General features: G+C 43.4%; 3 protein-coding genes across 5 annotated transcripts; 2 read left to right on the top strand and 1 right to left on the bottom strand.

Moving 5' to 3' along the window:
• Positions 1-30,248: 30,248 nt before the first annotated feature.
• Positions 30,249-33,852, top strand: LOC147895116 (serine/arginine-rich splicing factor SR45a-like). Of its 2 annotated transcripts, XM_087383869.1 has the most exons (8): positions 30,249-30,349; positions 30,559-30,581; positions 30,680-30,766; positions 30,873-30,981; positions 31,104-31,253; positions 32,137-32,191; positions 32,322-32,540; positions 33,760-33,852. In XM_087383869.1, the coding sequence occupies exons 1-7, from the start codon at positions 30,347-30,349 to the stop codon at positions 32,510-32,512; spliced, it is 618 nt and encodes a 205-aa protein (XP_087239995.1). In that variant the 5' UTR covers positions 30,249-30,346; the 3' UTR covers positions 32,513-32,540; positions 33,760-33,852. The 2 variants fall into 2 exon arrangements, with proteins under 2 accessions (XP_087239995.1, XP_087239994.1); XM_087383868.1 differs by lacking the exon at positions 33,760-33,852 and having other exon boundaries at positions 32,322-32,771.
• A 7,812-nt stretch (positions 33,853-41,664) lies between these two features.
• LOC147895115 (dehydratase family) lies at positions 41,665-108,959 on the top strand. Of its 2 annotated transcripts, none has more exons than XM_087383815.1 (16): positions 41,665-42,066; positions 42,174-42,738; positions 42,856-42,927; positions 68,917-68,964; positions 69,133-69,287; positions 91,145-91,339; positions 91,424-91,535; positions 91,681-91,750; positions 92,157-92,215; positions 92,369-92,492; positions 96,786-96,850; positions 97,001-97,102; positions 98,770-98,850; positions 107,901-108,059; positions 108,241-108,346; positions 108,552-108,959. In XM_087383815.1, exons 2-15 carry the CDS (start codon positions 42,193-42,195, stop codon positions 108,289-108,291), a joined length of 1,839 nt encoding a protein of 612 aa, XP_087239941.1. In that variant the 5' UTR covers positions 41,665-42,066; positions 42,174-42,192; the 3' UTR covers positions 108,292-108,346; positions 108,552-108,959. The 2 variants fall into 2 exon arrangements, with proteins under 2 accessions (XP_087239941.1, XP_087239940.1); XM_087383814.1 differs by having other exon boundaries at positions 41,667-42,066; positions 96,780-96,850; positions 108,552-108,957.
• Positions 108,960-124,366: 15,407 nt separating this feature from the next.
• Positions 124,367-126,628, bottom strand: LOC147895114 (putative pentatricopeptide repeat-containing protein At3g15130). Its single transcript, XM_087383415.1, has 5 exons — positions 125,991-126,628; positions 125,204-125,276; positions 124,989-125,047; positions 124,787-124,892; positions 124,367-124,642 (listed from the first exon to the last, which is right to left on the bottom strand). The coding sequence occupies exons 1-5, from the start codon at positions 126,626-126,628 to the stop codon at positions 124,367-124,369; spliced, it is 1,152 nt and encodes a 383-aa protein (XP_087239541.1).
• Positions 126,629-144,179: the final 17,551 nt, after the last annotated feature.

Here is a 144,179-nt window from a genome sequence, read left to right as displayed (position 1 = left end):
CAGCTCCTAGAGCAAGCTACACCGCCATCAACAAGCTGATCCAATGGCGAAGTTAAGGAACACGGGTAGGAGAAGGCAACAAACAACCAGGCGCCATTACAAGCGCCTCCTATAGTCTACCCCAACGAGCACTAAGCTCTACAAAGTCCTCGCATCTCGGATGACTCAGCAAAGCGGCACCCTGGTCCTACTCCAAGTATGAAGCCAATAAGCAATTGAAACTCAAGAGGGCTGTCCATAGCGGCGCAGCTGAGAAGGTGGACCTGTGAATGGAGAATTAGGGCCGATCAGCAGCAATGCAAGAATGTAATGAGGGAGACCAACCCCAAAGCATAGACTATGGATGAACAGAGTTGGGTTGTTTGCTCTGTAAGCCAAGAGTCAATTATGTGAGAAAACACAACAACAGACCAATACAACAGAGAGGCACTAGGTAATGCGAGCTCATAGTTGTCCAAAGCAACGTGCATAAGGTGCATCTCCTATCAAAAGGCCTCCAGTGCTCCCACAGCAAGTTGCAACATAGAGCAGCTTCACCATAGCCATGGGCTGCTGACTATCCTCAAGATGCCATGAGCTGACTATACTTAGGTGACCTACAAGCAAGCTCCATTTCGATTGCACTCAAGGTTGTAGCAGTGCCTCCATCCGATTGTTCCAACCAATGCGTGCAACAAAACATGCTCCACCATGCGTCACCATTGCCGTTTAGAGCGTTGTGCAATATCTTGCATCGCCCATCAACGTCCGTTTCTCTCCACGGTTCAAACCTTAAAGCCATATGAAAATGCCATCTGGCATCAAAACCAACCCACACTAAGCCATGGTTAGTGGTGGTTAAGTTAATGGGGTTAGGTGTAGGTGCTTGGACCATAGTTAAGTTTCTTAGCCTTGGATTAAAATACTGCCATGTGGCATAGTGCCACCTAAGCATAGTCCCTTTGTAAGCACATGCCTGTAAGCAACATGTGACTCCATATGCCACATCATCAAAAGGCCTCTTCTTCACAAAAACTTCAACAAACCATAACTTCCAATCCGGGAAGAATTTGCACATGCTCCAAAAAAAAAAGTGATCATCTTTTCGAGCTCTACTCGCCTGTCAAGTTAGAATCATTGTTAGCAATTAGAGACTACTATTGAAGCAAAACAAAGCTCATGGTAAGACCTTTGCAACAAATGGTAAAGCAACATATGAATGCAAAAAGCATGCCAAAAGCATAAGTATATGATATGATCATAGCACAAAGCATGGCATCCACAATAAAGCATTAAGTCACATGGTAGAACAAAGCATCATGCATCATGCTACATCAAGCAAAGAAGAGAACACCATCGACATCAAGCATTGAGAAGCAACAACCTTGCCACTTTTAGCCCACATGTTTGTAAAACAAACCTGACCACTTGCAAGTAGCCATGTAAGCACTCAGGGGAGGTATTGATTGGTAAAAATCCACATTTGACCACCTTATGTAACAAGGTATGCACTAAGGGAGGTGATGGAATGTAAACTCATATCTGACCACCTTGTAGTAGCCAAAGGATCATGGCACTAAGGGGAGGTGTTGAGATATGGTGCCATGAGCACATATTAGAGACTAAGGTATGGTATAGGAATGTATTAAAGTAGCCACCCTAGGATGTGGACTACATGACGTGAAGATGTGGATCGAGGACATCCACAAGGAGAGATGTGAATCAGAGCATCCCATAAGTGTTGACTATTTTAAGGGCTCTCTCTATATAAGAGGCCTATCATGTATTGTTGAATAGAGAAATGCACATACACTCAATATTTTGTTTATGAGTCCAAGCTAATCTATCTTGGAACCTAATTGACTTGAGGTACATGTCATGAGCACTCTCTTCATCATGTTTGCACATAGGTTCCATGTTGGCTCTTTCCTACGGCTTCTGTAAGAAGAGCAGGGTATTCTCAGTATGCAGGGTTCCGAGGCTTTTTGTCACCTACAGATATATAGGGGTTGTCATTTGTAGTATACGTGTAGCTTAGGACCTCGAGTCGTGCAAACATAGTGCATGCATGTGTAAAAGGAATGTGTATCATCATGGTTGAGGTAATGAGGCTTTCGTCTTCATTGGGGGTTGCAAGGTTTAGGAGGAGTTCAAGGGTTGGGAGGAGGTTCTAGGGTTTAGAAGAGGTTCCAAGGTTTACAAAGAGGTTCTAGGGTTTAGAAGAGGTTCCAGTGTTAGAAGGAGTTCATAGGTATAAAATGAGGTTCCAAGGTTTAGAAGAAGGTTCTAGAGTTTAGAAGAGGTTCCAAGGTTTAGAGTAGAGTACATGGTGGAGAACTCCTCTCCCTTGTAGATCATGGAGATTAAGGGTTGAGGAACAAAGGGTTCAGGGGGAGCATAAGAGTGGGAGGGGAAGAAGGTCTAAGAGCATGGGGGAAAGAAGAGAGAGGAGGGAGGAGGAGGAGGGAGGAGGAGGAGGGAGGAGAAGGGAGGAGGAGGGAGGAGGAGGAAGAGGGAGGAGGAGGAGGGAGGAGGAGAGGGAGAGGATGGGTTACAAGGTTGGAGGAGAGGGGAGGAGGAGTTGCAAGCTTAGGACATGCTTTTGGACGTGGAGTGCAAGGAAGCATGGACACTTGAGACAATTGCTTGGAATACCAAAGTAGAACTCAACACAATGCCCCAAAGAGTATGGGCTTCATTCCATTATGGGGTATTTATACAAGTTGGAGAGCTTCTCTCTCTGCATATAAGAATTGTAAGACATTCTCTCTCTACATGTAGAACTTGCATATAGAAGTTGCATGTAGGAGTTGCATGTAGAACTCGCATGTAGGACTTGCATGTAAAACTCGCATGTAGAACTCGCATGTAGGAGTTGCATGTAGGACTCGCATGTAGGAGTTGCATGTAGAACTCACATGTAAGAGTTGCATGTAGAACTCGCATGTAAGAGTTGCATGTAGAACTTACATATAGAACTTGCATGTAGAACTTGCATGTAGAACTCACATATAGGAGTTGCATGTAGAACTCATATGTAGAACTCGCATGTAGGAGTTGCATGTAGAACTTGCATGTAGAACATGCAAGTTGGATTTCTAAGAGGGATTATTTCTAGCCTTATGCAAGTACAAGCGGAGCTTTGCCTCGCTACTCTACACATACATTCAGTTCTACTTAAGTCCATATTAGCATATAGACAACATACTCTTGGATCCATTTTATTACCCATCCTCGGGTTATGCCTTAGTGTGAGCACGTACTTGGATTACCATGCCTTTAGTCCAGTAGCTATGGAACTTGTGTCGTGCCAGTCGATCCTACTGTAAGGCCTTGGCACCATACAATTTTTGCTCAGTTTCTAGGTAGCCTGTATCCACCATTTGCTCGAATAGAGATATGTGGCATGCTTCTAAGAAGATCACTCTTTGATAGAGTCTGCTTGTAATCTGAGCATCGACCTATTCATTGGGATTGAAACTGAGTGGAGGCAAATGGGAATTGAGGTAACATGGGACCTCCGGAATGAATTCCAATGTTTTACAAAATATAGCACTTAGGCGAAGGAAGCGGTCAATGTTGCCGCGCATTATTTGCTCATGCTACTGAAGTGCTCGGACCATTGTTCCTTGGATATTCCATTCTACACCAAAGTATGGTTCGATCATTGGCCAATTAATGGTTTGACCTTTATGCAAAGTGTGTATGTTGGCTTCCCATTTTTTACGCTGTGGAACTGCATAGAACTTGGGATGGGTTCTGAGACATGGAGGTGCACGTAGGTACTCCTTCAAGAAGATTACATCAAAGAGCTTGGAGCGACGCCAATCAGGTTGTGGATCCAAGTTGCTAATCCAACCTTCACTAATTTGACGCTAACGAAGGTTGGTAGGAAAGTTCCATCTACCTTGAGTTTTCATATCAGGATACTTGCTCAAAAATTCCTTGATGGGGTTACTAGGAAGTGGTATCTCATCAAAATCATACCCATCCTTGGGAACTTGGCATGGGAGTATGAATTGGATTATCCAGGGATCCTCATATTCAAAATCAAATACTATGTCATTTTCTACTGATGGAAGCATAAGTAGTGTCGAAGGTGATGATGGGGCAAGGAGAGAATCTGGGGACATGGGGTAGAAGTATGGAAGAGTGTTAGTTGCAGAAGGGGGAGCAGAGGGGAGGGAGGGAAGAACTAGGCAAATGGCTTGAGTAGCTTGGTAATCCTCAAGGGTAGGATTAGCAAGGGAGGGGAAGAAGCTAGGTGTGAGGGGATCATAAGTTTGTGACAGTTGGGTTATTTGAAAATGGTGAGAGGCATGAGCAAAGAGACGATGGAGGGAATAGATGTTAGGATGGAGCTCGGGGAAGGTTAAGAGGGTGGTAGAAGCATGTGTAAGTGAGGTTATGAGGTTGGCAAAAAGAGTGGTTAGATATGGGAAGTTGGATGTGAGATAGGCCCATTCATCTTCCGACACTTCTTTTTGCTAGTGCGATGGGATCATCAACTGCATGGGTGGGATGTCGGTTATGTCCTGCCTTGCAAATAATAGTGATGGCCTCTATAACAATGGCAACAAACCTGCAATAACCCTGAGGGGAGGATTACCCATGAGGCATACATATGCAATGAAAGCATCCGTCCTAAGTGCTATAAACCCGACATGTGTTAATAGGCAAAAGATATTTTCCTCATCTTTAGACAAGTCTTGGCAAATTATGCACAGGGTTTTGGTCCCTATAGAATGTTCCCATTTAATTGTTGGATGAATAGATATGATATTGATTTGGAGTTGCTTCCATTGGATAAGCACGCGTGCGTTGAGGTGATCTTCCACTTGTAGAGCAGCCACAAGCTCTCAGTACACCACCATTGTGCATTGTAATGGGGCTTCATTGGTGTTGTGTTCCAATGCCTCATTGTTGTGCATTAGCAATTGGAGTTCAAGCTTGGAGATGATTATCTTTTGGGAGTGCATCTCATTCATTTTTTCTTTGTATTGCTGGTAGATGGTTGTATATGCCTCCTTAAACTTTCTCATTTGCAAGGTGACCTCTGCCTGTTGAGGAATGTCTTCAGTGGTATTGGACCATTGGTCCAAGACTTGTGCTTGTGAAGTGCTGGCCTCTTGAGCAGTAGCAAGTTGGTCCTTTAAGATTCTGCATTTCCTTATAAGCTCATCAATGCTGAAGGCACGTATGGCCAAAGACTGTTTCATGTCTTCAAGCTTGTCTTTGCAATCCTGGAGCTCTTCTTCTTTGTGAATTAGAGTGAGTCGAGCTTGTGCCACTACCTCTGTCTATTGACCATGTGCAGATGTTAGGGAGTTATAGTAGGTCTGTAGGAATGCCGTTGCTTGTACTACTGCTATCAGCTGTGTTTGACTTTGGTGGAGGTTGGAGGTTACATCCCTCACTGCCTTCTCTTGAGCTTGGAGAGCTTGGTTCATGCACACTTCTTCTACCTCCTCCTCATCTATCTGCGCCTGAAGTGCCTTGACCTCTATGGCAATTGCCTAGAATTGGTCTTCGATTTTTGTTGTAGTTTGTCTGTCTAATTCTCTTGCATATTCTTCCTTGGCCAAGCTAGTGAATAGTTGTGACATTTGGATTAATTGGCTAGCTTGATGTTAGAGAATGACAGACATTGATGAGGTCCAGCGATACTACTAATACAAGTGGTGCCCATGTGGCCATTCCGATGATTTTGTAGCACTTGGGGGAGGTTGTTCCAATGGTATTTCAATCCCTTATGTACAATAGTCATACTGTTGATCTGGCACTAGCTCCCCTTGTGGCTCATTGATTGGCATGGCATCGATGGGCGGTTCTAGTGATGATGTAGCCTCAGGCTTTGGTGCCAATCTTTCCTCAAGTTCTGGTGCTGATCTTGCCTCGAGATCTGGTTGCTGCTATAGTTGGAGATATATTGGTTGCAGTTGTGCACCGAGCTACAGCATCTCATTCATTTGCTACGCATTCTCCTTCCAGTCCCTTAGGGGACCATTCAAGAGGCAGTGGTTCTGATTTTGAGGGAGTTGGCTTTGCAAGGTATAATTCGATGATCCTTGTTTGGACTCATTCGAATTCATTGAAGTGCTCATCGGCCTTGGCTTTTTTGCGATTTCCTCCAGCTTTCTTGCAGGATCTTTTGTTGTTATTCAACTTTGGAGGTTCAACTTTTGGGAGTTTGACTGCCATTAGGGCATGTAGAATGGCTGTAATTATCAGAGATTTTATCTTCAATTTTAGTATTCTTAGCCTCAATTTCAAGGTCCTAAGGAAATTTTGAGTTATCATTAGTATGGGAACCTTCTTCAGGCTCATTATCCCACTCAAGGTCAGCCATAAAGAATGGCATCTCTAGATCGATTGGTTCTTCATGTGTGAGTGGAGGATCTACCTGTAGCATCTTAGCATCTATTTGTGAGAAGATGGGGTCTAATGAATGGCAGCTGTCGATGGTTGCCAATGTTTGTATCCAATTATTGACATTGCTTTGTTGCAAGGGAGCTGATTTGCTTGAGATTAGAGCTTGCCATTTTTCTTAATCACCACCATGATTGGAAATAACCAATTACTTTGATCGATGATATAACTGTGGTCTTGGGTTGGTCCAGCACACTTGCTTGCATAATTTGGATTCATTCTATACCTTTGATGTCATACCAGTTTAGAATCTAGTACCAACAAAATCCTCTGTTAGCAAATTTCTCGGAGAACTCTCCACAAATCTATGTTAATCCACGGAAATACATTTTTATACTACAAAAGCAAAGTTGTGATAGCTTGGAGTTGATCATCCACTAAATGAGCACTTACAACCACAGTTCATGGCTCCTCGAGCATTCCTAAGTCGAGTTCTTGAGTCCACTCTAGAACTAACTGCTCTGCTGAGTAATCATCACCTTTTGCTTGTTCGTCTCATGTTCTCCAATCACATCTTCAACGAAGTGACTAGAGTAAACATCCTACTGTTCTAGCAATTTCTCTTCCTTCATCTTCAATGAAATGACTCGAGCACACAACCTACTGGTGTAGCAATTTCTCTTCCTTCATCTTCTATTTGAGTTCGTGGGTGACTTGCAAGATGTTAACCTCTTCCACAAGAAAAACTTGCATTTCCATCAAATTGGGATCCAGCATCCTATGGAAATTGGTCTTTGACTTCTAAGTCTTTGGGCTGGCAACTACTCAGTACTTTACTAAGATTGGTGGGTATTTTAACCTCGGTGTCTCTAGTCTTGACTGTCATCATCTAAGATCCCCAATCATGCAATACCTTGGCACGTTTCAACCAAGTTCTACCCAACAATATTAGATAGGCATTCATATCCAAATAAATGACAACCACACTTACTATATAGGGAATTTTTCCTATGGTGGTAGGCATTCATATCCAAAGAAATGACAATCATGACTATTGTGTAGTGAATTCGTCCTATCGTGATAGTCATTCATATCCAAAATACATGACAATCACGACTATTATATAGTGAATTCCTCCTATGGTGATGATGATGTCTTGGAGCATACCTTTGGGCTAAACTGATCATTGATCAGCCATCTATACTAGGAAAGGTGAAGGTTTTGAATTTCTTAGCTTCAATTGTTTATCTGTGTCCTCTTAAATGATATTGACTCGAGAACCACCATCCATGATCATCCCAAACACTCTTTTTCATGATTGGGGACTTAGATGATGACAGTCAAGGCTAGAGACAAGTCGTTCACAATCTAAGGTGGCTTCTCATTATCTTTAAGGTATTGCAAGAAGAATTCTCTACAATACAAGGCAACCTGAAGCAATTCAGCTATTGTGAGACCTAACCTTCATGTCACGGAAGGTTGCCCATGCATTAGTTACTTTTGGGCTCAAGCACTCAGTGGTACTCAGCTCTATCAAAATCTTACTTATTGAATCTTCAATTGGCTTGGTCAGCTATGGAACCCTTTGGGGATTTACTAGCAAGTCCATTGTAGGTTCTTTCCCTTTTAGTTCTTTGGCCGGCTTTCCACTTGTTTCTGCTCCTAATTTATGTCCATGTGTTTTGTCTCGATGGTGACACACATGTCATGGGGATCTTAAAGGAATGCCAAGCTACTCCTTGTGATAGCAATGTAAGGCATGAGCCATCCGCATGTGTCACTCAAGCGGCTCCTGAATTGTTGCAATGTGTTTCCCCACAAGAGAAAGAGGGAAAGGGGAGAAGGGAGGGAGAAGGAAGGGAGAATGAGAGAGTGAAGGGGGATAGAGTGGCAAACCCAAAGGCACTACAAAAGAGAACACCCAAAGACACTCATGGAAGAGAAGAGGGAGCTTGTATTCTAAACTTGTGCATACAACAATTATGACTAAAGTCAACTATTTGGCCTTTTATACAAGTCACCTTTTGAAGGAAGGGCCAACCCTAATCTCTTTATACTACTCTCCCTTCTCGTTCTTTTACCATCCTCTTGGGCCCATCTAGCTCCAAGACACAATTTTGGCTCTACTAACTAGCGGTGGCATATTGTTAACCAATCTATTAACATGCCCCCCTTCTTGATCTCGATCTAGTCCTTTGGATTGTGCAAGATTCATGGTTTTTGGAGTGTTGTCAACGAAGATAATACAAAGTAGTCTTTCGTGTGCACTAAGCTGAATCTTCTTTTGGTCCATTGCAGCAGAGGGATGTAGTGGCTCCTTGTTATGGAATGTTTGTTGGAAGTATGGATGAGTGATTCTTCTGGAACTAGCACCTCAGGGTTTGTGTGAGCCGAGTTGAGTACTTGTGACCATTCAAACAAGGAATAAGGAAAAGAAAAAGAAAAATCTAAGGGGTAAGTTAAGAGGAAGAGGGTGTTAGTAGGGATTGATGTAAGATCCTAGACGTGTTAGTGTTAACAGAGTAAGTAAAGTGCATTCTCATGCTCCTCTTAAGTCCGATATTTTATTTGAGTGGGACTTCCAATGGATTCTCATCAGAGACTATGTCTTTGACATGCCATGTTTGAACATCCAGAGTTGTCTTGCTTCTCTGCATTCAAGTTCCTTTAACATCCATTTTATGGATTATATTTCATTAAGGGCTTGCTTGGAAGTATTTGAGCCCAATAAGGTTGTGGCACCATCTAGAGATTTATTTGTCTGAGTCATCAAATCGAGAGGAGTCTAATAATACCCCATATAAACCCCTAAAATAAGGACTATGATTGAACAAATTTATATAAGGGGGATTCTAGGAAAGGCTTCTAAGCTACAACTGAAAGAAAAGAGGACGAGTAGAAGTTAGATAGTTAATGGGTGATGTTAGTAAAGGAATTTGCAAAAAGCGTTGAGGGTCACAAGAAACTCATCCAAACCCATATTGGTGTAATTACCTTCACCCTAGAGTTGAATGCATCCTCGAGAGTTGCTTGTGGAGAACCACTTGTCGTTCCATGTGTGAACTCAAATTCAAGATCCTGATGACTTAGGCATAAGTCAGTGCCCTGTTCTATTTAGCTCTGCAAAAGGGTTAGTTGTTGATGCTGATTGGTGTATTGACTTTCCATAGTGTTTTAGCTTATCTTCTTGACCAAGGAGCTCTTGGGCTGATGTGGTTGTGATTTGCTGAGTGTGCCATGCTAAGGACCTAAAGAGGATTGACTGCCTATTTTCACCTAGGACTTCCACATGTTATAACTTTATTGCTCTTTATGAACACACCTGAACCTAGCAAGACATTATTTTGTAGATGACAAGAGGAATTAGCTATTAGGGACCTCATGTGAGTCTTGTAATCACTTCGAAGGAGAGTTACTAAGACATCACTGTAGATCTTTGTTAGCCAGTAGATGTCATCCCGTTGGCAGCAATGTTGCTTGAAGTTCTTTGAGATCCTTGATTGTAGTAGTAGGTTCTTGTGGAGCTACTCCATTTTTAGGAGTAGGTTCTTGTGTATCTACTATTGGCATGTTTCTTGTTGTCGATGTTGCACCATTGAACGTTGTGTTCTCACGCATATACCACTTCTATGATACTCATCGTAATAAAGGAACATATGTTCTATGTATCAAATGTGAGTAGGATTGCAATGTCTTAGAGATCTTTTGCTTTTGTTGAGCCCAAGTTTTAGTTGAGAAAGTTGTCAAGGATGAAGATAATTCATTGTTCACATTGGAAGGTTCTTGACTTCCATTGTGATGGGCATTCCTTGTGTGGCCGATTCTTGTGTAGCTACTCTGATGATAGATGCCAAAATATCTCAGTAAAGAAGGTTCTTGTGTGGTTCCCAAGGTGGATTCATTTGTGCTATCCAAACTCACCTACTCTATCACATAGACCACCTGCAACTCTAGCTCCCATCCTGAACCATCACCTGGACCTATGTGTCATCAGGAGACACACGCCAAGGTAAGCAATCCGTCACCCATCAAGCTCATATTATCTTCATAACTATAAGGGAGTCATTGTGTTTTGCCTGTTATTAAGGTGAAATGGCCTTTCTCTAGCTTTTTCTCAAAAACACTATATGACTTCTTTCGGATTTCTAAGGTTCAACCTTAAGACACGTGGCAATTCCACATGGCAAGAAGGTTTGGTAAGGGTGTCCAGCTTGGGTTTGGTTAGTTAGGTAGTGGGGTCAAATTTTGCCATGTGGTAGATAAGACTTAACTCTGGTCAAGTTAACCATAGTAGCCATGGTTAAGTTATGTGGTTAGTTAACTATGCCACCTCAGCCAACTAAGCACACAATCCCTTCACAAGCACACTTTGCATGCAGCATGTGAACAGCCTATGCCACATCATCAAGGACCATTTCTTTGTTAATTCTTCGACAAGCCGTAACTTGCAATCCAAGAAGAATTTGCACATGCTCCAAAAAGAAAAAGTGATCACCTTTTTGAGCTCTACGGAATTGGTCAAGTTGGAATCATTATATTCAAGTAGACACTCCCATATTTGAAAGTTTCTTCAATTGGTAAGACCTTTAAAATGGCAATACCCACCCCAACTATTGAGAAGTTCACCTAGGAAGGATTTCACACCTTGTCTACACAAATGAGGTATCTCTTGATGCATCAAAAGCTTTAGAAGACTGTAAAAGAAGACATACCGACTGCACAAAATGATGCCTGGAAGGAAAAAGATGAAGCAGCACTATCACTCATTGGTTTGCACTTGGGTCCAACCATAATTCATCATAGACTCCAAGGATCATGCCAAAGATGCATGGGATGAATTGAACACAGTGTTTGGTGTAAAAGCCAAAACCTAAGAAATTCATCTTAAGATTGAATTCTATGGTTTGCACATGAGATTCAATGAATCAATGGCACAATTTGTCAACAAAGTCAAAAGCATTATGACCCAACTATAAGGCATAAATGCAAAAGTAGGGGAAAAAGATGCACTTGCAATCCTCCTTAAAAGCATGCTTGCAAAGTATAGCGCACTGACAACCACTTTGAAGAATCTTCCAGATCCAAAGTTTAAATAATGTGTATCCTCTTTTCTTGAAAAAGAAAGAGAGTTGAAGGCAACATGCAGCAGCAATAATGAAGACAAGCATTGTTCAAAAAAACATCAACGAAGTGTTACTATTGAGGAAGGATGGGTCACTATCAAAGTGACTACAAACTAAAGAACAAACCAAAGTGTCACCATTGCAAGAAGCATGGACACAAGGAAGAAGATTGCAGATTGAAGAACCAACAAGTCAACTACATGGAGTCAAGCCATAAGCAGAATGACAAGAATAACATGTATTGAGAAGCAACATCCTTTCCACCTTTAGCCTATATTCTTGTAATCAAACCTGACCACTTGAGAGTAGCCATGTAACCACTCAAGGGAGGATTTGATCTTGTAACTCACATCTGACCACCTTGCAGTAGACAAAGGATCATGGCATCAAGGTGAGGTGTTGAGAGTTGTGGTGCCATGAGCACATGTAGAGCAAAGGTATGAGTAAAGGGCAAGCTACCACATGCAATGGAGGAGATATCCCACATGTAAGCATGCATATGGATGTAAGTACCCACTCCTATAAAAGGGAGGTTCATTTGAAGCAATATCAATAAAAGCACTTTGCACTATCTCAAGATTCTCGTTATCAGTCCAAGCTAATCTATCTTGGAACCTAATTGACTTGAGTTATAGATCATGATCACTCTTAGGATTCATCCACCTTAGATTAGTGTTGTCATTAGAGTAGATTAGGGTCCATAGGAGAGCTCGGTCCATACACTTTAACATTCTGCATGTTGCACCTGCTAATGTTAGCTCTACCCAAAGTTGAGATGGATCATATCTATCTCATTAGGATCAAGGGCATTGTCAATTCCTAATTAAATTTGATTAGGTATTACCACTCTTATGGTATAAAAAGGTGTAATGGAGTTAAGTTGTTCATCATCATCAAGGTGCATTATCTGAGTGCCCTCAGCAGTTGGTAGATCTATTACCGCGAGTGTATGCATCCAATCAAGTGAGTCTCCTAGTTTTGGTAAAGGATCACACCAAGGTTCATCAAGACTCTTCTCATTGTCCTCTTTCTCATATTTTTTAATAGCTTTATCGGCACACACCTATCGGTGGTACCTAATTCAGCTACAAATAGATTTCCGGACCTAGTGTGAGCCTTTCATTTTTGGAGATTAACCCTCACGACTTGCTAAACTTTCCTTAAATAAATGTTGTTGGAGCTCCAATAATGGATCAATCCTACCATAAACAAGAAAGGTCTCCCTAGAATAGCCTCATACCCAAGGTGGTTTTGGAAATCCATTACAATAAGCCACACCCAATATGTGAGACCAAAGATTTTGATTTTAATGTCCTTGAGTACTCCTATGGGATGAGCCGTGCCTCCATCAACTAATTTAACTACCAAGGAAGTATTCTCTTAGTTAGGACTTCCCCACTTTTCCTAGCATTGTTTCATGATGATGCTAACACCTGCTCCTCCGTCTAAGATTACCATAGCTTTCTGATCATGAAAGGAGATGGGTAACACTGCATTCATGTCATCATTCTCAAAGTATTAGCAAAGTTTGTTGACTGGCATGCTTGGAAGGTCTTGAGCTTGATTGGGAGATTCAATATTCTTATGATTAGTGGATTGGGGTGTCACTATTCGCCAATCTAAGAGGTCTCCCCATAGAGTAGGATTACCCTATAATAGTGCCGCAATGGGCATCTTGATCTCAGTGGTGGATAGGAATTGGGCTAACCCTGCGATGTTTGGAGAATGGATGATAGGTACTGTGCTTATTGATTTCGACTCTTCTAAGCCATATAAGGACATGTTGTCATCCTCCTTTAGTTGTTGCAAGGTGGGGTCTTCTTCAAACATTTGTTGCATTAGGGTGGATCCCTTTGTTGAAGGGCATGACACACCTTCTTCATCTACCCTTTTAGGTATTTGCAAGGCTTTTGAGTCTCGAGTGTTTATCTCATGTCTTGGATGAATTGTATCAACACTCTTGCTTGCCTTGAGCCTTTTCTCACATTCCTCTTGGCACTTCCATTCCAATTTATGCACCTCGGTGAGACCTTGTTTCCCCACCCATGGGCTAGGATGTTCACCGTGACCCTTAGGTATTATGGCTTGGCCATGGGTTGAAGCCGTTATCGTTACCTCATTTGCCTCATGCAGAATGTTGTTGTTGGTACCATTTGAGAGAGTATCACCAGAGGAAGGTGATGTTTCTAGGGAGGCTGTATCTTCATTTGACCCATCTGGATGATGACCTTATTTTTTCCCTTCCGAATCTTTGTTGCACCTTGGTGCTTACTCATGTTGATTCAGTTCCCTCTCTAGGCTATGACGTGCTAGTTTTATCCCTTTTGGCTTGTTTGTAAAGCTCTTTATTAAGGGATTTAGCTTGCAACCTCGTGATTACATTCAAGGATACTGATGATACTTGGCCTCTCTTAATGCTTAACAAATTAAGGCTTGTGGACTTAGATGGCCTTCTCATCAAGCAATCCTTAAAAAGATGGTCCACACCACACCTAGTGCATAATGGTGGTGGTGTATTAGACACGGGTTGGAATGTCCCATACGTTGGTGGTCCTGATGAAGGGTTCCATGGATTTGATAGCATGAGGTTGGGATGGGAGGATCCAGGCCCACTAGGCATTTGCATTGTGACAGGTCAGGTTGGGCCTAATAGGTTGACGAAGGTCCTCTAGGGAGTGGTATGTTCCCTATAGGCATAGGCCTATATGGGGCACTTGTTGGGTAGGGAATATCTCCCATGTTTTGTTGCCAAGGAGGCATCATAGGGGCTTTTGAGATGGTCTTAATTGTGGGCCTTCAAGGGTACTCCTCTGCCCCCTTTGCTCTAGCATTTGGGGCCCTTATGAGAATCTGGGTCCAAATCCATCCCCATAAGATTATCTATCATTGAAGAATTGGTATGATGGGGGTTGATTGCCATTAGGGATCATGGGACTTGGCTCCCTGATTATTGCTTTTGACATCGGGGGTTGGGCCAGCATTTGAGGCTCTTCTAGTGCTCTAGTATTCTTAGTACAAAGTCCCAAATAGACTCATTCTCCTTTTGCTTTGAACCATTGATCTTGTTACGGACATCCCCTTTATTTATCTCTTTGTCTAAACATTCTGAGAAAAGCTTCGAACATCTACTGTCAATCTGCAAAGTAACCATCGGGAATTGGTCAAACAAACATGGTGCTATCTTTGTTAAGTTGCCAGGAAAGTAGTTCATATGCTCCTCCTTGGTCATGGCACCATTTATATGACAACCATAGAAAACTCAGTAGTTGACATTATAGGTCTTCATCATCAACATCTTTGAAATCCTAGACTTTGGCCTTAATAGGTTGAGCTTCCTTTGCTTTAACACCGTTCGCTCAGTTACTACATCTACTAGAGTATGATCCATCAGGTTGAGTGGCCTCGATGTCGGTCAACCTGCTCTAGCACTAGACCAATAGGTGCAGTAAGACTAGTCGACGATGGACTTCTTAATTTGTGTCATCTTGCTCGAACTGGTGTTACCAATTTGGCGAACTCAACTCTGATAGTTCCCTCTCTAGTAACATTGTAATCTCTAACCCTAGTCAGAGTCATCCAACTCCTAGTCAGAACCACACTTCTCAGACCTTTATGACCAAGTGACATTTCTTAGGCCCTTTATGGCCATGCTACATAATGAAATTAAGACTACCTCGATAGGTGATTTTAGTAATCAATAGTTCAAACATCTCTTAGTTGAAACGTCTGGCATCATCACAAGCTGTGGATGACTGTGGTGGGGAAGTAGGATTTATAGGGCATGTTGCCCCATTGTAAAGAGGTTGTTGACACTAGTTGTCTTTGGAATTCAAATTATTCATCTTTGTGATCTCAACATTGAGTAGTTGCACTCAACTCTAATATGAGCACTGTGTTCTTCAAGCAAAGCTTTTGGCATTCCTTCTAGCTTTTTGCCTATCTTTTGTTCTTTTTGCTTTATGTTTCGACATTATGTGTTAAGTTATGACCCAACCCAAACGCTTATGTTTTTGCCCTGACTCATTTGCTACACTTTTGACTCATGGCGTTGTATTCTACAAACATCATATCAATACATTGGTTTAACGAGGTAACCACCTGTTAACACTTTGGTGACCACAATTGTTCCAAGAAACCATATGGTACATGTCTATGCATAAAGATGGTTATCTCCATTGTGGGCAACATCACTTTATCAATTTGGTGGAGTCCCTCGATTTTGAAGAAGCTAGTCGCTGAAGATTCTCCCACCAAGGTTCGCTCTCCTCTTTTCTGCATTTTGCCATATGTACTAAGGGTGCCATCCCAATCCTATCACCATATCCTCCTCACCACATGTCCCACCCATGTGTTGTTTGTGCCCATGCACATTTCCAACCAATCATGATATTGAAATATTCTAAATTCTTAGGCCTCTCAATCGATAACACTGATGCTCATGTTATGTTGTTTGAGAATGCTTAGCACACCAATGTTCTTGCAGTACAATAGAATGAAGCACTAAAGATCACCCCATTCCTTCCAACATGCTAGAGGAAGGTGCCACTTTGGGCTACCTAGTATGCCAAACACCCCATTCACCAATTTTGTGGCTCTCAATACCGTGTTTATGGCTTGTTACCATGAAGAGAAGTCCACTATCCATGTTCTCGCCAAAAATGGTTGCATGGACTAGAAGGATCTAATGCTTGATGATTACGTGGCTAAATTTTGCACGCTTCTTTATTAGCTTCCCCAAGCCAATCGCCAACCCAAGAAGTAATTGAGGCAGTATTTTCTTCATGGTTTTAATTAGAAAGTAAAGCATGTTGTAGCTTCTACAGATGTTGGGGTGCTAATGTTTTTGAACCTCTTTAATGGTGTGAGTAATACACCACCTTGTACATAAAAAATGTGTTTAATGAGATTCAAAGAGATTCTGGCCTATCTAACCTAGCAAACACTTTCTCAAGATAGGCCAAATGCCTGGAAATAGAAGAGTAGACACAAATATCAACCAGATAGATGGCAAATAATGCAATTAGATAGATGCAAAAAGTCTCGATTATGAATCTCTAAATAGTAGATGGTGCATTACACAAACCAATGGCATGACTTTAGTGGCAAACTCTTTCTCAAGACATGCTAAATGCATGGAAATAGCAGAGTATACACAAATATTAGCCAGAGGGATGGCAATGAATGCAATTAGATAGTCTATGGAATCTCAACCATGAATCTCTAAAAAGTAGATGGTACATTATACAAACCAATGGCATGACTTTAGCGGCATATGCACCCCATTTTATGGTAAAGGCAGCCTTTGACTACTCCTCAAGTGCTATAGAGATCTTATTGTACCCACTATAGCCATCCATAAATGAGTACATCTTGTGACCTAAAACCTGGTCAAGTTTGCTCTCTGTAAAAGGAATAAAAAAAGAATCCATCACTATTTAAGCAATCAACTTATGATGATCCATGCAAATGTAGAGATTGCCATTTTTCTTAGGGCACCATCATGATTGGAAATAACCAATTACTCCGATATATGGTGTACATAAATCATGCTTGGATGAGCTAGTCCAGCTCAACTTTCACTTGCTTGGCATAATTTGGATTCATTATATACCTCTATTGTCATATACCAGTTTGACATCTAGTACTAATGAATCTTGTGCTAGCATATTTCTGAGGTAACTCCCCACAAATCTATGTAACTCCATTCAAACACATCTATATTTTCGACGGAACTCCCCATAAATCTATGTAACTCCATGCAAACACATCTTTATCCTGCGAAAACAAAGTTTTGACAACTTGGAGTTGATCATCCCGCTTATGACCACTATTCGTGGCTCCTCGATTGTGCCTAAGTTGAGTTCTTGCATTAGCTCTAGAACTAAGTGCTTTGTACCAAGCCGAGTAATTGTGTCTTTGCTTTGGCTATCCAAGGAAAGTGCCTCCTAATGATGCAGGTCTAGGGAGGGCCCTCAAGGTGACTTGTTGAGGGCCAAGAAGATACAGAGTTATCCAAGGAAAGTGCCTCCTAATGATGCAGGTCTAAGGAGGGCCCTCAAGGTGACTTGTTGAGGGCTATAGAAGAAGAGCCAATTTTGCATGGCTAGGAAACTTGTGAGGTTTAACAATAGAAAATTAAACTAATTCATAAATCTTTCCTTGGCTGTTATGGCAAAATACAACTTGTCCCTTGATAGAAGCTAGATGTTGAAGGCTCTTTGAAGGTTGCCAAATAATCACATTTAAAAGATGTGGTAGGCTTGCTTTCTTGAGTAATCTATCTTGCTTGTACAAAGATGAGGCATATAGTCAAGCCATGAGGGCCTCTTAGTAGAAAGAGCAAGCACAAGATGAAAGATCAAGTGTAAAGGCACTCAAATCAAATATGGAATAGTTTTATGAGTGGGTTAGCACTGGAGAAAATTAATTATGTGATGTTAGATGATATAATGAATCCCACATTAGTAGGATGAAAAACAACCTTGACTTGTGCCAAATTGTATAATAGGATTTGGAAGGAAAAACCATGACTTTGAGGATTTGGATATCTATTTGTAGCGATCTCAAAAGAACTTGAGTCTAAAATAATTGTGATCTTTATTAAATACCAATATGTGGCCACCTTATCAATAATAGAGTGGAATTAGAAGAAAATCATTGAAGCATGCCTCTAGTCACAATTCATCTTCTACCTATAAGATGGGTAACTTGAATGCTTCTATCAATGAGCTCACTATAGTAACAAAACCTACAAAGCTTCAATAGGTTGAATGCCTACAACACATTGGCCATCATTAAGTAGGACTCATCTAGCATTTAGGATTGACTATAAGAAAATTAATACCCTACATGATCAGCTAGCAAAGAAACAATCATGAGAGCTCTTGGCTTAGATTGAGGAGTTACTCATCCTCCCCAAGGGGTTGGCCAACTTCTATGCAATTATATGGTCCAATTCCTAGGCATGATTCTCTCTATACAATTATATAGCTCTATACAATTATATAGGCTAAAAGTTAGGCTAGAAGTTTGTAGGAGATGCTTATCCTAGGCATCTCTCTACTGAACTTTCTTGTAGGAGATGCTTATCCTAGGCATCTCTCTACTAATCTTTCTTATGCAACTTTGTTGTACTTCAAGAAAATGTAGGTCTTACATAGAGATTGGGGTCTTTGGCATGAGTACCATCTTTTTCAATTGTTTCGCAAGATGTTATTGTAGAATCCCACTAAACAATGTCTTGGTAGTTTGTTGGTTGGTTGAGGAAAAATTGATCCCAGCAACTTGAAATACATACAAGAAGAGATGTTCTTGAACTCGACTAGGTCTGCCTTGATTGGGTTTCCAAGGACTATGGTAAGAGGTGCCTCTTCTTCTTTCTTGATGCACCTTCATTCATGTTAGAAATAGGTGCCTTCTCTTCTTTATTGATGCATCTCCAATCATGTTTGATCCTAGGGAAAAGGCTCATTTTATAAATTTTGAGTTGTTCAAGCTAGCCCTTGACTCCCTGATAAGTTGAATTAGGAAGTCAATATTTGTGCCAAGTATGGGGAGAAGTACAGCAAAACATGATTGAAGTGGACCTTGTCAATGATAGCAGAAGAGAGAGAGAGAGAGAGAGAGAGAGAGAGAGAGAGAGGGAGAGAGAGAGAGAGAGAGAGAGGAGTGCACACGATATAGCTACCTGTACACTATGTTGTATTGAACATAAACATGAATATATACATGAGTACCCCTTAGGGTTAGGGTTAGGGTTAGGGCTAGGGTTTGCCCCTATTGCCCTATAGGTATGGTGCAATCTACACCATCCTCAACACCCCCTCTTAAATTGCACTAGGTAAGTAGAGGGTGCAATACCAGACATTTTTTGTGGATTTTATTTAGGGCGTATGCTAGCATCCAAAACTGAAAAGAATCAAAGTAGTATGTGCAGGTGTGAGCATAGTGACTACACAGTGGAAGCATGTACAATGAGTACAACTTACAATCCTGTACATAACATGCATTTCTCCCTCTTTAGCTATGGGTCATCCTTTGCCTTTGGGAATTAGACCTAGAAGATAGGCCGAAAGGGAGAGGAAGGAAATATCCACAAGGTAAAGTCTACCTGGATCAAAGACTGATTGATCGAAAGATGACTACATGGAGAACTGCGTGTATGGCTACATGCCGAACATGTCAAGACTGAACATGTCATAAGTCATCCTAGACTCTGTAGCTTCTCTGTGGAAGAGGCATCCGATTATGAGGCTAGTCGATGTAGCTATGGAGAAAGAATCCAGTAGGTTGTGACATACGAGAGTGTCACCAACCCAAAATAACTAACAACAATGTCAGAGGTATGCTGGAGTAGGGTAATCTCTATCATATGTATGACGTGGGGTTGAAGAAGATTGCATAGTTAAGTCGGACTCCACGATTTGTTCTACCAACTCCTCTAGCTTCTAGGTCTTTGAGCGCAGTGTCCTAGATGGCCCAAACAAAACTTTTCTCTTGTCCATGCTTTCTAACTAGGTCTACGAATCAGAATCAGCTTGTGCTTGTGAAGTGTTACTTGCAGTGTCTGTTGTTGGCAACAATCAACTAGTGCATAGAAGGCCTCGCATAGTGAGATTTGAATTGATAGAATCGATCTTACATGTGCTCCAACTAATTTGAAGGACTAAGATGATACTAAAATGAACATATGAATCAATCGTGCGAAGTTTAAACAATCTCTTCGATGTGACCCACACATGCAAACTGTCAATCCACTGAAATGATCTAGGGGCTAAAAATTTGGGGCTGAAGGTGCAAGTATGATATGCTACTCTGCTGATGAAAAGGCCCATAAAACTGAGAAGATATAGGAACATGTCCAACTTGCATACTTAATTGTCATGAGCTAAAGGTCTCATATGCTATGTGCATGGCTAAACATCTATTGGGATGAGATGTAGCATATGTCATAAGCTCAAGGTGGAGCTGATAGTATAAAGGCTTAGAAGCCTAGAATATCACTAAAAAATCATTTGACGTCCCTGAGGCATATGAGGTGCCGAATGCTAATATAGGGACTGATCTGAAGTCCTAGATCGACCACTAATCAGCATTAAGTATGATTGTAGACAATAGCCATCGTAAGTGCATGCTGAAACACTAAGGTTCCCTAGGTTGTGCTATGATGATGTCCACTACACTGAGGTAGGACTGCACTGATGCATGAATATTCTCATGCTAAGGAATGATTTACTGATCGAAAGAGGTGGTGATCACTGGATCCAAGAGTGGTGCAATGCAACATGCTAAGATGTCATGAAGACTGATCTGCTAATCAGTATTACTGATGGAAGTTGTGTCCAAGGTATTCTCAATGTCAAAGGTGAAAGCATCAGTGATGATGGATGCTGGAATGGAATCACCTGAGGAGCTGAATGCACTACAGCATGTATCTCCACATGCAGCTGGAGATGTGAGTGCCTCATGTTGAGGAATTACCCCTGCTGAATAACTACATGATCACTGGTGAACTCTTGCTATGTATCTGCATCTCCTGTATAGTAAATGGAGTCGGATCCATGCATGAATGTGATGGTTGTGCATCATAAGAATTAGTATGTGCATGAATGTGATGGATGTGCATCATAGAAATTAGTATGTGCTTATGTAGATGGGACTGCCTCATGCTGAGGGCTTATTGTCAAATGTGCCTCATGTTGAATATGCCTCGTGCTGAGGACTTACAAGCAAATGTGCATGATCAATAACTGTGGACTAATCCATGCTAATATATAAAACATCTATGTCCAATCGCTTAAGACCAATGAGGCTCAAGTCTGCATCATAAACTTATACATACCCTCTTGTGGCAATGAATGGACAAAGTAGGTTCTCTTTCCACTCACAAATCTCGTCCGGAGTCATGACTAGTGTATCATCAAGTACGTGATGTGGATAACTCCATGCTGGAGGCCAGTCTAGTGCTCTGTGCAAGAGGCTTACCCGTGTAGCGGCAAGAGTGTCTACCCATGAGAACACTGTAAAAGCAGCCACCAAGGGGTTTACGCTCAAGCTGCCACCACTAGGGGCTTACACTAAACTATAAATTTAAACCGTCATGGTGGAAGAACTGCGTGTGTGCCAAAGATCAAGCCTGTAGTGCAATGATGACAAATGAGTGTCAGGAGTAGCCAAGAGGCTGTACAAGGCTAATGTGTATGTGTATGAACAAATGCCAAAAAAAAGTCAATAAAAATGATTGTACATGGGTGGCATATGTGAGTGTAAGAAGAATGCTTGAATCCAAGGAAGAAGATGACATCCAAGTATCACACTGAAGTGTTGAACTGCCGAATGCTAAGAGATTGAGTTGGTGTCTATGTGTGAATGCGTACATCAATGATAGATACAATAGGACTGACACTGTTGGGAACTAATCAGGTAATGTGGCAATGGCTTACTTGGCTTGGTAGAGATTGATCTCCTCTATGGCTATGCTAGTTTACATCTAGACCATACATCGAAGTGCAAAATACAACAAATGAATTCTATCTGGATTCATTTTATGTGTTGGGTACGCTACAATGGATCAAGAGGTGGTTTCAATGATGAGGATTTGATGATGATGACCTCCTATGGATAATGCAAAATGCAGATCGTAGGTGCTCAACACGTGGAGCATGATCTAGCGATCGTTTTTGCTCTTTAGATTACCACGAAATTCCACCTGGATAAAAATTTATGGCTACCAGAACAATGGCCAGTTTTTGTTCCCAAGAGGGTGATCAAAATGCTGAGATGGCATGGAGGGTGATGTGGCAGTGAAAAATTACATGTAGAATAGAAAAATGTGCCTGTGTAGAGAACTATGCCTAGGAGGCACTGCTTAGGTGTCGTGTTGATGTGGCATCTGAAACATGGCTGTTGAGTTGGTAGCTGACTAGATTGAGCTGGTAGTGACATGGCAAGTAGGTGAGGTGGCACCAGTGAGATTAGGCACTATTGACTCCAATGATAACGTGGTAGTGTCCACATGGATGATGACATGATAGGTGACATGGACCTATTGATTGGACCTGCCTATGTGGCAAGTGATGATGTGGTAATGTATGATGATGTGGCAAGCAGGCCGGCTGATGTGGCTCATTAACATGGAAGCATTAACGTGGCAGATAGATAAGAAGTGCCACATGGCACTATGGTTACCCCTCACCTCGATAACTTAACCCAAGGGGTAGCCAAGGTCCAACTCTTTCTGCCATGTGGGTGCTTAGAGGCGGACCAAATTCTTCTGGAGATGCCGCATGAATTTGTGAAAGATTCCATTGATAGTCGTTGTCTTCTCCGTATGCTCTTTTTGAAGGTCTATTTCTTTACATTTGGTTCAAGTTGTTTGTTTTAGTTATCTTATTGCTTATGGTCTCAAAAATTTATTGATTTTAATTGACCTCAACAAAATTTTACCATTGCTTCTAAGGGGTGGGATCCCTGCAAGATCATATCCCTACTATAAGTAATAAATGCACTTGATTTTTTAAAAAATATTTCATAAAGAGAGGTCAAGTAAAATGTCAAAAAGTTTCCTAATATGCCCTAGCACTTATTGGGTGCTTGAGTCAGTCCAAAGGGAATAGGGAAGCTCAGTACACAACTCGAACCACTCAATAACTTAAAGTTAATAAGAAATATTTATATATATCCCGAGTTTAGGTCATATTGAGACTGAGCTCATCCTGAATCTGCGACTCAATTCATTTGTACTAGTTCAAAAGAACTCAGCATCTCAACTATAGAGATAGTTAAATGCATCTCTAAGAATAGTTCAAAGTGTAATAGAAGGTTGTTGTCAAGACCTAGCATTTAGCAAAAGGTTGCTATTTAGATTTAGCATATCTTTACAATTCACACCAGAGCTACCCTGACTCTTGAAGTCCTATCTATGTATGTGTAAGTTTCAAAGAAGCTAGCATTCTCTTTTCTAGAGATGACTCGCTCCATGCACAGTGAAAGGGATCAACATACTATGCTGATCTAGCAACTCGTTCTAGGTCATATTTGACAAGGAACCTAGCTCTATGTATAGAGAGGTTTATTAAAAATCTTGGTTGATTTGGGTTTCGGCTTGTGTGCAGATCCCGATATTTGGACCATATGAACTCTATATAAGATGACACCATTTGTGCATAGATCCTTGTTCAAGTTTGTGTGTAGAACCTTGGACTTGACTCGATAAAATGGTCTAAATGAGGTATAACATGAAGCTATTATATCCGCCCTTCTTATCAAGGTTCATTGTGATAGATCTACTTAATACAGTAGTCGAGGGAAGGCGAAGTGCAACAGCCCACACTTGATTACCCATATACACAATAACTATAGTATGTTTGGGGCACAAGCCTACGTCTAAGTGTGCAATGGAGGCTAAGCCACTCATATATGCCCATATACCATAGGGTATTTATACTATTGGTATATGCCCACATGGGTATAATCTAGGTACTGAAAACATCCGGGCTTCTATTGGTGGTATATTTTCTATGTATGTAGTGAGGTCCCAATTGTATTTTCACCTATGCAAAGTTTACTTGGTGAGTTCCTTGCACTGGCCTAGGGCTTCCATGATGGCATGGTTGCACTGTCCAATCCTTAGATTGGGTCGAGTGGGAAAGCATCATTGTGGCAACCTCTTAAATGTTAAGATGTATGTGTTTTAGGTATTTAGAGGTGCAATTGTGGTGCCATTAATCTGTTAATCTTTGGATTGAGTGGGGTATTAAAAGCATCATGATTGCACTTCTATTACTATTTCTCTCTTGGTCTCTAGATAAAAAAGGAGAGAAATGCATTGTAGCAACTTGGTCCTTTAGAGAGTGGATGAAAGGATAGTTAAAGCAATGCCGCTCTTTCTATAAGCTTAAAATCCATTGCAATTGTCACTTCATGTGTAAGATTGGGAGGAGGTGAGAGGTAAGACAATTGCATATTGTGGAGCAGGTTTTAGGGTTTAGTGTATCATGTACGACAAGGGAAGGTTATGAAACAAGGGAGAGAGTTGCATTAATTATGCATGCATAAATGTCTGAATTGATTCATTTTATTTGAATTTTATGTGATACAGGTATGCATAATATGATATTGATTGTTTAATTTAAATTTTTTGCATGCATGTGATTGCAACATTCGGTTGAAGATTGATTGCAATTTTCTTCCATTCAAACGTTGCATCGATGATGGATGATGAATGTTGTATCACTTTTTATTATGTTCATATTTTTCAGGGTTTAGGGCTTAGGTAGAAGTTAGAATTAGAAGGGAGGAAGGGGGTTAAGGACAAAAGAAAGTCGGGGGTCCTAGAACTTTCTTAGACTTCAAAGTCTGCCTCAATTCAGTGAAGTAGTCAGATTCAATTTAGATGTTTGATAGTTGAGAGATGTGGGACCTTATTCCCATGGTCTTGTGTGCATTAAGGGACCTTACATTGAGCATCTTCCTGAAACATAGAAACTTTCATATGATCAAATCATTCATGAATTGAATCATATGTATGTTTGTGTAAGACTACTACCAAAGAACATGCTGAGGATTTCCCTCTACATCAAAATGTTGTTAACATTGATTTAACATCACTGTCAGCTTGAAAAACTAGAGCCCAACAAACGTGACATTTTTTTATAATTGGCATTGTAAAAAGGCAATGGGAATGATATGTTTCCCATAAGTCAAAGGAACTTGTACTGGGAGCATTCAACCATCCTCAAATTCTATAGTGGCATGCTTTGACATAGGAAAGAAAAGGGATAACAAGTGAGCTGAGAGAGATGGACTTTGCACATCAAGATAATCTCAATGACGAGCTTTGCACAATGAAGATGTTCTATGGAGGCAACTACGAAAAAGGAGGACAAGCTCTGCAACCTGAAAGGAGGAGCTTTGCATAATTAAGATGTTCTATAGAGACATCTACAATAAAAGAAGGATGAGCTCTACAACCTGAAAGGACGAGTTCTACACAATGAATATGTTATATAAGAATGAATACAGAAAAGGGAGGACAACCTTTTGCAACATAAAGGACACTAGTAAGATCTAGTGTTTCTCATCTTTTTGGTTCCACACAATGTCTCTTTTCAAAATTTCAAATTTTCAAATATGTATCCTCTTTGTAGTTGGCCCTCACTCAAAGTATTTGGTAATAAACATTACTTAACATTTCTAAACATTAGGTAAACCCTTTCTGAACATTCATGAAACATTCTTGAACATTAGGCATTAGTTGATGTTAATAGCCATTGAGCATGTTAATGGAACTAGCCCATCCATCCCCTATGGGTCTTGAGCCACAAAGGGCTTAGTTTCAAAGTAGTATCCAGGATCACCCAAATTGGCAAGGATAACACAAGAGCCATTTGGATTGCATATATGGATAACAAGCCATTTGGAGACAAAGGGAAGGTTGAGAGAATCAGCATATGCCTTGGCACCATATGGGCCCAAGTGGTTGTAATAAAAGAGAGAGAGAGAGAGAGATCATCAATTCAAATGGTCGATTGGCTGAGTATTTCTCAAGAGTCTTGGCGATGACCTCACATGAGAGAACATTGATTTCTAGCCTTGGATGTAGACATTATAGCATAGTCATGTATGTCTCTGTGATAGGACTGGAATCGAGGTTTAGGGTGAGTACAAGCTCCAATGTTCTTCTTACCTTCATATTGAGACATAGTTCATTGTTCGGATCCCAGCAAATGACGGGGTTGTCTGGCAAAGATATGCTCTCTAATCAGCCCCCTTTGCTTGTTGTCTAAATTGTACAATGACATTCAAGGAGACGTCAATGATAGATAGCATCTGTTGTATGGAAGATTCTTGATTCAAGGATCACCTTGAGGTAGTTGGGGTCATATGTAATGGCGTATGTTTGATGGAAGTTGTGCTTCGCACATGTGTCACAAATCATTGGCCCTCTATTTGATTTGGTCTCCTCAGTGTACATTTGTAAGAAGACGTTCGATAGTGATATACGATTGGGTATGCAAAATTTAGTTCTACTACAATAGGTGAGCTCTTGGATGAACCTTGAGCATGTTCTCTCCCTGCTCACTTGGATTTGTCTGATCATGATCCAAGATGATGTCGTGGCCTATAATTTTGTTTTCTTCCCCTACAACATACGTGCTTTGCGTGCCTCCTCTTTTCGATCCTCCTCGGATTCATTTGTTCGATAGTCTATTGTCCTATATATCGTACCAAGCATCAAAAGAATTAATTGAAATATTAATTGTGTTTAAAAGATCGAATATCAAAAAACCTGAAATAAATTTGGATTTTTCCTATTTTGTTTTCGAGGATAGAAGTTTGGGGTGGGAGGTAACCGGAGATCATGTGAGGAAATGATGTCTGATGTTCAGAGATAGCCATAGCGGAGTACCTCGTTAGTACCAAGATGTACCTTGAAGAGAGATGCGATTCATGTGATGGTCCTGCAATGGTTTATTCTAGCAGAAAATAACCACTCGCTATTAGAGTCTCCACACAAGAATAAAGTAATCAACATAAGATAGAGTTGAGATTGGATAGTCGAGTACAATTTCTTAGTATTAAATATATCTAAACTAATATCAATTTATTTATTTAATATTATATAACCACACATAGTGTGGTTCCTCTTTTCGATCCTCCTCGGATTCATTTGTTCGATAGTCTGTTGTCCTTTATATCGTACCAAGCATCAAAAGAATTAATTGAAATATTAATTGTGTTTAAAAGATTGAATATCAAAAAACCTGAAATAAATTTGGATTTTTCCTATTTTGTTTTCGAGGATAGAAGTTTGGGGTGGGGGGTAACCGGAGATCATGTGAGGAAATGATGTCTGATGTTCAGAGATAGCCATAGCGGAGTACCTCGTTAGTACCAAGATGTACCTTGAAGAGAGATGCGATTCGTGTGATGGTCCTGCAATGGTTTATTCTAGCAGAAAATAACCACTTGCTATTAGAGTCTCCACACAAGAATAAAGTAATCAACATAAGATAGAGTTGAGATTGGATAGTCGAGTACAATTTCTTAGTATTAAATATATCTAAACTAATATCAGTTTATTTATTTAATATTATATAACCACACATAGTGTGGTTCCTCTTTTCGATCCTCCTCGGATTCATTTGTTCGATAGTCTGTTGTCCTTTATATCGTACCAAGCATCAAAAGAATTAATTGAAATATTAATTGTGTTTAAAAGATTGAATATCAAAAAACCTGAAATAAATTTGGATTTTTCCTATTTTGTTTTCGAGGATAGAAGTTTGGGGTGGGGGGTAACCGGAGATCATGTGAGGAAATGATGTCTGATGTTCAGAGATAGCCATAGCGGAGTACCTCGTTAGTACCAAGATGTACCTTGAAGAGAGATGCGATTCGTGTGACGGTCCTGCAATGGTTTATTCTAGCAGAAAATAACCACTTGCTATTAGAGTCTCCACACAAGAATAAAGTAATCAACATAAGATAGAGTTGAGATTGGATAGTCGAGTACAATTTCTTAGTATTAAATATATCTAAACTAATATCAGTTTATTTATTTAATATTATATAACCACACATAGTGTAGTTGGAGAGGTGGCATGCTTCCTCTCTGAGAGCTATAAAAGCCAGGAACAAGCCCTTCCCTGGTGATGTATTGGTGTAATGATCCATCGATCCATTGGTTTTGGTCCATTGGTTTTGAATTGTTAAGTTAGTGTTATAGTTGAGGGAATAGATTACCTTTTCAAATGTGTCAGGTGGCAAGAGTGTATGAGCACACGTTGGCTAGTGTTTTGCGGTTCAGTCCTCTAATCTACAATAGAGGATAGTGTTAGAAACATACAAATAAATAGAATAAGAAATAACACAATAAGCCTGCCGCCGCCACTAGACAAATTTGAATACCATAGCAAACAAATAGCCAATAGAATTTTAGATCAATCCTATGGAGGGGAAGGCCAATAACCTAACTCATGTTCCCTACGCTCTTCAACGTAATAGCCCAACATGTGTGCGCTGCTTTCCCTCACAATGGCATAGAGGGCAATTTGAACCAAACTATTTAGCTTGGCAGTGCCGGTTGATCAGAAGCTAGTACACATTCAGAGGAATCCTTTTAAGGAGTTCTTGAGGTTTCAAATCCTTGAAAGATCTGATTTTTGAGGTTGCCCCAAACAAATCCCTTCATGTATTAGCGAAGTGAGGATTGGATCCATAGCCATCATAACTTGAGTTCCAATCGTTAAACAATCCATAGGCATCGTAAACTGAGCTTTGGTCATTGAAAGAATGGTGAGGAAGCATCGATATCTAAGCTACAAACAAGCTGCCTAACGATTTAAAAAGAGCCTGATTTGCAATATGAGCCTAGAATGATGCTGGCTTGGCATGTGCCTCTCTTTCATTAGAGAGTGAGTCGTTGATTCCTAGGATTTTGTTTAGGACATCATAAATGAGTTCCTACGATTGGAATCGAGTGAATCCCTTGTCCCCCAAGCTTTTGCTCTTGACAACGTCCCTTCGCCCTAGGGGTTGGAGTATGCAGAGGGATTGGAGGATGAGGACTAGAGCAATTTGCCTGAGAGCAAAAGCACATGCTTTTTTGGCATTTGCTCCCTCAATAGTGTGTAAAGTAATCAAAAAAATAGTTTGGTCATCACAAAAGTAGCCACTCAAGTGCAACATACCACAAGCATAATTCCCATATGTGATAAGTCTGATGAACGAATTGTTACTATAATCCAAACGCTGTCAGTGAATCTCTCAATTCGGATAGCAAGCTTATCAATCATATCTATGTCACATCATCTTCCCAACACACTCCTAACTTAGCAATGATAGAGCTCAGATTGTAAAACGAGTTTGAGCATGCACACGCACTTGCCTAACGGCATCTACAACGCTCCCTTTAGTCACTCTCATATTCTCATTGGAAGTGCTCTTCGAAAATTGATCTCTAGGCATTGAGGACCTCAAGCTTCTCAATCCTACGTATGTCTTTCGATGGAGTCTTGTGCATATTTTTGCTTCTAATACTTTACTTAGAGGTTTGCTTGTTACTTGAGCTCACTCCGCCTCCACTTTGAGTTCTCTTGCATATTGTAATAATTCTTATCGCAAAAAAAAGAGACTCGTAGAGTTATGAGGTCGATGTGCACAAAAGGCTTTACAAACTACCACTCTCTCAATCGTCAACTAACGCTACTTACGTTCACGTTTGTCACGATAACTCTGGACATTCATCACGATATAGACCACATGCAGGGAGACAATAGGCGAGCCTTACCTTTGAGATTGGAGCTTGACGCAAAGAAGAGGGACTCTCCATTGTGAAGGCCACGAAGAAAAGGAAGGGAAGGCTCTAGCAACTGAGCGTCCTAACCACGTAGATTCAATGAGTCCGCCAAGTTTTTAAATTGGTTAGAGGTATCTTGACCAGTGCTTGGGTGGACAAACTTTCCTTTAGTTGGCCGAGTCCTTGGTTGAATTATGTAGTGCCATGTCAGTGTGATGCCCTTGTGAATTACTTACCCATTGTTCGATAGGGGGGATCGAACTCATGCAGATTAATAAGTAGTCATTCAGCCTATAAATGTAAGACTTGTGTTCCTTATGATATTCGTTTGGTGTGTAAACCACGCCATGGGTGGGTGGGGGTACACATTCGGGTTATTCAGGACACATGTCTGAACCCACGAGGAGACTCAAGGTTGGGTTAAGTAATTGCAGATGGGGATTTTTACCCACGGTTTAATTGTTTTTGGACAACTGCTCTTTGTTTTGAGAGCTGGCTTCTTTCTTCCTGTTTCGAATTTTTAGGGTTTGCTCGCCATTCTTAGCATTTCAGCTTCGTTTTGCGTCGATTCGACATGGTAACATCCGATTCTTTCATCGTCTCTTCCATCTTGTTCATCTCGTTTTTATGCTGTTTTCGTTTGATCATCGTTCCGATCTTTCTCTCCGTTTCGTGATTTGCGCTCTTGATCGGATCATCTGTCGTTCCGCTTTCTTTCTGCCGATTTCCTGCTCCCTTAGCGTATTTGCGTTCCTGATTTTGCTTGCGGACGTTTTCTCCTTGTAGGGGGACTCTCCAAAGCGTGGCAGGTTAGCATTATCGGGACTCTCCTTTCGCTGAAAATGTTCGGGGCCGGTGTCTGCTTTCCGAATGCTCATCAGTTTGTCGTTGTCTTTTTTTATCTTAGGTATTCCGAGTCTCCGTCACCAAGGCCCAGATATTCGAGGTCCAAAAGCCCCGTGAGAAGGTACCGGTCAAGAAGTCCCGCAAGAAGGTAAGAGACGGCGCTTGATCTCTTCTTCTTTCTATGGAGTCTCGCGTATCTCTGCTTTTGTTCTTCAACAGCGTTGTTTAGCGCTTTGGCTGAGTATTTTGTGCAGGGAGAACAAGGAGGAGGCCAGTAATCCTGGCAACAATCTTTATGTCACCGGTCTGTCGACGCGTGTAACGGAGAAGGATCTAGAGGAACATCTGACTAAAGAGGGGAAGGTGCCAATGCTTTCTCCACTCGAATAGGATTCCTTTTCTCCGGGAAAGTTTTCAGTGTGCGTTTGAGGATTCGCAATCTTTCTAGACGTTCCTTCTCACGTGGCTACTGCATTCTGCCATAGGTGACTGAATGTAGGCTGGTGGTAGATCCCCGAACTCGTGAATCCAGGGGTTTTGGGTTTGTTACGATGGAATCTCTCGAAGATGCCGAACGATGCATCAAGTACTTGAACCGTTCTACCTTGGAGGGTCGGATCATCACTGTGGAAAAGGTGATGTTTGATTGCAAATTTTAGTCTTGTCGCTATATCACATACAGGATTTAGAAGCAGGTCCTCGAGCTACCTCATCTAGTCAGACAGGCATGAGATTAAGCGTATAACTTGTTTCTTGCAGTTCCTAATTCGATTGCATTCGTTTTTGGAACGGTTGATCGTTCAGAGAATAAGGTGTCAGGGCCCTCCCCTGCAGCATCCGTGCCCATTATTTTAATTTCTACATCGGCTTATAAGGAACCAACAAGAATTTCTATTGTTCAATGAGCCGTGGGAGCTTTTCATGCCGAATTTAATGGACCGTGCCTCCGCCTCACTAAACACCAATCGAATTATCGATGCCAACAGTGCTCTGCTTCAGCATTTTCATTGTCAACAACAGCATCAGTTGACTTGTAGCGCTTAAAGTCTTTTTTTATCTCAAGCTTCTATCAAAAGCAATGCTGAACATTACAAACCAATAGCTGGTACCAACTCCATAGTTGACGCTTCCGACTCAATTCTACAGCAGCCTTTGCCGCTGAAGTCAAGTCCTCCCTCCCTTTTAAACAGTGCCCTTGCCGAATGCGAGTTTCTCAGTGCGAATGATGAATGGTTGGTAAGGTTGCTACAGTACACACGTGTCAGCTGTGTAATAAGTTAGAAGTAATGACCCTTTGCCTGCTTGTTTTTTTACTAGCCAGGGCTAATTCTCAGAGTGGATCCAGAGAGAGGCTGTGAAATGCAGTATGACAGCTTTCATTTGAATTAAAAAATGTTTTTACAGTGGCTTATCTGAAAACTCGGGGAATTTTTGAGTGTGTTGGTCAGTTTGGAGGCCTATTTTTTACTGAATCCTTTTGCACTTTTGGTAAAGTCTCAGTTTTTTTTGCTTGTACAGGCTAAGCGCAAGAGAGCAAGGACACCTACCCCTGGTTCATATCTTGGTGTGCGAGGTAGGCTAATGAATGCGGTCAAGTGTTTTTGTTATAGTACTCATTATTGGGTTATGTATCTGGGACTTGATCTGGTGGAGGGTCAATTAGACTGCCATCTAATCAGCTATGCTCTGAATGGGCTTTGCAGCTGCCATACGTGGCAATTCTCGAAGCTATGGCCGTGATTATGATAGAGATCGCTATAGTTCAAGGCGTTCTCCTCGATATTCTCCTTATCGAGGCAGTCATGAACGCGATGATCGGGAGCGTTCTCCTCGGTATTCACGCAAAGGTAGTGAACGGTCTCGCTCTCCACAGTATTCACCTTACCGGCGCTGACATCAGTGGATCAGACTAAGATCCTATGGTATTTGCCTTACTTGCACTGACTTTAGATGTGGGATTTAAACTTCAAAAATGAAATCATACCTGCAAACCTTAAATTAGGAGTCGTGTACCTTACAAGGCAAAATTTTGCCAAGAAAGTGTGATTTGGATTGGTCTACAGCCTTTTTTTAGGGCTATGTATTTGTCCTTCCAAATGTGTGGACTCGTTTTCTCATTGACAAGAAAATGTATTGCAAAAGGGTTGGAGTCTGCTTTGCTTTTGGATCATATTTGCTCTCTTTTCTTGAAAGGACTCCGAGCAATCACTGCCTTTTTTTAATACATGAAGCAACCAGTGCAAGGTGTGCCTTTAAATTTGCCCACCTGCATTGGAGTGAAAAACAGAAATGTGCACATTTTTTTCCAACCAGTCTGTTATATGCTTGTTTTTCTCACGTTTAGTGACATGGTTAAAAAAAGCAACTGTTGAATATAGGAGCGAAGGGAAGGTCAAAGAGTCTAGCAGTCAATATCTAATGAATGTTTTCACATATGATACAGTTTATTCTAATTGTGGTGTCCTGGTAGTTTGCTTATTATCGATGGGGACTCCGTCTTATATGATGGTTTGAGCTTGTTTATGGATTTCTTTTCTTGTAATAGCAGATATGCAAATCTCACCCTGTGAAATTCTCATTCAAGTCTTCTGATTTCAGATGTGCATTGCGAAATAGACTACCTTTATAAAGCTGTTTCAACTCAAACTTTTGCTCGGGGGAATTTTCATGTCTTCACAAGCAGGATGTAGCTTGGATGATAGACTTGGATTCCCTTCTTTCTGTATGTGCTAACCTTCATCTATGATAATTCAGTCAGTAAATGAATGCTTGTGGAAAATTAGGTGCACAGCATGCACTTGTGGGTGGGTGGGTACCCGCATAAGATACATGCATGTGCGTTAAGGGAAGATCAGTATGGACCTAGTGGCTCCTAAAGAATCCAACAACAATAAGTATAACCACTGATTTGCCTTTGCTTTTAATGAAGCTAAGGGATGTGCTAACCTTCATCTGTGATAATTCAGTCAGTAAATGAATGCTTGTGGAAAATTAGGTGCACAGCATGCACTTGTGGGTGGGTGGGTACCCGCATAAGATACATGCATGTGCGTTAAGGGAAGATCAGTATGGACCTAGTGGCTCCTAAAGAATCCAACAACAATAAGTATAACCACTGATTTGCCTTTGCTTTTAATGAAGCTAAGGGAAACCATCCTGGAGTAAACAAAAGATGGTGAGCATGATGGAGACTAGAATAAGCATATATGAAGTGATGTATGCCCAAATCTTCGTAGACTTAGAGCCATTGATGCTACTTGCTCAATAAATGTCATTTAACTATGAGAGCTTGATATAGATGATGTTAAGCCAACTTTTCAGTTGTATGCCTCTTTCAAATTGTCTTTGGCTTTGGAGGAGCACTTGGAAAAAGGTGTTGCTATTTCCTTTACAGCATTCAATTACTCAACAATTCTCATAGAATGTCTTAAAGAAATAATTGTTGGCAAGATTTCATCTTTTCTTAAAGGTTCTAGTTTGAACAATTGCATGACAAAAAGCTTATGTAACACATTTTGTGAAACTTTACCTTGTGCGATAAAACAAAGAAGTTTAGAAAGAGAATATGTTTAGTCTTTTACTACTATAAAAACACTTAGTTTATGTCAGATGTAGAAGCTTTGCCATTGCCTAATTTAACCATGTTGTCAGGAAAGTGTCAATGTAACTTACGGAAGGCTGTTGGTTATGCAATAATTCGTGGCATTTTTTCACTTGCCTTTAAATCTTGAAGTCAAAGTGATTTCAAAAGTCGGACATTAGATCTTCACAAGCACTATTCCATGGGTTAATTGATGTTATGAAGTTTTGTTGTAAGAGTGAGAATGGCTTGCTAGGATATTATCAAAGGTACAAGCTCATGGAGACAACATTCTTCAAACCCACTATCAATCTTTTGTTTTTGAAAAAGACGTTAATGGATTGGTTCAATGACACCAAGCTTCCACCCATCTATAGAAAGCAACCATTGAGTGGAAGGACATGTAGATAGTGCTTAGGTTTAGAAGTGGTGAAGATGGTCCTCCATATTTAAATTCTCTTTTGGCATGTAGATGTGGTTGACTATAGCATCATCTTATGGAATCTTTAAGAAAACTTCATGAATACTTTTATGCAAATCTCTATTGGTTCCTAAATTTATTTAATTAGTTGTGTATAAAATTTGTTAGTTTTAAACATACTATAAAGGCATCCATCTCATTTTAAATTAATCCCAACATAATAAGACAATAAAAATAAACACACCATAGGATCATGAATTTATTTTATTTATTCACAAGTTCAAATATACAACTTGTAAGAACAAATCCCAATTTGTGCATCATTACTCAAGACATAACATTAGGAGCTAAAAGAGCAATTATCTTGCTCCATCTCGGTAGATGATGGCTAGGATATTCGTGAAGTTGCGATACTCGAGAGTAGCTTTAAAGCTCATGTGAAATTTAGAATTTCTCAAGTCCCATAGCATTTGCTCAAGCCTTTAGCCTCAATGTCAAGCTCTAGTCCATGCACACATTGCATGTTGTAGAGCATCATTGAGACATAGTTTGGCTCTACATGTAAGCCCAACAGGGGCAGCTTAGATTTTGTTGCTTTCAGCCCATGATCATGTTTAAGAATGCGCTTAAATTAGCATTCCATCTTTCCACATTTAGAAGACTTCTTTTGTGAAGTACTTATGTGTTTTCATAGTATTGCACATAGATTGCCACCCTTAGAAAACACTGAAAACTCTCTCAAATGGCACTCAAAAAGATCTCATAGTGAAGCGAATTCCTCAAAAAAACACTCACAAGCCCATAAAATCTCAAGTAAAAGACATACACACTTAAGAGACCACAACTCATTCTGAGAACGACATAATTGAAAGCTTTTTGACTCAAAAGGTCTCTCAAAGAAACATTTTTTAGAAAAACAATAACAAGCTCATAAATGAATATGCACTCAAAAAATCACAGCTCAAGCTCTAAAGGACATAATCAGAAGCTTTTTTTTGAAAATGTAGAGGAGAAGAAGATCTAGGGTGTTAGGGCCTCTCCCATGAGCCTTATGTTGATGGTGGCATTTATAGTAGTCGTAATGCAAGATTCCTCTAATTTAGAGTGAAGAGAGAGGATTGCAATGCTTGGAAGTCTTCTTCATTCGTCTGGTACTCTATAGTTGCTCTTGTAAACAAATAGCCTCCAAAGCATTGTACAATGTGAGATATTACTAAGCATCTATTGTAAAGGGTTTCATCCTCTTGTAAATGAATAGCCTCCCAAACATCATACAATGTGAGATATTGCTCAACATCTATTGTTATCGGTCAAGCAATGCTAATTGTGGCACATATGTCGATCTATGATGCAATATCATATGTGGAAGAAGGATGGGCATTGTTTGGGTTTGTTGATAGGACGAGTTGACTCCCAATCCTCTCCTATTGGACATCAACAACTTGTTTTGTTGGCAAAATGTCTATGTTGATGCTAGCAATCGAAGAAGCTATAGAAGAAGATACTCTCTTAGGCTCTCATGAAATCCTCAAATTTTGAGGTTATTATGAATACAATGGGGCTATATCTCTCTCTATTGATCAAGGAGAGGCAATGGAGGTGTCATTGAGAGCTAAAGACTCTTCCTTGAGAGATTGAGGGGCTTTAATTTCTTCCACAAATCTTATGTAGTTTGCTCATTTACTACTATGAAATAGATTGACTCTGCAAGATGAAGTCTAACAGTAGACTTTGCTAATGCATCCAACTCATTCCAATTATCCTCAGACATATCTGCACGCTGAGCTTCAATCCCTCCCAAGGGTATAATCTGCTTCTTTTGAATAAGCACATCCCTTATCTGTTCTTTTCACAAAGAAACGTTTGTCCCATCCGACTTTTTAATGCTTCAAAACCCCTTTTCAGACATGGAAGAGGATGCCATGATGCAAATGAAACAAAATCCCAAATGCTACTTCTTGCAAGAGAGAAATCACATCAAATACAAGGTGCACCCAAATATGTATGCCACAATGGAAGGTAATATCACCAAACCTCAAAGGATCAAAGCATCAAAATGCAACTGACTCATGTCCATGTACTACACATCCGTATGAGCAAATCTGGCCTAAAAGAAAATGTCCACCTGTAATGACAAAAAAATGGTAAACCTAATGCCAATAAGTGCCAAACTGCCTCAAGAATAAATGTTGTGCATGAGCATATGTATCAAAAAAATCTCATCCAAGAGATAATAGCACAACTTGTGCATCCACTGCAATATGTCAAATTTGTCCCTCAGCATAAAATAGCATCTGTGTGCTAAACGTTCATCAATAAAGCATCCCACAAGGCAATCTGGGCCTATCAACACATCCAACAAGGATCACAATGCATCTAAATGGTCTGTAAAGCATCCACTATGAGCCAATGCAAACCACGAATGAGCACACACGGCTCAGACTACAACTGGAGTGATCTGCATAAGGTATATCCAAAAGAATCACGGCCCCATGGCAATGACCAATAGTGGGAATAGAACCTGGGATGCCTCAAAACATGGGTGTCGCTGCATTATTGGACTCAGCAAGAAAATCTACAAATATCTCTCTTCTGCCAGCACAACTCCAAAACCCCAACCAATGAATGGGAAACGCGGACTCAACCCTTACAATTGACTTGTAATAAAAAAATCAAAGGTTTTAACCTTTGATGGATTTGACAGAGAAACAGACGGAACTTCTTCAAATCTCCATGGAATTGTGCAAGAGCTGACAGGTAGAGGTTTTTGGGCCTTTGAAATGTAATGGAACACATGGTTTTGGAAACCGTGGTCCTAATCACCGCATCCAACACATGGACCAAAAAACGTTTTTGCAAACAAACTTGTTTGTAAACACCATTGGAGTGCAAATGATGAGCAAGACAGGGCCCTATAGGGGCAATGGAGGTGTCATTGAGAGGTACAGACTCTTCCTTGAGAGATTGAGGGACTTTATAAAGGCCCTATCAATAACCTTCTTGAAGTTTTGGCTAGGATCCATAGAGTACAATACACTACTAGGGATGCATTATTGAAGGGAGTGGGTATTTGGTCGGTTTGGCTAGTCATTAAACCCTATAAAAAGAATAGAGGGATGGATGATCAATAAGAAGGAAGGATTTCAAGGTTTCCTCGATTTTTACTTGTGAAAGATGTTGTAGATTTCATCACTCAAAGCTATATGGTGGCATGGGTGTATTTCTCATGGGTCTCCTAAATTAAAAAATTTAAGATCTTCGTGACAATGATTCTAATTCACGTGGAATTTTTGCATCAACATTGTAATTTTGAGCTTTAATTCTTTCTCCACTTCAAAATCTGATTGAATTACAAAAATGAGAGAAATTTACACGTCTTTCCAAAAAAAGATTTCAATTGTTATTGCATAAGTACTTGCATAACAAACATTGGGCTCAAAGGGCTCACAAAACTCAATAGTGTTCAAACACCATTACGTATTCTACTCGAAGGACTCCCAAATTATGTATGCCCTGCAACCTTAGTTAATATGTATGCCATTCCTGCATGCTTTTATGAGAGGCAGATATGCAAAGAGACGTGGCACGGTAGAACTTGTAGATTCGCTTTCATTCGGAGGAGGCTCCTTCCTTGGTCGATGTTATTGCACGAGTGTTGCACTATCAACACTGATAGCATTACCACTACACATCTTCGTGGCGGCAAGAGGACCAATAGGTGCAACAGCAGAAACATGAGCACTGTTCTCTTTATCCGACAAATGAATCTCACTTAACCACAAACTATCAACAAGTTTGTCTATTGGGCTCTTGCTACAAAGAAGAAAATCTTTATCTCCCACGCGCTTTGCATCTTTCATCAAGCCCATAGTGAAATACCTTGACCCACAATCAATTACTCCTCTTTGATATGCCTATCAACGTTAGGCCGACTTACTTTTTCATCACCACAAAAGAAAATACTACTCACATCATGAGGTGAGATTGAAGATGGTGAAACCATATCCTTCCATAGGCACTCAGCTCTGCAACTATCTATTCCTTTCCCCTGATAAGGAATAATTCAAGAGGCAGAAGGATAATAGCTTCCTGACTGCAACATCTTTAGAAGGCATTTGCTCAACGTGGCTACTTATCTACACCTCATCTTAAACTTCCAAAACAAAAAGGCACGATCGAAGACATTTGCACTTGTCAGGCATACCTGGTTCTTCATTTCGTCGGCGCCATACCGGCCGTAGAGCTTGATTCCAGCTTGCATATCCTCGCGCGTTGCTGCTTTCGACACACTTTTGTAATGCGGCTGCCCAAGATCCTTCAGACAATACCCCAACATACCTTGATAGGTATGAATATTCATTTGCTTTAAACAATGACACATAATCACCCCATTGATCGGGCGCTCTCCATCCCATCCCAGCTATCTCTGAAGCATTCGATTGATACTCTATAGGCTTCGTGCACTTTATGCGTACCACCATTTGGAAATGCAAATGATAGAGGACACCTCCTCTTTTCGACACCACAAAATCTTGATAGGCATGCTTCTTCTAGAAAATTTTTGACCTTAGGAAGTAGACGTTCCACATCTACATCTCCACCCCTTGCTCCCATAGTTATGCTAAGCTCCAAAACTTTCGGGCCCTCACTCTTCGTCCCATTCTTTCGAGGCCTCCCTCGCTTCTTCTTCAGCCTGTAAAGCTCAAATGAGGTCATAACCTTCTCAGTACATAAGAAAAACATAACGATTTGTACATACTCCTGCGTTCCATAGATGACCACTGCAGCAATATTTTTTGCAATCTGTCCGCCGCCATCTTGCTTATCACAACTCTCATCCACCATGGCACACAACTCTCCACGAGCTCTGGCCATCCTTTTCGGCCTCATAATGTGCACCTTCAACTTCATGTAGCGAAACCTCCAAACACCAAGATGATGATGGTGCAACGCTCCGACTAATGATGGCAGAACAATTTACTGCTCCATTGATGAAGCACCCAGACGTCGCGCAAAACTCCTTTGGATTTCCTCACATGCCCTTATATTACAGAGAGAGGCCATGCATGTGACACGTGGCTGCGTGCATGGTCTACACTGCATGGCCATGTGTTACTTGCATGGCGCCCCTCCCACAAACCACTCTCCCCCCTTCCCCGAAAGAATTCCTTCCCCCATCCCCATAGCCTAATGCCATTTTTCATCGACACGGCCCCCCTATAGAGTCAATTGGTGACATTCAATCTTCGAATGCTAGTAAAGAGTAATCCATCACTACAAAGCCAAATGGTTCAAATAAATTAGTAGGTGTCAAGTAGGTAAGGATAATCGTAAGAAGGATAGGAGTCTAGGAGTGAAAATTTCAACTTCATCCACAATCAAAGGTGGCTCTTCACTCATAAATAGGATGTGTTGGTAATTCTCCTTTAAAAGGTTTCAAGACATGAATGTGAAAGGTGTTATGAATCTTCCAATGATTTGGCAAGTCCAAATGATAAGTCAAATCATTTACCTTAGTGATAACCTTGAAAGATCCATAAAACCTTGGTGCTAATTTCATTGCAAGGCATTTATCAACACTCTTTAAATGCCTCTTTTCAGTTCGTAGAAGGACAAAATCTCCTTCCTTATACATCATATGCTGTCTTTTCTTGTTTGCTTGCTTAGTATACTTCTCTTGAGCTCTCTTGATGGTTTCAGTCACTTCTCTCATGATCTGATCATAGCTTCTTGTAAAATCATCTACAGCTTCCATCTTTTGACTAATCCTTGTGATAGGGATTGGTAATAACTTTTAATAAATTATTTCAAATGGTGCTCTTCCTGTAGCAGAATGGATTGTGTTGTTATAAGCAAATTGCAATAAATGCAAATACTTATCCCAATTCCTACCTTGAGCATCAACATATATCCGCTGCATATCCAAGATAGTATTATTGGTTACCTTCGTTTGTCCATTTGCCTTAGGATGGAAAGCTGAAGTAAAATCCACTTTGGTGCCAAGATTTTCAAATGAAGTCCTCCAAAAGGCACTACAAAACTTGGAATCTTGATTTGATACTATAATCGTGATCTTTGCTTCGATGGTCCTTCTATCTCTTGCTTTGACTGTAGTGTACTATCGTTAGCTAACCCTTCGGGATGATGCCACTGGATTCACTCTCTTCTTGACTGATTTCTTATTACATCCGTAGCTGAACTGATTTGTGTTTGTAGGGCAGGAATTCCCAAACGCTATGCAACTAGATATAGATTCACCGATGCATGACATTTGCGTCGTCCAAAGAATGTTCAACCAAGGGAATGTGAACCCAACGGTAGACCCCGTATTTCACTGTGCACCACTGTAGATCGATAATTTCTTCAGTCTATAAATGTTATCCTCGAACTCATGGTTTGTTTAAAGTTAGCTCAACCTCTACAAAAGCATTGAAGAGATGGATGGAGGGGAAGCTTGCGCGATTGCAACAAAGAGGAAGACGATGGAGTGAGTTAATGCATGGAGAGGAAGGAGGAAAGAATCTATGAGCTTAATCCAAAGGAGTTGCCCTCTAGGAATAAATCACTGATGCAATAGAAGGAATTTGCAGAACTCTCTCCATGCACTAGCAATCAAATGCCAACAAATTGCTGGACAGCTCCAAAACTCAAGTCTTCAGAAGACACTAGCAAAACTTGGACCAATGGTATGTGACCAATATTGCACAATAAAACTAATAAATTGAAATTGTGATTTTTCACTTTCAATCCCAAACGACTACTAAGCCCTACCCCTTTGGGGGCAGGCCATAGAGTGAACATAAAAATAACTAAATACTTGATTTTTCTCTTTGGAGGCCAAAAGATTACTAAGGTCTACCCATGGGGGGTAGGCCAAAAATCACATTAAGGGAGGTCAAAGCCTTTGCTAAAGCACTTCCTTAAGAGGTACGACTGGAGTGGGAATGTATGTGTACATTTCCATTTAAGTCCATTTTTCTAGGAAGAATGTCCATTTCCATGAACGTAAAGACTTTAGGTTAATGAAAACCCACGAGGATTGTGATCTAAAACTTACTGTACTAATTGTAAACGAATGATTTTCAGTCTATTTGATAGCTGTTCAAAAGGCTGAGGGACTTCCATGTGTGTTGTGCAATTTTTGTTACTGTGCAGCACTTCTTGAAAAAACTGGCCCTTGTTTTTGGTTATCTGTGCTGCTACTGGGCACTAGCAATATTTTCTGCTGAAAACACAGTGACACAGCTGTGAGCGTGGACAATCCCCGGGGCTCAGAAAACTAGCTTGTTTTGGGTACATTTGTGCTTGTTTTGGGTACATTTGTGCTAGGCATTACCCATTTCTGTTGCAAGTGCATAAACAGTTTGAAAAGAGCAGCTTGAAAGACCTTGGCGTGGAAAATCCCTGCAGGAGCTTCTTGGTGCCTCAGAGCTCAGAAAGCTTCTTGGTAATCTATGCTGTAATCTGTCTTGCAGCTGCCACGCATTAGTGATTTCTCTCCAGATTCTAAAAATGCTTTGAAAGACACTGAATATCTTCTCCTGGGTGACACAGAACTGAAGAAGCTTGAACCATGGCTGGCTTGCTTGATGTATCTACCCGTCTCGGCTCCAATATCTACATACAGTCTCTCGGTCTACCCTTGCAATCTAGCCGCAGGTCTCCCAGATCAGGTAGTATCTGGGCATCCGCTGTCGCGCAGCCTCAAGCCCCTCCCGCAGTCGTAGAGGATGCGCCCACACCTCATTTGAACAAATACAGCCGGAGAGTGACATACCCCAAGTCTCAAGGGGGCTCTCAGGCCATACTCTTCGGCGTTGGGCTAACAGAAGAAGATATGAACAAGCCGCAGGTCGGTATATCTTCCGTCTGGTACGAGGGGAACACGTGCAACATGCATCTTTTGAAGCTTTCCGAGGCTGTGAAGGAAGGTGTGAACGCTGCAGGCATGGTGGGTTTTCGTTTCAACACCGTTGGAGTGAGTGATGCCATATCGATGGGGACAGAGGGCATGAGCTACAGCTTGCAGTCCAGAGACCTGATCGCTGATAGCATCGAAACCGTGATGGGGGGACAATGGTACGACGCCAATATCTCCATTCCTGGATGCGATAAGAACGTAAGCTTTCTTCGCGCTCTCTAAAGCCTTACGATGATATCTAGTCAAATTATGAAAGCCAAAATTCTTTAAGTTGTCAATTCAAGAACGGGCGGTCAACTCATTTGGTCGATGCAGATGCCAGGTACAATCATTGCAATGGGTCGTCTTAATCGTCCTGGAATCATGGTCTATGGAGGCACTATCAAGGTAACATTTTCGACATTCTCGAAAAGGCTATAGGTCTTTCATGGTTTGAACTTGTTCGATTTAAGCTGGCGGATTCACTGGAAAAGAGAGGAAAGTTAATGGTCTATCGTCTTGGGCCTAGTTCTAAGGCTGCTGCTTGGGTTTCATGGGCTGTACCCTTCGTGTTATTTTATGCTGTTACACTGGCTCTTCAGAGTGTTCCCTGATATCACCTTTAAAAGACAAGATGTAGGTATCGGACAGCCATTTCAAGAACCTTATTTAGCCAGCTGAACGAGTCTGGAAATGCAAGTACCTAGATCTATAATTACCTTATGAGATTGGATTTGCCTTATGAAGGTGTGTGTGTGTGTGTGTGTTCATTCTAGAATCACGTAGCCTTTTTAACCATTGCCTTGTCTTCACCTTCTTTCTTAAGCTGAGCACTTGTTTGCTTCCCATGTTCTTTTTGAAGCGAGCAACCAATTAACTCTTAGAATGAAGCTTGTGCCAGGCTGCTAATATAAAATGGCAATTTGGTTTTAAATTTTAGAATCCCAATCTTGGCACCCCAAATCCGTAAGTCCATCTAAATTGCCCGTCCAACAATGAGTTCCCCCTAGTTGAAAACCTCTAGGGCAAGGGCGTGTCCCACCGAGATGCAAACTCCCTTTCTCCAACTCAGAGTTGGGAACTAGATATCCGGGCTCCTGATGGAAGGAGTCCGCTACGTTTGAGGTCGAGAACTTATGTGCTTGAAGCATCAAAATATCCATTGACCGCTTGACAAGGCCTTGCTGCACCTCTTGCCGTACGATCAAGTGGTGTGGTTGTTGACATGCGTGGTCACAAAACCACAGACCACTAATTGCAAACATGGCATAACAGCTTCATAGCACATGGATTTTGAGGGGGATTTGGAGGGGGAGTAGACCAAATTGGTGTAGTGATGCGATAAAGGCATCACTAGCTCCAAACCCACTTGAGGACCTAATGCCAGGCCGGAACTCTGAACTTGCTGGAACACTGATTCAAGGGCAAGTGAGTAACATGGTAGAGGCTCACATTCAATTGGGTCATTGCCACCAAAAAAGCCAAGGTCAGGTCTATCCTGGGGGAAAGGCATCTAATGGCCATGTATGATGTGCTATCCATAGCTCATGTCATGCTGCCGCACCCAATCCTTGGCCTTCATCTCCATAGCTCATGCCTTTCTGCCTTGGCTTTCCTCTACAGCTAAAAAAGGAATGGGGTCCATTGCTCCTCAATTGTGGCTGCAAATCAAAGCCCCGAAATGGTGGGGTATCCTTTCCTTTCATGGGCTGTAAAATCATCCTTGAAACTTCAAGAGCAAGGAATTTATACTTAAGAACCTCAGAGTAGGTTCATGGCCCCAAGTGCCAAAACTTACGGGAGGGTGGCTGCATTGGGTGGGACTTGCACCTTGGAAGCTGAAAAAGAGGATCTGAGCCTAGAGAAGATGATGAAGAAGGGTGAGGATGAGCCCAAAGAATACATGGATGGACTTTGGAGGAGAAGAGGGAGTTTGCTCGAGGAAGCCTAAGTTTGATGATTATTCGGGAGGGAGGCTTGTGAGGGCTTGAATGACAATTGGTAGTTGCAGGGGAGCCCAGGGGATGAGAAGAATACAATAGGGCTGGGCTACGGCATTGGGGAGGGGGGAGAGCAGTGGGTCGGAGGGAGGTTGCTCTAGAGGGCTAGGCGAAGAGGGTGGTGGGGGACAAGGACTAGAATTGGCTTCAAACCGATTGAACTTGAACCTGGGCATTCGTTGTGGGATCTGGCTGCAAAACAATGCCGAAAGAAGTCCCAATGGAGTCTTTAGAACAATGCCGCAACAAGTCCCAATGGAGGACAAGATGGCTCAGTAATCCTTTAGGACTCTAGAATCAGAGTGATAATGTATTAAGCTTGGTACATGATTTGTCTTATCCAATGTGAAGTCATGGGGTCAAGGGATGAAGAAAACCAACTATCGACCAAGCTCCATTGGACTTTACTCCACCAGTGCCAAGGTAGTGTCCCGGGGATCAAGCTATAGAATAAACCCCCCCTCCCATAAAGAGTTACCTCGTGAATATTATCACCTTGCAATGCAAGACTCATTTGGATCTTGTTCTTTGTCCTTAGGGGAGAGGGAATCCAAATGGCTGAGGGTGCTAATGATGCCACCATGTACCCGCCATGGGCAGACCAAACTTTTGGATCATGAACTCGTGTGCCGAACAAAAAACCCATCATTTGCTAGCTCGTAAAGAAATAGGAAGAAAGGTGAGGGTGAAGAGGGCCTTGGATTGTCCTCAAGGATATGTACAAGCTCAACAACGATGCTAGAATTATTGACCTCGAGATAGAGTTATTCAAGATGAAGATGAAGGGATTTGGTGCAGGACTTCATCATGAAAGTGAAGGTAGTCAGGGACCAGCTTTCAAGGGTAGGTCAAAAGATGGCGTCATCCCAGATGGCCAAGCTTGTGCTTGGGAGTTACGAGGGGTTTATCACAACCATGATTGTAGGACAATGAATGTGGCCTATCAGGTTTGAGGAGCTTGTGCCATTGCACAAGAAGAAGCTCGAGAGAAGAAGTATGTAGGAGCCGGAGGTAAGGCCTTCTTGCAAAAGGGAAAGGGAAGGGCAAGCCCGCCAAGGGCATGTCAAGGAAGATGAGGATCCTATAAGAAGAAGCTTGGGAGAAGAAGTATGAAGGATCCGGAGGTAAGGCCTTCCTTGCAAAAGGCTCTCCCCTTCTCTGCACACACTCCACTATAACATGGTACAAGGTCTCCTTATCAGGATCTTGTTGGAGAAGTAGTATTCTTTCTTTGTACACACTTCCATTTCCCTTTCCTCTTCTAGTTCTTCGCCCAGCAGACTGTTCTCTATCAGGATCAGCAACGATGTACGAGCAAGGAAGATAAACTATGGCAAGAACTATGCCAATTGGAAGGTCAATCTAAAGGTCTAGTTTATACACAAAGGCCTCTAGGAGGTAGTTCAGGGCTACGAAAGGAAGCTCGAATGACCAAAGAACGCTATTCATTGGGATGCAACCAAAGAGGACGACTTCGAAGAGTAGCTTCAGGGTAGTATTCTTTCTTTGTAAACACTTCATTTCCCTTTTCTCTTCTAGTTCTCCGCCAAGTAGACTGTTCTCTATCAGGAGTAGCAATGACATACGAGCAAGGAAGATAAACTTTATGGCAAGAACTATGCCCATTGGAAGGTCAATCTAAACGTCTAGTTCATACACAAAGGCCTGTGGGAGGTATTTCGTGGCTACGAAAGGAAGCTCGAATGACCAAAGAACGCTATTCATTGGGATGGGGCCAAAGAGGATGGAGTAGCTTCAGGATTGGGAGGAGCGGGACTCAAAGGCACATTCAGCATTGGTCTGGGCGATCACAAAGGAGGTCTCTCCAGCAGTCGAGACGCTAACCAGTGCATTGGAGGTAAGACCAAATTGGAGGATTTCTATGTGAGGATTCGGCGATGCGAGTTGTCACTTTGCAGGGTCATCTATTCAATCTTGATTTCCCCAATGGGAGTACAATACAACGTTTATTGATGTGCGCCAAGGTCATTCATGACTAGCTTTGGGCGATGGGTGCTGTTCTTGTTAGAATTATAGATATAATTCAGCAGTGACCAATGTAATTTAATAAGCTAGTTAGGGGCACTTTTCCCTCTTTAAGAGGTTTTTCCCCCTAGTTCACTAACTATGGTTAGTGACTACTATTTATCACTAGGACAAAACCTTATCTCTCACTCTTTCAGTTGTACTCTTACACTCTTCTATTGCAACTAAGCTTTCAGCTCTCACCTCACTCTCTCTTGCTCTCTCTCTCCCCAATACTCACATTTGGTATCTGAGCACCCTCTACATCAAGATGGATGGGGGGGAATTTTAGTCATCCTTCTTTATGTCGATGACTTATTGCTCATAGGGTCCAATGAAGATAAAATTGCAAATTTCAAAGCTGATTTGCAGACCAACTTTGACATGTCAGATTTGGGGCTGCTTCACTTCTATTTGGGGATCCTGTTCTCTCAAGAGAGACGTGGCACTGTTATGTCTCAGTCCAAGTATGTGCAGAAACTCTTGGACAGATTTAACATGCATGATTGTAAGCCCATAGCCACTCCCATGGAGCCGGGGCTGAAACTCACAATGCATGATGCAGGAGAATGGGTTGATGCCACACTTTACAGTTAGGCGGTTGGATGCCTCATATATCTCTACAACACTGGACCTGATATTCAGTTTGCAGTATCTCAGGTGAGCAGGTACATGCACAGCCCAAAAACTATGCATTGGTAGGCAGTTAAGGCTTAAGCGCATCTTCCGTTATTTGCAGGGCACGAAGTCTTTTGGCTTGTTATTTCCCAGGGGGGGTGACCTGCATATGCATGCCTATAGTGATTGAGATTGGGCTGGTGATTATGACACTAGGCAGTCCACTAGTGGCAATTGTTTCTTTTTGGGGTTGGCGCTTCTCCTCTTAACCAAGCTTCCATCAAATTACGACATGTTTTTTGGGTGTTCAGGTGCCAGGTCATGAATAGTCAGTCAGACTTCAGTGACGGAGGAGGAAACAATACTTGTAGCACATGGAAAGTTACAAATCACTCCAAGTGGTGAAGCACTTTCATTAGTGCATAAGAAAAAGCGGGGCAAGTTCCCCAATACTCACAGTTCTCACATCTCTCTAGTTGGTGCTTCTCCTCTTAACCAAGCTTCCATCAAATTACGACATGTTTTTTGGGTGTTCAGGTGCCAGGTCATGAATAGTCAGTCAGACCTCAGTGACGGAGGAGGAAACAATACTTGTAGCACATGGAAAGTTACAAATCACTCCAAGTGGTGAAGCACTTTCATTAGTGCATAAGAAAAAGCGGGGCAAGTGATACAAATGTGGGAAGAAAGGACATTTGGCCAGAGACCATTGGTCCAAAGGCAAAGCTAAGGATCATGACTCAGAGTCAGACTCATCTTCCTAGTCAGGTGGTTCCAAGGTAGGAGTTGTTGCCAAGGAATGCTATATAGTACTTGCCTTGTGACAGTAAGAAAGTCTCCCCCAATGGGTCACAACTAGAGAGAGCATGTCGGCGGGAATACATGCTGATTATGGCCCTGATCAGTTGAAAGTTGGCAGGTAAAGCAAGGCTGTGGAGTTATGGACCAGATGTGTTAGGAGTTTAGTGTTTGACTTCACAGAGACTATGGACACGGTATGCATCGGCGTTCATTGTTCGAGGTTCTTGTATGTGATGTGTTCACCGGAGGATATAGGTCGTGGTGTGCCCCACATATCATTATAACCTATTGGGAACTCGGTACAGACTAGCACGGGAAACCAAAGCTGAAGTGATCTAATTTGCTGTTCAGGGAGGCATTCTTCTTTTGAGGATCAAGGCTATCAGATGCTCTCACCGAGGTGAATCCAATAGGCATGCTGCTCATCGGCTTGCTTCTTCGGATCATTATGCTCACCATGAGCTGCAGAGAGGGTGCTAAGCAAGATGTGGATTTGGTGTGGGTGTTGGTACATTTGTGCAGATGTGAATGGACATTTAATGTTTAATGCGTTGCCTATTTGAGCCTATCGATGATCAGCATTTTACATATGCATGTAACATGCTCGCTAGAGAAGCACCCCATGAACGAAGAATTACCCAAGAGACTGTCAAAAGGGCTTCTTAGTTTCACATTTATACCTCAATGATACACATCTTCAATTGCAAGTATAAACATCGAATTGAATAAAAAATACTCAATCATGATTTTGTTGCCTTGTGGAAGATCACATTGACATCAGAGATGCTAATGAAGGCCATAACATTATGGAATACATGCAAAAGTCCTGTAACCACTCTCTAAATACTTGCCATTAGGAAGAAGCTAAAAAGCTTCATAACTCTAGGAGACTCTTTATTTCAACACAGTGTTGGTATACCAATGGGCACTAATGGTGCTGTTTTTTTAGCAAACTTTTACTTTTTCACTTATGAATTTGAGTTTATGGAGCGTTTAATCTCTTGTGAGATTTGTCCAATTGTTCTTCATAAACTAAGTCAGGTTAGGAGATTCATAGATGACTTATTTGTCGTAGACATTCCTACAAAGATCCAAACTCTTTTGGGGGAGGAATTTATCCTTGAGGGTTTTGTGAACTTAATTGTATAGCTATTGTAGATCCTTGGACCTTAGCATTACTCAATCTTTCTTAGGTTTAGAAGCTGATATCTATGATAAACGACAACAACCTGAGTATGCTATGTTGAAAATCGTACGAATGCCTCACATTGACTCAAACATCAAACATCTTTGATATGGCTAGATTTGGAGTGTTACTTCCTCATCTTTGCACAAGTAAGAGGGCATTTATCTCTCAATTTAGTAATTTAATTCTACTACTTCTTAGAAAGGGCTATAATACAAGAAGTGTAATGAAGAAACTCTGCTCTGTCCTTCGTTGTAGTCGCTATATGTTCGGAATTTAGGCTTTGAGTATGTTTAGGATCCTTGAACGTAGAATCGAAATCCGAAGTGGGGAGCTTCATAGCCCATTTTCTTTTTAATTCTTAGATTTGTTCTATTTTTGGAGTCCATGTACTCTTAGGTACCTATTTAGTTTAGCTGTGCATGTGTGTGTAAATGTAACTATAATTCTGCTTTTTATCACAAAGTAAGGGTAATAATTGTTTCCTTGTGCTTGCGTTGGTGTTTAATTTGTTGTCTTATATGTACATTGGTTTATCTTTATTTCCTTGTGCACATTAGTTGTTATTTCTTTTTGCTTCTTTTACACATAAAAATTTTCGGGGTTAGTTTGCGTTGTGATGGTAATTTAACCTAATTCAACTCTCTCTCTCTCTCTCTCTCTCTCTCTCTCTCTCTCCTTTTTTTCTTCTAATTTTTTGCTAGTTTCTTTCTTTTTGGTTTCAAAGTTTTTGTTGTTTGGTTGATTCTGTAATCTTTCAAAACCCAGGTGGCAGCTTATGCTTGGGTACTGATGAGAACGTGTGTAGCTTTGCTTACTAAGTTCTTTGGCTTCTTTTTTATTTTTCTCATTCACACATTTTTTAGTACTCTCTCTTTTCTTGTTCTATAACTTTTTTAAATTAATTTGTAAGATTGGATATATTCTAGTCTTATGAAGGTATATCTTATAGTGAGAGAGGGCTTTATTGTGCTTGCCCGGAGAGGATAGGGTAAACCTGTTCATGTGGAGGCCTGGGTAGGCTGGCTATGTTGGCAATCCAGGCTGGCTGGTAGGCCTGAGTTGGGGCCTAGTTTGGGCTCCCAATCAGGTCGGGTTACCCTACGTGATTGGTCCGGTTAACTTGACCTAACACGACCTGGTTGGGTTGGATCATGGCCGACCAGGCTGGGGTTATTTATATGCCCCCCCTTATCCACTCTTAGTGTCTTACAATGTGCCTCTCTTGGAGCATTTTTCCACTTCTCCTTAGGTTGAGGTTGTTCCCTGGGTATTATACAGTTGGTATTGCCTCACTATTGTCTGTCTCTTATGGAGCAAGACATTGTCACCGTTTTTCTCTGTATTATGCCCGCATGCACATGCACGTGTGAGCTTTTCCATTTTTAATATAAAAATTAGATAAGTATATGTCACACACAAACTCTATGCTATGCGTGATGGAGATTATGGTTTTCAATCTTATGAGTGACTATCGTGAGATTGAAACTGCACTATGTTGTGTTTTTAGAGGATGAGTTTGGGAATGTTCCTGGATTCATCTAGGTATATGCTTTTGCCGTATTAGCGGACATGCAAATTTCACCTTGTGAAGTTTTTGTCCAAGTTGCGGCCTGTTGGTATTGCGATAATTCTTTCTATCTAAATGGTGCGTTGCCCTATCAGCTAGATTTAGATGCTCATTTGGGAGAGACTGAAATGAAATCGTTTACACTTCACAAGGAGTTGTAGCTTAAATGAAGAGATTTTGGACTACTTTTTGATTAGCCTTCTCTTTTAGTGCTAGCCTTCGTCATGGTTGAGTTTTCCCTTCACCTCCGGAGTGCTGACTTTGTATAAATGGATGCTCAAGTATGTGTGGGTGTGTGGATTTGTATGTGTGAGAGCATATTTTTATACTACGGTCTGCACCCATTGTTGGGCACTGATGACGTTAGTGGGGATGTCATAGTAGCTAGTCCGTGCTGTGCGTGATGGAGTTTATGGTTTTCAATCTTATGAGTGACTATCGTGAATTTGAAATTGAACTATGTTGTGTTTTTAGAGGATGAGTTTGGGAATGTTCCTGGATTCATGTAGGTATATGTCGCACACAAACTCTGATCTTTCCTTTGTTCTCTTGCTTGTTCTATTAAAAATTTAGTTCGTGGAAAAGGTCCAAAAATTCAATGTGAGAGCTTTGGGCACTTCTTCCCATGTTGCTTGAGTTGCTTCTTCATGATCCAAAGTAGACCCAATTACCCTCCTTGTAGCCCACATCCGCCTATGTTTAGTAGCTTGCGTCTGAAAGGAGTCTTGTGCCTTGGCAATGCGGTCTTTGACAGAGTCCATGATGTGCTCGTACTACGACTCATTTTGCGATCGACCTCGTACACCTTCTCGAAGTCTTGGTGAGAAGGGATTTGAACCTTATGCCGAAAGCTGCCTTGGAGAGAACCCCACTCATGTTGGTCAAATGGGTTGTTAGAAATCACCCAATAGAGGGTATGGACAGCGGAAGTGATAGAATAGCCTAGGAGCTCACACAGTGTGTGTGGGGAGTGGAATCACAAACTTCTTTAACTTATGTGCATCACATTGATGTGCAGACTGATCAATAGACAATGATCCAGCCTGATATAGAAACCACCAAATGTATTTCCGTCCAAAGCTATGGACACAATACAAAAGAGAGAGATCCAGAGTCCCACCAATGGTGTGGTCCTCTGATCTTACCACGAGGTACTTCTAATATCTGCTGGATATCTCTAGACTCGAGCCCGCGTGCTCCACCTCGAGCGTCTGTAGACTTTCTGTCCAGAAGATTTTCTCCACCTTACTGGCCTAGGTGGCAGCACCTTGCTGAGCTAGGTCTGCAGCCTTCCAACTCTTCTTGGTCCTCCAAAATAGGCTCCAAGGGTGCTGGTCTCCTGCTGCTCCTGCTTGCTGCTCCAGATGATGGTGAATGAGGGCCTGGAAGCCCTCCTTTGTTAGCCCCCAAGGCTGCCTATGGCCGACCAGGCCCTGCCCTCGTCTGCATATAAATGCCCCTTGTGGGGCTCTCTTTTCTAGGGCCTTTGGCCCATCCAAGGGCTTTAGCCCTCCTTTCAAGGCAGGGTCCCAGCCCCATTTGTCTGCCTATAAGGCTCCAACCAGCCCAACCAGCCCCTCCATGTGGCTGACCCCACTGCTGATCTGCCCAACCCTTCTGCACCATCTCCTCTGCCAGACAGCCCGCCATGCAGGCGCCTCCAGCCTGCTCATGCCGCCACCTGTGCGCCTCTTTGCAGGCCCATGGCCTGCCCTTTGCCGGCGCCTTTTGGCCTGCCATGCTGCTCCTCTGTCAGCCCACTGATCCAGCTTTGACAGCTGCCCACATGGCAGCCTGTGTGCTGCCCATGTGGCAGCCTCTGCCTTTTCTGTGTGCTGCCCACATGGCAGCTCATGTGCTGTGCATGTGGCAGCTCCAATATCCCCTGGTCTACCTCCCCTACGCTCTCCTCATATGGGGGCTTACAGATGGGGAGGTGACCTTTCCAACACCCCCTCTCACCGACACATCTCGGCCCAATGCCAACACGTCGATTACGATGCTCCAGTAACTCCTTGGTCGTAGTCCTCTGGAACATTTTGATGTCGAAATCTTTTCCTCGCTTTTCATCCAGTGGCTCCTGCTCCACCGGGTCTGGGTCCGCTTGCGCACACCATCTTGGTACATAGGTCCATCTTTGGTAGCACCTCCTGGCACCACCACCTTCAGTCACGTTCTTGCCTTCGAACTCGAGCAATCCAAATGCCACGATCCTCCAGTTGTCCCCCTCATAATGTGAACAAGCTGGAGTCTCCTAGGCACCATGCTCTAAGGGTCTGTTTCACACTGTCCTGCGTTTGGCAAGGTCCTTCTATATGGATATCTCTAGATAACTTGAACCACGAACTCTTGCTGAGCTCTCAAGGAGGTACTCTTCTGGCTTCAGTACACCTTGTCCATCACTTTCCAGCAATGTGTGTCTGAGATTTAAAGAAGCACCCTTCGAGGAAGGCCAATTCCTTCCAATCTCGCATTACCTGAGACAGTTGAAGAGCAGATTCTCTCCATAGAATGCTATGAAGGCTCAAATTAAGAACATCAAGTACATACAAGATTGTCGTATTGCCTGTGTGCTTGCTCTGAAAGCAAACCATGCACCTCATTGAGACACATACCAATAGCGTGTGTAATCCTGTAGTGTCCCCTTCTGAAGTACAGCAACCATCTGAACATGAAACTCTAGGGTACTGCATGGAATCCACCCTTATGTCAGTATCAACAACCATGCATCTGGAAGATACCAAGCACTCCATGCTGTCCTTCACCTTCACAAAGGTTTCTGACTCCTTGTCGGCCCACATCTCAATGCCAGACAACATCACTATGGTTTCTAGGTCGGCATATCCGACCTCAGTAACATAGAGAAATGTCACCAAGAACAGTTCTTCGATCACGACATTAGCTTTGGCTTTTGTGTTGCCCTTTGAATCTGAGTCGGACTCCCTCTTGTTTTTCTGATCTGCCTTCTTCTCTCTGCAATCCTTCGCAAAATGACCTGGCATGTCACAATAGAAGCACTTCTTCTTCTGTTTCCTCTTGGAAGTGTCCTTGTCATCAGAGTCATCCTTCTTGGACTTGCCATTGTTAGGCTTGCTCTTTGGGTCAATTTTATGCAGGGTTTGGCTCACGGACTACTCTCTCTCTCCACTCGCTCTCTCAGCTCCTGTCGCTCTCTCAGCCCCGCTCGCTCAGCCCCCGCTCGCTCAGCCCCCCTCACTCTCCGCTCGCTCAGCTCTCCGCTCGCTCAGCTCTCTGCTTCCCGCAGCAGCAGCTCTCCCTGCAGCAGCAGCTTTCCGCTCCTTGCTCCCCTCGCTCTCCCACTCAGCTCCCTTGTGCTCTCAGCCCCTTGCTCCTCGTTAACCCCTCGCTCCCCGCTAGCTCGCTCCCTCGCTCAGCCACCCCTTGCTCCCCGCGCCCTCGCTCTCCCGCTCCCCACTCAGCTCCCTCGCTCTCCCGCTCCCTGCTCCCTCGCTCCTTGCTCCCCCACTCCCCGCTCAGCCACCCCTGCCCCCCGCTCAGCCCTGCTCCCCTCAGCCACCCCTCGCTCCCCTTAGCCACCCCTCACTCCCCACTACCCCCTCACTCAGCCACCTCCCTCCCTCCTTTTCCGTTCATCCACTGCCCCCCCTTCTCTGCTCCCCTTGCCACCTTCGCGCTCTTTTTTTTTTTTTTTTGGAACTTAAAAAAAAAAAAACCACCACTCAAAAAAAAAAAAACTCTTCATCTTAGCCTCTCGTCCTTCTCCACCTCTTGGCTGCCTCTCCACCTTAGGCTTCCGTCCTGCCTCTCCACCACCTCGCACTGGACGTGCCTCCCATTATGGGGAGGGAAACCGGTGCTCCTGCTCCCGGTCGAACACTAAGATCTGCACATGCACCCCAAGAGAAATGGGGGACAAAGCCAAGAAAGATGACAATAACAACAACAACAAAAAAAAGCAAACGACACAACTAAAATTGGAGGATGTGAACACACGTTACAACTGAAGTGGACTAGGGGTAGACAGCAAGGCAAAGGTAGGACTCGCCTCAGCTTCTTCAACCTCTATCTCTACCTCAACCTCAATTCCCGCTACAGTGTCAATTTCGTTTTCAGCTCCAGCCTCAACTCCCTCTATCTCTATCTCTACTTCGACTTTAGTCCCCACTTCAGGCCCAGCTCTAGTTCCAGTCTCAGCTCCCTCTACATCTATGATCAGTGACATACTCATGCCCATGGTGCCGGTTGTTGTTCCCTGCCCCTCTTCTCCTGTTACAGCTCTCACACAGCTTATGACCCCTACTTTGGAGGTGTCATACACTGTGCCGCATTACGCTTCACTCTCCCCTCTCCCTCTCAGTCAGCCCACCCTCCCACACCCCGTTGGGACTGCCTCATCCATTCCACTGTCATCTCCGTTCCTCACTCAGTCAATGTCCAGGTTTCGGACTCAGTCCCACTCTTTCATGCCCAGTTTTAGCATGGATATGGTTGGGCTGATACACCAGAGGCCTGTGAGACCTTGCTCACAAAGATACATAGTTTCCGTGAGCGTGAGATGGAGCTGACTCGCTTCGCACGGGAGCAGGTTCGCTTCAACCAGGAGCAGAGCCGCATCATACAGGAGCAGAGCCGGGCCATTCGGGAGCAGGCGGGTCTTATTTAGGGACTCGGACAGGATATCATGCAGCTCCGATAGGAGGTCACAGCCATACACACTGTCCCAGGGAGTACCTCAGTGGTCGAGGCACAGATTGCGAGCATGCAATTTGCTATTGAGGAGACTTCCAGATGGGTTGACGCGGCCAAGCGGGAACCTGCAAGGGTAACCATTTCGGCTACCCTCATGGAGCAGCAGCAGAGAGCCAGTACGGCTCTCAACATCAGAGTACGTGGGATCCCACGCACTGAGGCTACATCGATGGTAGATGCGACTGCGTTCGTGGTCGCTACCCTAGGTGTGGCTGAGCACAGGATAGAGAGGGCATGGTGGGTGGGGAGAGATCCCAACTGAGAGCAACCCCTGATCATACGATTCCATGACACTCAGGCACGACTTTCAGCTCTACGACGCAGGTCAGTCCTTCGAGATCAGCTAGCAATCTCTATGGATGAGGACCTCACACCTCTACAGGTTGAGGAGAGGCGCTCTTTGTTGGCTCGAAAGAGGGGAAGTGGGTAGTGGTACGAGAGGGATGACTTCTTACAGGCCCCCGTAGGGCATCTGCCCCCTCTGCTACATAGGGAAGCGGGGTCTATGAGACTCAGATATCCGAGACCCTGTCCTGCACCATTTGGAATTGTAATGGTACCTTATGGTCAGAACCAGGAAACTTCTCGGAATCCTATACAGGCCACGACATAGTCTTCTATACAGAGACACATCAGAGTCCAGAGCGCCCTCTTCCAATAGTCAGCGGATATACATGGGAGTCTGCCTTCAGAGATGAGACGAGGGGGTACAGTTCGAGGTTCAGGTGGAGTTGCAGTCCTTTTCAGATTCACACTTCGGGGGGTCATTTCAGTAGAGTAGAGAGATACACATTTCAGATTTCTTTGGATTCAGATACGACACATGGACAGCTAGGATCTATTTGTTGCAGTCTGCTACTTCCCCCCGGAGACCTCCCACTTTGCCAGAGATATTCGAGGTGATGATGAGACATCCCCATTCGCTATCCTTTATCAGTCCCTCGTTGACTTTTCTAGCCGCGGAGAAGTCCTTCTAGTAGGGGACTTCAACCTGAGGACAAGGGCCCGCCAGGTACCACTTCTTGACTTCAGAGATGATTCCACTCTACTGGCAGATGTTGACCTTGAGGAGGCATGTATACTACGGGTTTCGGTTGACATGCGAGATCCATTCTCATCTTATGGGCAGGCCCTATTAGACCTAGGCAGGATACATGGTCTCATTATCTATAATGGTCTTGACAGATGGCCCGCTTCAGGTGGTTTCACATGCTTTCCACATGGGGGGGGCTCCAGTGTTGATTATTACATCATGGGATTCCCTGTCTTCACATCTCGCATTACTGACTTCACTTTAGCACCTCCCCCCCAGGGGCTGATCATACATACATTTTCTTTCGCATCTCCACCTCCCTTCGCACAGCATCTTCCACCCCACTCAGTGCTTACTCCACCTACCATGATATACGCTTTGATCAGGATCACTCACCTTCTTACTCTGGCCGTCTGTACATACTTCTCGCTTATATTGACTTCATACCCCTTCTAGAGGATTGTGCTGCCCTTGTCACCCGCTCACTACATGAGGTTGCCATTCACGCTTTTCCCCACATTTCCTGCTCCACCCGCCCACCACCCCGGGGAACTGTACCTGTAATAGTTGGTACGATGATGAGTGGAAGGCCTTACGTCGTCAACTCAGATTCGGAACCAAAAACAGTCTTCCAAGCGCACCAGATATGCTACGTGAATATCGTAGACTAGTACGGAGAAAGAAACTAGACTTCGTTCGCCGAAACGAGGAGGAGCTACTGAACATTTTGTTTAGTAACAACTCTAAGGACTTCTGGCAGAGATTTCTAGAAGGACGGTCCCCTTCACCACTCATTGACACCTAGATCTGGTTTGATTATGCACGCACACTTTATGACATCCCAAATCAGCCGGTCTTTAACCTCTCACACATGCCTCGTCCCACATCTTGCACCCTCTTCACTAGAGGAGGGGTAAAGGATGCCGTAATGAAACTTAATAATGACCGAGCGAAGGATTATGAGGGGCTATGCACTGAGTTCATTGCATATGGGATTAACCTCCTAGCCCCGATCTTAGCAAAGCTTTTTAATGAAGCGGTTTGTTTGGGATTTCCACACACTTGGACCATTAACACTATCTTACCCATCCACAAGGCAGGAGATCCCATGAGCCCGAAGAACTACAGGACCTTCGGAGTGCCGACAGAAACTCAGTACGAAGACTTTGTATAAATGGGTGCTTAAGTATGCGTGGGTGTGTGGATTTGTATGTGTGAGAGCATATTTTTATACTATGGTCTACACCCATTGTTGGGCGCTGATGCCGTCAGTGGGGATGTCATAGTAGCTAGTCCCTGCTATGCATGATGGAGTTTATGGTTTTCAACCTTGTGAGTGACTATCATGAGATTTAAATTGCACTATGTTGTGTTTTTAGAGGATGAGTTTGGGAATGTTCCTGGATTCATCTAGGTATATGTCATGTCCAATATTTATGCATCAGTACTTGACTCCGAGGTTAGCAGACTTGCAGAGTGTCAAGGACTTAGAGCAGAAGGATGGGCCGGATTCCGGTGTGATCATGGAACCATGGACCACATTCTCACGCTCAGATGTATCATCGAGGAGGCGAGGTCACGAAAGCAAAGGGTTTATTGTTGCTTTGTGGATTTCCGCAAGGCATTTGACACGGTTCTGAGAGCCCGCCTCATACGGCGCTTGCAGGACTTGGGTTATGACCAGGAGATCATTTGGGCTGTCATGGCACTTTACGAGAGAGTTTCTGGCAGAGTTTGGGCAGGATCCGGGTGGACAGACGAGATCATGAGTACCATCGGGGTCAAACAAGGGTGTCCTTTGTCACCTACCTTGTTTGGCCTCTAGATTGACGAGCTTGAGACAGTGATGCAGACACAGGGGGGTGTAGGTTGCTCTCTTGCGGGCACGCTGATCCAGATTTTGCTCTATGCAAATGACATGTCTCTCTTGTCTTTCTCAGCAGAGAGGTTTCAGAGACACCTAGACGCACTACAGTCCTTTTGTGGGTCCCATGATTTGAAGGTCAACCTGGGTAAAACCAAGGTCATGATCTTCAATACATCTCGAGCCATCATGCGTCAGGAGCAGTTCACATTTGCGGGGTCATCTGTTGAGATAGTTTCATCATACACTTATCTTGGGGTTATCTTCTCCAGACCGAGCTTCACTATGAGACTCGCGATGCAGGCACGCTTGAGTAGAGGGTATGCCTCACTAGCTAGGCTAGAGAGGTAGTGCTTTTGCTCGCACTTTCAGGATCCACGCACCAAGGGGTTGCTTTTTGACTCCTTAGCTCGCCCAGCGGAATTGTACGGTAGCCCTTGTTGAGGGTCAGACTTGTCGGATTCAAAGTGGGCCCGTCTGGAGCGGCTATAGGTTCTTATGTTATCACGAATGATTTGTGGTAAGTCATCCGTTCCTCACCAGATCATTCAGGCTGAGTTTGGGTCACCTCCTTTACAGCTAGATGCTGCATTTCAGGTCATCACATATCTGTACTGAGTTAGGGAATATGGGGATTATACCTCGGGGGATAGCAGGCTACCATGGATAGCTCTATTCTCTTCTATGGCACTTGCAACAGGAGGAGATCAGAGGTGCTGGTATGCACGTACAGAGAGATGGTTTGAGCGATTGAGGCTCCACATGGATAGACTACCTCCCTTCCAGTATAGCATGGATGCTCCGTTCTCTCGTCTCTTATCACATGAGGTCAACCAAGTTATCCGTGAGGATCTACTACAGCTACACACTTTTCGGACCTGGTTGGAACCGAGTGAACTCCCAGTGAAGCTTAGCTTCTACAGAGATCACTTCTTGCATATCATAGCGGAGGGTTTCATTGACCCACTAGGATACACACAGATTTACCTACCCTACTCGCTGAGGATCTCTCTTGGGCAGTTCCTGGTCTCTTCACACAGACTTCGCATCGAGAGCAGCAGAGCAGAGCGACTACCCACGGAGCGGCGCATATGCACACTGTGTGACATACAGGAGGTTGAGATAGAGCAGCATTTCATCTTCAGGTGTCTTGTGTACTATGAGATCCGAGGACGTTTCCACTGCCTCTTTAGGGATAGTTATGGGATTTTAGCCCGTTTCCTCTCCTACCCAGACCAGCGGTGTTTGACAGGTTTCATTCATGAGGCACTTAGATACCACGAGAGGATACTCCGAGCACGGAGACAGGAGCATACTTCTTTCTCGATTGATCCCTCTCAGAGCTCTATCACGGAGTTCTTTTAGCTAGATCACATGGACCCCAACAAGACGAGGCCTCGACATGACCGTGACCCGGAGCCCGTGACCCGATAACTCAGACAGAGGGTCAACACACAGATCACACTTGGAGACATCCCCTCCTTGTTTAGAGTCGGAGCCCGACCGACGGGGGTCACAGTAGCCCTGGTTAGACGCGGAGCTACGACCAGGAGACGTGCCAAGACCGCACCTTTGAGTGGCCGACAACACTCTATTGCCGACTTCATGCCTCCACTGTCTCATCCATCCTGATATCTTGCTGTTGTTGGGGATGATGATGATATTGATGATGATGCTGAGATTGATATATAGTCGACCATTGACATGACTATGTTGTACTTAGGACTTAGTACTGCCATTCTGCATTTTTGCATTTTTTGCATTTTGCATTTTGCATTTTGCATTGGTATGGATGCTCGTTTAGTAGCTCCACTACCATAGCTCGTTGTATCAGGATTTTCACAGTCTCATAGACCCATCGGTCTTCCGAAGACTTTAATAAATTCTTTCTTTCTTTCCTTTGCCAGCGTAATCTTTCGCCAGCAACGCCTTGTTATCTTTGTCGTTGTTGTAGAGCTTCTCCGTAGCTTCTTTTTGTAACAGTAATGGACCCAACTCCTCAAAAGTCAGAGGTTTGGTCCTCTCTCCTGCTGTCACAGTCGTAACAAAGCTTTTGAAACTCTGAGGTAGCCTCCTCAGTACCATCAAGGCCAAATGGCATGAGTCCACCTTCTGACCAACTGATTTCAGTTGATCCCTCACCACCTTGACCTTCGTCAAGTGGTCATGTACCGAATCTCTCTCATCCATATCCAGGTTGTAGAGCTGATGCTGAAGAAGCAAGATCCGGGATGTGTTATCTATCTCGTACGGATCCTTCAAAATGGTCTACGCCTCTACTCACTTGTCGGCCATCTGGATGTGAGGAAGCACAGAGTCCGCCGTAGTCCCTATGATTAATGTTAGGGCATGGGCATCTATGTCTTCCCAAGCTTCGAGCTCCTCTCCATCTAGTAGTATGAGTATCTTGCCTTGTTTGTCCACCATATCCTCCGGCTTCGCCTCCACTCCCGTTGTCGATTTCCATAGCTTCCGAGCCACTAAATGACTCCGGATCTTTACCTTCCAGATTGTGTAATTTGTTCCATCCAATTTCCCAGACTCTCCAAAGCTAGGGATGGTGAAAGAAAGGAATCTGGGGGAGGAGGATGGGAGAGAAGGGACTGAAGAGGCTTCTGAAACTGACATCTTTGCTGCTAAACCACACAGCAAAGTCGCTCAAACTCAGCCTTCCGTAGACCAGATTTCTGTTTGCACCTGATTGAACTTGAGTCACCTTCCTTCTCGCAAGGGCACTGTCCTCCAGTCTTGGAAGTCGATTGGCAAGAGCTTCTGAATCAGGGTCGTCCTTCATCAAGGTCCGTGCCTTCAGGCTCCCACACGTTTGAGCCTCCTACTTGGTCTCTGATACTACCATGTTAGAAATCACCCAACAGAGGGTATGCACAGTGGAAGACTGAGAGAATAGCCCAGGTGTTGGAAATAGAGGATAGAATCACTCACACCTCACACTCTCGATCTAGCTCAAACAACACTCAAAGAGACGGAGAGAGAGATAGGACAAAAAACTCAGATATATTCCTCCACAATAGTGGGCAGACAAAAGCTCAAGGATGAGCACAAAGGACAGCAAGGTTGCTGTTAGCAAGAACTGAGTATTCTCCCCCCCTTCCGCGGTGCAAGGCAGGTCAGATAGAGAGAGAGATAGGACAAAAAACTCAGATATATTCCTCCACAATAGTGGGTAGACAAAAGCTCAAGGATGAGCACAAAGGACAGCAAGGTTGCTGTTAGCAAGAACTGAGTATTCTCCCCCCCTTCTGCGGTGCAAGGCAGGTTAGTGCTGGTGATGGAGAATGAGGGAGGAATGGAGCCCCTTTTATAGGAGGGCCTGGTGCCCTGAAACTGGCCGGCCAGGCCAGTCTGTTGCAGCCAACTGAACTGACCTGGTCAGGGCCCCTTTTGGGCTGGTCTGGCCTATAAATAGGCACCCTCTGTGGGCCTTTTGCTTGCTCCTGGCTGGTCCTGGTACTGCTCCGTGTGCCCCTGTACAATGCTGCTGGTGCAATCTTCCACGTAGGCTTGCTGGCGCAGTCCTCCATGCAGCTAGGTGACCTAAGCCCTTTTCCCCCTACAGTCTCCTGCTCCCTTGTCCCCTCGAATCGGGGGCTTACAGTGTTAGAAGGTCACCGGCCCACCTGTGAGCCCCCGATTTGAGGGGACAAGGGGGCAGGAGACCATAGGGGGTAGGCGAAGGTAAAAGGCAGAAGACCTACCTGGCAGGGAACCCGTGCTGCAGCAAGAAGATGGTGCGGCATCCTAGGCGCCTCCTAGACCTGCACACGTGCAGAGTTGGGAGCTGCAACAGCAGCCCATAAGCAGGGTTTATGGGCCCTTAAATAGGGCTGGCCCAAGCTGGCTTGATGAGCCAGCAAAGGTCGACCAGTCTGGTCGGTTGGTGGGCTGGCAGGTCGGTGCATTGGGCAGGGAGCCGACTCCCTGGGGTCGGCCAGATTGAGGGGGCCTAGCCCCTCCTATAAAAAGCCCCCCTTCCCCCCTCATTCCTCATCACCTGCAGTTACAGCCTTGCACACAGGCAAGCGCACAGGGAGAGGAAGAGGCTCAGCATCATTGACAGCGTCTTGGGCTGTTTGTACATGCTCGTCTTTGAGCTTTTGTTGCCCACGATTGTGGAGGAATATATCTGAGTTTTGTCCTATCTCTCTTTCAGTTTTTCTTAGTGTTGTATGAGCTAGATAGGAAGTGAGGTGTGAGTGATTCTATCCTCTATTTCCAACATGGTATCAGAGCTAGGTTCACAGCTCTAGATCGGAGTACCTCTGCTAGAAGGCGACTCCAATCGACACTCAGGTTTGCTGCGTGGTCAACTTCTTCGCTGTAAATTCAGTTTACTGTTCTTTATTACAGCAAGGATGGAGGACAAAGATTCTACTGTTGCCTCTTCAGCCCCTTCTCTTCCTTCCTCCTCCTCGAGATTCCTCTCATTCACAATCCTGAACTTGGGAGAGTCGGGGAAGCTAGACGTGTTGAACTACCCGATCTAGAAAATGAAGATCCGGAGCCATCTTGTGGCCCGGAAGTTGTGGAAGCTAACGACAGGGGTGAAGGCAAAATCGGAAGACTTGTTGGACAACAATGGGAAGATTCTCATTCTAGTGGATGGTGAAGAGCTCGAGAATTGGGAAGAGAGAGATGCCCACTCCCTAGCATTAATCATTGGGACCATGGTGAACTCTATTCTTCCGCACATCTAGATAGCTGAGACGTTTGTAGAGGCATGGGCTATCTTGAAGGATTTGTATGAAACATACAATTCATCTCGGATATCGATGCTCCAACACCAACTGTTACAATCTGGACATGAATGAGACAGACAATGTTCATGACCATTCGACAAAAGTCAAGATGGTAAGGGACCAGCTCGCGGTAGTTGGTCAGAAGGTAGATTCAAGTCAATTGGCACTGTTAATCTTACACAAGCTACCTCGAAGCTTTAAGAGTTTTGTGATTACGACCACTACAGGACAGAGGACCAAGCCTCTCACCTTCGAGAAGCTTGGGCCTTTACTATTGCAGGAAGAGGCTCGGGAAAAAATGTTTACGCAATCGGACGAGAAGGCTCTCATGGCAAGGGACAAGCCCGGCAAGGGTAAGTTCAAAGACTCCAAGAACAAAAACAAGAGAGGATGCAAAGAAAAAGAGGCAGATGAAGTGCTTTTACCATGAGAAGCTTGGTCATTCCGCTAAAGAGTGCCGCAAGAAGAAGGCGGGCCTCAAGGAGTCCAAGTCCCAGGAGGAGCCAAAGACTGAATCGGCAAACGTCACGACCGGCGCTCTCTTCATCATCACTGAGTATTGCTGCGTTTATGTAGTTAGTGAAGGAGAGGAAGGTTGGTATGTGGACAGTGGAGCTACAAAGCACATGTCCAACAAGGAGTGGTTCAAAACCATAGAAGGTACGCATCCCGATTCCAAGGTCACTGTTGGAGATAACCGGTCATGCCCTGTGAAGGGTGTCGGTAGTATTCCGTTCATTACGACTACAAGAAACGAGGAGTTGATTTTCGGTGTACGCATGTACCAAATTTGTGCAAGAACCTATTGTATGTAAGTTAGATGGACAAGCACAATATGTCGGTATTATTCGACAACGGCAAGGTTACTTTCATATCCAAGGCAAAAGAACAGGTGTTGCACAAGATGTCGAGGAGCATCGGCTATATTTGTTGGTGTACGGGGACCATGGAAGATCCAGTTTATGGCATGGGCAGTTCAGTCACGTCAACTATGGCACTCTCTCCGAGATGCAGAAGACAGATGGTGGATGAACTTCCACCGATTGCAAGCAATGATCGTGTCTGTAGGGCTTACGTGGAAGGCAAGCAATACAGGGATAAGTTCCCATAGAAGGCCTCATCATGGGCCAAGAAGCCGCTCGAGTTGGTTCACGCCGACATCTGCGGCCCAATGCAACAAATTCATTTACAGGTTCGTAGTATTCTCTCTTACTTGTTGATGATTTTCAATCGCATGACATGGGTATTCTGCCTGGCCAAGAAATCTCAGGCTTTCGAGAAATTCAAAGACTGGAAGACCCAGGTAGAGAAGGAGAGTGGGGAGGTAATCAAAGCCTTCCGCATCGACAGAGGAGAAGAGTTTACTTCTACCGAGTTCAATGGATTTTGCAAGAAGCAAGGGATTAAGAGATAGCTCACTACAGCTCGCACATCTCAGCAAAATGGAGTTGCTGAGAGGAAGCACATGATCGTCACAGAGACAAGGTTGACCATGTTGCGAGGGAGGAATGTCTTGAAAGCCTACTGGGGTGAAGCCGTGAACACTATTGTTCACATCCTCAACAGAAACAAGACCAAGGCTGTTGATGGCAAGACTCTATACGAAGCTTATTATGGTAAGAAGCCCATCATATCTCATCTAAGGGTTTTCGGTTCTAAAGCATTTGTGCATGTACACAAAGATGAGCGAACAAAGCCGGATCCCCATAACCGGAGCTGTATCTTTGTGAGATACATCGAAGAGTCCAAGGCCTACCGCCTATTCGACTTGGACAAGAAGAAGATCCTTATCAACAGGGATGTGATCTTTGAAGAGAACGAGCCATAGCCTGTCGAAGAGGTTTCAGAACTTCCGGCGTTAGCCCCACCCAAAGTCACCATCCGCGAGGTGGAGCCGATTGAAGGAGGAGGAGGAGCAGCTCCCAAGTCAACTCCATCCAAAGCACCTCCACCTGAGAAGAAGCTATCTCAATGGTATTTGAAGACATTAGGAGACTCACGGGTCATGGACATACCCGAGAGTAGTTTCGGAGCGCGGCGGTCTCAAAGAAACATGAAGACTCCCTCCGTGAACTTCGCTTTGGTAGCTCAACTAGCGGAGTCCCGTTCCTTCTAGGAAGTGAAGGATATACCAGAATGGCAGGAAGTCGTGAAGGCAGAGATGGATGCCATTTTGAAAAATGACACCTGGGATTTAGTGCCCAAACCAACCAAGCGAAAGGTCGTCGGGACTAAATGGGTGTACAAGTCTAAGTTCAAGTTAGATGAGAGCTTGGACAAGTACAAAGCAAGATTAGTGGTGAAAGGCTATGCACAATGAGAAGGACTTGACTTCGACGAGACCTTGGCCCCCACAGCTAGGATGGTGACTATTCGGATAGTCATTGCCTTGGCTGCTCATCACAGTTGGCCTATTTTTCAGATGGATGTCAAGTCTGCATTTTTGGATGGTAACTTGGAGGAGGAGGTATATGTGGCACAGCCACTAGGATTTTAGACTCTAGGATCCCCATCAAAAGTCTGCAAACTGAAGAAGGCCTTATACGGGTTGAAACATCCCCCCCGAACTTGGTACCAGTGGACAGATGTTTTCTTTCAGAAGATTGGGCTTCAGAGGAGTCCATCAAAGGCAAATCTCTATCTCGACACAGAGGGGGATTTGCGGCTTGTATTGATTCTATATGTGGATGACCTTATCATTATTGGAGATCATACGAAGAAAATTGCTCAGGTCAAGAGACTTCTTGTGGAGGAGTTCAAGATGATTGACTTAGGCATACTTCACTACTTTCTTGGGATTGAGGTGAAGCAGGGAAAGAGCAGTATCTTTATTTCACAGGAGAAGTATTGCAGGGAACTGCTCAAACGCTTTGAGATGGAAAATTGCAAAGCAGCAGTGACTCCCATGGAAATTGGTCCGAAGTTGAGTGTGCGTGATCCATCTTAGCCGGTTGATTCATCACTATATCGACGCTTGGTGCAGAGTTAGTATTACCTCACCAATACTCGACCAGACATTTCCTTCGCAGTTGGATTGCTCTGTCAGTTTTCCGCCACACCCAAGAAGGCTCATTGGGACGCAGGTATGAGGGTGCCATGGTACTTGAAGGGTACCTGCACCTACGGCATCACGTATACTAGAGGCATTGAGTTGGGAGGTTTCTGTTATAGTGATTGGGCAGGTGACATTGATACTCGGAGATTGACCTCTGGATATTGTTTCTTACTCTCACCGGGAGCCGTGTCATGGCTGAGTAAGAAACAACCTACTGTCGCCCTTTCATCTACAGAGACGGAGTACATGGCTGCCTGTATAGTGGCATGTGAAGCATTGTGGCTCAAGTGGATCTTGGAGGACATGAATGTGGCCCAAGCACATGCGACTGCAGTTATGTGCGACAACAAGAGCTGCATAGCGATCACCAACAACCCCGTGTTTCATGCACGGATGAAGCACATCGAGGTCCACTACCACTTTGTTCGAGAACTCATCGATGAAGAAGTCATAGAGTTGATATACTGCCGAACCAACGACGACATCTCGGATGTTTTCACGAAGGTGCTTCCTAGGGAGCAGTTGGAACACCTCATTCGACACATGGGAATCGGCCCACAATTGTGACATTGAGAGGGGGTATTAGATATGTGGGGACAAGGGGGCAAGAGACCATAGGGGGTAGGGGAAGGTAAAAGGCAGAAGACCTACCTGGCAGGGAACCCGTGCTGCAGCAAGAAGATGGCGCAGCATCCTAGGCGCCTCCTGGACGTGCACACGGGCGGAGTTGGGAGCTGCAACAGCAGCCCATAAGCAGGGCTTATGGGCCCTTAAATAGGGCTGGCCCAAGCCGGCCTGATCAGCCAGCAAAGGTCGACCAGTCTGGTTGGTTGGTGGGCTGGCAGGTCGGTGCATTGGGCAGGGAGCCGACTCCCTGGTCGGCCAGATTGAGGGGGCCTAGCCCCTCCTATAAAAAGCCCCCCTTCCCCCCTCATTCCTCATCACCTGCGGTTACAGCCTTGCACATAGGCAAGCGCACAGGGAGAGGAAGAGGCTCAGCATCATTGACAGCATCTTGGGCTGTTTGTACACGCTCGTCCTTGAGCTTTTGTTGCCCATGATTGTGGAGGAATATATCTGAGTTTTGTCCTATCTCTCTTTCAGTTTTTCTGAGTGTTGTATGAGCTAGATAGGAAGTGAGGTGTGAGTGATTCTATCCTCTATTTCCAACACACAAGTGGGGCAATGACATTTCTAACACCAGGAGCTCACACTGTGTGTGTGGGGAGTGGAATCACAAACTTCTTTAACTTATATGCATCGCATAGATGTGTAGACTCATCAATAGACAATGATCCAGCTAGATATAGAAACCACCAAAATAATATATTTCCGTCCGAAGCTATGGACACAATACAAAAGAGATGGATCCAGAGTCCCACCATCGGTGCGGTCCTCTGATCTTACCACAAGGTACTTCTACTATCTACCGGATATCTCTAGACTCAAGCCCGCGTGCTCCACCTCGAGCGTCTGTAGACTTTCTGTCCAGAATGATCTTCTCCACCTTACTGCCTGTGAATCAGCCTAGGCATCATGGCCTGCATCATTGTCACCATGGCAGAAGTTGTCACTAACGCCTCTGTAGGCGAGGGTGCTGAAGGTGCTTCTGGTTGGGCTATGGAACTGACTTCATTTTCCACCCCAAGGTTGGATTGCTCACTAGAACCCATGGTATCTCTGCCGGATGTCGTCAGTACCCTCCACCAGTGAAAAATCCCTCTCTGAACCTCACTATCTTAGGAGAAAAAAAACTCTAGCTGTGAAACGACATGATAGGGAGAAGTCTTACTTCTCTCTCTCCTATAAACTACTGAATGAATTAGAGAGAGAATTGAAAGAAAAGCACACAAAGACACGTGGTGTGTGAATCTGAAGCTGGGTTGGGTTGCAACCCCCCCTCTGAAGAGAGTATTTCTGTAATATATCTGGTCAAAAAGCTGAATACAATGGAGCCAAAAGAATGAAGGATACTGGTGCCAAAAGGCTGAAATTACAACTGTTGATGAAGGATTACTCCTTCCTTTAGATGGAAGACGGCAATGGTAATGATCTGCTGTTGCTCTTCTCTACTGCTGAATCAGAACCCAGGCATGCTGCACTGGAGGTGGCTGTTGCTGAGGGAGTTGGCCAAATCTGGAGGAAGACTCATGCCTAAATGATTAGGGGAACCCTTCGTTTATAGGATTTCAGGGCTGAACTGGCTGACCCAGTCTGTGGCTGCTACAAATTGGCCGACCTGCAGCCACCTGACCAGGACTGTGGCAGCAGCCGATGTGCCACATGGCGATTTGGGATTGCTATGCCTCTGCTGCAACTGCTGTGACTGGCACTGCTACGATCTGTTGCACCTGCGCCTGGACCTGGTATCTCTGTCAGCAGTCCATACAGACCGTACAGCTGCTGCTATACTGCTGGCTGCTCCTGGATCTGCTGTCTGCTGTGGGGTTGTTAGCAAGGAAGATATGCCATGGGCTGCAGATGCCTATGACAGGAACTCCATGATATGTCCAAGTAAACTTTTTGTAGGTTGGGTTAAGAAATGTGGTTTTCCTAGACAATAAGTGCACATCTGCTAAACTTGACATTTGTGTTATTTGTTCTTATTGAATCTTGGCTTGTATCCTGGACAGTGAAAAATGGAAAGCATGCTGCATAATTTAGGAAAAGACTTGAGATGGGTTTTTATGAATGGCATTGTTTGTGCCACATAATCAATGTAGATTGACCAGTCTTTTTGTCTCAATGCATGTGCAGCCTGGTATTTTTGAAGGGCACTCCTATGACATAATCTCAGCTTTCCAGGTATTCAAGCAAGTTGAGGTTTCCATCTTCAGTATTTTGTCTTCTTTTGGGAAGCTCCGATATGTTTGTGTATTTTATGACTGCTTTTTGTGAGGACTCAGATTTTCCATCAATTATTTGCATGCAACCTACTATACACTCTCAACTGATGCAAATTATGTGGCTTAGGTGTATGGGGAGTACGTGAACGGGACTATCAGTGATGAGGAACGCTTGAAAGTACTCAGAAACTCTTGTCCAGGTGCAGGGGCATGTGGGGGCATGTACACAGCAAACACAATGGCTAGTGCAATAGAGACCCTGGGCATGTCTCTTCCTTATAGGTAGCTTGGTTGCTTAATCTTTAATAAAGCGAGAATCACCATATTGTTTTGTTTTTTCCATATGCCGCGGCCTGCCTTTATTGCGAATGAAAGCTCTCTCTGTTACCTTATGTACAAGCATCTTTCTGAGAGAGAGAGAGAGAGAGAGATGAGGAATGCTTGAAGTGGGTGTTGACAATATTCATCATGGGTGTTGATGCCCACTCAGAGGCTTCAGCCCTTGTTGTATCAAGTTCTTTCAGTCTCATAGACCCTTTGGTCTTTGAAAGTTTTTTAATCAACCTTTTTTTCCCCCCTCACTCTCTCAGCGAGTGTCACCTCAGCAGATAGTCATCACCATCGCCTAGGAGACCATCGCTGCGCCCGCTCAGAAGGAGATCACCGTTCAGATCATCACCCAACACATCTAGGCTGAACCACCACACAGCTAGGTCATGCCACCACACAGCTAGTTGTGACGCTACACAATTAGGTTGCGCGTCTGTAAGCAGTAGCTCCAGGTTCAAGTCAAACTTGATAGCCCACAGTTCAGCTTCAAAAAGTTTGAAGCTCCAAGACTTACTGTTCCAGAAGTTCGGGTCAGCTAGCGCCAAACAGCTCGCAGCTTCAAGCTTCAATCTAGGGTTCACAGGCAATAGCAGTAGCAGCCCCTCTTTCAGCCTCTCTAATCGGTATTGGGTTGGACCCCCAGCCCAACCCGTGTGTAGTTATAGATATGTCCAATTGTTCCTATTCGAAATCCCCTTCCTCACCCTCTCCAACCAGCAGAGTTCTCTACCCTGCAGCTGCAGGTTTGACACCTTCTCCATATACAAAGACATACAAGGGAGGGGGGTTCAATCGACCCATTGTTGGACCTCAAGAACAGATCATCTGTTTACTGGAGGAGGTGCATGCGTTGAAGTTGCAGTTGGCAGTCGTGACAGCTAGAGTTGAGGTTCTTGAAGGACCTGCCAAGCAGATAGTAATAGATGAGGTAATGAAGACTTGCAAGGCCTCTTCCCCTACCCCTCAACCAGTCTGTACAGTCAAAGACCTAGCTCACATCGAAGTACAAACAATTAATAAGGATTGATTGTGGAGGCTGATACCAAGGCAAGTAAAGCTGACATTCAACAAGAATTAAGGAGCATGAAGCCAGAGGTGACAATGCACTGAATTATGAATATTAGAATAGGGGGCCTCCCTGAAGAATGGTACAAAGAGGAGGACTTTTTTAGTGAAACTCCAGCACATAGCAAAGCAGCGATGCCTAGCATTGAATGGACGGTTGACGATGATGAAGATGCCAGAGCAACTAGAATCCATAACTTTAGAGGACATGCTACCATTACACTTGACTCACAAGATTAACAAATCAAGTGTCTTTGACAATCTTACAAGTTGAAAGGGGACTTAGGAATGGACAGCTGAGGAAATCACACGAGCTCAATTGAAACAAAGGCAATGGAATTAGCCAAGGTCAAGGCTGCTAGGAAAGATGGAAAATGGGCAGTAGACCATGAGGGCGTGGCACTCATCAAGGAGTTCAAATCCAAATCAAAAGACTCTTAGTCTTAAATTGATGCATGGACAATTATGTTTTTGTTCTAATATGTAATGTAGAAAGTTGCTTTTTGTACCCTTGGGAGCTTCCATGTGCCCTCCCTAAGTGAATGTATTGGCTGGCTTTTTTGTTAGAAATCGGCCAACAAAGGGTACACACAGTGGAAGTAGCGTACTTGAACATCTACACCTTAACTTCCAACAAGGGCTATGTTACATATTGCCTTTAAGGGATTTGAAACCAGGAAGCATTGCTAAAAATACCCCTTAAAACACCCATGCTATTACGATATAGCTTATTCATCTTCATAGCATTGTGGACATTTAATCAAGCAATGTCTTGAATCTATCATGTTCGTATGTGGAATTCAATGTATTAGATAATTTCTTGGGCTAGTTGGCTTGTATCCATGGTTTAGTTCATGGCTTGGTCTTGTATGAGTGCCTTCTACTCTTGTGTGCAACTCTAACTTTATCACACTTAACTTACTTTCTAGTAGAAATGCATTCTACAAATAGAAAATAAAACCTGTGTTCTAGTAAGAGATGCGTAGAATATATGTTTGAACACTTACGGAGTGACTCTATTGTCCATATGTTGGTGGATGTTCTCCACTACTCATGCTGGATGATGATCTGAGTTATTGCAAACATCTTGATAAAGTAATTCATACACCTTGGAATTCTATGTGATACTATGAACTAGGGAATATTTATGTGACTTGGAAGGCCACACATTCTCCATCGAAAGAATGAAGTGCCTCATTTTGGTCCACTTGGCAACTACAATTAAAAGAGTGCTACTTGTGCTTTGTATAAATGGTTAATCAAGGTTATGTTTGAGTGCAGTAGTGCTACGGACTCAAACTTTCTTAGTAATATAATGTAGAAAGGAATTGTGATATAATCAATCATGCACATCCGTTTTGAGCTTAGGCCATTGCTAATGTTCAATGAGCCGATTAGGAATTCACAAACATGAACTCGTGTGATTTCTTCTCTATTGCGATGAAATGGTACGATACTGATTGCCACCATTTAAAAAGAGTGTAGGTCATTCTTTGGGGGGATGGAAAAGCATTAATCAGAAATTTCAAATCCAAACCTAAAGACTCTCAGTCTTGAACTGATGTTATTGAGGCCACCTTTAAGATAGTATTTCAATGTAGTTATGCTATAATAATTTGGGGCTGAGCTACTTTTGGCACTCCCTCGATTCTCTCTAGATTTTTCCAGATGATGTAAGGCTGCTTGTTTTTTTGTACTTTGTCCCATGGGCCCGCGAGGCCTTTCACGGATGTTAGTATATATTTCTTTCTTTCTTTCTTGGATCATCACTTTCCTATCTTTGTATGCAGCCCATTTCCCTGTTATTGAGCTGCCATCCCACATACCATTCTCTCCCTCTGGTTCTCTTGTTGTGGGAGTGTGAGGTCATCATCCAAGTATAGCTTAGTTCCTTTCAATGTTGCCCTCATACTCATGGGGGTGGACCTGTCGATTGCTGTCCGGAGTGTCATCGCCAGTGGCTTTCCCAGCGTCTCAACCTTGCCCACTCTCCAAGCTGTCTCACATGCAAGGTGTACACACATTTGGTGAGCAAAGCCTTGGCATCCGCCAATGGAGTATCTCCCATTGTAAGGCCTCGAACCAAGACGTTTAAAAACTTGCTGTTCCTCTCGTTATTGTCTTCTAAAGCATCATATATGAACTCCTCCTTGGTGGCTGCTGTATCCTTTTAACCACATCTTCCATTCTAGTATTGCAGCTTCCCCTTGGGTGATTTGTCCACGGGAGACCATAGGTCTATGGGACAACAAAGAAACCTCCAAGCTAATACATCTAATTAGGAAGGGCACAAGACAGCCCCCAAGGAGTGCAAAAAGCAACTCCAAGTTATTTAGATTACCTACATTGTAGACTGAAATAAAAGAGATATAATAGGCCATACATCAGTTTAAGACTAAGAGTCTTTTGATTTTGATTTGAACTCCTTGATGAGGGCTATACCCTCACGATATACTTATTTTCCTTCCTTCCTAGCAGCCCTGACCTTGGCTAGTTCCGTTCCTTTTTGGGCTAGTTGGGCTCGTGTGAGTTCTTCAGCTTGTATGATTGGCATAGGAGGGAGTGGCTATGGGCTTGCAATCATGCATCTTGAATTGATCCAAAAGCTTCTGCACATACTTGGATTGAGACATAATGATGCCACGTCTCTCTTGTATGAACTGGATCCCCAAATAGAAATGAAGCATATGCCCAAATCTGACATATCAAATGTGGCTCTCAACTCAGCCTTGAAATATGCAATTATTCCTTCATTAGAACTTGTGAGCAGCATGTCATCTACATAAAGAATGAGAAACAAAATATCCCCCCCATCCTTCTTGATGTAGAGGGTACTTTCAGTTGGACTATTAGTGAGACCCTTGCTGGTCAGAAAGGCATCAATCTTTGAATACCAATCTCGTTGAGCTTGTTTCAGCCCATACAAACCTTACTCAGTTTGCATACTTTATGTGCTGCACCTGACACCTCAAAACCGGGAGGTTGCTTGACATAAACCTCTTCCAACAAGTCGCCATTAAGAAAAGCTGTTTTTATATCCAACTGATGTACATGCCAATCAAAATGTGCAGTCATGGCAATCACTGACCTGATAGTATTCATCTTGGAAGTAGGAGCAAAGTCTCCTCATAATCAATGCCCTTTTTCTTGAGCATAACCTTTTGCAACCAGCCTTGCCTTGTACCTTTTAATAGACCAATCGGGCTTTCGCTTGACCTTGAAAACCCATTTGGTACTTTCCGCATTCTTCTCTGGTGGCAAATCCACAAGATTCCAAGTGTGATTCTTATCAATGGATTGCAACTCATCCTTCATGGCATTCATCTAGTGCACATTATCTTGAGCCTCCTCAATGCACATTATCTTGAGCCTACTCAAAAGAGTCACGCTCTTCTTCATCCAGAAGTGCACCAATAAACATTGAATCCACAAAATGTGGCCCCTCTTCATGTCTCGATGCACTACGAGTTCTGCCAAGCAAAGGAGCATCAAGCTTACTCTCCTTGAGAGTTTGGAGCAACCAATGAAGAACTGATTTGGTAGACTGAATTTATGTCCTTTCCTCTCTAACTGCATCTTCCATTGCGTGTGGAGGAATGGGATCAGCCTGGGGTTGAATCGGGGCATGTGGAACAGGAGGGGCTGGTTGTATATCCTGAATTTCAGAAGGCATATCAGTGGGAGAACCCAAAGCAAGAGGTAATATACGTTCAAAGACATCATTTGATGTAGAAGAAATGGGCACATTAAATTCAGCTTGTGTATGTGCTGAATTTTCTAAAAAGATTACATCTCTGCTAACAAAAATCTTGCGTGAAGCAGGATTGTAGAGATGGTAACCTTTGCTCTCTGCACTATACCCAACAAATATGCACTTAATTGCCTTTGTCGGACAGCTTATGTTGAAACTCAACAGGCACATGGGCATATGCAACACATCTAAAGACATGAAAATGATCCACTGAAGGCTTTCTGCCATGCCAAACTTCATAAGGAGTTTTTGTTCTCAAAGTCTTAGTGGGAGCCCCATTCAAAACATAGTTGGCACACATGAGACCTTCAAGCCAAAATTGGTGAGGCAACTTTTTGCTTGTAAGTATGCATCTATCCATCTCCATAAGAGTTCGATTTTTCTTCTCAGCTTTGCCATTTTGTTGAGGGGTAAGCCTCATTGTAAGCTGATGTGTGATGCCTTTGTCTTTCAAATAAGCCTCAAATTCTTCAGACATATACTCCCCCCCTCTATCTGTGCGTAAATTCTGAACCGTGAGGCTTGTTTCATTCTCAACCTTGGCAACAAAGTGTCGAAAATGCTTAAACACATCTGATTTTTTCTTTAAACTATAGACCCAAGTGTAATTTGAGTAGTCATTAATAAAGGTGACATAATAGAGATAATTACCCAATGTAGGAGTCCTCATGGGACCACAAACATCAATATGAACAAGCCGTAATTTCCGAACAGCTCGTACTACACCATCCTTCTTGAAGGGAAACCTATGCATCTTTCCAAGTATGCACCCTTGACAGGCATGAGGGGGAGGCGTCTCCAAAGGAGGCAAAGCATCAACCATAGAATGTTTTTGAAGTGTCATCAAGTTGCCGTAACTCGTATGCCCATATCTAGCATGCCATAACTCCGCATTCTGCATAGAAGCAACGGGAGAAGAAACTGCAAGTGCATCATGTGGTCTTTTCTCTAAAACATCAAGCTGAAAAAGACCACGAAACATCGTGCTAGGTGCTAGATAGTCTCAAAGCATAGTCATCTTCCCTAGTCTCAAAGCATATTCATCTTCCCTATCTCGGACTGCGCACTTGTCATCTTCAAAGACAATATGAAATTCTCTTTTATTGAGAGAGGACATTGAAAGCAAATTCTTCTTGATTCCAAGTACATAAAGCACATCATGGTTCTGAAATTTGTGCCATCTGTGGCTGTAAGTACAATCTGACCAATGCCACGAACGGAATAAGACAAATCATTTGCACAATACACTCTTTTTCCAGGGGGCGATGGATGCAGATAATCAAACAAACACTTCTTGGAAGTGATAGGTGTTGGGTGTTGGAAGCAGTGGAAGCTCAAAAATGGAAGCACAATGGAGAAAAACGAGATGCTGTAATATATTGCTGCAAAGCTGAAGTGTGGAGGCTCAAGGGAGAGCCAACATAACAAAACCCTAGGGCTAATTGCCCTAATTGGACTAAGTGTCCTAACTGACCTAAATGGTACATAAACTAACTGTACCAATAGTCCTAACTGACTATAACTAGGCCTACAAGGCTCATACCAAGGTATAAGTGGCATCTATGGATAGCCCATGAGATAGCCTACAAACCCCCCTCCATGGTATGGGCTGAAGTATCCTAGACATGGCTTAGGATACCTAAATATCTAGTGCCATGGTTGCACATGTTCGTCCCGTAGGATATAGCAACCTATGACTGTACAGAGTACAACAGATCAAGTTACAAAAGGTACTAAGTTTAAAGCTTGTCGAAAAGCCTCAAACTTAGGTTGAGGTAGAGCCTTCATAAAAAGATCTGCCAAGTTGTCTTCAGTGGGAACATAAGACAACTCAATATCACATGCTGATAATCGCTCTCTAACATAGTGATAGTGAACCTCAATGTGTTTTGTGCGAGCATGGAAAATAGGATTCCACGCGATAGCCAAAGCACTATGACTATCAGTGAAGATGACATTAGGAGCAGTCTGACGTGCACAAAGATCTGCAAGGAGCTTCCGAAGCCAAACACACTCCATTGTAGCTGTAAAAGCCACTCTGTACTCAGCTTCAAAGCTAGAAGTAGCAACTGTACTCTGCTTCTTGCTGAACCAAGAAACACATGAAGTACCAAGCATAAAACAGTTGCCACTATGTGACACACGAGTGTCGGAACAACCAGCCCAATCACTATCAGTGAACCCATGCATGACAAGTGAAGTATCAGCCCCATAAAGAAGGCCTAAATGCTGAGTGCCTTTAAGATATCTGAAAACATGCTTCATGGCATGCCAATGGTGCATAGATGGGTTGTGCATATATCTGCTCAACTGTGAGACAGCATACTGTAGATCAGGTCTCGTATGGCATAGGTAAATCAAACAACCAATTGCCTGTTGATAAAGAGTGACAACACATGCACCGTTGCCATCCTCAGAAGAGAAGTGAAAGCCAGTCTCTAATGGTGTGGATACTGGCTTGCAATCCTCAAACTGGAAACGCTGCAAAAGCTGTCCAATGTACTTGGATTGTGACATTGAAATGTCCCCCTCACTGCTAGCAAATTGAATGCCCAGATAGTAGTGCAGAAGACCAAGATTAGACATAGCAAATGTTTGCTGCAAATCAACTTTAAAATCTGTAATTTGCTGAGCATGTGTCCCAGTTACAAGCATGTCATCTACATAAAGGACTAAAATCAGCAAATCTGTCCCACGCTTGTGGATGTAAAGGGTAGCCTCTGTAGGGCTGTTCTGAAAGCCAAGTGTGAGCAAATGAGAATGAATTCTCGAATACCAAGCCCGAGGTGCCTGCTTCAATCCATAGAGGGCCTTTTTCAAGCGGCGTACCTTACTTTCAAAACTGTCAACCTCAAAGCCAGGAGGTTGGGAAACATAGACCTCTTTCTGCAAATGCCAATGAAGCAAAGCTGTCTTAATCTGCCAATGAAAGTGGGCAGCAAAGGCAATAACTATGTGAATGGTAGTGATCGTGGAAGTGGGAGCAAAAGTCTCCTCATGCTGCTGAGCATAGCCCTATGGCATTCTTGCCATAAGGCAAATCACACAACTCCCAAGTGTCATTCTGATGGATAGAGTCCAATTCAGCTTGCATGGCCTTCATCCAACAATCATTCTGAAAGGCATCTTGATGACGTAATGGCTCTTCATTGCATGCTGTAGCAACCAAAGCATAAGCAACAAAACTAGCATGCTCTTTCCAGACAGCTGCTCTCGTACGGGCTGGCAGAGGAGTGTCTTGTTTGCTGTCTTTTAATGTGTCAAGGAGCCAACAGGGTACCTTTTTAGGCTCCTAAATTTCTGCTCTCTCCTGGTCAAGAGCTCGGTGCAAATGATCCTAATCAATGATAGGCATATCAGGCTGAATTTCTGCATGCACATGGGGCTGTAAATGACCATCAGATGGACGAGGGACAACCTCAGATGGAACATCATCTCGAGCATCGGATGGAAACAAAGGCATCAAGCGGCATCACGAACATCTGAAACTGCCATACAAGCATCATGAACATCAGGATTATACTGACATGTAACCAAGAAAGCCCAATGGTGGTCTTGTGCGAAATCAGCGGACTCATGTCGATCTTCTGCACTAGAAGAACCAGATACTGCAAGACCAGACTCTTTCTTTTTCTTTTTAGATGCTATGCGCTTCCTGCATTCAGAAATATCATGCCTAGGTTTCCTGTAATAGTTACATCTCTTCTTCTTTTTGTTATTTCTTGAAGAAGAGGCAGCATGGGAATGAGAGGGCTTTCCAGCTGAAACCTTGCCTTTACTTTTGTGTTTATGATGGGTAGCAAATGCTTGATTACTAACCATGGTAGCATTGCGATTCACACGACTTTTCTCCTTTTGAAGAAGAAGAGCAACAAGTTGGTCAAATGAGAAATGATTGGCATCACCCCCTGCAACCAACCTCAATGTAGTAGCAAAGCCTTGATATGAATGAGGCAACCCATCAAGGGTATTAGAAACCAGCTGAGAATCAGGCATAATCTCATCAATGTTGGCCAACTGCTCTTTCAAATCCTTCACATTAGTGAGATAGGCATTCATGTTACCACCCTCATCAAGCTTTAAATCTTTCAACTGCTTGCGGAGATAGGCAACCCTCTTCTCGTTCCACACCCGATACAAAGATGCAAGCTGATCCCATGCTTGCTTAGCTGTCTTGCAAGACCGAATATGAGGGATAATAACCTGTTTCACTGAAAGAGCAATCAAGGCATGTGCTTTGGCATCATGACCATCCCATTGAATTTGCTCCTGTGGAGGAGGCAAAGCACCTGGAGCAAGAGGTGTAGGAGTCTTGGTTGTAGCAGTAGAATCATCACTTGAAGACCCACCTGAAGAAGTAGAGGCTGCAGGTGTAGCACTAGTAACAGTGCTTGTAGGCTTGGCCTGAGAACCTGAAACAATATGCCATAGATTCTTGGCAACCAAAACATGTCCCATCATGTATGATCACATGGGGTAATTGGTGCCATCAGACACGGTGCTGAAATACAAGGCAAATGCACCAACTGGCAAAGCAAATGAGAGAAAGGCAACCCCTTAGAATCAAGTGCCAAAAATTTGCCCAAGCTTTAAAGCTTATGTCTGCAAAAGACTCTGCTGTCCCGAGGTATACCTGTTGCAAGAAAAATTGCGCGAGGCAACACGAGGCCTTCCAAGGCAACACGAGGCTTTTCCAAAATGCAAATGAAGTAGAAATTGGAAAAAGCCAATGCAACAAGTGCTTACCCAATGATGAACAGCAGTGACAAGCTCTAAAAGCTAGCAAACGAGGGTTGGAAATGAGAATTACAGCAAAAGAAGTGCTCCCACGACGAGGAGAGCACGTAGAAATGGAGAGAAAGAGATCCAATGGAGAGAAGCTCGCAGCCTGAGGCAAAGGGATGCCAAATGAGGAGGGAAGGGCTCAAAGAGAAGTATCCGGATCAATTCAGCAGCTCCAAATGGCTCCAAAAAGCTAGCATGCAGCTCAAGGCAGCTCTGAAATGCTGGCCCGTAGCTCAAGGCAGCTCCAAAATGCTGACACGCAGCTGGAGGCAGCTTTGAAATGCTGGCGCGCAGCTCGAGATAGCTCCGAAATGTTGGAAAACTTGAGAAATGATTGGCGCGCACCCTAAGGCAGCCCGTACTGCAGTGAATGTATTGAAATTCTGACAAACCGGACAGAAAGTACGAGAATTTTATACAGATGTACGGATTTCTGTACGATTTCTGAATAGATGTACGGATTTCGGTACAATTTTGGACACGTACGGATTCCGTATGATGTCTGACACATGTACGGATTTTTGTACAATTTCTGACGCATGTACGGATTTTCGTACGGATTTTTCTTGACAGGTAGGAAATTTCGTATAGATGCTGTAAATGCTCGGATGTGGTTGTTTTTTGCTGTAGCAGGCTGGAAAATGCATCGAAAAACAGTTCCCTTCGCGAGAGTTGCTCCAAAGTGCAGTCTTCTCGTGACAAAAATGAGGTTTTTCGTGACAGAAGTGCTTGGAAAGGTCTTAAACACTCGTGGGAGTGTGAAAACTAGCAAGACCAGCAAGAATGAGAGCTAGAGGCTGCCAAACAGCTTGGGAAAGTTGTCAATGGCTGAGGGAATGGATTCCCTGCTCTAATACCACTTTTGGGTGTTGGAAGCAATGGAAGCTCAAAAATGGAAGCACAATGGAGAAAAACGAAATGTTGTAATAGATTGCTGCAAAATTTAAGTGTGGAGGCTCAAGGGAGAGCCAACATAACAAAACCCTAGGGCTAGCTGTCCTAATTGGACTAAGTGTCCTAACTGACCTAGATGGTACATAAACTAATTGTACCAAGAGTCCTAACTGACTATAACTAGGCCTACAAGGCTCATACCAAGGTATAAGTGGCATCTATGGATAGCCTACAATATGTTTGGTGGACCGCTATCAAAGTACCAATTATTCAATGTCTCTGTGACATTGAAAGCACATTAATCCTTAGAAGGATCATAACTGCAAGTCAGAGCATAAGAGTCATCCTCAGAAGTGGCTGTAATGTCTGGAGCAACCACCTGAAAATCAGGACTGCAAGTCAGAAAGGCATACTCTTCTTCCACTAGGTCGGCTGAAGCATCAACACCATCATGTGCATGAGGAGCTGAATTTGTGATAGCCATACCGGAATCCTTTTTGTTTTCCTTGGCAATTCTTTTCTTGCATTTCCGTATGTAGCGACCCGGCTTCTCGTAATAATGACAAACACCCTTTCTCTTGGGTTTCTCTGCATCATTCTTAGCCTTGTGAGAAGGTTGTCCAGAATCAGCTTTATGCTGATGTGAAGGTTGATTTGCATGCTGCTCATGCTGCTTCTCCCCTTTGGGCTTGAATTTCGAAAACATCGCATGTTCACTAGCTCGTGAAGCCATGTTCTTTCTGGTTTGTTCTTCCTGCAATAAAAGTCCTATCAACTCATGAAAAGTGAGAGGGTTGCCACCCCCCCTCAATGACAAATTCAATGAGGTGTGAAAGCCAAGATAAGACTCAGGAAAAGAATTGAGTATGAGTCAACTCTCTCTTCAGGAATGAGACCTTGACATCATTGTGGGCTGAAAACATACTCTCCAAAATATCCCAAGCTGCCTTCGAGGTCTTGCATGACCGAATGTGCGGAATGATAAACCTTTTGACAAAAAGGGAGATAGCTGAAAGTGCTAGTGCATCACGTAAATCCCACCTTTTTTGATCCTGTGTAGGAGCCACTGCCGTAGCAGCTGCTGCACCTAGCAATTGTCCTGCACCTTGAGCTTGTCCTCTACCCCTTCCTCCACCTTGTTGAGGAGGAGAGGCAGGTGCAACCACATTGTCTGGGTGTGGCTCATTCCCATTGACATAGTCCCATAAGTGTTTGCCAACAGGATATTGCGAACCATAAAACTCCATAGGGAGTAGTTGGTACCATCCAACTTATTCTCCTGTGTGAGGTCTCCAAAGAATTGTTCTGGGCCATAACTGCCAAAGAAAATGCAGCAAATACCAACAAAAAATTTCCTTTTTGGGAATGAAGATGCACAACACAAATCCCTGGGGATATTGATGCAAATTGCTCACTTATGAGAAAATAGCCAATCAATTGCTCAATGCAACAGCCCACAAGCATAAATTCACTTGAATCTATGCCAGATCTCTTTGCAAAACACCTGCAAAATTGAAAAGCCCCAAATATAGGAAAATGGGTGTCTAAAACCAAGGGACAACTTGCTGTATCAGCCTATCAAAGGCTCAAAATGCACTAAAATGTCTTGCAAATGCCCAAAAACTGCCAAAAAACACTGCAAAAAATGGTAACTGTCTGCAATGTGACTCAATTTGAGTCCAAAAATGCATGCAAAGTGTCCAAACAGCTTGTACACTACCAAATTGCATCCGAATGCCAAAGCCCCAATTTCTTCAGGAAGATTGCATCCAAAAGAGGGCAAATGCACTGAAAGCCGCAAATCTTGGCTAAATTGCAAATCTCCCGCAAAAGCCTCAAATTTTGCAAAATGTCCAAATGCAAAATGCTCAAGTTTTGCAAAATCCCTGTGCTCCAAATTTCACCTGTGCAAGGACTGAAACCAAATGTCATGTGTATGGATGACGCAGGTGTACGGCAAGGGCAGGTTTACTTGCAAGTACCGTACGGAAAGGCGATTGATTCAGCAACGTGTGGTTGGCGTACATACAACTGTACGGAAGTTGGCAAGATTATGCTTGTATGTGTAATACCGCCTCTCTTTCTCTTCGCAGCTCATGCGATAATACTAGACCTACGCTACGCTTCTTCCTTCTCACTAGACCACAATTCCCTAGATAGTTCCTGGCCACATGTCTATATTTTAGGCCCTTACTTAGATGCATCCTTTTTCACCCCTCTCTTGGAATTCCTTTAAAAAACAATTGCCCCTTGGCAATTTGCACATTTACATGCACCTAGGCCATAGCCCTATTAGAACTACCTAGTCAATGCCATTACGCCCTCACCTAGGACCTTGGCAGTTACTTCTCTTGACCATTTAATTATGCACATTAACTATTACAAAAGTTGGTCATCTAAGAGAAAATGCCCACCGATCTATCCGAGGTCATGCTATCTCGACTAGAGCATAACATTCCTTCCCTCTTCAAGCATCAGCGTCCTCGATGATGAAATCTGGGAATGCTCTCCGTAACTGGTATACGGATTTCCAGGTAGCTTCCGATAGAGGCTGACCATGCCATGCAACCAACACCGTGGGTATCTTCCGATTTCGTATCTGCATTGTTCCTCGGTTCAGGATCCTTGTTGGTTTGCGCCTTGCAATATCCTCTATCTCCTGAAACAAAACCACACCTTCGATTAGTGAGTCACCTGTATGCAAAAATTTCTTTAAGCGCGAAACATGAAAAACCGGGTGCACCTTACACCCCTGTGGCAATTCTAATTTATAGGCTACACTGCCTATTCTCTTTAGAATTAACCACGGCCCACAGTATCGAGGTGATAACTTAGCACACTCTCCTGAAGTCAACGACTTCGAGTGCGAAGGAATTCTGAGAAAAACTTTTTCTCCTTCTTCAAATACTCTTATAGACCGATTTTCATCCGCATACACCTTGGCTAGACCGATTTTTATCCGCATACACCTTGGCTCTATCCATAGCCTGGCGGATATTAGCTCTCGCAAGTGCTAGCATCTCCCGCATCTGAACTACAAAGTTCGTGGCACTAGGCACTTTCTGAGGTACTCCAACTATAGTCGGATTGGCTGGTCTATAACCATAGTTCAGCTCAAACGGACTGAACCCAGTAGATGAATGTTTCCTATCATTGTAGGCAAACTCCAACAATGGTAACCACTTGTCCCATGTATGTTGCCTCAATGACACATATGCCCTCAGCATATCCTCTAAAGTCTGGTTGACTCTCTCCGTCTGACCATCCGTCTCAGGATGATCCCCACTACTCATTCCCAACTCAGTCCTTAGTGTCTCAAATACCGCTGTCCAAAAGTGACCGGTAAACCTGACATCTCTGTCTGACACTATGGATCTAGGCAATCCATGCAGACGAAATATATGTCTAATAAACAAATCCGCTACTTGCGGGGCACTAATAGACTCTCTAGTCGGAATGAAGTGAGCCATCTTGGTTAGACGATCAACCACCACAAGGATAGAATTATACCCTCCTTGTGTTGCAGGTAGCCCTACAATAAAATCCATGGAAATGCTCTCCCACTTACTTAGTGGTATTTCCAAGGGCTGTAAAAGTCCGGGTGGTTTCACCCGCTCGGCCTTACTTACCTGACACGAGAAACACCGTGTCACATATTCATGAATATGCTTTTTCATCTTTGGCCAAAAGAAATCTCGCTTCACGAGATCATATGTCTTCTCGACACCTGGATGTCCCGCACACGGGCTATCATGGCATTGTCGAATGACTCTCTGCCTGAGATCATTCTGACCAGGTACTACAACCTTGCCATTTCTAACTAGCATACCATCCCTTATGGTATATCTTGCATAAGTTTGGCCTTTTCTGGATGCCAGGTCATCCTTTTCATTTTCCCTGGGTTTTAACACATGAGCTTTAGGCCATAAGCTCTGGACAAACTCGTCCACCTTCTGAGTTTCTTTGATCTCGGTCATTAGAGTACTCTCTAATACCGTGAAACTCAGGTTGTGCATAATGCGAGACAACGCATCAGCAACTTTATTGTCTTTTCCTCTTCGGTACCGAATCGTTAAATTAAACTCCTGCATGAGCTCTGCCCACCTAGCTTGGCGGCCCCTCAAGTCAAGCTGTTTACAAAAATGTTTCAGAGTATCATGATCTACATCCACATAAAACTCTGAACCATACAAATAATGCCTCCATGTTTTCAAAGCATGGATAACAGCATACAACTCCAATTCATGAGTTGGCCAATTCCTTTGAGAGGGAGAAAGCTTCTTGCTTTCAAAGGCTACTGGCCTTTCCTCTTGAGGGAGGACTGCTCCTACCGCAATGCCACTTGCATCGGTTTCTAGGAACAACGGTTTCTGGGGATCAACTATTTTTAACACCGGTCCTGAGACCACAGCTTATTTTATGGTGTTAAAACTTTCCTGTTGAATCTGTCCCCAAACAAAAGGTACTTTATCTGAGGTCAGATCAGTCAATGGCGATACTATTCCGGAATATCCTTTGATATGCCTTCTATAAAACTGGACAAATCCCAAGAATGATCGCAACGCGGTCAGACTCTGAGGGATTGGCCAAGTTAGTATCGCAGCCACTTTCTTCGGATCCATTTCTACCCCCTGTGGAGTAATTATGAACCCTAAGTACTCAAGCCTAACCATACACAGTATAGTTTTCTTTTTATTCACGTAAAGACTGGCTTTCCTCAAAGTACTGAACACTATTCTTAAGTGTTCACAATGCTCAGTAACACTTTTACTGAATATCAAGATATCGTCAATAAAATGTACTACGAACTTTCCGATATACGGACGTAGTAAATTGTTCATAAGCATGACGAAGGTCGCTGGAGCATTGGTAAGTCCGAAGGGCATTACCAAAAACTCATAATGACCAAACCTGCTTCTAAAAGCGGTTTTATGCACATCCTCGGCTCTAATCCGGATTTGATGATAGCCGCACTTAAGATCTATCTTGCTGAAAATCACGGCTCCATGTAATGCATCTAGCAAATCATCAATCCGAGCCATCGGATACCTGTGCTTAACAGTGATATTATTCAATGCTCTGTAATCTATACAGAGGCGAAACGTATCATCCTTTTTCCTCTTTAATATCACTGGTGAAGCAAAAGGTGAGAAACTTGGTTGAATCTGCCCCAACTTGAGGTATTCTTCCAGTTGCCTACGCACCTCCGCTTCTTTAGCAAAACTCATCCTATAGGGAGGTCTATTTACAGGTTCTGCCCTCGGGATCAGTTCAATCTTATGCTGAACTTTCCGCTCTGGAGTTAACCCATAAGGTAGTTCATCCCTAAAACATTCAGAGAACTCCTCTGTTATAAGATTAGCCAGCTTGGCCATCTCACCACTTTGCGTAACATCAGTGCTAGTCGAAGAATCATCCACCGACTCTACCGATGCTGTGCAAAGGTATAAAAACTCTACTTGAGCCTTTCTGATTTCCATCACGGAAACCAACGGTCCCTGAGGTATATCTTTTTCACCTCGTAAAACATAAAGCACATCATTCATCTTGAATTGATATATGTGCTTTTTCCAATCAATGGCTGGATTCTTCGTAGAATGCCACGCCATTCCCAGGGCTATATCTGCATGAGCAAGCTTGGTCATTTCAAAATCAAGCTTCTCAGCATAGTCCTGGATCCGAAGCTCCAACTGGGTAACCCTTTGGTCCCATACTTCAGTTGAACTTCCATCACCCTTCGTCGTTCCCAGTACTGATCTTGCTTAATTCTCTCTTCAATGTCGTTCTAGCTGGGCACCCGTAAGATCGACAATTCTGTACTACCATCCCAGGATCATCACCAACTGTGCTCTGATACCAAATGTAATACCGCCTCTCTTTCTCTTCGCAGCTCATGCGATAATACTAGACCTACGCTACGCTTCTTCCTTCTCACGGGCGATGGCTATTTTTTCTTACCTCCCAGCCAACTCTCAAGGACCTGATGCGTGATTATTCTTTTCTCATCGTTAATTCCTTCATCCTTATTTCTGAGACCCACAATTCCCTAGATAGTTCCTGGCCACATGTCTATATTTTAGGCCCTTACTTAGATGCATCCTTTTTCACCCCTCTCTTGGAGTTCCTTTAAAAAACAATTGCCCCTTGGCAATTTGCACATTTAGATGCACCTAGGCCATAGCCCTATTAGAACTACCTAGTCAATGCCATTACGCCCTCACCTAGGACCTTGGCAGTTACTTCTCTTGACCATTTAATTACGCACATTAACTATTATAAAAGTTGGTCATCTAAGAGAAAATGCCCACCGATCTATCCGAGGTCATGCTATCTCGACTAGAGCATAACAGTATGGATGGCAGCAAGGATCATCAATGCATGGAGGAGCGTACGGATGTACGAATAACAACTGTACTATACGGACGATGATACGTATGGACGATGTGCATGAAGCAACGGCAATTGTACGGACGATTTGCACAGAGGTCAGCGTACGGGCTAATGCAGATGAGGCGGGCTAGTGAGGGACTCGTGGATGCATGCTGTACGGCCAGGACGGGAGTGGGTGGTTGATAGGCAATGAGCAAAACCTGCTCTGTTACCAAATGAGAGCAAAAGGGTGTGAGGAGGAAGGAGAGCAACGTAAGTTGTATTGCAAGAGATAAGAACAACATACAAAACTTGGGGTTTTGTCAAAGTGACAAAACCCTAACTAACCCAACCACTAACTACTAACTATAGTTGGGTATCCTAACTGTGGTTAGAGGAAAAACCTCTAATGAGGGAAAAGGGCTCCTAACCCACTTATTAGTTATACATTGGTCACTGCCATTAATTATGGCGATAATTCCAATAGGGGAAGTCTTCTGCATTGCCTCATCAGTCACATCCTGTTTACCAGTTCCTTCGAGAGCCTGCACTCGAGCTTTGAGAGCATCTACTTGTCGTTGTAGATCTCTCACGTGGTGTTGTAGGAAATAAATTTGATCATACTGTCCAAGGATAGATCGGTCAAAACCACCTTGATGGTATGTCTTTGCAGAGGGATAGGGTGTCCTGGTAATTGAGGAATTAAGAGGTTTCCTGGTAGAAGTTGGTGGCATTGGGGTTCCAATAGAGGGAGATATTGAAGATAGGTGAAGCCATTCCATTTGAGCCATATCTAAAAGTCACCCCCTGGTTGAAGCTAACCCTCGGGCTGGGCTGGGGGTTCGAACGTCCTCGATACTCCGCAAATCTATTGATCTCAGAATCAAGTACCGATGCATAAATCTTGGACATGACATGTCCAATCATAATGGTTCTATAGTTCTCTGGGCTTATGGGATCCCCCGCCTTGTGAATGGGTGAGATAGTGTTAATGGTCCAGGTGCGTGGAAACTCCAAGAAAGCAGCTTCATTAAATAGCTTTGCTAAGATCGGGGCTAGGAGGTTAATCCCATATGCAATGAACTTAGTGCATAGTCCCTCACGATCGTTCGCTCGGCCATTATGAAGTTTCATTACGGGATCCTTTACCCCTCCCCCCCCCTAGTGAAGAGGGTGCAGGATGTGGGGTGTGGCATATGTGATAGGTTAGGGACTGGCTGATGAGAGAGAGAGAGAGAGAGAGAGAGAGAGAGAGAGTAGGCAACACGTAGGAGGAGGAAGAAGGATAGGAGATAGGGCTAGAGGTCACATGAAAAGTGTCACAATGGGGGGTGGATGTGGACTTATATAGTCCCTCCACATTTCCCTCTAACTGCCACTAGAGTGTTACTAAATTAGCCCCTTTCCTTTCCTTCATTGCACCAAAAGAGAGAGCAAAGTCACCGAACCGCACACCATGACGGGAGAAAGAAGAAAGGTGCTCAATAGACTAGCAATCCCCCTCTAGATGATCTGCGCTTTCAACAAAGGGGCCACGAGTGCAAGTAGAGCATAGTTACGAGGGAATGGGAATGTTCCAAAATTTCAAGTGTTGGAATGGGAACCTTCTAGGAAGGGGGAACAGGAACAGGAACCAGAACGCCACGTCATATGACACGTCATCAATTCATATAAAAATCTGCTAATTATGAAAAGAAAACCACTTTTAGTAGCTCGAAACTTTCCATTTGAGCTTTAGACATTTAAAGACACTCTTAGAATACTCAAAACGAAAATGTACACGTTTGCAATTTGAATAAAGCGTAGTAGACTGTAGAACACTATAGATCCGAGAGCATATAATATGTAAAGTACAAAACAGGGAGGCCATGCCTCGGGCCTGAAGGCCTCAATATAACTCTCGAGTCAAGTTTATGGTGTATAGAAACAAAGATAGTCGGCTCTAATTGTGTGAGGGTGGCATAGCAATGGAGGCCTCGCCCTCACCCTGTTGGGTCTCATCATCCTCATGCTCATGAGCTTCCTCTGTTGCATCATTGTTGGAGTCCTCATCAGGTTTAAATCCAAGATATGGTTCAGGAGTGCACTTTGCGGTGAACTTGTTAAGCAAGCACAAGTTTGCATTAACAAATACAAGATCATTTGCCTTCTGAACCCCAAGCCTGTTCCTCTTTTTCGATACAATGTTTTCAAAAATGCTCCACAACCGCTCAACGGGTGAAGAGCTAGCTCCCTTCTGAGTATACGAATGGCCAAACGCTGCAACAATGGAGCATTTGCCCCATAGTTCTCCCACCAACGAACAGAGGACATCTTGAACTTGTCATTTTGTGCATCCTCCAAACCATAGTTAGGGGAAATGGAAACAGAAACGTTTCGGGATTTTTGGGAGGTGATTACCCATATCAGTGGTAGGATCCACCCAATCCAACTTACCAATATCCTTCAAGAGATAATTCAGCTCATGTGCCATGCAAGGAGTGAAGGTAAGGTGAGGGTACTTCTCTTCCAAAATCCTTCTTGCTGCCCTGTTGGAGTTCTCGGCATCAGAAACAATTGAATAACCTTATCTGTCCCCACATACTCAACGGACTCCATCCAAATGCTAGCCAACCTCTTGGCTGACTTTGCCTCCTTTGAATTATCAATAGCTTTAATGAAAAAGATGGCCCCCCTGAAGTATGCAATGATACTGTCGAAGGAGGGGGAGAGTAGGTGGAGGGCTGCAGGTCGAAATGGCAGAACATAGGCCGCCACAGATCATGAAACATGGTTGAGGAGGAAACCCTAAACCCGAACGTTGGGTTTAGGTCTGGAACGGGTTTCGGGTACCCTGGAACGAGGTTCCTTGGTAACACCCTGTATGGAATGTTCCAGACAGGTTCTGTGGGGTTCTAGGGTTCCCTCTTCTCTGGAACGGGGTTCCACGCGTTCTGGATGGGGGATTGGCGTTCCCTGGTAACTATGATGGATGGAGGGAGGGAGTAGATGGAAAAGAGTGATATTTCTACTTATGAGGGGTTTCCAGGTTCTCTTCCAAAAGGATTTCTACAAGTCAGCAAAAATCTCCCAATGAAGAGCTTTGGTGGGCTTCCAGCCTCTTAGGCTGAGTATAAACTTGCTAGCATGACTGACTGTGTAGTGATAGAAAAGGAGGCTCTTCTCTCGTGGCTTGCATCAATGCAACTCCCACTGTCGGGGGTCCCACTGCAAATACTTGATAAGGACACCTTCATAGAACCCTAGTCTTCCATGCACCCAAGGGAACGTGTTCCGGGTTAACTTGTTAAGGTCTATGTACTATGTGAAGCCAAAAATCACCGACTCTACTTGGCCTACGACCCTGAGGTTATTGACGTCAATGAGGCGACGATCGATGTATCAACAATGAAAGTTAGCGTGAATTTTTAATAGATACAAGCATGCTTATTATAATAATTGAAATGCCAATTTGGGTAACGACACAAAAATTGCTTCACGTTGATGACTGATGACCCTCGCATTTGAAAGAGAGATCTACAACCAACTTGGAAGCATTGGTTTCAATCTAGTGGTATTTTTGTTTTGGGAAGTTGTCATCATGCACTTGCAAAAGCCTAGTTAGAGATTCAAGCTTGCAGATGGAAGGCAAATTGTTAGGTGCAATATCGAAAATCAAATTTGTCTAAGCCTTGACACCCTACAAATCCCAAACCATTTTATCATAGGCCCTGGTGGTCTGATTTTTCCTGTGAATTTCCCTTGGCATACGGTAAAGGGTTTGACGACCTACCACGCAAATTGTGACTTTGCACTGAAAGTGAATATTGCATATAGTTGACAACCCGTTCAATGTGCATTGAGTAAGGTGATCCTGGGACTTGTGTGAGAACTTGTTTAAGGCTACACCAAGATTACATTGTGGAGGAAGATCATCTATCATGTGTGCAAAGCTTGTTTTATTCAGTGTATGTAAGCGATACACGATACGCTTCATCTCCTCTAACTGGCAATTAAACGAAACAAGAGCTCAAGCAACAAATTGGCCAGCATTTGCCGGTGATAGATTAGAATAGGATTTATGCAGTATGGTTTGGGTGTCGAAGTCTTGGACAAACAAGGATAACACATTTGTATCCCAAACAAAGGATGCAATGAAATCCTTGAAAGATTCAGAATGGAGGATTATTATTGCAGCAATTTGTTGTGTGGGCATCGAGGGCGCTTCAGTCTAGACAGCTCCACCATCTTTTCTTTCACTCTTGAGTTACCTTAGGCAGTGAGTTCAAACTTCGAGAAGCTGGTTTTGAAGTTCTTTTTCTTCCTTTTTTTGAAAGGGGTGGGGGTGGGGAGTTAGACAGGTCCACTGTATCAGAGTTCTGAAACTGAAGGAGCATGGCCTTGTTACACACATAGTAATAATGTTTCTTGCTTTGGGCATCTTGCTAGCTTCCTCTAGGATCCAACTTCTGTAGGAATTATAGAAAAGGATGTAAAAGGTTACATTTGTGGCCACGATTAGAAAGTAAGAAGCACATATCATATATTTAGTGCTCTCAATTCTGGTTTGCAGCATGACTGGGTTTGTTCTTCATACCTCTGGTTTCCGTAGATGGTAAAATATCAAATGGATAGATAAATTTTCTCTGCCATGTACCTCCTTGCTTCCACAGTTAAAAGGAGGATGGGCGTCATTGCCTGTTATATTCTATGATGTAATGTTGGAATCCTTGGTTTGAGAAGGCTTGTAGACGCTGGTGCATCATTTTTATATATATTTAAGATAAAATGGGAAGAAAACTGAGCAGTCCATGATACCCCTTAATTAATCTGAGTTGTTTTTAAACCATCCTGATGTGTAGCTTTTCACTCTTATAGTTTGTCAAATACAAGCAAGCTTTCTTTCTTAAAGCAGACACAAACTTTGTGAAAAGCTATGAGTTTTAATAGTTTGTCAAGGGTGCAGTTCTTCTATTCCTGCTGAAGATCCTATGAAGCTTGAAGAATGCCGCATGGCTGGAAAATATATACTGGAACTTTTGAAGCAAGATTTGAAGCCCCGAGACATAATTACAAAGAGGTCATTGCGCAATGCTATGGTGATTGTCATGGCACTTGGTGGATCCACCAATGCAGTGCTGCATCTTATTGCCATAGCACGGTAAGAATGAGGTTTTGATGTGAAATTCAAATAACTGAAGTGCAATGGGCTTTGTTTTACCTTGATGGAAATTTGTGTATGCAGATCGGTGGGAGTGGAGTTGACTCTTGATGATTTCCAAAGAGTGAGTGATCAGGCACCCTTTTTAGCAGATCTCAAGCCCAGTGGGAAGTATGTAATGGAAGATCTTCACAAGGTACCAACAAGATTGTCTGAGAAGTCATGAAAGCAAGATATAGTGTGTCATGGTCAAATTGAGCTTCAATGCTTACAGTGAGATCAGTTGGGATTTGTTTGAAAGCTTGTGTAAGACACAGCTGAGTCATTTTGTTGTGGTTCAGGTCGGAGGCACTCCTGCAGTCATTAAATATCTGTTAGAGAAAGGCTTGATTGATGGTGATTGTATCACTGGTATGCGCATTTAGCTGTTAATTGTACCAGTCCTAGCTAAGTGCAAATTGATCTTGAAAACATTGAAATAAGCTTTACACCTGTTTAATGTGGGAATTATTTGTTCACTTTTTTGGCATTCTGAAAAATGAGACTCCGCGGGTCTTTAGAAACCCAGTATAGCTGCTCATGCTTGGGCACTGTGACGACCTAAGTGTTGCTTTGCTTGCCAAGTTTGTCTTCCTTTTGTTTTCCATAAAAGTTTTTGTTTACCTCTTTTTTCTCCTCTTTCATTTTCTCATTTATTTTCTGTGTAGACTTTTGGTCTTAAGAACAACAAAAAATCTAAATTTGTATGATTGGACTTATTCTAGTCTTGCAAAGGTATATATATATCTGATATTTGTTTGGCCTGGTTTGAGTGCAGTGACTGGAAAAACACTTGCAGAGAATCTTGCTAGCTGCCCACCTTTATCTGAGGGCCAGGCAAGTCACTTTAGTTGGTAAATGGATTCTTTTTATAAAAGGACATGTTTTCCTATATTGAAGTCACTTACAAGTCTGTTCTCTTATCTAGCATGAAGGGATGAAACACGGTTGTATTTTATAGTACTGCTTTTGTGGGGTTTCCTTGTACAGAAAATTATTCGACCCTTTGAAAACCCTATTAAAAAGACCGGTCATATCCAAATTTTATATGGAAATGTTGCACCTGATGGTTCTGTGGCTAAGATCACAGGGAAAGAAGGCATGTACTTCTCAGGTGAGTTGGTTTCTAATGCTGACATTTACCGGATATCTAAAATTCTGGCTTCAAAGATGTGGTGCTAGCAAAATTTGAGTTCTTCAATGATATGAGGAACTAGGCACAACTTAGCAAGGTTTGAGGAAGAATGCTTTTTGTTTAGGGTGTTGAAGTACCAAGAAGAATAATGGCCATGATCCCTAAAAGAAATGCTATTTGAAGGGCTGAAGAGAACTTTGGGGTTTTCACAATAATCCATGACATTGCAATAGAAGTAAGCTTCGGACTAGGCATAACTTAGCGAGGTTTGAAGAAGAATGCTTTGTGTTTAGGGTGACAGAAGTACCACTAAGACTAGTGGCCATGATCTGTAAAAGGAATGCTATTTGAAGGGCTGAAGAGAACTTTGGGGTTTTCCAACAATCCATAACATATCAATAGAAGTAAGCTTCAGACTGGGTTTCTCATTAGTTTTGCTTTGTTGCATTCTTTGCATGATCGTTTTGTGTCTAGCTTGTTAGTCTTATCTACATTGGTGGTATGTGTACAAGGTTCTCATTGTTCCAATTTCTTCCTAAATCTTTGATTTTAATGTACAAGAGTATACTATCCCGGCAATGAGAGAAGCTTTTCTTTGCATTGTTGGGTTTTTCTTCTGCCTTCCTCATTGCAAGTATAGTTGTTTGTTGTCAACTTACTTAAAGGTGGTTTGTTGATACTTACACATGTGTCCTTGTCTGATGCTCTCTCAAAATCCAGAGCTGCAAGATTGGGCGGGTTTGGATCTTTTTTAATGCTAGTGACAACTGTATGGCTTGTTTTTGAAAGGAAAGGTGCTCTTTGGCATTGTCTGAAGCCATGGGACAATACTATTGATGCTAGCTTTGCCTTATTCTAAACCCCTTCCAAGTGGCTTTCTATAGCTAAGTTCTGTTGGAGTGACACTGACCCACCTGTGAGCCCCCAAATGAGGAGGACAAGGGATCAGGGTACTGTAGGGGTTAGGCTTACCTGGATAGGATAGGATGGCTCTGTCTGGTCCATATTTGGAGGGATGGAAGCAAATGGAACAGGTTCTGGAATACCCTCGATCAGACGTAGGAGCTTCTGAGGGAGCAGACTATCCGTGCAGCCCGTCTGGAACAGACCCACAATCAGCGTGGTAGTCTGCATGGCATATGGCAGCAGATGGATAAGGGAAAACCAGGGTGGAAGGTGCACAACCAGGCCAGGAAACGGGCTCAAACATCTGCGCCAGGTTTGACCATATCCAGGTGTTGTTTTCTGGCAGATCTGGTCAGGTATTCTACGGACTGCCAGGTCGGCTTTAGTACAGACCAAGTCGGCTGACTCAGGTCTCTCTTTGGTGTATAAAAGGGCCGACATTTTGGCCCTACACTTGTGCAAACTGAAGCCTCTCTAAAGGCCCCCTGACAGCATAGAGTGTGGAAGATTTTACCTTCTGTAATTCTCAGTAATTGCTGTGTCCTGGATTGCGAATTTTTTTTGTCCAGAAACGTGGCTGGTGTTTACTGCTCTTTGTGAGTGCTTTTGCCCATGTGTTGTGGATGAATCAACTGAGTTATTTGCTTTCTATTCTCTAAGTTATTTCAGTAAGTATTTGCTGTGTTCCTCAGGGAGTTTCTTCAGAGATTAGGCTGAGAGATCTAAGGTGCTTCTGCTCAGTTAGGGTTGGCTGTCCAAACAGTCCCCTATTCTAACTTGCTATCACAGCCTCGTCAGCAAAGCTAGCGACACCCCTCAGCCCTGAAGGAAGGAGCCCCTCCAGAGATCAAGGCGATGCCTTTTTAGGAAGAAGACCTCTGCGTTCAGTGAAGAGAAATACGCTTCCCCCTAAGCCATTCATATTCTCTTCATGGCAATTCGTGTCAGATCCTGAGCTTTGGGGAGTCAGGTGAACTTGATAGTTCAAATTTTCCTTTCTAGAAGAAGAAAGTTTGAAGCCACCTTGTGGTGGTTGAGTTGGGATATAGCGACAGGAGTTGATGTGATGCCACCGCCCACCGTGACTGTAGCCGCTGTGACGGTGGCTGCGGTTGGGACACCAATGGATCCGGTAGCAGTGTGACACATGGTGCGGAGGCCCTTGTCATCATTATTTGTACTACTGCAGATTCTGTGCCTCCACACATTCAGCTGGTGGGCACTTCCTTTGTTACGTGGACAATCTTGAAGAACATGTACAAGGTGGATAATGAGGCAAGGATTCTAGGTCTAGAGACAGAGCTCTACAATGTGCATATGGCTGAAGAGAAGTTAGTTCAAGAACACAATGCCAAGATGAAGGTGATAAGAGACAAGCTTATTTGTTGTTGGTTAAACAAGTTCAGCTTGGATGGCCGGGCTGCTGCTTGGTATGCTCCCGAGAAACTTGGTATGTTCTTGAACTAAGGCCTTCCTTGCCAAAGGGAAAGGCGGAAAGGGCAAGCCATGAGTTAAAAGGGAAAGGCAGAAAGGCCGAAGAAGTAGACTCCAAAAGGCGGCAAGTCGGATGACAGTGGAGACAACAAGAAGATGAGGAATTGTGATAAAAAATGTTTCTTTTGTGAGAAGTTAGATCACATTGCAAAGGATTGCCGAAAGGAGGGGGCGGATCAAAAGCGAAAGAAAAGTGACAAGCCCAAGGAGTCGTCAAAAACAGAATCAGCTAACGTGGTGAAAGAGGAGCTCTTTTTGGTCATCGAGCACTGCTCAGCTCTTATAGTGAGTGAGATGGTGATGGCTGGTACGTGGACGACGGTGCCTCCAAGCACATGTCAAACAACAAGAGTTGGTTCAAGAACTACAGCTTGCATATCGAGGGTTGCATGTGACAGTAGGGGACAGCAAGAAGGTGCTCCGTAGAAGGATTTGGGAGCATTCTGATCATGTTGAAGAGAAGGTACTTACCAAAGTGCTTTATGTTCTGAAATTATGCAGGAATTTGTCGTCTGTCAGCCGTAATACCAAGCATAGGATGAAGGTTGAGTATGATGGAAGAGTGATGATCTGGTCGAAAGACATGGGGAAGGTGCTAGCAAGAGGAACAGAGGGCATGGTTTTCATGAGATGCGGGATTTGGTAGTCTAGTCCATGCAAGTACATCAAAGTTATGGCATGAGAGGTTTAGGTACGTTAGCTATGGAACCCTTTTAGAGACACAGAAAGCTGGATTGGTGGATGGACTTCCACATATGGCAGACAAGTCATATGCTTGATTGGCTTGCCGAGAGGGCAAGCAACATCGAGAGGCATTCCCGACGGAGGCACACAACGAATCAAGGTTCCACTAGAGGTGATGCACTCTGACATGTGTTGGAAGATTTTCAGGAGCTGGGTTATTGATTATTTTAGTAGGTATACTTGGATCTATGCATTGCGAACAAGTCTTAAGTTCAAGGAGTGGAAGGCAAAGGTTCAGAAGGGGTAGTGTATGAACATCAAGACTTTCAGAATTGACCAAGGGGGAAAATCTACCTAAGAGGCTTTCAACAGCTAATGTAGGAAAGAGGAGATTCAAAGGCGATTGACAATGGCACACAAATTCTAGCAAAACGGGGTGGCTGAAAGAAAGAAGAAAACCAGAAATGGGCTTATGTACGCTGAGAGGGATGACACTTTCTAGATCATTTTGAGGTGAGGCAGTCAACATGACTGTCCACATTCCAAACAAGATGAAGACTGGAAGGCAAGACTCCTTACGACGGGTATTTTGGGAAGAAGCCTTCGGTTTTACATCTGAGGATTTTTGGTTTTGACTCATATGTGCAAGTCAACAAAGAAAACTTGACTCTAGGAGCAAGAAATGCATCTTCATAGGGTACATGTGTAGTCGAAGGCATATAGACCTTTGTGTAAATTGATGCTTATGTGTGTGGGGTATATGTGTATGTGGGATATACAATTGTCTATTGGGTGCTGGTGACATAGCTTGGTATGTCATATTAGCTTAGTCCATGCAGCTTGCTATGTATGATGGGAGTTGATGGGTTTTGCTTGTGGGTGACTGTTATCATATTGTAGCTGCACTGTCTGTTTTGTTTATTGATGAGTTTGGGCATGTTCCTGGATTCACCTAGATTATAAGGGATTTGACGTGTCAGGCACAATCCTAAAGCAGTTTACAGATTACAAAAATGATTGATTGACTATTGTTATAAAGACATTCATTGCCTGAGTGTCTTTCTGTTTACGGAATTATTTTCAAGTGTTATTATCTGATTGTAATAGTTATGGCATTGAAGAATAGAAGGCCTGTGTATAGCCTGAGAAAATAAAGTTTAAGATATTCCTGATACTTCTTAGGTCCAGCTCGAGTATTTGAAGGCGAAGAAGCAATGCTGACGGCACTTTCTGAGGATCCTCAAAGCTTCAAGGTGGATTTCCAATAGAACGATAAACATTAAGTGTATAAGAAGCTTTGTTCCATTATTTGATGAATCTATTATCTTCTGGTGTAAACATTTAGTACATGAAGAAGCTTTGTTCCAGTATCTAATGAATCTATTATCTTCTGGTGTATAAAGGGAAGTGTGATAGTCATCCGTGGAGAGGGTCCAAAAGGTGGGCCGGGTATGCCTGAGATGCTTACACCAACAAGCGCCATCATGGGTGCAGGACTTGGCAAGGTTTGGGATGCCTTCACTCAGTAATAGTAGTAGAAAAGAGTGACATTTTTGCACTGATGAGTTTGCTGGTGGATGGCTGCTAATAAATGCTTTAAATGTGCTCAAGGCTAGATACATGATACATACAATTTGACAGGAATTAAGCAACTGAATCTTGCCAGTTCAGGACTTTGAATCTAAGAAACTGAAAGAAAATTCTAACTCGTGAAATTCAAAGTTCTTTTTAATCTTTGACATGCATTATCTCAATTTCCAATCTTTTGGTGTATCTAAGCTTTAAGTAGTTTTCTCTCAGTTTGCAGCTCCGCACACACCCCCACCCTAATGCGCCCCCCCCACATCCCCCCCCCCCCGCCCCCGGCGCCCCTCTTCTTCCCAATTGCATCAAGTAGACAACCAAATTTCATGTATAGATGATGCTCCAAAATGGGCAGATCTCAATATAGAAGTTGCTCTGTGTACCCCATACCTGCAACCAAGTGCTCCTTTGATCTGGTAGCAAACGTTCGCCACAATGCCACTGCTCTGCTACTGCTACTCTACTTCTGCCACATGACCTAAGCTGAGGGTCTTCAGAGGCTGCTGGATGTAGACAATGAGGCTCCAAGGACTCTATATTAGCTTAGGGTGGCCCTTTAGATCTGATCAATTTGTCCTTCTAGAGAAGGCTGCTCTTATCTGTACCCTGGCTGACCAGGGTCTATAGATGATTTTGGTCCTTCCTCTTCCTTAATGTTCTTGTTTTGAGATGGGCCAAAGTTCTGATTGCCATTCCTCTTCTGGGTAGTTGTGGTTACATTGTCTAGCCCCTATGTCCGCTTCATGTGGGGCTCACAAATATGGCAGTGATCTCATATCCCATCACCAAAGGTTCATGGAATTGTTTTTTAAAAGACCGGTTAAGCTTAGCTTTTTGTCAAATCCATCTTTTGAAAGTCTGTAAGCTTGAACTGCTAGATTGTCACTTTACTTACCCATTGATATTTATGTTTTTGCAACAATCTTTGCTTGGCATGTTCCTTGCCCAACATAGCCGCATAGCTCCTACAATTTCTTCATTATCTTAGCCGAACAAATTGAAATTTGCAAAGGTTGACATGTTTGCTTGCTTATTTAATGTGGATTGAAAGTTGGTTGAACAGGTGATTTTGGATAGTCATTTTCATTTCCCCACCTAGTTATTATAGACAAAAGATTGTACATTGTTAAGAAAACTGGTTTATTGAGAGACTGCTGAATGTATAAGTGTTTCCTTAGATTTAGATGCTCGTTTGGGAGAGACTAAAATGAAATCGTTTAGACTTCACAAGCAGCTGTAGCTTGAATGAAGAGATTTGGACTACTTTTTGATTAGCCTTCTCCTTTAGTGCCAGCCTTCGTCATGGCTGAGTTTGCCCTTCACCTTCGGAGTGCCGACAGAAACTCAGTACAAAGACTTTGTGTGAGAGCATACTTTTATACTATGGTCTACACCCACTGTTTGGCGCTGATGACGTCAGTGGGGATGTCATAGTAGCTAGTCTGTGCTATGCATGATGGAGTTTATGGTTTTCAATCTTATGAGTGACTATCGTGAGATTGAAACTGCACTATGTTGTGTTTTTAGAGGATGAGTTTGGGAATGTTCTTGGATTCATCTAGGTATATAAGTGTTTCCTTGGATGCAGGAAGTGGCTTTATTGACTGATGGGCGATTTTCTGGTGGCTCCCATGGTTTTGTGGTTGGACACATATGTCCTGAGGCTCAGGTAGTTGCTTGTTCTCACGACTAGAGTTGATAATTTAAATTCACAAAATAAATAAATAAGTTGCAAGAAATAGGCTTTCATAGAGGTACATGAAACTCTATGCACACACTACATTTTTCTGTTCTATTTGCTTGAGCAGCGATGAACCAAGTAGGATTTGATCTTCAAAGTTGTCGGAAAGGTTAAGGCATCTGAGGGACATGCAAGGAATTTTGTCAGGATTCTAAACATATAAAAATAGATTCTTAGGAAAGCTCAAGGTATTTAAGGGGTATGTATCTAACTTTGTTGGAACACTACGGCTAGAAAGTTCAAGAAAGCTGTGTATAATTGATTTACGGGATTTTGAAAAGGCCTTGAAAGTGAAGATTACAGTAAAGCTTTTTTCAAATAAGAGAAGTCAGTCTTATTGGCCCTTTTTTTTTTCTTTTTGGCATTCCTGGTTTTACGTCTCCATTAAAAAATAAAAGTATGAACATAGTATATGACAGCAGTCTACTGGCAAAATTGCAAAAGGTTAGAGAAAAGGGGAAAGCCGCTTTCCTGATTGGGCAAAAGTGCCCTTCCAAACAAAGTTGTCCTATGAAAAGTCTCAAGATAATGAAGTGTCAAGCAATTGTTGGAAAATCTCTGCTACATAGACTCTGTGACACGATGACTCAAATTAATTAATGACCCCTTCTAACAGGTGCTAGGTTGGATGGAACCAACTAGAGCATCTGGAAATTCAAGCTTGAGAATATTCTCAAATCTCGGAAGTTATGGGGTAGAATTGATGGGACTGAAAAACGACTAAGAGAGAATTTTGGGAGTTATGGTGAGAAGAGCCAACAAGCTGATACTCAAATCTGAGTATCGAGAATGACATAATCCCTGTTATCAGAAAGTGAAAACTAGAGCTGAATCCTGTTGTACATGCTGTTATACTCAAGCTGAGATAACATGACCTCGGAAGGGTCGGTGGACATTTTCCTTTAGAGGACCAACTGTTGTATTTTATTTTAAGGGCTTCAAGTATATGGTTAAAGGAATTAATGTCAAGGTCCTTGGCGAGGGTGAATTGGCACTGACTAGGTGGTTCTAAGGTCAGGGGCCTAGGCGTACCGAAATGTGTAACTGCCAAGGGGCAAACGGAATTAAGTGATACTCCAAGAGAGGGGTAAATGGTACACCTAAGGATGGCCCTAGGAATATGACATGTGGCATGTAGAACCATCTAGGGAGTTGTGGGCTTTGTGTACAGCACACAAGAAATTAACGTATGATTGTGAATCGAGCTTATTTACATAGAGATTGGCGAGGAGGATTAACTGAGTGCTATCCCCGTGATTTGGATAGAGAAATTGTGTTGTGCGTACCATTTGATAGCTGGTTACGGTGGTTGTGTCAATTGGTATGAGAGCAGGTTGATGAAGGAGTTGACTTGGTTTGTCGTCACGGGACGTGAGTGTGTAAGAGGGAGGCTGAGATGTTGGAGTTGATGGAGAGCAGAAGGCCATCGTGACAGAGATGAACTCTATTTTTGCATGTCTTTGCGCACTTGACAGGCATGACTTTTTGACAACCTTGTAGACGCGGAGACCCGTCGTCAAAGAAAATTGAGAACTCTGTCATGAATTCCCGCTATGGATTTGTCAAGCGATGAGACTGATCATACAGAGTTTTAGATTTGGTTTATGCTTTGAAGGCTCTCGTTAGCGATGCTGAGGTGCTTGGTGATGCCATCTATGATTGCGTGAGCAGAGGGGTCTCCCGCCGTTAAGTTTTGTCGTTTTGGGAGTGGTGTACCAGCCTTGTTGGGAACATTGTCCGAGACAATCCAGACCTCTAAGCTAGCTGAACTTTATACTGGTTGCAGTGACGAATTGTTGGCAAAGAAGAGAATAGTGCATACCGGTGTTTCTACGATCATCGCATGTAACTTTGTCATTATTCTGCTAGTATTGTCTGCGGTGATCGTGCGTAGACATCATAGAAAGGCTGGAAGGTGTTGTTGATGGAGTTCATGATTGCAGGCAGAGGGCACAACCTTCTGCGTTGATCGTTGGCTGCCTAATTATCAAAAGTATATCCTGATGACGAAGTTGGGCTTTGGAAGGAAGCGGTTTCGATGTTCTTTTGGGGAATAAGGACAATTTGACTGGGGGGCTTTCTATTCTCTCTTTTATTTATATGGTTTGCATTTGAGCTCTCTGTGTGTTAGCCATCTTTAAGTTCCTGTGCAGTTATTTGAGATTGCAGATATTTCCCTAGTATAGCCTGTGTACTAGTGTTTGGGTTTCAATTTATACATATTGGAATTTTAGTTGGAGATAGTGTTTGGAAAAAAAAAAAACCCCAATCGACCTAAACGGGTTTAAATTTTTTGGAACTCAATGTTGTTATAGATAAAGGCAAAGCTATAACAATGGAAGTTAAAGAGGAAGCTTCTAGGGTGGATCCCATAGAATCGGGAGTCCGGCCGATCCCGTAGGTGTCGTGCCCAGTGGCCCATACATTGTCTGGTAGAATTGCATTATTAGAGGATGCCTTGCAACAGTTTTGGCTCAGCAACTGCAAGCCAATTTAGGGCAATCCGAGCTAAGAAAAATGGTTCACAGTTGTCTACTAGACTATCCCATGAGGAAAAAGGTAAAGCTCCAATGAAGCCTGAAATTAGTGTTCATATAGTCGAGCCTGGGAGGGCTAAGGTGCCTAATATTGCTAACTATAGGCCAGAAAAGTATTCTGGTCGGATGTTTGATCTTAGTTTTGATGTCATAGAAACCTGGTTACACAAATGGGAAGAGGCTTTCACCATTTGTGAAATCAGAATGACATGAAGAAAATCCGCGAGGCCACATAGATGGTGGATAAAACAATAGTAGGATGGAGTGGCATCCACTACTTGGGAGGAGTTCAAGAAAGAATTTATAAAACACTTCTTGCCTCTTGGCGAAGCATCCCGAGCTTGGGATCAGTATAGTAACCTTTGTTAGAGAAATTTATTAGTGGCTGAATACACTGATAAAGTCAGAGAATGTGTAATGAAGGTTTATGAACCTCTTCCTCAGTCGGTACATGTAAAGGATTTTATTTTCATGTTGAATGATAGAATCAAGATGGAAGTTCGGGCTAAGTACGCGAACACTCTAGATGAAGCAATTGCCATAGCCTTGAACTATGAGGATGCCAAAGGAAACAAACCAAGTGGGTTTGTGCAGACTGAGATTTGGTATGAGTACCCGAAGAAAAGTGGGTCTAAGAAGAAGTTGGTTAGTAGAGTGATAAAGGAGACAATATGATTTTCCATAACAATAGTAGGATCCACCCAATCTAACTGACCAAGGTTCATCAATGGATTATTAAGCCCATGGGCCATGCAAGAGTACGTCTCTTCAATAACTTTTCCTGCTGCCCTATTGGAGTTCTCACCCTCAAAAACAAATTAAATAACTGCCCCTTCCCCAAAACATACTGAACATTAGCTAGCTCTTGGCTGACTCTCTCTCCTTTAAATTGTCAATAGCTTTGATGAAAAAGATAGCTCCTCTAGAGTATGCAACGATGCCCTAAGTAGAGCGGTCGTAGTGTCACTCCATCCATCTCCCATCAATGCGACACCACATTCCAGTCATATGTCTTTGATGGCAATCAAAGCTCGCTCTATGGCGGATGTCTCTGTTGCCAAAATTGTGGTGTGTAGGACATGAGGGGTGTAAGATGATCCAAAGGATGCAATCTCCTTCACCATACCAATGAAGTAAGGGTTGCACAATTTCACTATGGGTGCATCTGCTCCATAAAAGAAACGACCCACTGCTATGTCTACTTGTGCCATTCGCCATGAGGCCATAAGGCTAGCGTGCAAGACTCTGGGCTACCTATATGTATGGATGAAGTTCTAATCCCAGAGGCAGAAATGGTAAGCGGTAGTAGATGCAGGTGTGATATTGCGCATGGAAGCTACTGTTACATGTGGTGTTGGCGATGCTCGACTGCAAGGATCAAGGACAGGTTGTGATGCAATACTATCCAATCTTTCTGTAGTGCTTGTTGGAATTGAAGGGCAAATGCTGATGCCTTACTGGGCTACTCCCAATTATGAGCCTGGACTCGGTGTGAGCCTTCACTTTTTGGTGCTTTATAAAGGCGACTAACCCACTTGCGTGCTCCTCCTTTTGCTTTGTCGTACTTGTCTTGGAGGTCTACCTCGTTCCACCAAGGAGAGTTGTTGTCCATCTTAATGCCTTTTGGAGTAGCCATTGCGAGAAGGGGGAGCTAGGAGAAGGGGGGGGGGGGGGGGAAGAAGAGGGTGAAAGAAAGAAAGTTTTTTAGCATCTAGGAACGACTAAAACGTCAATGAGAGTGGAAAACACTAGATGTAATGAAGGATCAGAATGGGACCACTAAATGGGCATTCCTACCCAAGACTGATGTCTATGACGAGAAAAATGTAATAATTGGCTATTACTGCAAGAGATACTCAAAAGGGAAAAACACCAAGGAGGAATCCCTTGTCTGCCTACCAAATGTTTAGCTCTCCATCTGAGGGGTGACATGTTTTATGTTGTCTGTGGGACCAACACCATTGGATGACTGAGAAGAGACGAGAGCATTTCGTCTGACAATGGCACGAGATGTGGTGAGGAATGGCGTCGAGGAAGAAAGTTAGTGGTAGATCGTTGTTGATGATCGGCCTGTCTAGGGTCCACTGTCCATCCCTCATGTGTAGTCTCCGTGATGTTACCCGTTGTTTGACAACTACCATCATTACTTTAGTGATTTGTATCCCCACGTCGAAGAGAGAGTATATATCTGTAGTCCTCATGTGAGTGTCCAGACGAGGTCTGGTTTGTTGAGTTGTTCTCTCTGGCTCTGCTATGTCGAGTTCCCTGTTGTCCTTGGTTCAAGCCATCGAAGGAAAAATCTGAGATCGTGCTCTGGTTGGGCTTAGCTGGTCCCCCATGTGCCCTCCACTATGCTTGTATAAGCTGGTCTGTGTGTCTCTGGGCCTCAAGAAGGAAAGTGGCCACATGTCGCTAATCATGATGTACCAAGAACGTTCTAGGTGGGCCATACCCGCTATTGATGGGACAATGATGTCGTCCACGGATCTCTCTCATAGTATTCGAGGCATCTAAATGTAAAGTGATCCTTTGTCTCGGTCTCTTGCGTCTCTCACGTGGAATGCCATTTCGCCGCCCCATTTCAATCCATAGCCTAAATTATATCCGGAACTGGCCAATGGAGATTCTCTGTGCATGCGGGAGATGAATCTGGATGTAGCACGATGGTTAGGCAAACATTTCTTTGAGTTTCGTAAGTAGTGATTTTTGTAGAAGCCGAGTTTAACGAAAAGCTCAGTAGGTGCTAACCATGCCTCAAGGCTATACTGAAATGGTGGCAATCTGTCCATTTGTAGTTCCGAGCTTGCAAACCATCTACGTGTCTGAGCATACCGCAACAACAGCGAAACCGGTCATGCTTACGTACTCAAGATCAAAGAGTACAACAATCAACTCGTAGCAGCAGCAGCAAGAGAGACTATGAATCTCGCAGAAATGGTTCAAGTCATCCTGAATGGACTAGGAGAGGGATACGAGAATCTAGTCTAGAGTATTGCCATTCAACGGCGAATTCAGACACTAGAAGAACTTCAGTTAGTCTTACTTAGTCAAGAACTCATGACATAGATGAAGTCAGGGTTAGCCATGGCAATCAGTGTCATCCAAATGTCATGGTACCAAATCCCTGATCCTATGGAGATAATTGACCAGTTTGAAGATTGTATCAAGCCGTAGAGGGGTAACCCCAAACTCTGCTAGTATGATCTGATGCAGGATTGATGGCTTACTGTGGATCATCCGAGCAAGAAGTAGAGCCCGAAGTCTCTCCATATGGGACCAATCGATCTCTTATAAGTTTGTCTCGCAAAAGAGTGGAGAATGGGCTGAGAGAAGGGGGAGAGAATGAATCGAAGGGATGAGATAAGAGGGGGCTGAGACTGAAGAGGGTTGAGAGAATGCTGAGAGAGTGGGAAGGTTGAGTGGGGGAGAGTGGAGAGAAGGCCCAAGGGGATCTGAGAAGGGGGGAGGGGGTGAGGGTGGAGAGGGCTGAGTAGTGAGAGGAGGAGGAGAGCGTGGAGAGAAGAGGGAGCTGAGAGAGCTAAGAAGGGGGCTGAGTTGGTAGGAGAGGGCTGAGAGGGTAGTGTAGGAGCAAGAACAGATGGTAGGCGCAGGAACAGAAATTAGCCACTGGAAAAGAAGACCTTAACTGCGGATTGCGGCAAAAAAACAGAAGAGTATATGTAGGAAAAGAAGTTCTGCTCTGAAATTTCACAGAACAAGCTGGCTGTAGCCCAAATTCTCTCACACATGAATTTCGCCCTATTGCTAGCAAACGTTTTTTTTTGGCATTTGACACCTGCACTAGCACTCAGCTTTGCAATTGCAGCTGCTGTAGATATTTGGTACAACCACCACTGCAGCCTCTGTTCTTTATGTGCAACATCTATGGGATGGGGTTCATCTCCATTCACTAGATCCCGTAGTCCTTTGGCAGACCATATTCTTTACCATGAAGCTCCGTAAGTGTTGTTTGTGTTATCAAGCTTGTCCTCTTGAAACAAAGGTCCTCCAAACAAGTTATCATTTTAAGCCATTGCAGAAAACCTGCAAAGTATTTGGCTTGACTCCCACTATTGACTCAAAACTGCAAATTGGCCTTAAGTTGCATGGTACTGGGGTATCTACTGAGTTTCATGGAGCTCAACAATATAGGCGGTGGCCATAGGTACAAGAAATTTTTCGTCCATTTCGTCGTTTCCTTGTTTCGACAAGTTTTATTTCATTTCGTTTCGAATTTTGTACAAAAGATGAGGAGTTGTGGTAGTTCTATTCGCTTCACCCCTTAAGGTATATATCACCATAGGTACAACAATGGAGCATACTGGTACATGCAAATCTTTTCTGTAGACCTTTGACAAGGAATAATTATACCATAGCATGCTACTTCTCCCCATCGACATCTAATTATGCCAAGACTTGCATAGGGAGATGACAAACATCATTCTTTAATATTTTGGGCACCATGAGAAGAGTCATAGATATGCCCAATAGAGAGCTTATGCTACTTGGGGAATTCTTAGACAGGAATGTGTGGGCAGCGAGCTTGAACAATTAGGAGGCACATAGGGGGAGCATGGGAAGGGATTCTAGATGCACATCAAAGAACACACATGTTGGGGTCTTGTGTGGTTAGTGCGGTGCAAGAAAGAAGAGTTTCTTGTGTGGCATGAGCAAAAGCTCTTAAGCATCTTCTACTGTAGCGATCACGATGTCTCATCCAAGATCCTTGTGTTTTGAAGGCCTATGTTGCTATTGTCTATGATGTCCTATCCAGCCATATACCATATGGAGTTGGCATTGCCTGCCCTACCAACTCCATACTGCTCACCCCATTATGCCTGAAAGAGGCCTTTAGAAAATGACATAATGGACACGAAGCCCTTCAAGTAGAACTGCTGACACTTGCTTGGATCCTGGTCATAATGATGCCTTTCATAAAGGGATTTGTGTATCCTAGACCATCCACAAAATTATTTAGATTCACAAAACAAAGAACCTATGGACATAGGTAAGTACTAAACCTACCATGGTAAGCGAGTTGGTAAAGTAGAGACACACGTTAGTGAGCATGTTCATTGAGCTTGTATGTGAGGAACTAGCAATGCATGCTTCAAGAACCACGATGTGATCATTCCACTTTGGATCACATATTCAATCAGAGAGTTCTCATTGAGGATACGCGACATTAGAATACAATGCTGCTTTGTGGACTTCCAAAAGGCTTACAATTTAGTATCATGTGGCTGTCTCATCTAACAAGTTATGGGCTCTTGGCATTATAAGACACTTCATTTGGGTGGGTATGACCTTCTGCAAGAATATCATAGGCAAAGTGTGTACCACGCAGTTAAGTGTAAGGAGGTGAGTAGCACCTCATAGGAGCTCTTGCCCCAATTCAAGACACCTTTGTTGTGGCATGCGGCATCTTAACTCTAGGCCACTTAACGACATTCATGGGTCCATCCTAGTGAATGGAGGAGAGGACTAGCAGATCTGCGACAGGTCATGGAGCCTCCAAGATTCCATATGGAACCCCAGCTGGGCCTGTCAGAGTTCAGTTCTCGGTTTGGTATCTAACCATGTCCCCTCCAAGGCCCACGTAGAGTTTCAGTTCTTCAGTTTCCTTAGACCTTTAGGGGTGTGCTACATGATCAGCCTCCCTTGTTTTCTCATGATGTTTGGTCTCATAGGCCTTTCTAGCCTTCCACAGATGTTATTATTTCATTCTTTTTAGTTTTGATCAAAAAATTTCTTAATTTGTAAGATTAGATACTTTTGTTTCGTAGGTCAAGAGGGGAAAGATTGGTTTGGAGTGAGGAGAAATTGGAAAGAAGGCAGGTATTGAAGCGCCACAAGGGGGAGTTTGTTTTTTTTTGTGGGGGAATTTGGAGGCGAAGCAGTGGAACAAGTGCTCAATGATTCTGCAACAATGGCAGAATAGGAAATGGAGTAGTCCTGTGGAGGGCAGATATAACTGGCAGAATAGAGAATGGAGTAGTCCTGTGGAGGGCAGATATGACTGGCAGCCAGGCAGAGGGGAGGAGGGGTCTTGAGGGGCAACCTTGTGAAAGCTTTGTGACTTTAAAGTAAATCGAGCTGTAATTGAGCACGCCGTTCTTGAATAATACGGGTATTAAGGTTACCAAATGGCATTCTAATTGTTTTTTGTTAGTTTTAAACTGGTTAGTTGAGACTGAATTGGAGAAATGGCTTCATCTCTGCAAATGCGATGGTTAACCTGAGAATGGAGTAGTCCTGTGGAGTGCAGATATGACTGGCAGGCAGGCAGAGGGGAGGTGGGGTCTTGAGGGGAAACCTCGTGAAAGCTTTGTGGACTTCGAAGTATTGTTAGTTTTAAACTGGTTAGTTGAGACTGAATTGGAGAAACGGCTCCACCTCTGCAAATATAATGGTTAACATGAGTTATGATGGCAAGTGTAGGTGGGCGGGCCCATTGCACTTATACAAGATGGGGACATAGTCACCATTGACGTAGAGAAACGACGAATAGACTTAAAGATTTCCGAAGAGGATTTCACACGGCGACGGAGCAACTGGACTGCACCTCCATACAAGGCCACACGGGGCACCTTGTACAAAGTAGGGCGGGCAGATTTTTAATTATTTAAAGATTCTGTTTTGGTTATGTTGAAAAGTCGAATTGGTCATGTGATTGTGATGGTTTTTCCTTTTCATCATGTTCCCCATCTTTTGGGCACGCTTCTTTATTGGTTTCTTCAAACGGATTCTAACTTTTTTGCAACTGTTTGTATTGGAGCAGTATATTAAAAATGTAAAGTCTGCATCAGAGGGCTGCGTAACTGATGAGTAAATTTTATACTCATGGATGCCTGGCTTCCAGGCACCGATTCGATTTCGGTAGTGAGGTATGTCTGAATTTCACCAGATGATTTGTCTTTAAGACGACTATGATCACAATGAATATCAGCCGTAAGGATTATCATCCAGCCAAAAATTACAAAAAGCTAACGCAATTGTCAAATCGAGCCTCAGTAAGTGTTATATTTGTACTTTCATAATGATGCATCATTGTATCTTCTGATGCCTTCATATTCTGGATGACATTGTCAGGGGAACAAAGTTCTATAAGGTCAGGACCCAGTTGAAAGTGGAGTGTGTTAGGTAGCTCTTCTTTGGATTACGTCTTCGCTGTTCAGGCATGGCACCATGTTGTAAGGTGATATAGAAGGTAGCATTACATGATTCTAGACAATGGCCAGTTTTATTTTTTGTGATTAGATAGATTGATGGTCTGCTTCTGCAGCAATTTTTCCATTATGCCACGTCTGTTGGCAAGCTGCTGTGTCAATTTCGTATACCTCCATGCGGTCTTTGTCGCTTGTATTCGGTTTGTGCTTCCTTTCAAACTCAAGGTTGTATCTTCAAATGCAGATGGAACCAATTAAGAAGAGAATTCGGCATACCATTTCCTTCCTCTTTTGAATGATGGAGTTGACTTGAAGATCTCAAATATTTCATTATCTTCTTTGATTTGTGGTGAACGCACATTCGATTGATGACTTTTCTATGTGTGCAATTGGATGTTCAGAAAGAAAGAAAATAAAGTTTATTAAAGTCTTTAAAGACCGAAGGGTCTATGAGGCTGAAAGCACTGGATCGTAGTCATATGAAAACCCGTTTCGTCTTGTTGAAACCTTGAAATGACGAAACAATCGAAACGCTCTCAATGAAACCTTTGTTTTGCCCAAATTAGCATACATGTCTTTGCTCCGTTTTTTCTAGAATCCATATGCTTTTTAGTTTTGACTCCATGAATATCAAAGGGTCTAAAGTTGAAACCTAGAAAGGAGATTGAAAGCTTGAATTTTAATAGGTTTGAAGAATGTGTGTGTTTTTAATTTTCCTTTTAGGTGTCTTGATTCTTGACTTGTGTATCTCTTTGTTCACTCTTAACTTAAATACGACATTTCAGATTTGCCCCTATCCTCGTGTATATTCAATATCATTTTAAAACTTCTATGAACTTGAGAAAAGAGATTGAAAGCTTGAATTTGAAGAAATTTAAAGAATGTGTTAAGTGTTTTGAATTCCTTTTTAGGTGTCTTGACTTCTATTTCTCTTTGTTTACTCTAAACTTGTATATAACCTATCTTATTTGCCCGTATCCTTGTATGTATGAAATTGAAACGAAACAAAACAAAACTTGTCGAAACGACGAAAAACATGAAACATTTCTTGTGACTGTATCGGATGCAACAAGAAATTGGAAGATGGGGCCGGTGGTTGGGCATCCACACCCAAGACGAAAACTCATTGCTGATGGAAAAAAAGATAGATATACAATGTGGAGAGAGAGAGAGAGAGAGAGAGAGAGAAAGAGAGAGAGAGAGAGGTCTCAAGGGCCTATGGGACAAAGCACAACAAGAGAAGAAAGTCATACAAGCCTTGGTGGGTTGAAGTTAAGGGTGCGCTAGGGCCCTTGCCGAGTGCTATGCTAATCTAAAAGAGCTCAACAGCTCAATCTCAAAACTCAAATTGAAAACTGTAACTCAATCTGAAACCCAGTATCGTTGGTGGCTCTCAAATTGATTGCAAAGATGTTTTGGGAGAGGACGTGGTCACTTCGGCCTCTGTACTCGATGGGCTATATGAAGAATGATGCCTTGTCTTTGGTGGTCTCCTCTGAGGAGAGCTTAGAGAGACTGGACCTCGGTTGTGTGTGCATTGGTTACTCTTTGTGTTGTGTGTGGTCTTTGCGTCTTTGGTTCGACAATGTCACACTATTTCCCCCTGTTGATCCACGTTGCCATCATGCTAGCTAGCTACTCCTCCTCTACCCTACTGTCGTGGAAGTTCATAGAAGTTCATGATATGTCGTGCTCGGTCTACCTGAGCCTCTTGTAGTGTGGTACCTCTTGTTGCTGTTTTATCTATCTCAATGGTCTCTTTTGTATTGTTGCATCTCTATCAGAGAAAGCACAATGAAAGCCTGACCATGGAAGTGGATCAACCATGAGTGGACCAAAGCAATGCCCCTCTTAAAAGAGGCAGTGGTATCATCCCCAAGCCTCATAGTAGGTTGGGCAGGTACAAAAGAAGTGCTCTATCTCGACCTCCCCCAGTGTGCAAAATGTATAAAGCTGGAGGATATTTAATCGTATAATACTGTTAGTCTCATCTCGTGGGATAAACGTGGTCGGTGCATCCATGTTGTACTTAAAGAGGGGAAATCAATCCATTTGAATATCTTGACTGGCAAACCATGTGGATACTCGTGCAAACCATGTTGTGTTGACCTCGCTCTCTACTTGCCACTTGGATTAGTAGTGCCAACCTTGGTTGTCTCTAGTTGGCTAAGGCCCAAACTTGGTGAGGGAATGCCACTCTCTGAAAGATATCAATTTGGAGTGGTGTTATGGTGAACTTTTCTTGTATCATGTGATGGGTGACTGAGGGCTTATTTTGAATCATCCTAGATCCCATGATCACATGTAGTTGCTCAAACGTCCTCCATCAGACGTCGATCATTCTCCCAAAATGTGGCATGAATGGTTGTGGTCCTTATTGGTGTGTCAAAAAGCTAGCCCTTCATTGGCGGATCTTGAAAGTATGCTTGAAAGTAATGTCTCTCTAGTTGGGCCAAAGCTCCTTATCCTTGCGGGTTTTGCCCTGGCTTCATGGATCATTGTGAAAATTGGCCATGTAAAGATTGCTCCCGAGTATGTGTAAGACTGCACTATCTCCACTGGCTTGCATTGGTAAGTGAAGCTATGTTGGTGGAGTATTGGGGGTGACGTGTCCTAGAGCCCATTGCTCGTGTGCCTCTGTGTAGTCACTGATCTCCCTCTGTAATACTGATTCGTAAATTTGCGCCAAGGTGCATAAAGGCCTGAAAGTGGCTCTGGAAGGGATAAGCAAAGGCATTGAGGCATTGAGGAGCTCAAAATAGAGAATGCCAACCTCAAGAAAGAATTGGCTACTAAAAAGGTCACTATGCAAGGGTAATGTGATGAATTTATGTAGCAACTTGCCAAGAAAAAGAGGAGACATTGGAATGGAAACAAGTGGTAAAAACGGCCATTAACCCCAAAGAAAGAGTGTCTCTAGATGCCCTAGAGGAAGAAAAGAGGCGGAGCAACAAGGCCTTGAATGCTCTAGTAAGAGGACTACCAGTACGAGATACCGCGTTGGCAAATGCCAAAGTCTTGTTTACCAAGATGGGGGTGAATCTCACATGTGAATCGGCTAGGAGAGTTGGACAAGCTGAGGCACCGACTAGACCACTGGTAATGAAACTCTGGCTATGGACATGTCTATCCTCATGAGCATGAGCTCGGAACCCACCATGCCCCTCCCCCTCCCTTGCGCACATGTCGTGTGCCCCCCCCCCCTTCCTCCCACGCTCCATGCCCCACCCCCCCAAACCCACCATGCCCCTCCCCCCCTTTTCGTGCATGTCGCGTACCCCCCCCCCTCCCCTACACTAATTTCCCACAACCCATGGCCCCCCCCCCTTCCCTTGCGCGCATGTCGCGTACCCCCCCTCCCCCTTCCTCCCACCCCCCATGCCCCCCCCTCCCCCTTTGCGCGCATGTCGTGTGCCCCGCTAACACCCCCCATGCTCCCTTCCCCCCTTTGCGCGCATGTCGCGTACCCACCCCACCCCACCATGCCCCTCCCCCCCCTTGTGCATATGTCGCGTACCCCCCCTCCCTCCCTCACACCCCCTCCCCCCCCGCCCCCTTTCCGTGCATGTCGCGTACCCTGCCCCCTTCCCTACACCCCCGTCCCACCCCCCATGCCCCCCCCCCCCCCCCTTATGCGCGCATGTCCCATACCCCCCCTCCCCCTCCCACGCCCCATCCCCCCCCCCTCCCCCCCCCTTATGCGCGCATGTCCCATACCCCCCCTCCCCCTCCCCCTCCCACGCCCCATCCCCCCCCCCCCCCCCCCCCCAACCCACCATGCCCCTCCCTCCCCTTGTGCGCATGTCGCGTACCCCCCCCCCCCCCCCCCCCTCCCCTACATCCCTTTTCCACACCCCATGCCCCCCCTTTGTGCGCATGTGGCGTACCCTCGCCCCTACACCTCCCTTCCTTCCTCCATGCCCCCCCTCCTTTGTGCGTATGTCGCTTACCGCCCACCCCCCCCCCCCCCCCCAACCCACCATGCCCCTCCCCCCCATTGCGCGCATGCCACGTACCCCCCTGCTTCCCTCCACCCCCCATGCCCCCTCCCCCTCCTTCAAGCGCATGTCGCGTATCCCCTCCCTCCTCTTCCCGATGTCGCATACCCCCCCTTCCCTCCGACACCCCATGCCCCCTCCCTCTCCATACACACCCCCGTCGCACGTGCCATGCCTCCCCTCCCTTACGCGCATGCGCGTCATCCTCCCAACCTCGTCACTCCATGCCCCCCCCCGGTCGTGAGTGTTTAGGAGAACCTGTGACGAGTGGAGCTGCCACCTTGCCTGGCTGCGGAGGTGTTTCTCTTGCTTGTGGGCAAAGGTCGACCATTGAATGAGGGTCGTGGCATGGTGAGGCGTTTGGTCCCCCACCCCTCTTGTGACTAACGAAGGCTCCATGGGTGGGTGAACCCTTCTCACCGTCGAATGTTTTGGCCGTTTTCGTGCGTGCCCGTCTTGTGAGATTGGACACAGTCGTTGCGGTCGGTGATCTAGGTGATGAGGGACTGCGAGTAGAGTCTTGGACGGGCGTGTCGTCGTTGGTGTGCCACCGTTTAGGCCTTGCATGATTGAGGATTGCGTTGGTGCTTCTTGTGCAGATGGACGTTGTGGCTTGTATACCTACAGAGGGTGGTGAACCTTGTGCGATAGACCGTCGAGCGGTTCTAGCTCCGTGAGGACTTGATCCTTGGGGTTGTGAGACGCTCTAGATGGGTGCGATCCGGAGTGGGCGATCCGATAGATGATGACCTCACACTCCTGTAGCAAGAGCACGGAAGGGAGGGGATGGTACGTGTAATGGCACTAGACGAGCAAGAAAATGGGTTGCTTTCAGAGATTGTAAAGTGATTATTAAAGAGAGTGGAGAGGGAAGACAAAGAAAGGGAAGAGGAGATGGGCAGTACATCACGGTGTCAGAATCATGGGATGAGCGCTCAAAACAGAGTGCATACGGTGGTATGGAACTATCCTCTGGTCCGAGCCAGGGGATTTCAAAGACCTAAACTAGTGCCGATATCGATTTCTTCATCGACACATGAGAGTCCGGAGGTCCCACGAGAGGGAGATGAGAGATAGCGGGACTGAGAGCTCGAGATCACGAGACACTATCGATGAGCATTTTGTACATCGGCAAGAGGTCTTGGCTCGGATTTTAGTGCAAATGTTCAGCCACCATGTATGCCATGGCTTCCCACTTGCTTGGATTACTACGACCATTGTGTCGATACACAAAGCAGGGGATCCCATGGACATTGGGAACTACCAAACTCTTATGATTGACTTAGTTCGACTTCCATTGCATGCAACTAGTCTCGAAGGTTGGTTTTTGCAGACTCTCACCCTTTTTCCTTCTCCCATTCATCTCTTTTAGCTTTCTCTTTTCTCCACTCTTCATACATTTCCCTCCTCTTGTGTCTCAACCAATGGCTTGTCCACAAGTGCTTTCTCAACAAGCACTGCCACAGTTGTGGCGTCCAAACTATCAATCTTTTCAATCAAGATTAGACATATTTTGTTGAAACTAATGAGGACATCTGATGTGGCCTTCAGAGGTGCCCCATTTGAGAATACTGACATGGCATTTTCCAAATCGTTCTTCACCCACATATCCTATACACATCCACGTCTAGGCATTGTGCAAAACTAGTCTTAGATTTCAATGTTATTTGTATTAGTTTAAAAAAAAAGAATGCTCCCTCTTACATATTTGTCCTGACTATTGTTCGAAGCAGATTTCTAGGTTGTTTTACAGGATACAAGCAGCCACTTTAGCAAATCTTGGGATATAGTCTTCACAAGCAATTGTAGCTTGAATGAAGAGAATGTGGACTACTTTTTAATTAGCCTTCTCCTTTAGTGCGAGCCTTTGTCACGGCTGAGTCTGCCCTTCACCTCCAGAGTGTCGACGTTCAGTATGAAGACCTTTTTATAAGTGGATGCTCAAGTATGTGTGGGTGTGTGGAGTTGTATGTGTGAAAGCATATGTTTATATTATGGTCTATACCCACTGTTGGGCACTGATGGTGTCATAGTAGCGAGTCCTTGCTATACATGATGGATTTATGGCTGTCAACGTTATGAGTGATTATCATGGAGGCTTAGTTAAGCAATGTTTATCTATGGATTAATTTATGTGTGCTTTAATTAAGCTATGTTTCTCTATGGCTTAATTTATTTATGGATTGATTAACTTATGTTGCTTCATGGCTTAATTGATTTATGGATTGATTAACCTATGTTTCTTCATGGCTTAATTTATTTTATGCATAGACTATGTCCAAGGGGGGCTTCCCCAGACGTTCAAGAAAAGATTCGAACCCAAAACCTTTCTTTTCCCATGCATGAGCCTTGAACTAAGCTATAAAGTAATATTATATGCCCATTTTCCTATTATGCCGCCCCCCCCCCCCCCTCCTCTCAGATGTCCTTTCCTCTTTAATGAGTCATCCTTCCCCCCTCCCCCCATATCACATCCCTCCTTTGTTAATTCCCCTATCCACTATCATTCCTTAATTTGTCCCTCCCCCCTTTACACTTAGTATAATACTGGCCTTGCCCTCTTTCTTTTCACCCCTCTTTCTTTCTCGACAACTCAGTATTAGGAATTTCCCATTTTTCATATGATGGTGCACCTGCCATGAGATTGAAGCTGTACTATGTGTTATTTTTAGAGGATGAGTTTGGGAATGTTCTTGGATTCATCTAGATATATATAAATCTTGGGATATTTCTTGATTTCCCATTGGTTCCTTGGGCCTAGGGACTACCCAACACCGCTATGGGTAATCTGGCAGCCTAGGGCATAGATTTGTCGACTATCCGAGATAGCTATTGGAGATCCTCTAGCACGTCTAAGGGGACTGAGGGTTCTTGAATAATTCAATGCACTCTTGAATATTAGGGTTGGCCCTCCATTTGCAATTGCTAAGCAGCTTGGGGGGCAGAGAGAGAGAGAGAGAGAGAGAGAGAGAGAGAGAGAGAGAGAGAGAGAGAGGTTATCAAAAGTCTTCGAAAGACCAAAGGGTCTATGAGACTAAGTGGGCATCGGCACCCGTGACGGATATGAAAAGACATAATCATAAAGACACATGACACACACACATACACACGCGTGCGCGCATGCACGCACACACACACATCGGCACGCGTGACGGATATGAAAAAACATAATCATAAAGACACATATCACACACACATACATGCACACACACACGCATTGGCACTCGTGACAGATATGAAAAGACATAATCTAAGTGGGCATCGGCATCCGTGATGGATATGAAAAGACATAATCATAAAGACACATGTCACAGAGAGAGAGAGAGAGAGAGAGAGAGAGAGAGAGAGAGAGAGAGAGAGAGAGAGAGAGAGAGCTTGTATTCCAATTGTTGCAACTACACAATGAAGATCATTGACACTAGATCGAGTGGAGGAACTTACTAAACAAAAAAAAAGAATGGTAAAAGACATAATGATCTCAATTGTTAAAGACAAGAAGGTAGCTATAGATGCGTGGAAAGCTCTAAAAAATCACTTCAATTCAAAGAACAGAACTACTTGCAAACAAGTCAACTCTTTTGCATTGACAATTTGTTATATTCCTTGTTTCTTCTTGCATTCAAGTTTCCAATGATAGGATTCCATAGTAATGAAAATCTCATGTCTTTCTAAGAGCCTTCTTTTGATTACGTCCTCTTCTAGAGTTTCCTCTCCCTCTAGGATTCCACGTCGCCCTCTAAGTGGAAGGACCTTTTGATTACGTCCTCTTCTAGAGTTTCCTCTCTCTCTCTAGGATTCCATGTCGCCCTCTTAATAATAAAGGAGCGAGGAAGATTACAAGGAGTAATATTTATGTATGCCATTGTGTGTATAGTTTCCCTAGCTTTATTGCTTAATCTGCTTGAGATTCCTTCTTTTTTTATATGAAATCCTCTTTCTTTAGTGGAAAACGTTGTTTCATGAAAATATGGGTGCTTGCATCTCTTCTTAACTATTCATGCATAAGCATGTCTAACGTAATCTCAAAGGATGATAGTGCATGTTTGGTGACGATTGTTGTCACACACTAGTCATAATGTTTATCAAGACTATTGAGTGTAATCTACACAATCCTTTAATCTTTGTTAATTGCTTTCCTGTGTCTTTTACCTTGACTAAGATACAAGTCCACGAAATCAATAGAAACAATCTACATATAATGCTGATGAATGATATCAAATAATTCTTAGAAGTCCAACACAAAGTTTTCAGTTCTCAATATGCCATTATAAAAAGCTCATCGATTAGATTCATCAAGATGAGAATACTTGATGGTTTCATTCACTTTCAAACCCTACCAGGTCTCCAACTCTAAGCAGACAAAGAATCACATTGCAACAACAATTAAATACTGCTCAATCTATAATAATTATACAGCAAAAGTTGCAAGAAATTGTCGACATTGAAACCACCACAATCATCACTAACATGTCCAAAAGTTCCAATCAAACAGTCAAAAGTCTTGTGAGAAGAAAAAACAAGAAGGTGGAGTTATAAAATTATTTGAAGTTTGAAGAAAAAAGCTAATGGACTTGCATTTTCTAAGGAAGCACTTTAAGTACGTAAATGGCAGCATGCCATGGATGATAAGTACGATGCTTTCATCAAGAACTAGACTTGATCTTTAGAAGAGATCCATTGGATACAAATGGGTTTACATAGTGAAATTGAATCAAGATGGTATTGTTGATAAGTAGCAAGCCAAACTTGTTCCCAAAGGTTATGCACAAGAATATGACAAACTATGAGAAACGCTAAGCACTTCTCGCAAGTATTGGAACAATTATTACTCTAACATCACAATTTGATTGGCAAATACACCAAGTGAATCTGAAGAATGTCTCTTCAATGGTTTTCTTGATGAATAAATCCCCACACAACAATCAGAAGGTTATGTTGTTAAAGGTCAAGAGCAAAATGTTTGTAGATTGCTCAAATCCTTATATGGATTGAAGTAAGCACCAAGAGTATAAAATTCTAGTGGTGTGTCCACAAGATTGCTTCATGGATGACTTATCATCTTTTGTGACCAACCCTAATCGAGATCTACTCACTTTAGGCCTATGGTTAGATCTCATCATTTGAACTTTTTCTACTCGTGGTTGAAATAGGCTCGGTTTCCTTGATTTCGGTCTAGTTTGGCACTTAAGGCATCTTAACAACTTGAAATTGCTATAATTTAGCTTGATATTACTAGTAATAGACTTCCAATAGTGGTCGAGTCACCCTTCTTTAAATTTTTTTTTTCCTATGAGTACACATGCAACTACTCAACAACATAGTATGCCATTGTGCAATCTATGATCACATACATGTGGTGCATTGCTTCGTTGGATTTTGTGGGCTTTGTTTCTTCATATGTATAATGGCTAGTAAGCTAGTTATTTGCAATGATCATACATGATGTGATGTCTACTATTAGCCAAGGGGAGGATGCTAGACCTTCCTTGTTAGTTGTATAGCAATAAGGTTGTTCTAGTGATGGATTGATTTTTTGTCATTTAAATTATCTACTCCCTCTATTGCATGATGGGATGGCATCGATGAACATGCACATGCACATGCACTCATTAGCCAATCTAGGATGCCCTTGCAAGACTCTATCATCTACACAATGAGGCACGTATTGCCTACTTCCAAAAGCAGATGGACATGCTACATTTGGATGAGGATGACTTTATTGTTGTGTGGTTTTGACAAAGGTGAAAGACATTTGTGAGTAGCGTGCTAACATTGCTGTATTATTAAAGACAAGTCTCTTGTTGTCTTCATCCTCAATGCATTGTCTAAATCATATCAAGGCTTTGCTACCTTACTCAAATTTGTTATGAAAGGCAACACAGATGCCTTCATTTCTTGAGCTTGTCTCTATAGCCCTGCAGGAGGAGCAGTCTAACAAATATGGAATGACATGTGGTGATTGGGATCTTCATTCTTACTTTATGTCATGGACTTTACAAGATCAATGCATATGATAGAGTTTCACATGATGCACTTGTAGTTGCTTCCACATACTATATGATAGATGAGATATGGCATGCTTATTTTGTTTAGTTGAACGTAGATAGTTTGCTTCGACTGTAAAGACAAGGTATTAAAACCAAAAGGGTAATTCTTGCACACAAAAGACCACTTAATCAATTAGAGAAGAAGATAACCACACAATGATAGCATTAAGCAAATTGGGTACAAAATCCCCCCCTAGATGAGTTTACGCTTCCTCATCTAGAGTATCTATAACATTTTGTTAAAGCACAAGGAGCCAAAATATCCCTCTCTTCCAAAATAAGGGATTTGATTTACATAGCCTCTTTGGGCCCAAAATTAATTTATGTCTTCTCCAAAAGATTACCCAAACTTTACAATATCAAGGAAATACAAAAACTGGCCTATGGCCATAAAAGATGCGCTATGCAACACCTCGATCGATACCCTCACACTAACTCCAATCCTCGCCATTAGTTCCATTACTTATACTTAAGCCACCAATTACATTAGTTATTAACAATTGATTGAATGCTTCACCGAAGCAACCGATCCCAATATAACTACTCTCAAAGTACAATAATCAATCACAACACCAATAACACTAGAGACATCGGTATTAATATGGAATCACCCACAATACTGACCATCTAGCATGGCAAAACATATGCTAGTTAGGCATCCCCAATTAAACCACACAAAGCATCCACTAGGACTCCTGTCGCATCCAGTGCGCTCGTATGGAATGCTTTTCCAGTCACACTTGACTTAAATAAAATAATATCAAAAGCAAGAAATTTAGAAATACAATTTTCGTAACATCTCTCTTGCTTGGATTGCAACTGACCTCAGTTGCGTGTTTAATTATAGGAACTAATGAGGTCAAGAGAAGCTCGAAAGAACCACTAAGGCATCCATTGAGCATCATCTCTCAGATGATTCTTAAATTAGAGCAAATGTTTGGTATAGATATTTCCTTTTTCGGTCGTGATTTGTTGATGATCAACAATGCATTGAGGTTCTAGTATTTCTTCTTCATCAACAATCAATAGAGCCTCTTCATAAATAGGATGTATAGGTAGAGGTCATTTAAATGGCTTTAAGAGGCTGATATGATTTAAGTACTGTGTATTTTCCAATTATCTGGTAAATGAAGCCAATATGCTAGATCATTGATTTTTTGAATCACCTTGAATGGTCCATAAAAACGTGGGGACATTTGGATTACTAGCCATATCTCAATGCTCTTTAAGCTTCTTTTCTCAATCCATAGACGTACATAATCACCTTCTTTAAAAAGCATGTGTTTCTGTTTCTTATTAGCTTGTTTTGTACACTTCTCTTGAGCGATTGCAATGGCTTCTCTAACCTCTTTAAGAATATTTTGATAGGTTTGGGTAAATGCATCTACTGCTTGAACTCTAGGGGTTAATCGAGTGATAGGTATAGGTAAAACTTTCCCATAGATGATCTCAAAGGGTGCTCTTCCAATTGTGAAGATATTTGTCCCAAGTCTTTGGTTGACTTCCCACATAAGCTTTCAACATGTCTAGAATAATACTATTTGTGACTTAAATTTGTCCATTGGATTCTGGATGTCTTCTTGCATGGGATAAAATAGGCTTGCTTACTAGAGCGATCCACCATCATACATATCATATCATTTTGATATGTTGTAGTAGGAACGTGATGATCTTCGGACTCATGGTCAGATGAATGCCTCTTCCTTTTCTTACCATTGAATTTCTTTTCCAATCTCTCCCTATGCTCATACTCATATGCCAATTGCGCCTGAAGTGCGTCTAACTGCTCTTGGAGCCTGGGTGGTTGTGGCTGATTCCCCATGATAGTGCAATAAATATAAATAAAGTGGAGCGGAGGTAATTAAGGATACAACGTGTATGAGAATACTGGATGAAAAGACATAATTCAAATGTATGTATTTGAAATATAAAGCAAAAGAAATCACTTCTCGCTCTTTGTTCGGATGGAAAATGGGCTAGAGTGGGAGATTTGTGGCCGTTGATGTTGCTTGAAGTCACCTTTGTGTTTAAACACTCTCCAATTAATTGCTTGTTGACTTTGTGATCCAAATCCCCTTCTCGATTCAAGCTTTTAGATTCGGTTGTGCTCCTCTCCTTGGTTGATAACAAATTTGTTGTTGGAGTGGCCTCAGACCTCGATGAGTCTTCTTGGAGCTTTCATAAACCTTTGGGCTCCTTTTTTTTGTTTTTGGAAAAATAAAAAAGACGACCTTTTATATAGTCGAAGGGACCTTTGACTGATCTTGCCTCCGTTTCCCCGAACTGTCGTAGCCGTGCCAAAACTTTGAATTGACGCGCCCTTATGACTGTGGGAGTGGCTGAAGAAACGACGGGCGCGTGGGTTGATTCGATGGGCCAAGCCCAGAGTTCCAAAGAAGACATCCTGGAAGCACATTCATTGATCAATCTTGCTGATCTTTCTATGTCATCTTTGATTATTGGACTTGAATATAGCCTTTGAATCCACGGGATTGCCAGTGTTAAGGGGTTTCAAAGGCTTGGAGGAATAATGGAAAATCAGAATAGAATCATCATGCACTAAGCAGATTTCAGAGTATGAAATATGGAGTTATTGCTCAATGTAGATTGACTCAGACCTCTCTCTCTCTCTCTCTCTCTCTCTCAGATATGAGAACTTAAACATCTCTCACAAACTGTGCAATGCTGAAATACATTGACAACATTATGAAAATAGAGAAACTATGACCTGCGCATAACATTATCATTCATTCGTTCTTAGATTACTTAAAACTTGGAATATTTGAGTCATCAAGATTAGATCCTTCCAAAAACAACTGCATTCTGAAAAGCATAGAGGTCAAAATCTAAAAGGCACACCCCATGCCAGGTGGCTCTTGATATCCTAAAAGATAAAGTACGATTTACTCACATACTTATGGCTTAAATATGGACTAGACTTATCACCAGTTATCACCAGTGAAGGCGCCCTACCAGATAGCTGGACTATCTTGTTGTTGAGACTTCACTTAGCCAATACAGCCCATTCCATCCTAAGTTAGGATTTGTCAAGGGGACCCAACTTGGCACTGTAGAGAAGAACAAACATCCCTTTCCTCATGCCTATCATGTCAAGCTTTTTGATGACGTTGGATCACCTCTTGAGACTGAATTGATAGTGTGCGGAGTTCATCGAGCTCCACCAATTGGTGAAGACACTTGTTGATGGCTTTTGGTTCATTGAGTTAATGCTATGATGCTATCCGACGACTTGGGAAGAGGAATTCCAAAGGAACCATGGCTCTCAACCGATAAGGCATGCGGAATAGGGTCAATTTCATTTTAGTTGTCCTATATGCCCACAATGTAGCATGGAGCTTGGTATTCCAGTCTTGACAATGTGTCCTGACTGTCTTGGTAAGGAAGGACTTGAGAAACTTGTTGGTTAACTTGGCTTGGTCATTGTAGCGTGGATAATAAGTGGTCACCACACAATGAATAATCATGAACTAAGTTACCAATGAAGTGAAGGGCTCATTCATGAAATGTGCACCTTGGTCACTTACAAACTCAATGGATTATTCAATTACCTACTTGGTGGCATAATTTGTGGCAACTATTAGCTACTGCCATTCTGAATCAAATGTGTAGAAAAGGGTCGCCCAGGAATCCCGTCTTATAAATGTCCAAAAATAACATAGCAGGGATAGCAGGAACCCAATGACCAAAGGCATATGTATGAAGAGAGCATAATAAAGAAGATGAGCATAATGGTCCTAGGCCTACGTTCCTCCTAAAAGGTGGGCAACAACTTGGCCTTGCGAGCTAACATGTGAGTATAAATATTTAAGCTATTAAAGCCCTCATGGATCTAGTTCCAAGGATAGGACCGAGCCAAGCAAGATCCAAGCAATTGGGCAAATGCCAGAACCCAAGAACTTGACGCAGCTGCAGTTATTCACTAGGTTCATCAACTTCTACAGGAGGTTTGTTGTGGACTTCGCTGAAATTTAGCACCTCTTTATAAGCTTACCAGGAAGAATACCACATTCCACTGGAACAAGGGATTTTCATCAACCTTTGAGGCACTCAAATAATGAGCATCTTGGCACAACCGAATGGTAGATTGGATTATCCTGCCAGTTGTCTTATGACTCCCCTCCAGTGCAGCTATAGTTCTACCAAGTGAGAAGTTCTCAGAATGGTTTACAACGTTCAAAAATTTCAACACTTTTGTGCATGGCAGTTCCTTTTATTTTCTATGTTGATCACCAAGGATTGTTATATTTGATTAACAAAACAGTCATCCAAGGATGACTTATGGGTTAGTTGTTATTGTTACAAGCAATTTCAAGATTGTCTGCAAGTCAAGAAAGTCTCATGCGAGTGCAGATTGCCTTTCACATCTACCTGTAAGCATACGTTGCTCTATGTTTAATTAAATGCAGTGGCTGCTTGACAGTGTTAAGACAAACCCAGAGACTTTTTACAGAACCTATGGGAGGGCCTTGATAACGGCACAGCTTTTCACTGTGTCTATTTTAATCTGCATTGACAAATATGTCCCATGAAAAATATATGGCATTCTCTTGATGCCTGAGGAAAAGAGCTTCTAGGTTTCTATATATATTTTCTTTAGGGGATATCTCATGTCATGGCTTCTTATGATCATCCTCACTTTTATTGTCTCAATCTTCTAGGGCTTGTGAACATCTCCATGGATGCTAGGCATCAACAATTACTACATTCTATCTTTGGGGGTTAGTTTTGTGTCTCTCCCTCCTTTTTGTACATTCATGCCAATGTTTCCTTTTCCTGAAGTTGGCCTGGGTCCTAAGTGAATGCTGCTACAAGGCTTGCATCTCAACATTCCTTTAAAGGGTGTCGCCCAACTTCCCTAGTATGCCATTCAGGTGAAAAGGCTTCTTAACCATAGTTAATCTGGTGATCAAAGTTGGAGTGCTGCCATAGTCTTTCCCATGTCTTAAAGTATTTCTTGCCCTTATCCACTGGACCTGTGTAACTGCGTGAAGGTAAAATGCTAACAAATGTGACACTAATTCGCTTTTTCCTATATCCTGCAATTAAGGAATTCGATGAGATCTCATCTTGAACTGGCCTCTCTGCCCTTGTCCATGGCTTTTACGAGGCAACAAGTTTTCAAGCTGCAGATGTACATGAGAACATTTGGAGAGACACCATCAACTTGCATTTGTTCAAAACAATTCAGTGCTTCTTCACAAAGTCCACTTTCAACAGTACGTTCCATGAGATCTCATTTCAAATTGGAACGTTGTCACATGCGTGACGAGTCACATTTGGGATACACGTTGATCAAGGTGCTGCCAACAACAAGATCTCTTTCCACCCCCCTTCTGGCAATCTCAACGGTTATTCCTCCACACTCCTATTCTGCCAGAAGCTTTTAAGCTGCAAATGCATGTGAGAACATTTGGAGAGACACCAACTGTCCTGGCTTCCTCCATGATCATCCTTTCACTTTCATTGCCTCAATCTTCTTCTAGGCCTACTGCATGTGAACATCTGCATAGATGCTAGACATAACAATAAGCTGCAGCATTCTTTCATCCACTTACACTGCATATTTGAAGGCCCATCTTCCAAGCTGTGTATTACTCAATTCTATATCCCGTTGGTTAGTTGTCTATCTACTGCTTTTTTATGCCAATGCCTTTTTGCTGAAACAATTTCTCCTAGCTGCCCTCATAGCCTGTGATAAAGGAATTCCATGAGATCTCATCCTGAACGGGCAGCTTGTCGAAAACTTCCCATGCTTTTACAAGCCAGCCACATTTGGCATACATATCGACCAAGATGCTTCCAATGAGAGGATCTTTTTCCAGCCCATTTCTAGCAATCTCAACATGTAATTCTTGGCCCTTCTCACCAACTCCTATGCTGCCACAAGCTTTGAGGCTGGAAACATATGTGAGAGCATCCAGAGAGATGTCTGCAAGTTGCAGCTGTTGCTAATAATTCAGAGCTTCCTCACCTAGACCATGTTCAGCATATCCTGCAATCAGGATGTTGCAGGAGACCACATCTCTAGCTGGAAGCGTGCCAAACACTTGCTGTGCTTTTGCAAGTGAACCAATTTTGGCATACATATCGACCAAGGTGCTGCCAACAATAGGATCTCCTTCCAGGCCCTTTCTGCCAATCTCAGCATGTATCTCTCTGCCCTTGTCCACTGCTCCTATGCTGCCACAAGCTTTCAAGCTGCAGATGTATGTGAGAACATTTGGAGAGACACCATCAAGTTGCATCTGTTCAAAACAATTCAGCGCTTCCTCACCAAGTCCATGTTCAGCATACCCTGCAATCAGTATGTTCCACGAGACCTCATCTCGAACTAAAAGCTTGTCAAATACTTCCTGTGCATTTGCAAGCGAGCCACATCTGGCATACATGTCAACCAAGGCGCTGCCAACAACAAGATCTCTTTCCAAGCCCCTTCTGGCAATCTCAACGTGGATTTCCTGGCCCTTATCCAAACCCCCTATGCTGCCAGATGCTTTTAAGCTACAAACGTATGTGACAGCATTTGGAGAGACAGCCTCCAGCTTCATATGCTCAAGACAGTTCAGAGCTTCCTCACCAAGCCTGTGTTCCACATACCCTGAGATTAGTATGTTCCATGAGACTACATCTCGAACTTGGAGCCTGTCAAACACTTCCCGTGCCTTTGCAAGCAAGCCACATTTGGCATACATATCGACCAAGGTGCTACCAACACAAAGATCTCTTTCCAACCCCTTTCTGGCAATGTCAGCATGTATTTCTTGGCCCTTTTCTGCAGCTCCTATGCTGCCACAAGCTTTCAAGCTGCAAGTAAATGTGAGAGCGCTTGAAGGGACACCCTTTAGTTGCATCCGTTCAAAACATTTCAGAGCTTCATCACCAAGACCATGTTCAACAAATCCTGCAATAAGTATATTCCATGCAACCTCATTACGGACTGGAAGTTTGTCAAACGCTTCATTAGCTTTTGCAAGGAAGCCACATTTCGCATACATATCAACCAAGGTGCTGCCAACCAAAAGATCTCTTTCCAGCCCCTGTCTGGCAATCTCAGCATGTACTTCTTGGCCCTTGTCTAAGGCTCCTATGCTGCCACAAGCTTTCAAGCTGCAAACAAACGTGAGAGCATTTGGAGAGACTCCCTTCTTTTGCATCTGTTCAAAAAGCATCAGAGCTTCCTCACCAAGCCCATGTTCAGCATATCCTGTGATCAGTGCAGTCCATGAGACTACATCTTGAACTAGAAGCCTGCCAAACACTTCCCGTGCTTTTGCAAGTGAGCCACATTTGGCATACATATCGACCAAGGTGTTGGCAACATAAGGATCGCAATCCAATTTCTTTCTGGCAATCTCAGCGTGTATATCTTGGGCTCTTTCAGCATCTTTCAGCCTTGCACAAGCCTTCAGTAGGGCCACGAAAGTATATTTGCTGGGATGTACACAATCCTCTTGCATTTTCTGGTACAGGTTGAGTGCATGCTGTGATTCCCCATAGTTAATATAACCCATGATCAAAGTAGTCCAAGAGTGTTCATTCCGATCAACCAACCTGTCAAAAACATGCTGAGCATCGAAGAGGCTTCCAACTTGCACTAACATTGGGACGAGGTAGTTCCCAAAACTTCTATGATCTTCAAGCCCACTTTTGCACATGTAGAGATGCAAGCGCCTGGTATACGTTCGACTTTTCTTTTCTCTGCATTTACGCAAGATGCATACAAAGTTCTCAACTGAAGGGGGCTGGGGCATCCGTTCCAAAGAAATGAGTGCCTCCTCTAAGCTAAGCATCTCCCAGCCACTGTTCCCTCGCAGTACTTGAGCTTTAGATGTATTCATCTCTACTCCATACCTAAAGCCGGCCTTGATACACTCCTGCATCAAGCCGTGATCCTCAGACTTTGACCAGGATGCCCTGGCCCCCTTCTTGAGCATGTCTTTAGCGCAACTTGGATTGTACCAGCTGTCTACCCGTAGGTAATTTATACTTGAAATCTGGAGATCAAATAATATAGTAGTTCACCCTTACTTTTAAGTTTTAGCCGCACCATTGGGAGGGATCCGTGGATTACTAGTAGCCTCCATTAGTGCTTGGTACTGGAGCTACCTGCGGGTGCCCAATGGAGCACCAATTGCCGGAATGCGTTGGGTGCTAGATTGCAAGTGAAAAGTTTGAAGTAGAATCCACCACCAGCGCTCCACGGCCTCCCTGGAGAGAAGCCATGGGAGAGGTTTGGCTTGATAGGCTGCAGACATGAGGTACCCATCTTTGGCGAGGCAACCAGTGAGAATGGGGGACCTCGTGCAGGAAAACTTCTGCAAAAACCCACCTAATCTCTGTCTTTAACGGCCTAATGTCATGAAAATAGCACATGTATAGAATGCTATCTCACATAGGTTGGGCACATGAGGACTTCCCATTGTCATCCATTCATAGTGCTGCTATCGGCCGGGGTCGGCTGCAACCCATCCGATCTCCACAATTTCAGAACCGGCGGCCCTTTGCACCATCATCGCTGCTCCATAGGAGTCAAATCCATGGCTTGCCACATCATCTAGGTTGAAGACTAGCTCAAGTTAAGCCTCCCCATAGCCCTCCACGTGGGGGAGTGGCTTGTGGTCAGCCCTTTCCTAGTCGGAAAGTGCTCGGCCAATGGCTCACGGCGGCTGCCGACTGCTTGCCATTGGCTGAAACACCTCGCTCGGCCCATTCTCTTATACAAGAAGCTATGTGGCTCGTTTTTATTGGATACCTGGTTGTTGCCGTCCCTTTCCTGACTGTGTAGACTGTTTGCATCATCAGGCATTAGATTACCTTCCGTTCAAGCTCCTAAATCTTCAAGTATAGGGGAATGGGTCGAGGGAGGACTTTCCAAGATGGAATGTGTTCGGAATACAGTGAGTGGCCCAAGGTATTGCAAGCCACGTTCGACCTAGAAAGTCCAACAACGGCTCATTCCCCCATGTGGTGAGCCGGAGGGAGGTGGTTAAATAATTAACCTTGGATGAAAAATGTAATTGTGGGCCGTGATTTTGTGTTCTAATTTAATTGTGAGCTACTTAGTTTAGTCAATTTTGTGTTTTGTGCTAGTTGAATTTGATTGTAGGCTAGTTAGTTTAACTGTGGGCTAGTTAGTTTAGTTAAATTAGTGTTTTGTGCTAGCTTAATTTAATTGTGGGCCGGTTGGTTTAATTGTGAGATGGTTAGTTTAGTTAAAAAGGTGGTAGGTTGAAATTGGTTGAAATTGAATGGCCACTTTCCCTCTAGGACATATCCCAGTTTGTCAAAAGAAAACCTTGGGAAACCTCTATTTTGGGCCCCCTCTACAAACACAAGTACAACATCTGATGTTCCTCCCTAGAAATTTGAGTACATGATCAAATTAGATTTTGTAAGTGCAAGGATATAACACTTCAAGATCTGGGACCTGAGCCAAAAGAGAGCTTGACCAAGGAGGGAGATGTTGGAGGTGACACTCTCAACATCACTTTATGTGCCATGCACTTTAGAGTCCTAAAATTGCATAAAGGGATATAGTGATGGTTCATGTATACAACACCATTTCTCTTTATTTTTCAATAGAGATTATACATTATAGGCTTGTGGTGTATACTCTCTCCTCTCCACACATGGCATTAAAGCTTTCCAAACGAGGCCTACATTTTTTATGAATCTTGGAAGGCTTGTGGAAGGTTGTTTATATGTTGCCTTTAATAGGGCATTGTATTTCATTGTCACATCCCAACATGATTATGCATTCCATTGTATCTTTATTGCCTTCCAAAGTACTCTTCATTTTCACATCTTGTGGATGGTGATGCCCCCTCTAATAAGTTCCTCATTTGACTTCTTAGAGCTTGAAATAAGGTTTGAGAGTGATTATGAGTCCTTTGTGAGGACTTTATCATTGCAAGCATCTTTTGACATGGATTGTCTTACAATGGGGCATTCAACTATGCATTCCATTGTATCTTTATTGCCTTACAATAAGTCATCGTGCTCTTCATTCCAGCATCTTGTAGAGGGTGATGCCCACTTTATTCTTACTCAACAAGCTCCTCATTGCGCTTCTAGGAGCTTTAGATATTGAATGTTTAACAGTGATTATGAGTCCTCTGTGAGGGCTTTATAATTGCAAGCATCTCCCAATAAGAGCTTGACATTTGTATTGTGAGGAGAGTGCGTAGTCTTGACGGTGACTCACATGTCGTGGGGATCTTGAAGGAATGCCGATGGAGCTAAGCTACTCCTTGTGAGAGCAATGCAAAGCATGAGCCATCTGCAAGTGTCACTCAAGCAACTCTCGGATTGTTGCAACGCATTTCCATGAGAGGAGGAGGGAAAGGGGAGAGGGGAGAAGAGGGGGGAAAGGGAAGGAGAAGAGGGAAATGAAGGGGGATGGAGTGGCAAACACAAAGGCACTACAAAGGAAACAAGAGAACACCCAAAAACACTCTTGGAAGAGAAGAAGGAGCTTGTATTCCAAACTTGTCCATCCAACAATGAAGACCAAAGTCAACTACTTAGTCACCTTTTGAAGGGAGGGACAACCCTATTCCTTGTACCTCTCTCTCTCTCTCTCTCTCTCTCTCTCTCTCTCTCTCCAACTACTTGGGCCCATATGGCACCAAGGCATATGCTAATTCTCTCAACCTTTCCTTGTCTCCATTTCCAAATCCATTAACATGCTCAATGGTTGTTCACGTGCCCCCCTTCCTATTCTCGATCCGATCCTATGGATCGTGCGAAGGACTTGGTGGTTGGAGTGTTGTCAATGAAGATAATGCGAAGTAGTCTTTCTTGTGCACTATGTTGAATCTTATTTTTCTCCATTGCAATAGAAGGATGTACTATGGAATTGTTACTGGAATATGGATGAGTGATTCTTCTGGAACTGGGCACCTCAGGGTTTGAGTGAGCCATGTTGAGTACTTGTGACCATTCAAAGAAGGAAGAAGAAAAAGAAAAAGAAAAATCTAAGGGGTATGTTATTAGGAAAAGGTTGTTAGTAGGGGTTGATCTAAGGTCCTAGTGGTGTTGAAGTTAATGGAGTAAGTATTAATGAATCATCATACTCCTCCTCCCATATTTGAAGTGAGTGGAACTTTTATTGGATTCTCATCAGACTATGTCTTTGACTTGCCATGCTTGTTTCCTTGCTTCTCTACTTTGAAGCTCTTTCAAAATCCATTTTATGGATTATATTTTCATTGAGGTCTTTGCATGGAAGTATTTGAGCCTAATAAGGTTGTAAGCTTTATATTGTTTGAGTCATCAGATTGAGAGGAGTCTGATAATACACCATACAAACACCTAAAATGAGGACTATGACTGAAGAGGTTTATTGCATTTTGGGTTCTAGCAAAGTCCTTTGAAGTAGAACTAATAGTACATTGGGAGGCTCAAATGGTTAAGTGAGTACTAGGGTTAAGTAGTGAAAGGAAAAAAAGAAGAAGAATAAAAAAACATGAAAAGAGGAGGAAGGGTTAGAGTTAGCTAATGAAAGTGAAAAAAGCTTAGAAGATCACAAGAAACTCATCCAGCTTGCAATCAAACTCATCCCTTGGAGCTATTAGTGTAGAACCACTTATTGTTCTGTATGTGAAGGAGTGCCTTGGCAGACCGAGGGTTGAGGTGTCTTGGACTGGTTTGCTAGTGAGGAGCTTCCTCCATTGTAGCAACGTGTTGTGAAGGGCTCCAATATCTTTTGTCTCGTAGCAGTTTCTTGTGGATCTACTCCATTTTTATGAGTAGGTTCTTGTGGGTCTACTACTATGGAGTTGACTGAATGTTGTATTGAAGGAGTGGGTTTGTATTTCTTCGTGAGAAAACTGATGAAGGCCTTGAACAAGCATTGTCTTGTCCTTTGTGGAGCTTGCATTAGGTTCTTGTGTTACTACTCCCTTTTTAGGAGTAGGTTCTTGTGTAGCTATTGCTGGTGAATTCTTCATTGTTGGTGTTGTAGACTCAAAACTTTTAGATCACTCCTCTTATTTTTGTGGCTCTAGAGGGGTGAAGCCGGCCATGATACAAGCACGAGAAGGTGGGATGCCATGTTGATGACACTTAGGGATCCACATTGCCATCATAAGATCTTTGAGCTTGCACTAGTCCTTCCTAATCCCATGTTTCTGGTGCTTTTGTTTGGTCAAACAAGAGATTACATATGCCCATCCATGCATGTATTGACAGATTTATGTAGACGATTGGGCACTTGACAGAGGTGGATCTGTATGCATTTCTATTGGGGTTTCCACCTCAGATCATTTTCGAATGGTATTGCAGATTTTTGAGCCTCATCAGAGAGAACATTCTGCCAGTGTCAGGATTCCAGATGCTTTTTATGCAAAGGAGAGCCTCACGGAGGATATTTACAGATTTGGGTTTCTCACATACAGGGTGGAGTTGTCCGCCCATCTCAGGTAGCTGCAGCCATATCCGGAATTAGTGACTATTATCATACAGCCGCTGAGTCCATGAGACATGAGATTCTCAGACGTGAGATTGGTATACGCCAACAGTTAGCATCCCTTCAGAGGGAAGAGCAAAATTACATCCTCTAGACGGTTCAACTTCCATTGTTTCACCATAATAAAGATGTATGTCCTTTGGAGCAAATGTGAGTAGGACCATAGTGTCTCAGAGATCTTCTATTTTCGTTGAGCCCCAGTTGCTTGAGAAAGTTGCGAGTGAAAATCATTCATCATTCTCATTTGAAGGTTCTTGTGTGACTTCCATTGTGTTTAGCATGGTTGGTGTGACACGTGTAGCTGTCACGAAGCTTGATGCCAAATTCTGTACTAGGGAAGGTTCTCCTGTAGCTCCCAAAGTAGATTCCATTCTTTTCCTGGTGGCACATTCTTGTGTTACTATCTCTTTTTTGGAGATAGGTTCTTGTGTAATTGCCATTTGCCTTGAAGATGATGTAGTGAATTCATTGGCTTTTCGATAGATTAGTGATCAAGTAGGTTCTTATGTTATTGTCTCTTTTTTTGAGACAAGTTCTTGTGTAACTACCCAATAGGAGGTAGAGGATGTCCGTGGTGTGTGATTCTCCTTTATTGGCGCTTTCCCCTTGTCCTTGTGATAATTTTTGAGGCTTTGGCCTGAAGTTGATGACAATTTTTGAGGCTTTGGCCTCCATTCGTTCTTCTACTCTTTATTTAGCACATTGTCATTGTTGCTTGAAGATGATGGAGGTGCTCTTGTTGCACTTAGTACTTTGGGTATCCAAATATAAGTGTTTCCAAGGTAATATCCTTGGGCCTCTAGTAATCTTGTAGAAACCCAACGGTATTGTACCTTCCATGTTGGATGGTGTCATTTTGTTCTCCGATGTCGGGGTTTGTTGTTTACATGATGGTGTGGCTTTTGATTTTGAGGTTTTGTTGGAACCCAAATGTATGATTCACCTTCAAAGTACCCTTGGGCTTCTAGTAGCTCCTTTCATACCCACATTTGCTTGGGTGCTCTTCTTCTTTGTTATCTTTGTTGGTGACGTCCTTGCCGAGGTTGAGAAGTGGAAGTGGATGTTGATGATGATGCTTGAATATTGGGCTAGTTGGTAGTTCTTAGCACATCTTGTTGGGTTGACTTATCACCATATAACCCTTTGTGAGTGTCTTCGATCCAGCTTTTACCAAGAATCACGGCTTCTGTTAAGGTACCTATAGAAGTTACAAAAAACTTGCAAGGCCCAGCATGATTGTCCATAGAAACATTCAGCATGAAAAAACCAATAATATTAATTGAGGTACCTCCTATGGATTGAATTTCAAAATCACAAACTTGAAGGAGTACCTTATCGAGATGTTTTAATGTTTCCTAGGAGATGAGGTTATTGCTTGCTCGCCAATTTGCCATGGCCTGTATTCGGCATGTTGCACCTGTTGATGTCAGCTCTATCCAAAGTTGATATGGAGTCATATCTATCTCGTTAGGATCAATAAGATTTTCAATTTTAGGTTCAACTTGATTAGGTAGTGTAAAAAGGTGTAATGGTAGTAGGTTTATCATTGTGAAGGTGCATAAATTAAGCTCCCTTCTTACTCGACAGATCTATTGTGGCCAGTGTATGCATCCAATTTAGTGAGCCTTCTAACTCAGGTATAGGAGCACACAAAGAGTCTTCAAGACCAAAGTATTGGCCTAGTTTTTTGACTGGCACCCTTGGAAGGTCTTAAGCTGATTGGGAGATTCAACATTCTTAGGATTAGTGGACTAGGGTGTCCCTATTTGCCCATTCATCCAATTACGAAGGTCTCTCTAAAGGGTTGGGCTGCCTCAGAGTAGTGTTGCACTAGGCATCTTCACCTTCGTGGATAAAAATGAGGCTAAACCAGCAATGTCTCGTGGCCCCATGGTTGGCTCTAATCCAATTGATTTTGGCTCTAATTTAGTTGATTCTGGCTCCTCAAAACCATAAAAGGACCTATCATCATCCTCTTTTAAGTGTTGTAGGGCAAGGTCTTCTTCAAACATCCACTACATTAAGGTGGATCCCTCTGTGAAAGGGTATGACACACCTTCTTCATCTACCCTTTTAGGTATTTGCAAGGATTTTGAGGCTCGAGTGGTTATCTCATGTCTTGGATGAATTGTATCAGCACTCTTGCTTGCCTTGAGCCTCTGCTCACATTCATCTTGGCACTTGCGTAGCAATTTCTATGCCTTAGTGAGACATTGTCTCTCCACCTAGGGGTTGGGATAATCACTGTGACCCTTAGCTGTTGTAGCTTGGCCATGGGCTGCGGCCATTATCGTTCCCTCATTCGCCTCATGGAGGAGATGCTTGCTGCTACTACTATTTGAGAAGTACCACTAGAGGAAGGTGATGTTGGATGATGACCTTATTGTGTCCCTTGCCAATAACCCTTGTTGCTTATTCCTGCTGATTCAGTTGGCTCACTAGGTTGTGAACTACTAGCTTTATCCTTTTTGGCTTGTTTGCGAAGCTCTTTATTAAGGGCTTTAGCTTGCAACCACATGATTACATTCAATGATATAGATGACGCTTGGCCTCTCTCAACACTTAACAAGTTAAGGCTTGTGGACTGAGATGGCCTTCTATCGGGAAATCCTTAAAAAGTTGGTCCACACCACACCCTGTGCACAATGGCGGTGGTGTATTAGACGTTGGTGTACATGTAATTGACATGGCTGATCCATTTCTCCCTTAAGGCAAAATTCATTGGCTAGGTGTGGTCCTTAATACATATGGCATTGAATGGGTTGTGTCTTGGTCAAGTTGTTTCCATATCCCATTTTTGAGGAATCGGTGTCGCTTGGTAGATTGGTATAAACTGGCCGTCTTGCCTAACATAGTGACTGATAATGCCAGAACAATTTCCATTGTCACCTTATTAGGGGTACTCATTTCCACTAAAGGTAGGTTCAAGGCCGCCCCAACCATTAGGTAGCTTTTCCACTAATACTTGATTCATGGGAGTAATTCATGGTGGTGGTGGTTGAGGTCCCAAAACTGGCTGGGATAATGGAATATCTTGATTGGTTGATGTGGCTCCTTGTGTTGCAAATTGTGCTTGATTAGATGGATTGGGCCATGCAAGAAATGTTAGATGTGGCCTTTGTTCATACATGGGTTGTGGAATCACCCTAGGATAACGACATTAGGATGTGTCATGATTTCCCCAACAAACACAATGGGCACAGTAGAGTGCTGGCCTTGCTCTAAGACGAGGGCACTCCTTAGTGGGATGGTTTCCATTGCATACCCCACACCATATGTTATCTCTTCATGGAAATAGATGGGGGTTGCTAGGAGCCTCTTTTGATGTTTCTATCTTCCATTGTTAGCTCAACTTGTTAAATAGATTGGTGGCCAACTCTTCCATGTTTAGCATCTTGGGTGTCATGCTTGCCTCCTTAGTTACTTCTGAGGTTGAATCCTTTTACTGTTTGGGACATATCAAACGAAGCTAAGGATTTATCCTTTTGCAGCTTCTCCCTCATGTTATCCCCTAGGCATATTGCTATCTTGTTGCATAGCTCGAACGAGGTGGAGTTCATAGCAAATAGATGATCATGCAGCTTAGCATCCCCTAGCCCTATGAGGAAGCATGGTAGAAGCTGCACATCACCCATCCTCTCGTGGGGTTCACATCGTGAGTTCAAATGTTTAATCCTAGTGATATAGTCTCTTAAGGAATCAGTCTTCTTTTGCCTCACCTCATAAAGCTAGTTAACCGGGCCCCACTTAGGACCACTAGGGGCAAACCCCACAATGAAAGTTTTACACAACGTGTAACAATTTATTTTCTCCTTAGGGTTTAAGGCTCTAAACCATTGTCCAACCTTGCCATCTAGGCTTAAGCCAAAATCATTGATCTTGTCTAGATCCCCGATATCACCAAATGTCTCATAGATTTGTTCAAATATCTCAACATGGGAGACTGGGTCTCCTTCTCCTATAAACTTGGTGATTAGCTTTGAGCTTGTGATAGGCTTGCTCCTTGAGGGGTTTGTATCCCTTCCTGGAAAATATGGAGGTGGCATTGCAGCCCCCCTTCCTAGTGCTTGCACATGATTCTCATAGCTTTGTCTGTGAGGACCATTTGTGATATAGGGGAAGGTGGTGGAACGATGGGCCCTGTCCTATACATTGGTGGTCCTCATGAAGGGTTCCATTGATTTGATGGCACTATGTTGGTATGGGAGGATCCAGGCCCACTAGGCATTTGCATTGTGACTTGGGTCGTGGGCCTAATAGGTTGGACTAGAGGTCCTCTAGGGAGTGGTATGTTCCCTACAGGCATAGGCCTATAAGGGGCAGTTTTTGGGTAGGAAATATCTCCCATGTTTTGTTGACAAGGAGTAATCATAGTGGCTTTCGAGGTGGAGGGTCTTAATTGTGGGCTTTTTGCCCCTTATGTTCTAGCATTTGGGACCCTTGTGAGAATCTAGGTCCAAATCCATCCCCATAGGACTGCCTATCATCAAAGAATTGGTACGATGGGGGTTGATTGGTCGTAGGTATCATGGGACTTAGTTCCCTGAGTTTTTGTTGTGATATCGGTGGTTGGCCTGACATTTGAGGCTCTATCATTGCGCCCTAGTCTACCCAGCAAATGGCTTCATTAATTATGCTGGGTCTGTCAACCCAAACCTTTCCATGATATTGGAAAAGGTTTCCTTAATCTAGCTACTACTATAAATGGGGTAGGAGAGTGGATATCATTGGGGATGTAGTTCAGAGTCACCGAGGCTCTAACATTAGAGGGTACACTGTGGTGTGGTCTTAGCAATGACTCATGTGTCGTGGGCTAGTTGAAGATATGTCGACGGAGCTTCCAATCGGGAGCAATGCATAGCACGAGCCACTCGCAAGTGTTACTCAAGTGGCCTCTGGATTGTTGCAATGTGGTTTCATGTGAGAAAGAGGGAAGGGGAAGAGGGGAGGGGAGAGGGAGAAGGAGGGAGAAGGGATGAGGAGGGAGGGAAGAAGGAGAAGGGAGTGAAGGGGGATAGAGTGACAACCACAAAGGCACTACAATGGAAACAAGAGAACACCCAAAACACTCTCTTGGAAGAGAAGAGGGAGCTTATATTAAAACTTGTGCAAACAACAATGAAGACCAAAGTCAAACGTTTGGCCTTTTATACAAGTCAGAAGGGAGGGCTAACCCTTTTCCTTTTTAGCACTCTCCCTCACTTTACGACCATGGGCTCTTGGGCTCATAGGGCACCAAGGCATATTGCTATTCTTACCGACTCTCCCTACTAGCGAAAATAGTGCTTGTGTTAACCATATTAAAGCACTTGGGACAACCCTAGTATTAGGAGGTGGTCCTAACTGGTTCCCAAATAGCGCTTGTGTTAGCCTCGCCACTCCTACGCTCAGGTGATTTGGGGCTCAAACTCCTTGAGCGCTCTCACACCTTCACCTGTTTGGTGTTTGAACCTCATGAATGCGGCTCAAAACCTGGAGTGATGAGGCTATGCTTCCGTGAGACACTCAAAGGTAATCCTGAATGAGCCTTTTCTTCGGAATATTTAGGGAACAATCCCTGAGTTTGAGCTGTATTTCTTTCGGGGCTATTTTCATTGGTGTCGCTATTTCCTATGGATATGGAGTTGAACAATGCAAGGTGCATGCACTCTTCATGGTCTAGAAGTTTGCATCTCCTTGTTCTTGCACCTCCTTGTTTCGGGTGGGGGTAGCTAGAACATATAGCCTGTCCACGTTGCCTGGAATCTTTGGACTTTTGGGCGAGCCTAGGGTATTTGGGGATCAAACTCCCTGAGTTTGAGCTATACTCCTTCCGTGTGCACATTGCTTGTAATCATTGACCTTGGCGTATTTGGGTATCAAACTCCCTTGAGCTTGTCCTGTTGAAGTAGATCATTTGGCTTGGTCACCTTTACTCATTGATTACCCTACATTTGGTGGTTGTACTCTGTGGATGTTAACATGCCCCCTTTCCTGTTGCTGATCCATGGGTCAACCACGCTGGAGGAGGGTGGTGGAGAGAACTGACTGCAAGATGGTGTAGTGGTCTAGCTGCCTGGATGTGAGGCGAGCGAGGTATGAGAAATACTTCCAAAAATGGGTGGCATGCATATCCTCATAAATGCGGAGATGATGCCCGTGGAGATTGCAGACTCGGAGGTAGAGGCGGAGGTCCTGGAATGAAGTTGGACCAACATCGTGGTTGAAGACAATCTGATTGGTCAGATTGTGAATGCTATCGCTGACGAGGTGGTTGTGGGGGGGAAGATTGCAGAGGAGTAAGAGGATGAGGCAATTGAAGTGGACAGTGGTGATGACGATGGTTGGATCTGGGACGGACCTGTAGGTGTCATTGAATGACTAAAGGTGAAAGCAAAAGCCTTCCCGTGTCATTTCTTTTGGGAAGTTGTACTTAGGAAAATTATACAACACATTGGGGTCTTGTTGCTGGAGAGCTCGAAAGGCAGCCCAAGTCCAACATTGTTCCATGGGCAGGTAGAGGGGGTGGACTCGACGATCGACTGGCATGCTGTGGTAGTAGCACCAAAATTTCTCTAGCTTAAAAAATGGGAGCTGCCAATTGGGTTGTAGATCGGCATCTGCATCAGTCATGGGGACGGGGGCATCGGAGGCGAGGTTGTATCCTCGTGCACTTGGGATGTGCTTGTTGCCAGTCGTCAAATGAATGCATTATGAATTGTGTGAGAACGAGCACCTCCAGAATTTCGTAGAGATGGAGGTTGGAGCCCTCAAGCTGGTGCTTCCAATGGTGCATTAGCACACTATCCGATAACTCTTGGAAGGACTGCAAGTCTAGATGCCAATGAATATCGTCAAGAGGAGACCTTGGCGGGGATGGTAGAGCTTGGTCATTAGCAAGCGGCATTGGCTTTGTCTTTGGGGGGGCTTGTAGGAGTCACGATGTTGGTGCTTTGTACAAAATGTGCTGCTTTGAGCAGCGTGTTGAATGCCTCATTAGGGAGGTCAACCGAAGCGTTGGAGGTGATGGACGGAGGATTCATGCTGTGTAATGGTGGTGTTGGAGGCATTGGACGAGTACTCAGGCAGTGTTGTTTGAGGGAGGGGAGGTTGGGTAGCTTGTTGGGTGGGTTGGGTTGGATCTAGTGGAGGCAGTAATGGAATATTTACAGGGGGGTGGTGGTATGAAAGAGGGTGATTGCATTTTGTTCTTCATCCTTGGTTATTTCCTCAGGGTATGCTACATGAATTGTTTCAAAATTTCTCACCAAGGACTCAAGTGAGTCTTGGAGAGCTTGTAGCACCCGATTAAAGAGTATTATTATTATGAGGGGTTGGTAGGTGGTGGTCTGGTAGGCCACAAGGTGTCCTTGAGCTTGGACTGCTGAGACTCGGTCGTAGGTCTGCATCCAAGTTAGCATCCAAGTTATGTCTGCATGCAGACTTTCGGGAGTGCAGATCCATGGTGTGAGTTTTTCAGGATTTCCGAGTTGCATCACCTCATCGTCCGCAGGATAATTAAGGGACTGAGTGATGACGCCGCACTAGCCTTGAAAATTGAGAAGAATGGGATGGGCGGATAGGGTTTGGAGATCAGAGGGGCAAAGAAGAGATAGGGAGGTGGGCTGAAGGTCAAGAGAAAAATAAGACATAGCTAAGATGGGGCAGCAGCAGTGGGGTCAGGATTACGATGATAGAGAATAGTTTGAAGGGTGTTGGGCAGTAGTGGAGTAGTAAGGCCTAGGTGGAAGGTAAGGTTTTGTGTGCGGAGTGCATTTGGAGGGTTTGGGTGATGGTGCATGGTGCAAGTGTATACGTGGCTAGCTGCGAAGACACTGTGAAGATTGTGGGAGAGAGGGAAGGAGTCTCACTTGCAGCTTTCTCACATGCACAATGGGGGAATACACACAAAGGTGGAGGCTGAAAACAGTTTTCCTCTTCTTAGTTGTGAAAGCCAAAAGAACTCAAGTACAAAGAAATAGAAGAACCCTATATGTGGGTCTCAAACCAAACTCAACTAACTAAGGTGGCATACTAACTGAGCCACGAACTAGTGTAGATAAAGATAGCTGTCATCCCCAGCTATTATTCGTGGGCGGTGTACCAACCGCATCTCCAGCTAACAAGTCGGTGACATAAGTACACAACGGTCACCCTGGCATATCTCGAGTGGAGCTCGATATCTCAACACTCCCCCTCGAACGCAATCCCAAATCCTGCACACCAAGCAGGTCTGTGAACTTGCGCAGCTTCTCTGCGCCCAATGCTTTCATGAATATGTCAGCTACCTGATCCTCTGTGCTGACATAAACTAGATCAATAAGACCTAGTAAAACCTTCTCCCGCACATAGTGATAATGCACCTCAATGTGCTTTGTTCTGGCATGAAAGACTGGGTTCTTTGCCAAATGTATACTACTCATGTTGTCACAATAAATGACAACCGGCCCATCTGTAGAGTGATGCATATCATAGAGTAGCTTATGCAACCAAGCTACCTCACATGCAGCCATTGCTGCACCCCTGTACTCAGCCTCTGTACTCGACAAGGCAACTGTAGGCTGTTTCTTGCTGCTCCAAGTGACTGCAGCACTCCCAAAAGAGAACACATATCCACTGGTAGATCGTCTATCAGAAATACTACCAGCCCAATCAGCATCAGTGTATCCATGCAACTGTATCCGCCGAACCCCAGCCTCATAAAATAGTCCATACTGCAATGTGGACTTCACATACCTGAGTATGCGTCTAGCCGCATCCAAATGCGGTTTCCTTGGAGCCTGCATAAAATGACTTACCAACCCAATAGCATAGCTCAAATCTGGCCTGGTAATAGTCATGTAAATCAAACTTCCTACTATGCGTCTGTACATAGTAGGGTCTTCCAGAAGCTCACCTGCATGTGTGCTCAGCTTCACATTCTGCTCCAAAGGAACCGAAATAGGCTTACAGCCTGTCATCCCATATTTGGACAGCATGTCCAATCCATACTGCCTCTGTAAGAGTTGTATCCCACTTGGTGATCTAATCACCTCAATGCCCAAGAAATAACGCAGCTCTCCCAAATCCTTCATCTCAAACTTCTGCCTCAATAGCATTTTCACATGAAGGATATCTTCATCACTATCACCTGTGATGATCAAATCATCAACATAAATGACCAACAGCATAATCCCTTTCTCTGTTTTTCTCACATAGAGTGAGAAATCTGCCTTGGAAATCTGAAAGCCAATAGTGACAAGATACTGTCCTATCTTGTCAGACCATGCTCTAGGTGCTTGCTTCAAGCCATACAAGGCTTTCTTCAACCTACAAACAAACTCAGGATGAGTAGCATGAACATAACCTGCTGGCTACTCCATAAAGACCTCTTCTTGCAAATCACCATGCAAGAAGGCATTCTTTACATCCATCTGATGTAAAGACCATCCCTTTGATGCAGCCATAGCAATGGCTGCTCTTACGGTTTCCATCCTTGCAACCGGGCTGAAAGTTTCTTCATAATCAATGCCATATGTCTGTGCATACCCCTTGAAAACTAATCTTGCCTTGTATCTATTCACAGAACCATCTGCATTGTGCTTGATCTTATAAACCCACTTACAACCAATTGCATTCTTGCCTTTAGGCAAAGGCACCAATTCCCATGTAGCATTAGCATCCAAGGCATCCATTTCTTCATCCATGGCTTTCTCCCATTTTTCATTTCCCATGGCTTGCTCAAAAGAAGTGGGTTTTGATTCCTGTATCACTTTGACCATATAGGCATAGTGAATGGCTGTAAATCCATCATATTTCAGCCTATCCACAGGATACCTAATCCTGGTAGACCTGCGCAAAATAGGCTCACTTCCAGGTGCTCTCAAAACATCCCTGGTCTTTCTTACTCCAGGTGTAACAACAGAAGGAATACCCAACTCATCATCAATGCTCTGTTCTGAGCCACTGGATTCACCATCCACACAAGAGTGACCTGCATTCACATCATACATGGGCTGATCTACCTTCTCTTTTCCTTTTCGTGATACTTGCGTACCACTCTCTGCATTGCTTTGAGGGGATTCTCCTGATCTCAATCTGCCTGTCCATGGCGAAGTATGTGAACCACTGGTAGAGGACACTCCAGGTCCACTGATATTTTATGATTGCTGCTGTGCATTCTATGCAGCATTACCATTTTGTGCATCTACATCAATCATCACATTTACTGGTTTATACCAGCTGCTCATCTCATCAAAAACAACATCTTTGCTCACTGTGAACTTACGTGTAGAAGGGTTATAGCATCTATACCCTTTCTGTTGCAGAGAATAACCAATAAAGATGCACTTCTCAGCTTTTGGATCCAACTTGGACCTCAGCTCATCTGGCACATGGACATAGGCAATGCAACCAAAAATCTTCAAATGAGAAATATCTGGTTTCCTACCAGTATACATCTCCTCTGGTGTCATGCCATGTATTGCTGCAGTGAGAGTCCTGTTCATTATATAGACTGCTGTAGCAACTGCTTCAGCCCAATAATAATCTGGTAGATCTTTTTCATTTAGCATAGCCCGAGATACCTCTCCAATATGCCTGTTTTTTCTTTCTGCAATTCCATTTTGCTCTGGGGTATGACTGCATGAATATTGCTGCTTTATACCATGCTCTGCAAGAACCTTGCAAACTCATTTGAGAGGTACTCTCCCCCTCCATCCGACCTTAGGAATTTTATTTGCAGGCCTGTTTCTTTTTCAACCATAGCTTTGAAAGCTTTGAAGTACCCAAACACTTCACTTTTCTTTTTCATAAAATACACCCACAGTTTTCTGCTGAAGTCATCAATAAATGTGACAAAATAGTGACAGCCTCCAATAGATGCAGCTTTTGTAGTCCACACATCAGAGTGGATTAATTCCAATGGCTTTTTACTCTCTTGAACATGCCTAGGAAGAGGTTTCCTTGCCTGTTTCCCAAATTGACAGGCTTCACAAACCTTGTGCATTTCTGCAACCTTGAATTTAGGCAATCCTGCAACAATATTTTGGGCTTGCATTGATTTAAGTCGCTGTATATTAACATGACCAATGCGTTTGTGCCAGATATCAATATCTGCAACTACACCGGTCCCATGTGCAAACATTGCTGCACTCAATTCAGGCATGTCTGCATCCAACGTAAACATCCTGCCCTTCTTCTTTCCTTTTGCTATCAAGCGACCATTATTTTTCATATCCTCAACAAAGCATCCATGAGGATTAAATCTGACCTGCAAGCCCTGCTCAACCATCTGACCAACAGAAACCAGGTTCTTGGTGATGTTCAGGACATGAAATACATCAGACAAGTATTTCTTTTTCCCATCCTGCATAGACAAAGGAATTTTGCCAATCTGCACAATAGGATGTGCAGTATCATCACTAGTCTCCACAAATCCTGGCTTTTCCATTTTCCTTGCATCTTGCATCCATTCTGCATGACCTGTCATGTGGTTTAATGCACCTGAGTCAACATACCACACATCATTTTGTTCTTCTGCACTTGTCACAGAATTGGTCATATGCTGCACCATAAATAGATGCTCATTTCTATCATCACCCTGCCTGCTAGAAGATGCATAATTGCCTTGCTGCAATTTTCCATTCATAATGTCATTCTGCTTTTTGTAGCAGTCCTTAGCCATATGACCCATTTTGCCACAATAGTAGCATTCAACATTGCTGTTGCATTTTGGCTTCTTTGCCATCCACCACGGCCTCTTTGGCTCCCCCTGCCTCTAGAGTTACCACGTCCTCCTGCATAGGACTGGTTTTCTTACGTTTGCTGCATATTCTGATTTCTACCACGGCTTGCAGATCGGCCTCCTCTACCTCTGCCTCTACCTCTGCCAGCATTTGAGTAGAAGACAGTTTCTTTTGAAGTTCTTGCTGAAGAAGATGCACCCCCATTTCTCTGCTCTTCAGAAATTAGAAGAGCAATCAGCTCCTCAAAATCAGGAAATTTTTCACGGACGGCAATGGATGTCCGGAACTGTGCATAATCCTTTCCTCGACCATTCAAGGTCACAGAAACCAAATCATCATCATCCACTGGCGACCCAATGGAAGCAAGTGCATCTGCAATTTTCTTCACTTTCATTTGGTAGTCATTTATGCTCAAATTTTCTCTCTGCACATTGTGCAACTCCTGTTTGAGTTGCATTTTCCTGGCTTGCGTATTTGTGCTATACATTTTTGCCAAAGTATCCCATGCCTCCTTTGGCGTATTTGCATCCTGAATATGCACAATCATGGAGTCCGAAATGCTGATAGACAGCCAGTACATAACTTTCCTGGCTCTCTCATGCCATCCTTTGAATGCCTGCATTTCCTGTTGATTGGGAACATTAGGAAGAACAGGTTCTTCTTCATTTCCTGTAATGAATTCCCAATAGTCTTTTCCCATCAAGAAATTCGTCATTCTAAACTTCCATGCCTGGAAGTTGTTCTTGTCAAGCTTTTCAGTGACAATTTGTGAAAGAGAATCAGATGCCATTACAGAACACTGCAAAAAAACACAGCTTTTGCCTCACACGGGCAAATCTGCAAAACTGACGAAAGTGGTATTTCACCACACAGTCACTTCCTAGTGACGATTTTGCATCAACAGGCAACAGGCATGAATTTGCAACTCCCAATATCTGTGCACACAGGCATACGATGCAATTTCTGCGGCACCTTTCCATCGACTAGCCGCGCAGTGGTCGCACAGCCAAAACAGGGCCTTTTTCTGAGTGCCTGCGAAGAACTTCCACCTTCAAAACGAGCCCCGAGATGGCCTCAAATCAAAAAAATAAAGTCACTAAGGGCTGCGCCCTTACCCGCAGCATATACTGCGCTCTCGCCACACCGCGAAGGGCGTCTCAATCTGAAACAGTGCACTCCTGCACTTCTGGCTGTGCTACCTGCAGAGATTTGCTCCCAAACTCAAAATAGGAAAGCAACACTGGTCCTCTTACCAGGACACCACGAACTTGGCTTGCTTTCTTGAGCTCCTTACCATGAACAAGGCTCTGA

This window comes from Dipteris shenzhenensis, chromosome 13, assembly GCF_047967505.1.
Source record: "Dipteris shenzhenensis isolate YYH24624 ecotype China chromosome 13, Dip_SZ_1.0, whole genome shotgun sequence".
Taxonomy (NCBI): Eukaryota; Viridiplantae; Streptophyta; class Polypodiopsida; order Gleicheniales; family Dipteridaceae; genus Dipteris; species Dipteris shenzhenensis.
The sequence above is the reverse complement of the archived record's forward strand: the minus strand, read 5'-3'. Positions and strand labels throughout refer to the sequence as shown.

Excerpts from the sequence above, each read along its gene's own strand:
- LOC147895116 (XM_087383869.1), top strand. Across the intron at positions 30,582-30,679 it reads GACTCTCCAAAGCGTGGCAG|GTATTCCGAGTCTCCGTCAC; the intron begins GTTAGCATTATC and ends TTTTTATCTTAG. Across the intron at positions 30,982-31,103 it reads ATCTGACTAAAGAGGGGAAG|GTGACTGAATGTAGGCTGGT; the intron begins GTGCCAATGCTT and ends ATTCTGCCATAG.
- LOC147895115 (XM_087383814.1), top strand. The coding sequence starts at position 42,193 with ATGGCTGGCTTGCTTGATGTATCTACCCGTCTCGGCTCCAATATCTAC. Across the intron at positions 69,288-91,144 it reads GGCATGTCTCTTCCTTATAG|TTCTTCTATTCCTGCTGAAG; the intron begins GTAGCTTGGTTG and ends TCAAGGGTGCAG. Across the intron at positions 91,536-91,680 it reads TAATGGAAGATCTTCACAAG|GTCGGAGGCACTCCTGCAGT; the intron begins GTACCAACAAGA and ends GTTGTGGTTCAG.
- LOC147895114 (XM_087383415.1), bottom strand. The coding sequence starts at position 126,628 with ATGCTCAAGAAGGGGGCCAGGGCATCCTGGTCAAAGTCTGAGGATCAC. Across the intron at positions 125,277-125,990 it reads GCCAACACCTTGGTCGATAT|GCTTGGTGAGGAAGCTCTGA; the intron begins GTATGCCAAATG and ends TGTGGAACACAG. Across the intron at positions 124,643-124,786 it reads CTATTGTTGGCAGCACCTTG|CAACAGCTGCAACTTGCAGA; the intron begins GTCGATATGTAT and ends CTGAATTATTAG.